The following is a 144,179-nucleotide window of genomic DNA, read 5'->3' as shown; positions in this document are numbered from 1 at the left end:
GCAGAAGTAAGACCTGCAGGGCATACAGTAAAACATCATGCGTCTCGAAAAAGTGAAATGGAAAAAAAATCATATTGGATTGAATGGTTTGTAAAAATGAAATTATTATTATTATAAATATATATATATATATATATATATATATATATATATATATATATATATATATATAGAGAGAGAGAGAGAGAGAGAGAGAGAGAGAGAGAGAGAGAGAGAGAGAGAGAGAGAGAGAGAGAGAGAGAGAGGGTATGCTGTCTGTATCAAGGGTGGATTTTAACGGAATTTAAGAAAATCATATAATACAGCTGTGTATCAAACATTGGATTTTGAGATATAAGGCTTTGATACTGTGGCAACGTTATAAAAAAAAAAAAACAGAGGGATCAAATTTGACCGAGAATCACAGAATCACAGGTATCAAGCCAATATCACAAAGTGTTACGTCTATCGTCCGAAAACCAAAAAGTCACAGGGCCCCATGTAAGCGGTAACCTTAGGTCGAAAGTCAAAGTGAAGGATGCTGTTAGAATTTGCTTGAGGAGTTTACATAAGACTGAAACTAGGAAGGTGCCAGGTGAAATTGTTTATAAAATATTAGCAGTAGTCTATGTGGTGGAGAATTTGCACACACTTATACACGAGGTAGCACAATTCATTTCAGCTGCCAAACACATGTTACCAAATTACCAAACCCTGGAGGCAAAGGCCAGAATGGGTGTGTGTGACTAGCACTGGTTGCTGGAGCGAGATTAAACATACAGTACTAGCCTGTACCAAGCCAATCCAGCACTCACTGCAAGTCCCCAGACACATTATGTAAGCACAACCTTTGTGTTACACATTAGATATCAGTGTTATGTATTCATCTTACTGTATATTTATTATGATTATGCCAGGTGTAGCTAAGCGTGCGGTGAAATTCTAACATGCACCCTCACATTAAGGCTTCCATGAAAAGGTTTCTTATAGAGCGGTCATCAACTGGCTACTGAAGTATAGCGAACTACATAATCATCCATTGAAAACGCGTATCTACAGCTGTCCAAGAAGATGTAAATTATTATTATTGTTATTAAGGCTTGAGTGTGTTGCCAGGATCTTACTTAAAGGGGGAAGGTGGCAGTTTAAATACGACAGGGTCCTAGAAAGATATTTAAAATAATTTAGATCAACTAATTGCTCTACATCCCGATTCTATTTTGAACTCAAACATTGCTGCAGAACATCTGTAATGCTTATTCAGTAGAAGATGAGTCAAAGCTGCATATTACTGTAGTTTCAGTATTTTCATTATGAATGGCAGCAATGGAGACCTTAAAAATACATTCTAATGGCATTTTGTAGTTCACTGCAAGTCAGAAGACAAACATTCCAGTTGCTTTGCCTCACTTGGTCCAGCTCTCATTGTGAAAAACAGCAAAGTTCATCAACCTGTCAAAGTTTAAATCAGATTCCAATACAGATGGGTCAATAAGTGAAGAAAGAATGCATCATGGTGTAGAACATTTTTTGGGGATGGAATTTACATGAATAAGTTGCCAACCAGGAAAAGCGCTTATGCAGAAGTGTTAAACAGGCAGTTCTTGTTGCTGGGCAGTTTAGCTGGACAAACGTGTGTGTGTGTGTGTTAGTGTGTGTGTGTCGGTGGGGGGGGGGGGGGGGGGGGATCAGTGCGTTTCAAAGCTGCACAGCATGACAGAATAGAACTGATAATACAGCACAAAAAAAAAAAAACAGCCAAAGCCTTTCAGAACTGGCCAAATCCGGATCCCTCTTCCTCTCCCTTCAGCCTCTCCTCTCATAAACAGCTCTGTTAGATAACAGCCCTCCTTCCTCAACTCGTCTGGAGCTGAACCGAACCCTGACATCCATTCACAAGAGGCTTTTTAGAGTTTTTATTTACCCCTTTAGATGAACTTGGGAGCTGTACACTGCCAATAAAACGTCCCATTCTATTAGCTATAGAAAGGTGGAAAAGGAAGGTTGTGTGTTATTTTTCATGCAAAAGGTTTTTTCTTCTGCAATCGTACACACTGGTTTATTGCAGTGACAGCAAGCAGCTATGACATGTACTACTGTCCCCAGGCTGCTATTTGATTGGCTAGCTGGGTTCCATGGTTGCCAAGCAGCTTAGAAACCGATACTTTAGAAGAAGAAAAAAAGCACAGTATACACTTTGTTCCTCCTGCTTTTGAAAGCATGGGTATTATATGATTTTATTCTAGCAACATTGCTCTTTGAATGGAGAATACTTGAATGCGATTGCTTTTCTTTTTGGAAAGACACAGATTCCATTCTCCTCAAGCTTCTGGGAAAGCTGGCTTATGTTTCTCTCTTCAGTGATATTGACCACGATTGATCAGTTAGGGAGTGCACCAAATTAAAATGTGTATTTCCCTGTAAGAGGCATGCTTACCAAATCTGTTTAAATCCCCTTAGAAAACATTTCATTAGAATACAAGGTGTGTCCCAAATAAAATATGGCTCCTATTAAAAAGACATTTTACAAGTGTTGAAATAACAATAATACACACTGTGTGTAGCTTCAACACCTGATATGGCTGTGTGATTTGACATGGTAGATACAGAAATAACTACAGTCCGTTGCTAAGCAGTGTTCAGTTTCAGATATAAATTATTCATAATGCTGAGGAAAGGAGAAGTTTCCAAAAATGCAAAAAAAACATTGAATCCCAATGCCAACAGTCAGGACCGTAGTTTCCATTCAGATTGAAAAATGTAGGTATGGGTTCCACCAGCGTGGTAAAGCCACTCTGAATAACTGTGCATAACTTAGCTTTTAACTGAAACAGGGTCAGCTGTGCATTTGAACTAATATTTAATATTTATACAATGTAGTAAAATAATGTGAGAAGATAACGTATCAATAGAAGGAGGACCATTAGGAATCTTTACTCAGAGATTATGCATATTGTGAATGGTAATAATGCAGAGAAGGATATATCCAAGAAAACTGTATCCAATCTATATATAGAATTACACATTTTTTGATAACCCTGAATAGGAACATATCATGTACAGTATTTTTGTGCATAACCAATGCTGTTTCCAGTAGCAGATTAGTTGAAGGTTACAGAAGTGAAACATTATCCTCTTCAGTATATTAGTCTTTTGTTTTTGAATATCTATTTAACTTGGTAATGTAAATGGCATTTGAATTGATTTCATTTAATCACAGTACTGTGGTGTTTGCGATCATTCGGGGTGGTTCTGTTGCTCCAATGTGGAGATGTTGTCATTTATCTAATTTTTATCAATCAGCGTGATGGCGGACATTGAAGGGTAGAGTGCATTCCAAGTGTGAAAATGAGTTACAATTTTGTTTCACCAAAATATGAAAAGTTTAGACCAGTGTGTGACGTCAGACCAATAAATGTGATTTATTAAAGCATTAACATTTATAATAAGCAAATTCAATTGGTTGACTGGCTTACTGATGTATTGATTTGCTGATAAAAAAAGGCACTTTCTATTGTTAATCTTCTTCAATAAACAAAAGTAGGGTAAACAGATTCACCAGAAAATGGACAAATCCTAACTTCAGACAAGCTTACATCAGCTAAACCATTTGTATTGAAGAACACAGGCGAGAGATTGAAAGTTAATGCCTGGGTTCAGCTTTCCTTTGACAATGTAAGGAAACTTCAGCATGAAACACAGGAAGCATTTTCACACAATCTGGAAAAGACCAAGTATAGCAAATGCAGACTCAGAGATAGCGAGTTCATCTGTGTTTTTATAAAGAACATCTGCCTGGCATGCTGTATACCATCCTGAGTTAGTGAAGGGGGAGGGTCAGGCGTCTCACTTTCCCAACTACAGGGATTACAGAAAATCCAGCTGTTAACTAATCTACATTTTATACCATTGTAATCAGCAATTAGGGCTTATATTGTGGAAATGTCCATTTATTGTATTGCATAGAGAAATTAAAATGTATATAGACTAGCAACTGCTCTCAGCTAACATTGAGGGGGGAAAAAAAACAAGGTTTACGTTCCTAATATGTCGCTGTATCACTTTCTTCCTTTCCGTTCTTGCTTACCCTGGAGTGACAAGAAAGCAACCCAATAAATTAAAGCAAAAGGCATGCTGTTAATTTAATCAGAAGACCCTTCCAAAAGAGTAAGCCGATGCACATCTATACTGACTCTGCAGCTCATGGAACAGCGATTACTCATTCAGCAGAGTCTCTAAAAATCACAACTGATATAAAAATGTCTGTCTCTTTGTCACTTCAAATTCCTGTGAAAACAAAACATAGAATGAAGCCACTTCAGTAAATCATGCCTGGTTATATGTAAAAGATACAAGGATGTGAGCTTCCCAGCCTTACATTATGAAACGGAAAGCATGCAGAAACATGTAGCTCTCTATACAAAATGCACTAAGCCAAATGCCACCCCTCCCCCCCACCCACCCATCCTTCACCAAGATGCACAAACATTATGGAACAGCACAGCACGTACAGGATGTGATAGATGTTAAGGGTGAATTTCAACAATAAAGGGGGCTATGCCACAGTTTGTATCCTACCAAGCCAAAGCACAGGATGTTAATGATGGGAAAAATCCATGCATGCATTGCACTCTTTTTGTTAATGCCCCCCTTTCTACCTCAGCCTCCAATGAAGAGATTCTTCCCTCGAATCTCCAATTATATTATAATAGAACGCTGTCAGATTTTCTTCTGGCTGGCTTACCAGCGTTCCTCTTACATAACAGTTGGCTCCAGCATGCCTTCAACAGAGCAGTCTCAATTCTGGTGTAGCAAAAGCACACTTGCTGGAACAACTCTGCTTTGGTTTTTGTGGCTCATGTATAGGGCCCTTATTTGTGGATCATTGTCTCCAGTAAATCACAGTGAAGACATAATATTACTAAAAAAAAAATAGAGGCCATTAATTAAACTTTTCCCCTTTCTTGGATACAGTGTTTTTGGTAGCTCATTCATGATGATGCAGCAAAAGATGTAGCAAAACCACAGAGCTTCATACATAATAAGCATGACCAGCTGTGTCACACAAAACTGTTCCTCAGGAATTAAAAAAAAATCATGTTGGTTCAAAAGAAATTCTTGTAAAGCCACAATGAACAATAAACAAAGCAGCAAAGACATTTTTATGTTAATGAAAAAAAGATCCATTTAAAAGATAATATTTAGCCTCCGGCCCTCCAAGTAAGCCCACACTAATAGTCAACGTATTCCACCTGCTTTCCTTATTTAGACTTTGAAGAGGGACTTTAAATATTTATATATAAAAAAAGATCCCCCAAATAAAATGTGGTGGTATAAAAGCAAAGCAAAGGTGTAGAGGAGTATGGTAAAGTGCGGTAAAAGCCATGAAGTAATATGCATAAGAAACCAAGTCAAGCAGAGAAACGTTTCGGGTAGCCAGAGCCTTAATCGGGCGAGTAAGACACTCGCCTGTCCATTTGACTTTGTTTTACCTTCTTGCCATTTTGAAGTTATAGATGAAAGGTCATGATGCAAATATGGTAAATGCTCAGCTTTGGGAAAAGCATGGCAAACTTGCACTTTAAACATAGTAAGCTATGGCTTTTCTACATCACTGTAATGTGGGGTGTGCCGAGATGCAACATCTAGTTCAGGGTTTCCCCATTTCTAAAACAGCCGACAGCACAGCAGAACAACGCAGTTAAACGAGGCAGTCTTCCCAGCGACAGCGAGTGGGAGAAGTACAGGCGTGGAAAAGTACAGAGCAGTTTCGAAGCAGAAAGGAGAAATTGCATCTTGAATTGCTTTAATCAGAAAACAGAGGACATTGGGGAAACACAGCCGCGTGTGTTTTTCTGATAACAAACAAGCTGAAACTCGGAGCAGCTGATTCAAATTCAGCGCCGTTTTGAGACACGGGCGAGGGGAGGAGCCGACAGCACAGCAGAACAACGCAGTTAAACGAGGCAGTCTTCCCAGCGACAGCGAGTGGAAGCGACAGCGAGTGGGAGAAGTACAGGCGTGGAAAAGTACAGAGCAGTTTCGAAGCAGTTTGAAAGCAGGTTGACGGCTGCAGAAGAAACTAAACTTCAAAAAAAAAAAAACCCTCAACATGGTCTTCAAGCCAGTAATCTGTGACACCTGCTTGATGTGGGAAATCCGAGAAAACCCAGCGGAGCTAAACCAAGTGTGCGTAAAGTGCCGCGCGATCCAGGATTTGCATAAACTAGTAAGCATGCTAGAAATGGAGCTGGAAGAAGTGAGACAGCAACAAGATCTTGAGGAACTGGCACACCCACAATTCATGGAAGTCTGCATCACCCCTAACAGACTGAAAGCCACCAGGGAGATAGAAGGTCAGAACAGCTGGGTTCAGGTAGGCAGAAGCAGGGAAAAAAAGAAACTTCGTCAAACACCACCAGAAATCAAAACAACCAACAGATTTGAGTCACTTCAGAATTGTGATGAGCAGAACCAACAACAAGAGAATGAAAGGAACAACATCCAGGACCCTATTGACAGTGGTGACCAGACAGCAAAAAGAAGGGAGGTCATGATTGTTGGGGACTCCATATTGAGAAACACAGCAAGTTCAGTTCGCAGTTTGGACCCCCTTACTACAACAGTGTGCTGCCTTCCGGGAGCCTCGGTCAAGCACATCACTGAAAACGTGGACAGGCTCCTAGAACGAACAGGAGACGACCCGGTAGTAGTCGTCCACATCGGTACAAACAACATTGGAAGAGACAGACCAAAATCCCTGCAAAACAAATTCAGAGAGCTAGGAAGGAAATTAAAAGAGAAAACCAAAACTGTGGTATTTTCTGGTATACTACCCGCACCTTGCAAAGGACCATATGGACAGCTGGAAATAATAAATCAAAACCAATGGTTGAAGACGTGGTGCACACGGGAAGGCTTCACCTATCTTGATCATTGGACCACTTTCTACAACGAGGACTATCTGTATAGACGGGATGGACTGCATTTAAATAACAAGGGAACCAGTCTACTTGGAGAAAAGATCCTCGAGCAGGTTCGGAAGCATTTAAACTAGAAAGGAAGGGGGGAGAAATCAACAAAAAAAAACAGAAGGGAGACCGCATCAAAACAAGAACAACAACTCAGGTAAGACAACCATTAAATGTATTTATCTAAATGCTAGAAGTATCAGAAACAAAATTCTAGAACTTGAAGCTACTGCACTAACAGGTAACTATGATGTGATAGGTGTTACAGAAACGTGGTTGTCTGAGAGTGATGGGGACGAATATAATATTTGTGGGTATACACTGTATAGGAAAGACAGGCAGGACAGAAGAGGAGGAGGGGTAGCGCTATACATAAGAAACAGTCTTGAAGCCCAGGTGTTAAACCTGGACAAAGAAAATAAAACCGAATCAATATGGGTCAGAATAACAGACAAAAATTCAAAAGGCATAATAATAGGAGCATGCTATAGACCGCCAGATTCAGACGGTGAGCACAATAATCTGTTATACAATGACATTAGAAATGTGTGTAGCAAAGGAGAAGCCATACTAATGGGGGATTTCAACTTCCCCCAAATAAAATGGGAAAACCCGGTGGGTAGCGCGAAGGATGAAATAGAAATGGTGGAAATGACAAATGACTGCTTCCTAACACAATTTGTGAAGGCACCCACTAGAGGGGAGGCATGCCTTGATTTAGTCTTTTCAAATAACGAAGATAGAATAACTAAAACAGAGGTCAGAGAACCACTGGCAAACTCAGACCACAACATGGTCTCATTTGAAGTGTTTTTTAAATCCTCAAAAGTAAAGACTAAAGCTAAGGTTTACAATTTTAAAAAAGCAAACTATGAAGGCATGAAACAGAGACTAACAGAAGTAGATTGGAGTAAAATAGAGAAAACACCCACAGAAGAAGGATGGTTGTTCTTCAAAAACGTAGTACTAGAGGCGCAAAACAATTATATCCCTAAAGTAGACAAATCTAAATGTAAAACTAAATTGCCAAAATGGTTTAATAGATCAATTAAAAAAAATATTCAGCGAAAAAAAGCACTTTACAGAGCATTAAAAAAGGACCAAAAAGAAAGTACGCAGAAAGAGTACACAGAACTGCAAACGCAAGTCAAAAAGGAAGTTAGAAAGGCCAAGAGAGAAATAGAAATGAACATTGCTAAGGGAGCTAAAACCAATTCCAAAATGTTTTTCCAATATTACAACAGCAAGAGAACATTCAAAGAGGAGATTAAATGTTTAAGAGATACAAATGGCAAAATCGTAGAGGAAGAAAAAAAAAAATAGCAAATATGTTAAATGATTACTTTTCACAAGTTTTTACAAAGGAAGATACTGACAACATGCCCCACATGTCATCCAGTTCCTATCCAGTTTTAAATAACTTTAGCATAACTGAGGCAGAAGTGTTAAAGGGACTAGGAGCTCTTAAAATAAACAAATCCCCTGGGCCGGATGAGATCCTCCCAGTAGTACTCAAAGAAATGAAAGAAGTAATTTACAAACCGCTAACCAAGATCATGCAGCAGTCTCTTGACACAGGGGTGGTACCGACAGACTGGAAAATTGCAAACGTAATACCGATCCACAAAAAGGGAAACAAAACTGAACCAGGTAACTACAGACCAGTAAGCCTGACTTCTATTATATGCAAACTTATGGAAACTATAATAAGATCCAAAATGGAAAATTACCTATATGGTAACAGGGTACTGGGAGACAGTCAACATGGTTTTAGGAAAGGGAGATCGTGCCTAACTAACTTGCTTGATTTTTTTGAGGATGCAACATCGATAATGGATAATTGCAAAGCATATGACATGGTTTATTTAGATTTCCAGAAAGCTTTTGACAAAGTCCCGCACAAAAGATTAATTCTCAAACTGAACGCAGTTGGGATTCAAGGAAACACATGTACATGGATTAGGGAGTGGTTAACATGTAGAAAACAGAAAGTACTGATTAGAGGAAAAACCTCAGAATGGAGTGTGGTAACCAGCGGTGTACCACAGGGATCAGTATTAGGTCCTCTGCTATTCCTAATCTACATTAATGATTTAGATTCTGGTATAGTAAGCAAACTTGTTAAATTTGCAGACGACACAAAAGTAGGAGGAGTGGCAAACACTGTTGCAGCAGCAAAGGTCATTCAAAATGATCTAGACAAGATTCAGAACTGGGCAGACACATGGCAAATGACATTTAATAGAGAAAAGTGTAAGGTACTGCACGCAGGAAATAAAAATGTACATTATAAATATCATATGGGAGATATTGAAATTGGAGAAGGAATCTATGAAAAAGACCTAGGAGTTTTTGTTGACTCAGAAATGTCTTCATCTAGGCAATGTGGGGAAGCTATAAAAAAGGCTAACAAGATACTCGGATACATTGTGAAAAGTGTTGAATTTAAATCAAGGGAAGTAATGTTAAAACTGTACAATGCACTTGTAAGACCTCATCTTGAATATTGTGTGCAGTTCTGGTCACCTCGCTATAAAAAAGATATTGCTGCTCTAGAAAGAGTGCAAAGAAGAGCGACCAGAATTATTCCGGGCTTAAAAGGCATGTCATATGCAGACAGGCTAAAAGAATTGAATCTGTTCAGTCTTGAACAAAGAAGACTACGTGGCGACCTAATTCAAGCATTCAAAATTCTAAAAGGTATTGACAGTGTCGACGCAAGGGACTTTTTCAGCCTGAAAAAAGAAACAAGGACCAGGGGTCACAAATGGAGTTTAGAAAAAGGGGCATTCAGAACAGAAAATAGGAGGCACTTTTTTACACAGAGAATTGTGAGGGTCTGGAATCAACTCCCCAGTAATGTTGTTGAAGCTGACACCCTGGGATCCTTCAAGAAGCTGCTTGATGAGATTTTGGGATCAATAAGCTACTAACAACCAAACGAGCAAGATGGGCCGAATGGCCTCCTCTCGTTTGTAAACTTTCTTATGTTCTTATGTTCTTATGTTCTTCAGTTCATTAGCTGAGCTGACTTTGAGACTCAGGCCATCCTGTTAATTAATTCTAACCACAAACAAAAAACATAGTGGTCAGCTGTCTGCTATGACATGTTTGAAAGAACCAAATAGAAATAGACAGATATTGCATCATAAAATGCCTGGTTATGATATGACTTCATTTAAAAAAATATATTATTATGAAATAGTTGTAGGTAAAATTGACTAACTCAGAAATCTACATGTACCAGAGCACAGTTGCAAGGGCCAAATTAAAATAAAGCATAAACAAATATTATGGTGTGCACCAACCTAAACCATTGTAAAGATCAATAGAGAGCATTTGTATTTTAGAGCAAAATAAAAGCAGCTACTGTTCTTTCCTATGTTTTATAGGGTTTTACAATACCATGATTTCTCTATACTATAACATGACATGCAGTGTATCAATAACGGTAAGCAAAGAAAGGTTACAATACAAAGAAAAGGTACGCAGCTTCAATGATGTGCAATTGCAATGAACACGGCCATGTTATTCAACTTCTTTTGAAAAAAAAATGAAAAAAATTTCCAGTTGCTGAAATGCCAAGCCAAGTGTTTGCCTTTGCAACAACACAAGACCATGGCACGCTGTAACTGCATCACCCCACTCTGGCTCCAGAGACCCACACAAGCTAGATGGGACAATGCAAATGCTGTCCACCCTGCCCAGCTAAATAAAGACTGATTATTCCCCTTCCTGGCAGAGGGTCAAACCTCTCCAGTGGACAGACAGGGACTCTGTTTATCAGGACCTTCTTAGGGGGGGTTTTCTTCTCAGTGTCAGCTTTGCTGCTTTTGAAATACTGTGGGAAAGTCATTAAAGTGTAAAGTTGTTCACCTTTTTTAAGTATTTAAAATTGAGAAGGGGGAATGTTTTCTAATACTCAGCAATTTTTATAAATGACATCATTTTTTTGTTAAGCTTACAGATATAAAGCAGCAGCATGTCACATCCCCAATAAACACATACTCACGTGGAACTCATGAGGACTTTCCATTGTGTATTGATTCTCAAAGTAATTATCCCTGTGTGGCAAAGTAGTTAACTGTGTGTGCAGGAATGCAGTAGTGATCAATCAACAGACAGACAACAATAATCCAGGTACAGTGATATTTTATTTTGCAATCCAGTTGGTCTGATGACCCAATAGACAGTAAATAATAACAATGCTAGCAGGCAATACAGCGGCGTGCATTGCTCTGTTGTAATCCATGGGTTGGTCCCGAAATAATAATAGTCCTGTTGAAGTGTAGTCCGGGTTTAGTGCTGACAGCTCCGGATCGTGTTAGCCCTCTAAATAACAACAAACAATATATTTATTAACAACAAACAAACAAAACACTCACAATAACAACACAGGTTTCTCCTTCTGGTTGACGGTAACCATTACGAAGGAACAGATCACATTGCTCCATCCCCTTTTGTACCATCAATCATGACCCCTTGGTTAACGAGTGCAACAGCTCCTCCAATCCAGGGCAGCCACATCGTTTCCCTTCCATATCAGTGATTTCATGTACCGGCGCTCTGCCCCATTTATAGATGACCAACTTCCACCTAACCCTGGGAATGAATTGTCTGGCCATCCAGTCCAGGGCTCACTGTTCCCTTTACACAGGAAAAAATATATACAAAACCACAGCACTATATTACCTGCAAGGACAACTGCAGTTTTGGTTCTGCCAACCAATGTATTAATAATATGTATTTGTGTACCTAATATCAGCACTAGTACCTAATTTTCTTTGCTCAAGATCTTTTACTTACAACAACACAAGGAGGTTAGTAACTTGCTCAAAGTCACACTGTGAGTGAGCCTGGATTTGAACCAAGGACCACATAGTTACAAACCTTTTTCTTTAACCACTGGAACACACACCCAGTATCAAAGTGCTACTCCTTACAATTATATTTAAACATGCCTTGGGTGCAATAACAAGCAAAGGCTTTGTGACAAGACAACTTCTTTATGACAAGAGAATATAAAACTATAAAGCCCCACTTCAAAAGCTCTAACTGCATACAAATCACATTATGTTTCATTGGTACCAGGATTAGTGTCTAGTTACACAAATATAAAAAAAAAAAAAAAAACAACCTGGTTGACCCACCTGCTTCAAAATAACCAAACAGCAATGGTATCCAACAGTATAAATGAAATGTTATGGAGTGCATCTCGTGAGGTATAGAGCCCTCTGCTGTCCAAATCTGTTATTGCAAACTGTTTACTAAAGAGACTACTAGAGAAACATGGCCTGGAATGTTAAATCTGTTTTTTTTTTTTATTTTTTTTTTTTTAATAAAAGCAATATGGAGTATAATAAATTCTGTATCCAGTCAAAAAATATTTTCAGAGTAGCAGCCCCTATTGCTTAATACAGCAGAAAAAGACTGAATCAAAATGGTTTACTATAAGGGCATTTTTTCCCTTTGGATGCTCTTTAGCACCTCATTCAGCATATACATACCACTATATTAAACTGGTATTCTCTTTACAGTTAAAATCACCCCACTGAGCTGGAGTACAGACATGGCATTAGTAATAGGGAAGGTACAGGAGCACTTTGTATGACTGATACAGACAGGTGTCATGGCAACGAATGAACAAAACAATTTGATTTCCCTCCTTATTGACTATGCAAACATTTAAACACACAATTACATTTCCATTTATCTGCAATAACAATTGCTGCTATTTATTTTTTAATCCTGCCTAATGTATATTTTGTTCTTTCTGATAGTGATGTTGAGTTTTTTTTTTCCTTTTACATTGCTGCATATTGCTTATTATTGTATCTGTGTTATGTTAACTGAATATATATGTGTGTGTGTGTGTGTGTGTGTGTGTGTGTTTGTGTGTGTGTTTTTATCCAGACCACCTGAGGCTCCAAGAGAACAAAGTTGTTTATCTCCACTTCCAAAAACAAGGTCAGAGTTACATAACTGCTGTCAGTTCAGATTGATCTCAGATGGATCTTTTTTCTTCAGCTTTCATTGTGGCGCTTTCTGGCTGATTACACCCCCAGCTGAATACTAACAGAAATGGCTTAAGCCAATAGCGTGAGGAAAGTAGATGGGGGGGTGGGTTATAGAATCCAGCAATAGATTGCAGAATTCAGAGCTGCTAGTAAAATGTAAATCCTTACAAAAAATAAGCCATCTGATCAGTAAAAACTTTTTGCTGAAAAAAGGTGACCTTTTTGAAAAAATTCCCACGTGTGTCTGTCCCCATTCTTTAATTGCTGTGATGGCATCCCCCCCAAACTGTTGCAATGCTATCAAACATACTGAGAAATGCCCAAGTCATGACATGTCCCCGCTAGGCAATGTTCTTAATGTATGTCTCATCATATTAAAGAGGAATGCATTTTATATCAGAACCATGTGAACCATCTGGTACAGTATCTTGTTTTCTATGTTGGCATACCATCTTTGAAATCTGAAGGAATCTGCACAGCACAATGCTAGAATCTAACTTAATAAAAAATGTTACTAAATCAATATTTATATTGCTTTCTATCTCACTGCAGTGCTGCAGGCATATGTTAAATGTACATCATTCTTAAGAACCAATTTGAGTAGGTGGCCCATACAGCTCCCCCAGAACATGACATGTACATAGAGCTGTAAATAATATTACCAGAACACGAAAGAGGAAAGAGACAAATATTGGTAATAAAGAAGGAACTCAATCTGTTGCACTTTAAATGGCTTATATAGTTTTAACCATAAACAAACAAAAAAATTCCCCATGAATTTGCTTTGGTGACACAATTATAACATGAAGGAAAACAACAACTGAAAGCACCAGCAAGAAGGATGACAGCCATTTATTTCCAATGCATATTATTTTTCAGCAGGAATGACATGCTGTGCTACTAATATATAAAACAACATTCACTGAAATCTGTCTATAGTGGACTGAAGCAGTGTGAAGGAGCTATTGCATAAATCACCTAGAGGTGAGGTATTGCAATGTGTGCTATCTGTAATGCTGTACCATCGGCTGAACAAAAAAAACAAGCCATACTGTACATCCCATCCATTCATCTATTGGGCATTCCTGTGAATATATTCAGTGGAACTTTAAGTAAGATGCCATACCCCTCTATTAGAATTTACAGTCAACTACCTATTCTGAGAAATAACCTGTCACTTATTAATAGTTTGGATTTCGTTGAATGAAGAGTGGCGTTCTAGTGATACAGACTGCAATTGTTTTCCAGAAACTAGATTAGAACAATCAGCACTCAGTTCACTCTGACTGAAGACATCCTGATGTTAAAAGGTGAACAAAGCTAAACCACTGAGCTAACCTTTAATTGTGTTAAAAGTGAATCCTGTAATTTTGTCCAGTGATGTGGGATGCATTTAACAGGGTACAGGACATTGGAACAATGCCAGTTTCCCTAGAAGCCTATCAATTAACACAAGAAACCATGTCATGCAGGTCCCGAGAAGCAACAGCACTAAGACACTAAGAACATGCTAAGGTCCAGAGTACAGGATTCAGTCACACTGCCCTGCATTGTACTCTGAAATGTCAGGGAGTTACATTTGGCCACTTCAAAGTGTCTCCATAAGATAAAGGTAGTTATTAAAGACGCATACTACAGTAACCTTGAGCAATCTGAGCTATCTGAAACTTTTATCCACTCATACACTTTCTATTTTTTTCCGCAATTTATAATGCCCAGGTGTGTTTTCTCACTGCAGCAATTCCCACAACATCCCAGTGGGCTTCACTCCGATCCCACAACCAGCCCTCTTTACATCCCCAGATCAGTGGGCTTCACTCCCATCCCACAACCAACCCTCTTCACCTGCCTTAGTTCTTCTACCATCAAGCCCAAGGCTGTCTGATTATCAAACGTCTATTTGGTTAGACCCGTCACCACAAACATTTTGAACTTGCCATTAGCCTGATACTTAAACACATCATTATAAAAACACCTTCATCAAATGCATCATTACACCAAAATGCTTGTCTGCTAGACTTTGGTTTCCTTAAAGTTTTACCTCAACCATCTTGTTTGCTATAATAAACACATATGGTCATCATAATTAAAGGGTGGCATATATGTATTACCAGTATCCTATATTGAATTTTATGGCCATACTGTACAGTTTTCTGCTTGGAACTCGTTTGTTGTCTAAACAGCTTTGTAACTAAGGGGCTACGGCAATCCTGGTTCCTAAGGTGAGTTTTATGCATCTGACCATTCTTTATTCTGACTCACTGGCAAACCAGGAGCACTTAAACACCCTACTAGGTAAAATACAAACAGTTTTAAACAGGAAAGCCCGTTTCTTAAACCCTGTTACCCCAATGGTAAATGATCAACCAGCATAGTGTTTTGAAGTCTTTTTTATCATGTTTACGTAAAATGCATTATGATAAAGTCCCGAATATATATATAGATATATATATATATAATATAATATATATATATATATATAAAGTTGCAATATATTGAGATAATGCACTGTATTACTATGAAAATGAGTGTATTTCCAAAGTTATGTCTGTAGATAAACTCATGTGGCAGATGATGTCTGACACCTAAATCCACCAGGAAGTTGCATGTATTGAGATAGGACTGAACTCCATTCCAATGCACATGGAGTATTTAACAGAAAAAGGACTCCCCTCTTTAAGGGTTGTTAGAGGTTTCACCTTCAAAATCACATTTCTAGGAAGCTGAGCCAGCTTATCGGCAGATAACCTTTCTATGTACTGCATCAATGAGCTAGTTTGCTTTGCTCACTGTTATCATTGCCTCGTTGAGGGAGGAGATGTCACAGCTGTTTGTGTTCTAACTGAATATCCATTCAGTTCTGCACTTTCCCAATTTCATAATAATACAAATGCCTTGTTTACACAGCAAAGCTATTTTACTCAGGTGTGTCTCAACAGCCGTGAGAGAATCCGCAGCCCATCCATTCACAGTGGTTCCCTTCTGAGGCAGCCCTGGCTCAGTTTGCGTTGACTTGGTTCTCTTCGGATAGTTTTCTAAGCTGCAATTAAACCTAATATAAATTAAGAGGAGACAAGGAACACAAGAAGAGATATTTTGATTCAATGTACATAAAATAATTTGACCAACACAAAACTACTGGAGCAAGAAACTACTAACAGAACACCTACTGCATCCTTCTCTAAATTAGAAAGGTCATTCTTATTGCATGTTAACAAAACTGGAATTTCCTGCGGTATATTTCTTACTAGATAAATGGTGCTGATCATTATTAACTTTATTTCGCAGTAATCATAGGGTTTGGTTTCCCCCTCCTGGTCAAAGCTTGAAAGTGCTCCAGAATTCAGATTCCCTAGACCAGACCTCATTGTTTGTGTTTTTCTAAACCACTTAATATTGTGCAAAACTAACAACCCTTTCACATCTATGATTGTGGGTGAAACTTGGAAGGAAACATAATCATGACAACAAAATATAGTGGCAGGTTTGGTTGCTAAACACTTTAATAAAGAATACTAAGCTGTATTTGTTCCAGGCTAACCTAACCAGCGAGGAAGGAAACCTCACCTCTTGTAAAACAGCGCCATCTGGCGCCATTTTCTGAAACTACTGTTGCCTTTTATTTCCCAGTGCAATACAGTGGATTGAGGCATTGTCAGATTGCTAATAGCATCTCCACAATCATTATTAAAAATATGCGCAGCTTGCAAATGCAGAGCGGTGTTACGTTACGAGAGGTGCGAAGGTAAGTGCCATGCACGTGAAACTTAGATTTGTTTGTGTGGAATGCACGTTCCTGGTGACTTTTATCGTTTGGATCTGCTGAGGCTAGCTTGTGTGCTGTACGAGGACAGGCACAAGGAAGGCTGTGAAGCGGCAGTGGGTACAGCAGATTTTAAATAAATAAATAAAGCATGTGTCAATGGAGCAAATTGGTGGGTCTCAACAGTTAATGTACGGAAACAACAGGAACTTTGCAATGTTTGCAGTTTATAAACAAAATTCGGCACTGTAGTGGTGTACAATTTATGTGTTCAAATATGTCCCACTGTGTTAATATGTGTTAATATTGGTTATTTACATTTACATTTATTTTTCATTAATCTACCTAAAAGTTGCAGTATTGTTTATGTAAGCACTGTCCATCATATTCAGCTTTTGTCTTTGTTTACCGTTCTGTAATATTTTTAGATTTTATAAAAATCCATTGTTGTATTGAAGTACGTTGTTATGTTCACTTCAGGATTTGTACAGCACAATTGTATTTTCACATGAAAAGGAAACACTTAAAAACATGAATCCGAAACTTCAATACAGTGCATAAAACTGTAATCTAACTAAAGAACAATACCTTTTCAACTGCAGTAACAGCTCCTGTCAGTCTCCAACAGCCTGTTATGACATCAGCACAACGTTTTATATCAGGACACACTTAGTTTAATTTGCTTGGACACATACTCAGAATCAACCCTTGGGGAACACACCGGAAAACATTTTGAATCCCCCTAACAATGCTGAGCCGAGAAGCAGACTCTCATCCAATAATCAGGCTGGTGTATACAATTGTGTACCCAGCTGTTGTACCCATTACAGTTAAACTGCAGAGTGAGTATGTGCCATCAGCTTTGCATCCTCAGGGGAGATCAGTATAAAATTATTTTCCAGTGGGGCATTGTGGTGTGCAGATCTCAAGCAGTGATTAAGGTTAAGGTTTGCTTCATTCTTTCTGTAAACATTTATTCTTCACTTTAGATGTGTTGGTAATTAAACCGCAGGGGTTGCTAAATACTTTGTTGAATGTTGAATAATAATTCCTTATGTAATGACAGAAATGTTTTCTGGGCTTCTTATTTTGTCACTGGTAAATGTGTGCTCTGATGAGCTGACGTAACGCTTCTCCTTTCACGGCGCTGCGCAGTCTAGATCGGGTTAGTATGTACCAGTTTACCAAACAAATTAACAGCATAGTTTAGGGTGTGCTGCAAGTCAAATTCTAGATAAAATAAAATATAAAGTCATTCACTCCATTTTTTAAAAAAGAATAAGTAATAAATCGGCATAGGATTTCTGGCATGCATGTTTAAATTCAGATTTGACAGGATTACATTTTTGTCCAGTAATGTTTAATACCACCTAGTGGCAACACAAGGATTGTGTTCTGAACTGAATTTACAATGACTATACCAACTGTATATTTTTCCATATAGGTATTTAATTATACAATATATTCGTTACGCGTTCAAAACAAAATACTATTCTTTTAAAACTGTAAAACTTTACTCTTATATTTTTATACCTTGAATCCTTGTAAAATAATGGTTGGCGAATACAAAAATTATAGTTAATTACATGACCCTCCACAGGACAGGAAAGCAAAAATATTAGTGCCCACCCGCCTTGCAAAGAAATAATTATACAACAGGGACGAATTCAACGGTTTAGCTACAAGTTTATAATTTACTTATCGTCACTCTCGTGAGCACTTAAATATATATATATATATATTATATCTATATAATATATAGATAATATATATATATATATATATACCTGTGGACCTGCAACCGCAAAACCTTTGTTATGCTGTACAACTGTAGCGATGTAAAGTCTGTATTGCAAAAATCACCAGCATTAAATATGCCTGTACTGCAAGCTCGTTTCTTCTTCCTTGCATGCAAGTAAAAGGCAGTGCAATAGCCAGCTTGCTTTCCAGCGTTATTGTCTCCTGTGTTTCTTTGTTTTCTCTGAACCTGTGGGAATTCCTTACAGTTTGACAACTCGTGCAGGGGTTGGTGTTAAGAGCGCGTGTTTCCCATATTAACAGGCCGGTTAATGCTGGAAATACAAACTGGATGAGCCCATTGAAAACAATGAATGACTCGCCGGTTGTTATACATTTTGGAAAGAAAAACGTAGTAGCAGACTTGACAACCTTGTCACGCTTCGTTATGACAGGTTGGTGGGTTTATTAGGTGACCAGCCTCCGGTTTTGCCAGTGAGGAAAATTGCAGTGGAGTGCTGTTGTGCTTGTTTGTATTTACAGGTGCATTCCACGATTTGAATTTATTGTTGGAGAAAAGTATTCAATATATAAAATTATTTGAGGTGCAATTGTGTTTTTTGTTTTTTTTTGTTTGTTTGTTTTTTTAAGCAATAAGGATACATGTATACATAGTTTACCTAAATTAACCTTTATATACTCGAGAATTTACAGAATGTGTCATTAAAAATGTGTGCCTGAGTATGGAGCACTGTAAATTAAATGCATCTGACTTAATTATGTTTTTTTTTTTTTTTCTTTTAAATTAGTAGGTGAACAAATGAAATGGCTTAATACTGAACCATGAAAATATTAACCTATTAAGTAGCCAGATGAAAGTAAATAAGCGTCATGGGTGATCAACAGCTAGATGAACAATCTGATGAAACACCTTGCAGCAGTCTTTCCTCCTCCAGCACCTCTAGGGAAAGGAAAATGACAGTTCCAAGGCGATTTAAAAACAGGAACAAAGCTGATTTAAAGCTACCTGGTGATAACTTTTCAGCCTGCTCTTTAGGAAAGAGTGAAGATAAAAAGCTTGCAGCAGTGGACCCTCTGCAAAGATGAGGCGGTGCCAAGGTCACTATATCAAAACTTTACTTTCATCAACTCAGAAGGTGTGGCAGGTAACTATGACGTTCCATCTGATGAAGACTCCAGTGGAGTGTTCTCTGCTAATTTTGACAGGGGACGAGTTGAGGACAGTCTAAATGGGGTGTCAAATAAAACAGGGGAGGGAGAGAACCTGGACACCGTGGTTTGTATGCAGTGTGATTCTGATGATTCGTACAATGACAGCTTCACCATTGTGCACATGAAGGCCAAAGAGGAGCAGCCTGCTGATGGGGTGGGGGAAAGCCTGTCTTCTGATTCGATAGGAAGGAGCAGGGATGAGAATGGGGATCAAGACAAGATCAAACTAAATTCCAAGCAACTTAAACAACAGGAGCCTACAAAAAAGGCAGAGACGGTCACAGCTGAAGTAATCGAGAAAAAGAAAGTGGAAGACAACACCGGCAAGGACGCAGAGAACAGGCCCAACAAGTGCATGCGGTGTGGCCGAGCGTTTAAAAAGTCCAGCAACCTGCTGAGCCACATCGAAACTCACAGCGGGCTGAAGCCATACTCATGCGAGCTCTGCGGGAAGGCGTACTCACACCAGGGCACGCTGCAGCAGCACAAGAGGCTGCACACAGGGGAGCGGCCGTACAAGTGCCTGTACTGCGACAAGACGTATATCTGGTCCTCGGACTTCCGCAAGCACATCCGCACTCACACGGGGGAGAAGCTGTATGTGTGCGCGGCCTGTGCGAAGACGTTCGTGCGCTCCTCGGACCTGCGAAAGCACGAGCGCAACATGCACAACAACAACAAGCCCTACCCGTGCCAGGAGTGTGGCAAGACCTTCAACAAGCCGCTGTCTCTGCTCCGGCACCAGCGCACCCACCTGGGGGAGAAGCCCTTCCACTGCCCCGACAGCGGGAAGGAGTTTGCAGTGGCCAGCAGGATGGTGGAGCACCAGAGGACCCACACTGGGGAGCGGCCCTTTATCTGCCCCATTTGCAGCAAGTCCTTCACCAAGTCTTCCAACCTCTTCGAGCACCAGAACCTCCACTCGGGGCAGCGCCCTTTCAAATGCTCGGAGTGCAGGATGTCCTTTGCCCAGTCATCCCGGCTCATCCACCACCAGCGCATCCACACCGGGGAGCGGCCCTTCGTCTGCCCAGAGTGTGGCCAGGCCTTTGCCCGCTCCTCCACCCTCAAGCGCCACCAGCAGGTCCACTCGGACAAGAAGGCCTTTCTCTGCATGCAGTGTGGCAAAGCCTTCCGCCACGCCTCCCAGCTGACTCAGCACACCCGCATCCACACCGGGAAGAGACCGTACCAGTGCCCCCAGTGTGGGAAAGCCTTCACACAGTCAACCCACCTCATCCGCCACCAGAACAAACACAGCCTGGAGAGTGTTGGAGGAGACGGACTCTCTTTATAACTCTTCTTGCAGCCCGCAGCCAGCCTCTGGAATTATTTAGAGTCGGGTCGGGAAATCAGCCGCAATGGTTTTAATGAGCAATAGTAATATTCAGGGAGGTAGGATTCTGTATTGTAAAAGCTTTTCTAAAATAAAAGCTCATGACGTGGATAACTACATAAGACCTCAGTTTACCAGCCATGCCACTGATTATATAATTTCTATTTTATATAATTGTAGCATGTTGTGCACAGACCATAAATGTTCAGCTGTATAAAAGCTTTACATGTATGTGCCCTGGAAAACATGGCAGTTCTAAGAAGTGCACACGGCCTGGTTTGAACAGAAAATGCTGTAATGAGTATAGAAGGCATTATAAGTTCAAAAGGCACTACAAATATCAACTGGTAGTTTTGAAAAGCATTTTAGCATTTGTGATTTTAATCCTGACGAATGATACTGATATCTACCCAGGGTACTGGGGTTATGGGTTTAAACTGAAACCAATCAAATAATAATAATAATAAAAAAATGTAAGACTCTGGTACACTATAAGTGATTTGCTGCTTTTACCTGGTGTGGCTCAAAAATACAAACGATATTCTACAGTGGCTGATGGTAAATCATTTTGCATGTGTCAAATGTGGCTTGCTGAGTTGGAAGGTATACTTTGCATTAATCTCGCTTCTCTCTCTCTCTCTCTCTCTCTCTCTCTCTCTCTCTCTCTCTCTCTCTCTCTCTCTCTCTCTCTCTCTATCTATATATATATATATATATATATATATATATATATATATATATATATATATATATATGATTTGATTGACCACAGTGGAATTCTCTTGCATGTAAACCATTGTACCCTGACAGTAGCACAGGTCATTCACAGCAGTGCACTTGTATCTATTGGAATATCACAGTTACACAGTCACAGTACTCTTATGTCAGATGCTTCCCTTCATTCACTGCTGTTGTGTCGTGTGGGCCAAAAATAGGGCAGAAACTTCCAGAGGGTGTTTCTGTAATTCTAGTTCACAGTAAAGGGACTGATTGATGAAACATGAATGTTAAACAAATGTTGAGTTTCTAAAACTAGATTGTTAAAAAAATAAAATAAAAGCAATTCAACTGCTACTGTAAAACCAAATTTTATATATATATAATAGCTTTTTTTATGTTGTTAGATAAAAACTTAGGCAGAGATAACACTTGCCTTTATTAAGAGCACATTTTTCAGTCCTAATTTAGGTGGCTTTTCTAAATGAGAACACTGTAATCATGGAATATTCTTTTTGCACTTATGTATTTGCCAATGAGAGTTTGGAGAATGTCACTTAACTAGTGAAAACGAGCACTGTGTTAATAAACTGTATACTATGTAAAACACAGTTTTATAATTTTTAATTTTATAACCTCTGAGTTACAAATTCCACCGTGAACTTTAACTAAACCTTATAGAGCATGAAGCAGTGTTTAAGTGTTGTACAGTAGATGATGTACCGTATTCCTTCAAATTAAAAACGCCCTGGAATTTAAGATGGGGGCCAAATTTCCCAACTGGAATTTGAGATTACTCACACCTGTTTTTCTCCCTCTTTGTGAACTGTAGTTTTGCTTGGCATGTCTAAAAATACGGGGGTCTGTTCAGCATTTCTGATCTGTCCAAGCAGGTACTGTTTGTTAGAACTGAGCCTAATAACGAAACGCCGAGATTGTAAAAGCTTCTCTTCAAATTCCTCAAGAAGCAAATGACCCTTCTTTGAAAATGGCTGCCTGTGTACGTCACGGATGACTGGAGATTGGGCAGCGACATCTTTGTTTGTACTCAGGTATTCACAGCTTCTGTTACATATATATATAATCTTAAACTTTACAAATAAAAAGCTGTCCATTTTTATAATTGTATTTTTTTTTATTTATTTGAAAGAAAAGCAAATATATGTATTTCTTAAATGACAATATATAAAATAAAACGAATAACAGCATTGGAATTGCAGATTAGTATTTAAAGAAAGGCTGTTTATTCTGGTATCCGTAACACTTTTATTGACTGTTAAAGAAGCCAACAAAAGTTTAGCAAATATCAATCTTTATATTACACCGTGTAACAAATATTTTTTTTTGTTTTTGTTCCTGGATAGTAAGTGTTATTTCCTAATTGCTTATGCCTCAAAAGTATAGAAAATGGCTATTATTCCCCACAAACTTTGCTTTTGTGACCAGGACAGTGATATTTCAAAATATCACTATTTCCAATGGGAAAAAGGGCAAATGTGTGTCTTTTCGTTCACATAAAGTCAGAAAAAAACAACATATGAATCCAAATTAACATGTATTTATACTAAAGTAATACAAAAATGACTACAAAAGATTTAGAAGTGAGTAGTTTTTCGAGATTTACGATTATACTGTATATTACAGTATAATCGTAAATCTCGAAAAACTACTCACTTCTAAATCTTTTGTAGTCATTTTTGTATTACATTTGCCCATTTTCCCATTGGAAATAGTGATATTTTGAAATATCACTGTCCTGGTCACAAAAGCAAAGTCTGTGGGGAATAATAGCCATTTTCTATACTTTTGAGGCATAAGCAATTAGGAAATAACACTTACTACCCAGGAACAAAAATTGTGTTACATACTGTTATTAATCAAAACTGTGACTAATGCATACGTTCAATGTTTGTGAATAGGCTAGAAGTGCATGGCATTACCCTTGGTACAGGCAGCATATAAAAGATCCATGAGAAGCTGGTGAATACAGTATTGCAGTATACCAGTCTGAGAATGTTAATCATATTGTGTTTTTGTTTATATAATAATAACGTAATCTCAGGGATTAGGCGAGGTAGATAAATGGGATTTGGGATTACAAGTGGTTTTAACTTTCAGGGTGTTTATAATACAGCTCGAGGATCAAGAAACACAAATATGTATTATGCAATATACCTTTTTTTAAACCAGCAGTTAAGTGCAATAACTGTTCTGTTTGTCTTGAATACATTTGTAATAGGAATTGTTTATAAGAGGAGGGGGACATGTTCAGAGTGTTGATTTGGAAATGCCTTTTAAAGCATTCTAAATTTTCATATTTTTACAGTATTAAAAATAGGCTGCATTGAATACCCACATATATAAATGCATAGTGTTTTTTTGCTTTAACTGTTTTAGAAGTTAAATTTTTTTTACCATGTTATCTTATATCTTATGCATCTGCTTGTTCTCAGACAGATGCCTGCAAATCCAAAATTACACAAAAGCTTACTATAATACTGTGATCATGATATAAAACATAATGGTACTCTGAATAGCCAAGTTGTCCCACTGATGCTGGCTGTGCTCTGCCCTGAGAAGTGTCTGAGAACACCAGTATCAAATTTCCTGGTTGTGCTGTGCTTTGCCATCATGGTCCCTAAAACAAAAAAAAAAAAAAAAAAAAAAAAAAAGAAATTTTCAGGTAAACACTTTGTAGTTGTTGCTTCACATTAATCAAAGTCACTGCTATGCTGATTTGAATCATGTACATTTATTGCAGCTCTGGAACAAATGCCCACGCACAGGTTCTGAGATACGTAGCCTTGGCAGTGCTGCAGGGGCGGCGAAGAATTCTGTCGGTGCCTTTTTGTGTCTGGTCATCTTTGGTTAGTGTGGATTGTTCCATTTAAGCTGAGCAGTTGAACAGAGCAGAGTTGGGGTCAGTTTCCTTTTTTCAATTCCAATTCCATTTCTAATCAATTCAAATTCCTATTCCAATCATTTTGCAACAAGGGCTTTATTGAGGAAACAAATACTGTGTACAACTTAATGAGCTTGTCAGGTAACCTGGTAAAGTCTACGGCATAAACCTCGGTAAAGACTATCCCGTAAAACAGAATAGGAATTGTATAAAAGGGAACTGGGATTGGAAATGGAATTGGAATTGAAAAAATGGAATTGACCCCAACTCTGGAGCAGGGTGCTGTGCCGTGCTTTGAGTTTATAATGAGTGACCACTCACCTCTGTGATTGTGGGAGGCCCTATCCCAGGGACTGGCCTAATGTCATCTGAAGCATCTTTCCTCCCTGTGCAATAAATTGAATGTATAATAAGATAATGACACAGGTCCTGAAACAATACATGTCAGCTCAACATGATTTTTTCTTTTTAAACACAGAGCAATGCAACTGTATTGAAATTCAGTAAGTAGAACGTTTATAACATTTAGCTATATGTAGATTTCAGAATGATTAAGATTACATAACCCTGCTTTATAAAACTAAAGACAGCTGAAACAGCAGTTTGGGGAAACACTCCAAAGGTTACTATTGTCATATTCCATCAGAAATTGTACGTTTTATATTTATTTGATTTCCCTGTACCTATGTTTTTAGACTGGAGATACATTAAAGGTTTGGTATCTACTAAACTAAAGTTCCTACAGCTGTTGTATGAAATGTAGTTACCAGCTTTTCTAGAAAATGGGTTCACTCCTGCCGAAGATGTGGGTGTCTGGATCATTGTGGGGGGAGGAGCGGATGTTGAGTTTGGCTGCTGGGGAAACCAAAAATAAACTTTTTATCTAACATGCAATAGAGTTAGGGCTTCTATGACATTAAAAAAGCATGCTTTTAATAAAAGGTTCCAAAAATGTTTAGGGGAAGTATCTGAGGCTTCTTATTGCCTAGTGTAATGACTAGATAAGGAAAACAAGGTACGGTTTACTGATGTAAGCCAAGCTGATAGAAAGAGATGTACCTTGACCACAGGATCGGTTTCATTCAGTTCCTCTTTCTTGCCTGCTTGACTCTGTGCATGGTTTTCAGGCTTTGACCTAAACCAACCAAACCAGCCAAAACGAGAGCCCTGAAGACACAAGTGGTGATAACTTCAGTTGAATCACAATAGAGGCACAAGCTAGAGGGCGCAGAGAGCATCACAGTGTCTCGAGACTAATGGCACTGTACTGTATGTCTACCCCTAGTGGAAAAAACAACATTAAAAGTACAGGATTGCTTGTTATTTTTCCTAATGGAATGACTTCCGTTGCAGGTCATGCCCAGGTGTAAAAGGGGGAGTGTGTATCCTCCTTTATACAGACCTTGTCAGTCTGGATCTTTGCTTGTTCTTCTCCCTCCTGATCTCCAGGTTTGGGCTGGCTGAATTCAGACTGGCTTTTTTCTTCCTTGCTGGTGTAATCCCCTGGAATGGAGTTCTGATAAACCAGAAACATCAATCTCAACAGCAGCAGTGAACCACAGTCTGAGTGTGTGTAGGTTTTCAGGGTTACATGACATGACATCGTACATGACTGCCACACTACTTACCATTCCATAAGTTGACTGTGTCTCCATTGGAAACCCTTCCATTTCACTCCCTGTGACAAAAAAGGTTTTGGGAAGAGAGCACTTTAGTGGGGCACAAAAAGAAAGTATGGATATTAGATGCTGTTGCATGCAAGTTTTAAACTATTTGCTTTTAAGCTTGTTTATAAAATATGGACTATTTATTACTATTTATTTAATGGTGGACTGGCTAAACCATTCACTAATATATGTAAAGAGACTTGTTTTAACTAGTGGCAAACATGTAGAATCCTTACCCTGAGCCAGGTGCTGTGGGGTGTGATCTGTGGTAAACTGGAAGGGGTAAGCCTGACCTCCAGCCTGCGGGGGCGCTGCAGGTACACTTTGCCCCTGCTCTATTACTGTCTGTGGAGGGGCGGTGCTCTGCTGAGGGAGGCTGGGCTGGTATGTCTGTTGTTCGCTGGTGAGAGGGAGGGGATTCGAGGGATAGACCACAGCTGGCCACTCGGAGGCATCCATAGGTAGCGGGAACTCCTCTTTATTTATAGTTTGACCTGCTGTCAAGAAACATAAAAAAAAAAAAAAAAAACATAAAACGTATTGGCTCTTCATGTTCTACAAAAATAGCTTATAATCAGCTCCGGAAACACCGTGCCCCCAGCGGATGTAATAAGTTTGTTATAGGTGTTGTTTCTTGCTTTCTGTAGAGGCAGCATTGCATGGGGACAGGTACCAGGAGATTAGACAGGAGCTCCATCGAGGCCACAGTGGTGATACAGCATAAATTAGATGAGTGAAGATAATTCTGATATTTTCATAACTATACCAAGTTGCTCTTCAAGTATTTATTATATAGTGATCTAAGAATAATAGTTACAACTATTTCTACATGCAGAGTAGATTATTACTGTAGATTTAGATTAGGAATCGCAGCCTGCTGCCCCTGGGGAAGTTCAGTTGTTTGGACCAATATACAGAATTATTCTTACTGTATGGCATTACAAAATAATTTCTCCCTATGAAGAGTATTATTAAAATATAACCACCAGTGTTACCTGCGGCTGGGCCATTCTCTGTGTGCTGGATGCTGGTTACTGGAACTGGTTGTTGATATTTTTCAATGTAGCTATTGTCTCCCATCTAAATAAATAAATAAATAAACGGAGTTCCATTTCTAGATAGGATCCATGTGTTCCAAGACAATTTACCCCCACAAATAAGAAGCTGATGCAACCCAGGAATCCCTGGTACTGTAAAATCCAGCTGTGGCTTGTCCTGTCAGGTGTTGATTGATCAAATTAACCCCGTAGCAGCACCTTGGTGAACTGAAACCAGCGTGTTTTTACCTGTAGTTGCCTGTGTCTGACCCGCAGTTGCTTCAGCCAATCAGGCTCTATGGTTTGCTGCTCTTCTGGGCTTTCATGCACCTGTGGATCTGAAAGTTTCAGTCTCTCTGCTAGCTGTGGAGATAGAATAACAGTTTCAGAGACTGTTCAGTGTAATGGGAAAAAACAACCAAAAACTTCAGTGGAACCTTCATTTCAATTTCCTGTGGTCGAGTGATGCCTCTAAGACATTAGGGGCGTCATTTACTAAAGGTTCTTAAAAGTAGCCATAAGCCATAACACAATCCCCTAACACACGTCTTAAAACTATAAATAAGTTGGTATTTATTAATGTGAATGCCACTTAAGACATGTGCTATAGAAATCATTAGCATATTAAGACGTGCCTTATCACAGAAGATTAAGGCGTGTCTTAATGAAATGACGACATAAGGGCCACTGACCATAAAGGAATGAACAGAGATTGAGATACGCAGTTGTCAGTTCTTGATTTTACTAAATATATGTATTAAATACTCTACAACGGCATTTGAAAGGCAGGATCGCAAAAATAAATAAATAAAACGTTATAAACAATCCTACCTAGACACCATCATGGCTGTACAGTATATGTGAAAAGCATTTCACTTAAACAGTATAGTAGCCTAATATATATATTTTGTATCCATCATTGATTAGATCAGTCTGCAGTGCTTGGGCTACATTAACAAAACTCTGAATACAACGAAGTATGGAGCTGGCATTTAGACCAGATGGCATTTTTCAGCAATCAACGCATTTCTGCACATTGAACATTTCTGCCTACTGTATAATCTATTGTAGCTAGACAAAGAATCATTTTGTACAGGTAAGTGCAAATTGGTTGCGCTGTGAAGGTACAGAATTATTTGTACAGAAGTAAAAGCAGGTATGCAGAAGGTATCGACCCCAGTGCCAGCCGACACATGCAATGGTATAGCTGTGCCCAAATCGTGGAGAAAAAATGCATTGTGTGATTTAGGAGAATACGTCCTTCCTTGATATTATGTGATTATCTAGCATGTGCCTTATCTTTGGATAACACGCGTGTTATCGGATAAGAATGTTTAATAAAATGAGGTCCTAGAAATCTTATTCTTTTAGATGCATGAATGACACTTTGTCTGCCTCATTATTCGTGCAATCACAATAGTCCAGCCCGTTTCAGTTTTCTAGGTGTAGAAGCTGGTAGTGTAAAAGCTTATAAACTGAATGGCTTACTGTACCTTGATCAGCTCTCCCAGAAGCACTTCAGAGCAGGCATCTAGCTTCAGGATGGCATTGCCAATAACCTCACAGTAATGGAATGCTTGAGAGGCAAGTCCATAGTCCAGCAAGCGACATGCGTAAATCAATTTATAAACCTGAAGAATGGTAAGGCAAAGCTCTTCAGTTAGCCTCTGTCTAACACCAGAGGCACGCAGGAATGGTTAAGTGTTGTTTTTATCAGCACTATATTGTAGCTATATTTAGATCCACTGTCTTTAAATTCAATTAAATATATGACTCCATTGTTCTGTAGACTTGTTTAAGTGCTAACTACTACATCTTATTCTTTGCTTAGAAATACTCAGATAGGATAATGCATATTTGTTTAAAATGTACCTGGAAAGAGGGAATACAGAAAGTTGGTTTGCCCAGTTGCTGGCAGTACTCAAACACTTCTGTACGCTGGATAGCTGAAGTTCTGGCAAACTTCCGGAAGGGCAGACTGTGAAAATACAGATGGCTTTAAAAAAAAAAAAAAAATCTCTAAATTTTTGAGAGCTTATCTGCCTAATTTTTCTCATCTGATTTTCTTTGATGAAGACAGTGTGATGCTTACCTGTGGTTGCTGCCTAATAGTACCATCTTCTCTGATTGAACTGTGTACACACCAAAGTGAACCCGTCCCATCAAATAGCAGAAATGGGCAGCATCTGTCAAACCCTTAGCAGCTAGGAAGGCAGTTAAAAGGTGCATTAGTAAAGTTTTGCTGTAGTGCTGTTCCAGTGAAAGTCTGTAGTAGGCTGTTTTAACTGCAGTGCGTTTCACCTGACTGTTAAACAGACTGTACACTTTTTAAAAGCTGTGGATATCATACAGAGAACAGACTGTAAAAAAACGTTCAAAGCCTAATGAAACAATCATTCAGGTTCATCTTTTTGTCTTACCGAGTGTGTCCCCCGTGGTAATGAGAGCTTTTTGGTTTAGCCCCGGATCACCCGTCTGATTTGAGAGGATCACGGAAAGGTGGGGTCTCCAGTCTCCCCACTTCTCATCCCCACAGCACTGGGAAAACAAGCATTGAAAATATATATATTTGTTTTTTATTTTAAGCATGTTTAAGTACATGAGTGCATATGTAAGGGGCAGTGTTGTGTGCCGTTACGGATTCTGTCTTGTCCTCTGTCGGTGAGGTTAAAAGCTCTAAAACCATGAATACAGAGGAGCCCAGCACGTTTGCATTGTGGTTAAGACACTTGCTTGCAGTGTGCGAGGTCGTTGCACATACAGTTTGGATCTGCACTACAATTACTTTTGAGATTGATGCAATTGCAACACTAAACCACTTAGTGGCACTGTCGGCTAGGTTAAAACCATAATCAAAGAACCCACAGTAACTGAGCTAGGTACAAATCCTGGTTTTAGTTTATGTAAACACATGTATTGGACTGTATTGGTTTAATTGTGTTGTTCCATTACACATGCCAGTTAAAACCACTCTGCCTTTTCACCTACTGTAGATACTGCAGGTATCCGCCCAGAGAGCAGCTGAAACAATGTTTGCAGAGGATCGCTCACAGCCAGGCTGCCGGTGAACCTGGAGAACAGTTGAGAAATACAATCAGAAACCTGTGCAGGATAACATTTTCAGCAGCAACATCTCTCTACTTTGACAGTTGAAATATCAATAAACATTCATCACACCAAGAACAAAATACACCAAGAACAACATACCCCTTTTGTACGAATCTCAGTGGTATGTTTCATATCACCAACATAATTTGGCATAAACCCCTTTTTTTTTTTTTTTTTTTTTTTTTTGCTTTCAATATTTTTTTTTTTTTTTTTTTGCTTAAAGACGTGTATTCGTCTATAGCTTTTACCAACACCCATGTCAGCTTAGTCTTTCACGGACTAAAGGTTAAGGAAAATTATTTGATCAAGGTACAGGTGCCCAGTTACCTGTTTAACACAGTGGTGTAGGTCCTGTTGTCCATTTTACTGGCCAAAAACAAAGCATGACCCCAAAGGCCACTTCTCATTGCTGCCTCCAGAGCTTCCTAGAGGGGCAATTCACAAGCAAGTTAAGAAACTTGCAACCGCAGCATACAGATAACCTTTCATCCTCAATTTTCAAACACCACATGGTTAGAATCTGAAGACCGTTTTTTCACTTAACCAAACCCTTAAAGGTGTCTGTCCCATAATGCCGGTTACTGTGATAAGGACTACCTGGCACAAAACACTATAAAGAACACATGGACTCAGATTGAAGAGAAATACTTGGGCTATGCTTTGCTACAGTTTTACCATGGCAACTAGAATGTCATCAAAGGAACTACCAAATCATATTGCAAAAGTAATAGCCATACTAATAGTACACTATTTCATCTCCGTTTTCCATTTTCGTTAGTATACGGGAAAACTATAAGCGGTATGTAATTCAACCTGTTCATGTAACATTATTCCACAGGTTTCATTCGACTTTATGAAGCAAAATGAATTAGGCAGTCAGCGAGTGAAGCAAGATGCTTCTTACTTTCTTCCTCCCAGAGAGCAGCAGCGTGGTGTATTTGTGCAGTGCCTCGGCAGGTGATTCCGCGCTGCGTGTGTTTTCTCCAGTCAGCAGGTCCGGCATGTCCATGCTGTGACCCAGTAGAGTCTCCTCTGTCAGGTCTATCAGGCTCCCTGTGCCTTCCTCGCAGTGCCCTGGGTTCATGCTATCTTTCATCAGGAGCTCGGCTATATCCGAGCCGACGATTCTCTGAAACGGAGAACGCAGATCTTGCTTACAACCCTTTAAAAGACACAAGGGACATGTGTGTCCCACAAATAAAAATTATGCCAGCTTTCGTATTCATGCAATCAGATGCACGTAGCAGGTTTCAGATTTACTGACAGGTTGGATCTGTTCATGCAAATTGTCAGTTTCCTCGTGATACTTGAGTCACTCTTAAAAGAAACTGTTTGAGCAACAAACACTTAATTCCTTGCGTACCTCAAGGGGTTAATTAGTGTGAAAAATACTGTTTTCATTTTAGAGGATTTACATTGATCATCTCACTGGTGTTGCACTTGTGCTCTGAATGCAGACTTTCTTTGATCACAATTAAAAACTAAATAAATGAATTAATTTACTGTGTGCTACAGAACAGTGGTTCTCAGTCTAGAGGGTCACCAAAGGGATTCAGACAGGGTACTGGCAACAGTGCATTGCAACAGGTCTTTTATAGAAAGGAGATTTTTAATCTGAAATTATTTCTGATTTACAATACCCATAATGTGTATTATTACTGTATTATTCACATAATGCCTATTTATACAGTACAAAAATACAGATTTAGACTTTTCTATAACTTATTATTAAATGGCTTTTCTCAACAGTGTGTTCTGGCCCGACCAAAGTTGCTTTTGGGGAGGGGAGAGATTCAAGCTTGAAAAAGTTTGTAAGCCACAGCTGTAGATAGATTCTTCTTAACACCCAGATGATGTACCTACTCCATTCTGTCTGCACAGCAGTACCAGCAGGTTCCAGAGGAGGGCAGCAGAAGGCTTGTCTCTCAGGGTCTCCTCTTTCCAGCAAGCGTCTGCTCTGTGCTGGGAAAATGTTATTGCATCCACCTTGTGGAGATCTTCCCTGCAAAAGACGTAAACCTTCGAGTCATCATCCACTATTAGTGAATCATATATATTAGGATGACTAGTGGTGAGTGATTCATGATACACTGTACTTCCAAAAAAGTTCTGATGCATATAGTGTGGAGGGACCGGGAATGTTTATGCTCTATTGTGTTCTTCATAAACTGTTTCCCATTATTCTGACTCGGCAGAAAAAAACAGGAATAAAATAAGGAACCATAAAAACATTTATATTTTCAACCAGATCTTTGAACAAAAGAACAATTCAAAACTCTTTTGAGCAGTGCTCAATTTTAAAAAAAAATGAATTTTAGAAATGGGATGCATTTTATAATACAAATTATAAATTATGCAAATATGAAAGAATCGTGTCCTTGTAAAGATGATTTTATTTGTTACATATTCTTACTGGCAAGTGTTTGAAAAAACGCATCAACCAATGGATGTATCCTTGACTGTGACTGATTTAACATTACCTTGCTAAAGGACCGGGGAAGGCTCTCATCTCTTCCTGCTCCTGGGTGTCAACAAGAAGCACCTACAAAGATAGACACGTGCTTATAAACTAGAAAGGTGAACTGAATAACTAATTACTTTGCATTGCTTTCCTACATCTTTCTACCCCAGTCTCTTGGTTTAGAGGAAGATACAGCAGTTCCAAACCTACCGTCCATTCCACATGCCACATGCCAGAAAAAAAAAAAAAACACACACAACTATGTACACTAATTAATATTTGTTTAACTTGCATTACAAAATCCGTCTCTTGATTTAAATTGTATACCTATCAACAAACGGTCTTGCAATTCAGCAAAAGGGTTTGTTGAGAGGCTGGCAGTGGAAGACTTAACCATAATGAGAAACCCTATCAACCCACTCTCTCCCCCTCAAATAGCGGTGTTTAAGCTCTTAAGGTTACCTCTAGGCTGTGTATCTCAATGAGCGCCGGCTCTCCTTGTGAAGGCAGGTTGGGGCTCACTCGGACCAGCTGACCTCCAGAGCAGAAACTGACTCGGACATGGGGCAGAGGAAACTTGAGAGGGGCAACAAGTGCAGGCATCACTGCACTCTCTTCCAGGACACAGCAAAGATAACAGAACAGGGTTACTGTGAACGGCTTGAGACCAGTCAACACCATTTTCTACTGCATTGCCTTTGGTTTGGTTACAGTGTCACTAGCTATTTGTAACTTCAACATTTATTTAACTACATTCTTATAGTCCTCTTTCTGCAGTTTAAACACTAATATGGTGAAGTAACAATATACAAATATTGATAAACTCTGTAAAGATTCATTAAAATATGCTTATATGTTTTTAATCTTTTAAATAATTGCTGTTTAACCTTTTTCTCTATATTTTGAATATTCCAGATGGCCTGAAATATTTCTGATTCCAAACGCTGCGTGTCATCATGTATCTTCTTCACCCACCTGTCTGAACAGGACTCCAGTGATTCTGTGGAGGCTGGTGGCTCTGATCAGTGGAATCGATATACTGGCTCAGCTCATAACCACTTGAGGACAGTCCAGATGCTTTAGCATCTGCAAGGCAGCCTGACCCATACAAGGGGAGCTGAAACACAGTGAACAGTACGCACGGATCTATGTAATACATCCTGCATGATTAATAAGGAGCTAGTATCTTCTTTAGAAAAAAAAAAATATTTAAATAGCATCAATTTCAGAGGTCTGGAACCACAGGACAAATCGAGGAAATATAATTCACAAACGTTGACAATGTTGTCCTTCCTTCCATTCTCATGCATATATAATTCAGTCTATGCACCATAGGCATGTTGGAGCAGGTAGATGTCACAGAACCGCAAGGATCACAGCTTGTTATTACATGAATTTCAGTGGCAGAACATTTAGCACATCTAGGTTATAGAACCGTTTGATAGGTTCAGCCGACAGAGGTTTTGGGCTCCCATGTATTCTATGCTATTATCTCGGAGGTAGTTCTACTCAGGGTACCTCTCTGTGATCACCTCCAGTCTCCTCTGCATGGCCTCCACTGTGGTTTTTCTCTGAGTTGTAGTCATACTGGTAACTCCCTGCATGCTCATTATATCTGAAAAGGACATGTGTAGTGGTTTGACTAGGTACTGCACACCTGCTTACTGGCTTCAGACAAACAGCCTGTCCCAGGGAAAAAAGTTATATTGAATAGGCAGTGTTAAAAGATAGAGTGACATATAACAGAAGAGTATCATATGGATATTACCAATACCTGTTGGACTCAAGGGTTATGATAGGAGCAGGAATCACTTACACCAGTACTTCCAACCCCTATAATATTCTGTTACGTTATTATCTGAACGCTTCTGGACACACTGACCTGTCTGAATGAGGTTCCCTATATGTATCACGAATCCTCTCCTGTTTATATCGCCTATCTTGGTAAGGGCCTTGGTTCCAGTAATCTTGATGGGGATTGATGGGATTCCATCGCTCAGCATCTACACAAAATACAGCCCATTTCTGTTTTACATAATAGCTTTTAGAAAAGGTATGGAAAGCACAATAGTTTAAACATATGCATTTTTACACAAAAGCTATTAGAGCTTGTATTAATGTAATAAAGACAGAAGCTTTGCACAGTTGTAAACATAAACTTAAAGATATCAGTAGCATGAGGAAGCAGTCCAGCTTGCCCTACATCAACTACATGTGCAAGTAAAAATGGAGTCATACAAGGGTAGGGATTTTAACTTATATCTGATAAATATTACTACCTCTGTATTCATGCTGTCCTCTTTGATAGCCATAGTCATAGTACCCATAATCCTCTCTGGGGTCACGGGCTGGATAGTTCTGAGAAGGATAATCGTAGCCCTGCCTAAAATAAACAGCAACATTTCATTCAGGTCTGTTAGGTACATTTTAAGGTCACTGAAGGGATGAGTAACTCATTGTGCTTTAAGAGAGATTTCTCAGATAAAACAAGTCACCATAATTACACTCAATTGCATTATTTTAAGAATTACACTTAGGACGTTTCCTTCTCTTTTATTCTCAGGGCTATCCTGATTGTGGCCAGTTTTATGGTTGTGTAGAACTGAGGTATACGGAAGTGAAAAGACTTGGAGGAATTGACAGGAGCCCTCTGAGCGCTGAACTATAACGCTTCTAAAGATACACTGGATATCAAAGCCATAAAACCATTAAAATAAAAAGGCTAAATGAGTACTGGTAAATGCAGGGCATGGTCAGTGTTGTACCCAGACAGCCTGTCAAGCTTCCTGCATGTAAAGAGATGCTAGAGTGGGCGACTCCAGGAACTGGAGGCCTGTCATTCTTATTTGGAACAGCAGTCATTGAATGTGCCTGTCTAGTCGGAAGGGGTGAACACTAAACTTTATGATAGAGGCTGAGCAAATTCCACTACTCTACTTAATTACAAGTAGCACAGAAAGCAGACAGCTTTGAGAAAATACTCAAAATGAAACTTAAAGCTTCTTCTCTACCCCAAACAGAACAGTGCAAGCAGGTGTCACGGTTTTTTGTGTGATAAAGTAAAGTGCACAAAAGACTAAACTATGGAAGAATTACATAATAGACTAGAACTGACATGAAGTTTAACATTATAGAGCAGTGGTTTTCATTCCAGCTAGGCTCTCAATTACTTAACTAAACTCTGAACTGAACAAATAATTTGCTTAATTTTTTACTTAAACATTTGCAGATTTCAAGTTAGCTATAACATTTTATAAGTAACTTGAAATCTGCAATCGAGGAGCTGAGAACAATTAAAAATGTCTAATTAAGCAAATCCTTAGTTCAGTTAAAGGTCTAGTTAAGTAAATGAGAGCTCAGCTGGAATGAAAATCAGAAGACACAGAGGGTCCACAGTACCAAGGAGACTGAGGTTGACTACCTGTGCATTTGCACAGGACACAGTACACGTGACCAACCATACATTCTTAAAGATAAACAACTAAGAGCCCTTAAAGTTTGAGGCAGCAATCCATAACTGTCTTTTAACATCCTCTGATGAAGCAACCTCTAAAGTTCACCCTATCTGCCAGTCCATCCAGTCTTATTTTAGAGCATGCCTAATACAAGTACAAGTTTAGGAAAATTGATATTAGCCAACACAACAAGTTTTACCACGCTGTAAGCCGACTGGATTTAGTTACTTCATTATTTTGCATGTAACGTTAATTTTAAAAAAACATCGCCTGAGAAAAGCAGACAATTGACACTCCGAAACACAATTTAAAAAGATACATGTCATAATACTGCTGTTTTAAATTCAATCTGGATTTGCAAATAATCAAGAAGGTATTACTTCATGTTAACAGTATTGACTTAATCTCTACTGCTCGGAGGGGTTGGGATGAACCTCTCGTTTTTTTTGTTTTTTTTTAACCAAAGAGACGCTAGCCTATCACAGATGTATAAAACTGAAACAGCCCACAAAGAAAGAAACAGGGGTTGTTTCTAATGAAATATCTGAAGTTAAAGAAGCGTTCCTGACCCACCTTGAATAGGATCTTCCCAATGGCTTCTCTGTGTGGTACCCTGATCTGGAAACAGGAGTGCTGATGTAGGTGGGTTGGAACTCTAGTCTTTGTGGGGGGCTGCTGACAGGGTAGCCTTCCCTGGGACCTGACTGTGCCCAGTGTCCAGCTCTGGGGTCTGGGTTTGGTTGGTACATGTCACCCTGGGTTGCAGGCATGGGGGGAGGCCTGTTGTTGTTGTGGTAGCCATCCCTGGTGTTAGGCCTGTAAGGATAATCAGACTGGGAGACGGGTCTTTGTAAGTAGTAAGATGGTGTTTGCGGGTGCCTTGGGTCATGCCACTGATAACCTCTGGAATCCATCTCGTCTCTGCTTCCTTCTAATTTAGTATTTTTCTGGTTGCATTATTTGCCACTGATGGTCCAAATTGAAATGGTGTCCCTGGGTGAAAACAAAAAGTAATCAGATTTTGTTGAAATTAATGGATAAAAAATGTATTCTATAGACAACAGGCAATATTTAGTCAAACCATTAAAATTTCAGATTCAGCATATGAACTAATCACCAGTCGTAGACTTTGGAATCAACTCCACTCTTAATGCAACAGCAACGTTTCTCTTTAAATGAACACTGATGCCTACACTTATTTTTTAATACTTTCCTTTCAATTTATTTCAAAGTGAAGACTAACAGGAAAACTAACTTAAATGACCAGCCTTGGTGTAAGTTTAAACGCTCCCTCTGATACAATGAAAAACCGAATCTCTTACCCTGGCTGGCTCTGCTTCACCTCAGCAGCTACCCTTCATGACATGCTAACAAGCGGCAGTACTGTACACTGTCAAAGTTCACCTGCCACATCAGCTCCCTTGAAACCACGGCCCACACTGATTCACTTCACTCTGTCTTTCACTTCAGCTAGTAAACCAGGGTAAAGTGCAGCTGCAGCTTGTCTGGAAGTGATAAGTGGCCCCACTGCTCTTAACTAGTAACAAGCGTACTTATATAAATATATATATATATATATATATATATATATATATATATATATATATATATATATATATATATATATATATATATATTTATTTATTTATTTATTTATTTATTTTTTTTTTTTTTTACTGTGTGAAACATTTGCAGAATTGTACCTGTTCGGCAGCTACGGAGCATATATTTGTATTATTACAGTTATTTTGACACAAAACTATTGTATTACTTACTGTGTGATTCATATACTGTACAGCATGCTATATTATGCGGTTTTATAACAACAAATGACCGATGCAAAAAAAATCAACAGTGAATATCAACAATAATTTAAAAACGTATTACCGTAACATTTAACAAAATATAAAACGTTAAATATATGGGGAGCATTGCGAACACTTACAGAACCCGCCTTAAAATAGCAGGCTACATTATCGCATTGCATTCGACAGATTGACGCTGGATCTTCTTGGGTACCACTGGTCTCCAAGTTCATTGCTAAGGATTACATAACGTAGTGACCAGGGCAAGATGTAAAGAGCTTAAAAAAACGAATCAATAAAAAAAAAAAAAAATATGGATTGAGAAGTTGCGCAACTGAAAATATATTTTAAAAAGTCAAAAGTTGTCAAAATGCCCAAATGATACCGATGCGATGTGCTGTTATAAAAACTATTCTGATCCGGTAGCTCGCTCTAATTATGCTGTTGTAGAAAGCTCTATATTTACAAACAGCCTATTTTGCATGTGGCTATTGCTGCGTTTTTTATTTGTGTAGTTTACTTACTTCGGTATGTAAATGAGTGGAGAAAACTCCGTGCAGAATCAAAGCGATGAAAATGCAATGCATCTTTCCCTGGGTCCTTCTGCCACGTAGTTCCTCGGAACCATTTATCTGGAGCCTCGAGTACCCAAGCGGAATCATGCAGGCGGGGTAGCTGCTGTAAAAACTCCAAGTACTTTGGAGTCATTCTGGACAACCATATTGAGAAGGAAGAAATGTTAGCATCTGTAGCAAATATGAAGCATGGAGAAAATACACGCATGTAGCGCGTACTGCAGCAGGACAGGCTCATGGGGGACTACAAGAATGGGTTGTGCACACACCTGATTTTTTAAAATAAAAATACATGTTAAAAGGCAAAATGAAATAGTTGGGTTTTTTTTCGACTGTTACTAGACTCCCTGGAGAGAGCTCCAAGCCCCCTGTTGCTAGCGCATACAGTTATACTGGGAATCGTGGGATCAGAATTTGTCCGGATGGCTTTGCAGAAGATGGACGGGTACCACTGCACGAGATGAAAGGAGGTTGGGTGCGGTCCCTGAAACCCGATATTAGGGGTCACGGGGAGGATGCGTGCAAAAGACTGATTAAACTGAAAGAGGGGTGCTGTGATAGCAGGAGAGTGTTTGTTGTTAAGTAAACTAAAACAAAAGATAAGCAATCTAGATACAGAGAATAACACCTACAGTAAAATACAAACAGGCTGACGTCAGATTTTTTTTAGTTTACAGGGTCTTTTTTTTTGTTGTTGTTTTTGTTTTATATATATGCGCGCAACTAAGGGATTGATTTGCTCAACCTAACCCTAGCCAGAAGCTTATAGTACCAGGGAATCCACATGGATTGCATTAACTAATAATTTGAATCTTGGATTAAACAAGGATAGGAGGTTAATGCAAGTCAGTGCTGTGGACACTCTAAAATGATCGAGCTGTGATTTATCCTTGCAGGGTAAAGGTTGATTAAAGAATCCCCTAACCCTAAAAAGAAGAGCTAAGTGATGTATACGAGTACTGTCTATACATGCAGTATGTGTTGACATTGAGGGTATAACGTCATCCTGTGGATTTGCAGTAACCAGAATTCCAAATCTTCATCATTCTCAGGCGAATGTCCTGGGAGCACCCGATTTCATCACCATTAACATCAGCCATAGGTGATTAACACCTTAATGCAAGCCAAATGTGAAGTGCTACTACCAAGGTCATGCATAGCTGCTAACAGGTAAGGTTTTTAGGGCAATGGTTATTTTCACAGTTACAAAAATAACCTGTTGTGCATTATATATATATATATATATATATATATATATATATATATATATATATATATATATATATATATATATATATATAAACACACAAATAAAGATGATTCACAATGTGTGCAAAACCAGAAATGAAATGCAAAGAAGTTCCCTAAGTTATTATCTGCAGATGTGTGAATTTGGAACAGGTCTCATTAATAAGAAAAGGACAAGGAATATAACCTACTGAATGAACAATGGTGAGCTGTGAGACTTGCACTTACCCTACCACTAACTCTCAGTCTGTACTATCAAAGGCGAATCTGTTGGAGTAGCAGTTACAGGGAGAAATAAAACAGTCAGGTGGGGGGGAGCAATCCGCTACACTAACTGCTAACTTGGGAACTAGTGCTGTGTCGTGTTATTTTTCTTGCTCTAATGAAAAACAAGGTGGTAAATTTTTATAGCAATACATTCTTCCACAACCAGCCAGACACCTTCCTGCTGACGACTGGAAGATATTTAATTTCAAAGCTAAGAACCGTTTCCTGCCAAAAGGGGGCTTTGTTGTGTTTTCCACAGCTCCAGATACAGCTTCAGTTAGCAAAGACGGACTGTTTTGAGTTGAGTTAACCGCTAAATTGTGTCACAACTCTTTTGGGGATGTCTGACGTTACTGGATCACGTGATTTCCCGCCTCTGATATCAGCCCTGGCTGTGGTGGTGTTCTTTTGGCTCGAGTCCATTTTCAGCTTGATGTCATATCCTGGGATCTTATCAACGCCCTACAAGATCTGTATTTTTCCTTTGTAGTCTTCATTTGTTCTGCTTGCAGAGCTGTCCAAAGTCTGCACATTTTGTATTGTTAAGTCATCGTGCAAGTTTTAAAACAGCTTCATTAGCTATTGTCTGCTTGGTTCACCTACCTAGTTGTCTCACTACAGTGCCATCTCATCAGTATTGAGCTTTAACTGTGTTCCCTCATTACATTTATCTCATATATCATAGAGTATAGCTATAAATAAATACATATTTAGTCTTGTGAAAAGTGTAGGTTGCTGTTTTTATTTATTTACCAAATTAACGTTAAATATATATGCACTGGACATCATTTTGCTATATTGAATACTTTAATTCTGTGCACAAGTTCAAAGCCCTTATATATTAAAAAAAAAAAAACAGATAACTGGCCTTAGAAAACCGCAATAATAATAATAATAATAATAATAATAATAATAATAATAATAATAATAATAATAATAAATACAAGCACAAAGCGTTGTATATGCAAACACTGGGTGCAATTGTAACAGGTAACTAGTCTCTCGAGGGGTTCTCGCGGCGGCCAAAGAGCTCCAAACTGCACGGCCCTTAGCATCGGGTTCGGCATCTCCAATCAAACTAGGTAAGCAGCTAAGCTACAGTAGGCTGTTGCTACGTGGTACTACAAACGTTTTAAAATAGCGTATAATCAAATATAATAGTTTAAAAGGCTTCCTGGCCTAAAACTGACAGCTTAAACTTTAGAAACGTGCTTTCTTTATCCAGTTTGGAATACCAATAAACATTTTGACAGGTAACACCCCCGCCACAGGTACGCACGATTTAAGGATCTATTTTGAATTTTAAAACCAGCTGATTTGAATATTGCTAGAAGTCTTACGGGTTTATTTCAAAGCGCTTGTTCTCTGTCTCGCATAACTTCACTAATGGACCGCTCGGTGTCGCCCTATATCTGGGTTCCGATTTCGTACTTTTCTTTGCAAATGTTTAAGGTGTATAAAATATGATTTATAAAATATGATATGATAGTGACACATGCAAGTCAAAGCGGTTAGGTTTAAGTCAATCGAGTCTTATATGAAAAGAGGTTCACATTTTTATTTAGCAACATAAGGAATTGGTTAAATGTAAGCAAATGCACCGTGCAATGTAACACAAACCTTGTCACTTTTCAATGATCTCTAAAGAATACAATATTTTAATAATGGGCAAGACTCCTCCCCCTTGCATCCATGTCTCCAATGACCTTGTTCTTGAGTTGTTACTACCAGCCATTCCCCAAATCACTCGAAGGTATGCACCCTCAGCTAATTAGCATGAACCAATGAACTTTCATATGTAAATAGCCGGCAATAATTCTCGGGTGATTGTTCAGCGTTTCCTCCAAATTTATCTGCTGAACGCCGGTTTCTTCACTGGCAGACAGGAGTTGTCACCGAGCAGTAAGGATCAGAGAAAGACGCTTGTGGAAGCTGTAACTTACACTCATTTCCAAAAAGCCTGTCTTCCTAGAACATACTTGGATTACCTTATGTGCAATATGACTTTGGAGGAACTAAGTGGAGATCAGAGTACAGAAAGGTACTTCATTTCTTTTTTTTTTTTTTTGGTCCATTTTTAACTTTCGGTGCTGCTATCGCGATTGTTGTTTGGATAAAAATAAGAAATTATTTGTCACAGTTTCCTTTAGTATTGTTACACAGAATCAATTGTCTCGTGTAATTATTTCTTAAAAGTTGTGTGGAAAGTAATTGAACCGAGTAACCTCATGACACCAGTCGGTAGCGTTTGCAGAAAAGAAGAAAAACCCAAAATATATTACAAAACTGTAAAAGGTAAATCATCAAACGTAGTTTAAGGGAAATGTAGTTTTCAATATATTTGCAGCTGAAATATAATATTATGATTTAACTTTATAATCAACACATTTACCACAGCAATCTGAGGTTTAGGTATATTTCCTGTGAGTTTGTTCGTGGTTAGCTAGCTTGGCTATATTATTAACTCCATCAGATTGTAAGAGGAAGTTTTCTTAATGGTAGTTAATCAATTATTGCATTGGTATGGGTGTAGTTTATCACAGAGACCAGATGTATAACCAACCATTCCTGTGTGTTTCATTCACAGCATGGATACAGTGGGAAAAGCCCTTGAAGAAGTTCTTAGCTCTGCATTACCTCGAGGATGCATAACTGTTGGAGTTTATGAGGCGGCAAAGTCACTGAACGTGTAAGTATAAAATTAAGTTTTTTGTAAGCAAATGTATTACTTTTTGTTTTTTAACTGTATTTAAAGAATGAAATGTAGAATCTAAATGCTCGACTCTTAATTTTTGCAGGGATCCAGACAATGTGGTTTTATGTTTGCTGGCTACAGAGGAGGAGGATGCGCAGGACGTTGCGCTGCAAATCCATTTCACCTTAATTCAAGCATTCTGCTGTGAAAATGACATTAACATCTTAAGGGTGAACAACATGCGGTGTCTGGCAGAGCTTGTAGGCGGAGTGAAGCAAGGAGGGGAGCCCGTGGACCTCCACTGTGTTTTAGTCACTGTAAGTGTCAATTCCTGCTTAGTCACAGGCCACATTTCAAAGTCAGGGTGCTAAATTTAACAGGAATGCTTTGGTGTTACACAGAACCAGTTCACGTTTCTTTTTCTGCTGGTATGGTGGTATTTGGTGGCTCAGCTGGTACAATGCTATGTATTTCCTGCCTTGTTGCAGGCTAGATGTGCTAACAGTTGTTCCAGGAACTATGCTCAAAAGGGGGCACAGGAATCCTGTGAATGTGATCTCTGAATACAGACCAGTTAGCTGAATTCCAAAGCTGTCCTAATCTATGCATTTATGCAAAGTTATTTTGATTTATTTTTGTGTTCAAGTACCCAATTCTTGAATGCAAAGAACTTATAATGTGCAGTTTGTGTGAATGCAGTCTGTATCATTGCTGAGCCTGTGTGCAGTTAACAGTACAGCATGCCTTAGCAGAATCAATGTGCTGGTTCAGCATATTAACCAACTGTTTCTTTGTTTCTTTCCAGAATCCACACGGATCTACATGGAAAGATCCAGCTCTGAGCAAAGTAAACGGATTCTGCAAAGAGAGCCGCTGTTTGGACCAGTGGGTGCCAGTGATTAACCTTCCGGAAAGATGATGCAGAGGGGAAAGACGTTTTCAATGAACTGCATTGGATTTGAATAATTCTCAGGAGAAAATCCCCCAAGCTGATGCAAAACATTTTACAAAGTGACCAGGAGGGGGTGGAGTTCAGTTCAACTACAGGAATGAATGCTCTGCCCAATGGAGAGTGGTGTCCTGGCAGTTTGTGCAACGTCAGGACTAGGGGAAAAAAAAAAAAAATCAGTTAAAACTGATCTGTACAGAGAAACAGATACAGGAAACTGAATCATGTGAGACCTAATCAGCATTTACTGGAAAGAGATTTGACATGTGTGATCTGGTTTAACAGCAGGATTGATGCAGTAGCGGTGACATGTGGTTTAGGAATGATTTAAGGAGTTGGACAGTTCCTAAAAGAGTAGACTATATATATATATATATATATATATATATATATATATATATATATATATATATATATATATATAACATAATATATTAATATTATTTAAAAGACGAAAAAAAAGGCAAATAATAGGAAAACATGGATTTTAATGTTGTTGTTTTTTTCATTGAGAAATGTTAATATTCTGGCCATTCTTTCTGAATGTGCTTTGAAGTTCTTGTTTTAATTTTTTTATATGAATTCAAATGTATTTGTGTTGACATTTTCCATCGTAATACCTGTAAATAACTAGCGTGATTGTAACATTTGTTTTAATAAACTATTTAAACTCGGTGGATATGGTGTGAGTGTATTTTACTTTTCAGTATTTTCCCAGTATCTGAAACACATTGGTGGTTCAAAAGCAGCTACAAAGAGGCCAGTGCAGGCTTCAATGAGCACTGCATGGTGAGTGGGGTGGGGTGGGTTAGGAGGAGGATCATCCATTTGCTACACACAGGTTTTCCAGAATGGCTGAGAGTATCCTGTTTGGTCAAAATCCATGCCCACCACCACTGTCTGAAAAGTGTGGGCTCCATCCTGTTTGATGGTTTTGATTATTTAGTTGGCTTTTGGCCAGATACAGAATGTTTTGGGTTGTTTCCATTTGGTTAGCAAGATATTTCACTTATGACATAACTGGAACAGTTTTCACTTCCTGCTGATGAGTTATTTAAGAAACAGCACATAAAAATACAGGGTCACATTCAGAAACTATGAAACCCGGTACTAGAATTACACAGGGAGGCCAATTTTATATATATATATATATATATATATATATATATATATATATATATATATATATATATATATATATATATATGTGTGTGTGTGTGTGTGTGTGTGTGTGTAATCATAGTATGACTAAGACTGTCAGTAGGCTCTTTGCCTTTAACACACAGGGCGTGACAGATTGGCTGTGATCACTGGAGCCAGAGAATGTGTCTCGTGTCCAGAACTAGAAGCTGAAAAGACAAACGGGCAGGTATGCAGATTACACAACTCTTGCTATGCAATAGTGATGCAGGAACTTCTGATGCAGGCATGTCACTGCTGTACCTTCTGATATCAGATAAAATGACAGTGTACAATAACCAAGCACGTGACCATTGCATATTGTTTACACAAGAAACTCTGAAGTCTGAAAAAAGGGTGATGGTTCCAGAAGATTAGTTTCACTGCATTTTGAAATGTTTCCTGTAAATGATCTTTTTGAGGTGTGGATTTTAATGTGCACGAGTGAAATTATTTGCTGCACACCTTAAAATAGACTTTCAGGATGTGAGGGGACTTCAAAATGTGTTAGTCATTAAAGAATACACCACACAGTACGTCAGTACTCAAGATCACTGCATACAGCAAAGTATTTCCTTATTAGCTTTTGATTTTAGGACAAACGGTGCAAACATACCATTGCAGATAAAGCTTGCCTAATTATGTGTTTTGGAATCATACCCATAATACTGTAACATAGCAACCTACCTGCCTCCATTACTCATGGTTGTGATCCAGCAGCTTTCTGAACAATTAAAATCTGTTTAAAAAAAAAAAGGTGTTTTTCTTGGTTTTTTTGTTAACTTATCTCTGCTAAGTCCCCTGAGGAGCACTTTTTTTTTAGAAACAAGCTGTGTCAATACCATGCAATGCTCCAATATCTCCACAGACCTGTGTGCAAGTCCAGCATGGGTATGGCTGTTTGTGCTTAGCCTTCAGTGGACAGTAGCCGACATGGTAAAAACACCCAATCCGGCACAACAGGAACAAGGCATCTTTGCAGGGAGTCTCAGAACGAGAGGTGATGAATTGGATGTAGAGACTGAGCTCCCACCAGGGCAGACTTGCTTACCTTACATGTGGCAGCTTGTATTACTGCTGCTTGTGCTATCCCAGTTATATGGATACAGAGCTGATGGGCAACAGAATCCACAGAACCACATCTCCTAGAATCTCAACTTTATTTTAGATCTCAGCTTAAAATACAAATTTAAAAATCTATATAAAATAGGAACATTTATTATTAACCAATTCTGTTTTCAGGTATTATTGTACTGTTCAAATGTTGTTGTACTGGCTCCTCCACAGTTGACCAAAGCATTCACAAACTGGGTGCTTTGGGGCATGCTAAAGAAACAGGCAGTGTTGTGCTTCTACAACATGCAAAGCTGTTGGATGTCCCTGCAGTAGTATACTGTTTTTGGCATGCGTTTGTTACTTTCAGGGTGTGGTTCAATTATTCAGATAGACTGTTTGCACACCCTAATAGTCCAGTCCAGTATTTGATGTTGTAGAAATACAAGTTTATTTCTTAGTAATTGTGTCTAGCTTTGTAACAACAGTCTGTCCATGGAAAGTAGGAAGGTCTTTCTCAGGCTTGGTGGAACTGGCAAACTGGTTCATATCTAAAATCTCATGTACTGTATGCTTGGTCTAACCATCAGACCAAGTTGTGTCCTGTTAAAGGATATAAGGGGTTGTGTTGTGTGGGAATAAAAAATCAGCATTGAGCTGAAACCAAAAAGGACAGTTAACATGCACAGACAGCAAGCCATATCTGACTATGCATTGGTAGTGATGCAATTGTTCTGAGTTTCTATAACAACATACAGTAGATCTTTTTATAAAGGTTTTTTTTTTAAATAATTTTGCTTATACATTCATACAGGATCAAATATCTTTCCTTCAAGAAACAAGTTTGCTGTGTTGACTGTATGCTTTCAATGCATTTCACTGTTGCTTTTGTGTGATTCGGAAGCAGTGTGGTCCAGTGGTTAAAGTCCAGGGCTTGTACCCAGAAGATCACTGGTTCACTGTGTGACCCTGAGCAAATCACTTAATCTTCTTGTTCTCTGTCCTGCAGATGAGATGTTAAAACAATGTTCTATTGTAAGTGACTCTTCACAGCCTACCTCTCTAAAGTGCTTTGTGATGGTGGTCCACTCTGAAAGGTGGTACATAATCAAGGGTTACTTCTATTGTTTTTTCCCCCCTGCTCTTGTTCTGTCAGAACTTGTGAAAACATATTTTTACTTGTACATTTGAAAAAAAAAACATACCCATGTGCATTATTCTGAGATTTTGTGTGATTCTCTAAATAGCTGCCCACCTGCTGAGAGGCAATTAGGCGTCATCCCGCTTCTATTTATAAACAATCTCATCAAGTAACCAGTGAGGCTAAAAAGAGGTTTTATACACTAAGCTCCAAATTGGAAATCCTATAACTCTTGTAAAAAAAAAAAAAAAAAAAAAAAAAAAAAAGACTGATTCACTTAGCCAAATAATTTCCTTTTTTAGGTTTTAAGTGCTGGAAGTTTAAGAGCACTCACTGAGTTAGCACTGGTGTAATAAATAGCACTGTGACATGACTGGCAGGCGTGGTACAATGATCAGTCAATAAAGAAACAGCTTGCTCAAACAGAAGGAGAGTAATCATGCTGACAGGATTCTGTAATGCATGCTTCTAGAATATTATATATATATATATATATATCACATTGTGGAAGAGGCCATGCTTCTACACCTGGACTCTGTACTTCTTGTGCAATAAAAAAAAGAAAGAAATCAGAGTTGCACAATTTTTGTGAAGGAAAAACAATCTTCATATAAAAGTATCAGTAAATTTGGTGCAGGTAAAATTTGGATTTGGTGGGGCGAATGCATTAGTGAGGTGTGGATGAAAGGTTGGTTAATCATTCAGGTTTGAAATATCACAGCAACTAAAAAAAAAAATTAAAAAATGTAAGTTTGGCTCTAAAACAGACACTTTTTAAAGTTCCTATTTTTTTTCTATGTTGGCACAGAATCCTGAGGTCAAAGCTGCTTCTAGTTCCTTATTACTGTGAAGATACACAGGATGCCCCATGTGACGTCAATTCCATCTGATACAGACTAACAGATACAAAAAATGACAGATGGCTGAATCACATATATCATACATACTATAGTGTACCTGCATTTGGAAAGATAGCGAGGAACGAACCAGAAGGTTAATGTAACTTTACCTTGTGGTCCAGCTTAGTTGTCACCACCTGTTTTATTACATTGCAGTATTGTTGCTTAAACCCTGGTGTAAAAGGTATTGATCAATATGAGTAAAATCCCCTTTATTTTAAAGGAATCTATAAAGAGCCTGCATTCGTTTTCAGCAATGATGTCAATTCATGAGGATTAGCTTGTGGCAGTTGTATTGTAACGCTCACATTGTCAGAGAAGCATATCATCCTGATCTCTGCACTGACTTCTATTCTTTTAAACACTTGTAATTATCATGATGTTGTGAATCATGGCTTGGAATCCTTGTTTGCCAGTAACCCTGGAATTCAGCCCAGAGAGGCTTGACAGGGGCTCCCTTCTCTCAGGCACCGGTGATGTGTTGGGGGGGGGGGGGGGGGGGGGGGGGGGTGAGAGACAGAGGGTCTTGTATGCATGTGTGGGAATTTATCACACACCCTTCCGCAGGTGGGCTGTCAATCACAGGTGGCCCGGTGGGGATTGTTGGAGGGGGAGGTCATGGCTTTCCAACACTTGAGTATCCAGCAGAACACCAGACAATGAGAGTAGGGAAGGGGCTTTGGGAGAGGTCCACACTCTCACAGGCAACCCCAGACTGTGCGTTTCGGTAAGGTGTCGTATTGATCTTCTCTACAGGCTCAGAGTAATCTGCTGGGACACGCATGACATGGTCTGACAATTTTTAATGCGCTTTTCTCAATGGGTTTTTAAAAATATAGTGGTGTCATTTAAATAAAGATCTGAATTATACTCTGTGCTTTAATAATTCATAAGTTGTTTGTCACCTAAGCAACACAATTATCTTTATAATTTCTTTTTTTTTAAATCAGTGTTAAAACTAGAGACTAAATCATGTGTTGTGGCATATAAATCAGTGAGTTTGCCTTTAAAAATAAGGATTATAGTTGCATGTTGTCATAATCAGTTAATTAATCAATAAAGAGGTTTTACATTGCTGGTGTATATGAGGATCGTTATGGCTTGGGAGAGAGATCCTGACACATCAGTTTTCCCAGGTAACTATACAGTATACCATCCATAACTTCAAAACACTGAATCTAAATAAAAGCTAAAAACCAATGTTTAAGCTGTGCCTTCATTGCTATTCTAATTACCTTGTTCTTGATTTTGCACAAAGAATCCCTGATGCATACATTCTATTAAACCAGGCATTTGACTAAACACAATCTGCAGTCTTGTGGCCAAAGCACTGAAATGTTTTGTTTGGCATAATCACTGACTGACATATGTATTACAGAGCTCTTCATTCACTGTTTTTCTTTTCTAGGAGGTCTGTAAAATACCCATGCTCATATTCTAGTGAAAACAGGACACTCTTGTAAAAAAGGCCTTGGTCTCAGTGGGCTTTTTCCTGTGCATTCTGGTCAGTCAGTTATCTACTGTACATAAATATTGCTAATGTGACGCTAATCTCTTGCCCTGCAAGTCATTATTGTGTTAAACTGCATCCGACACACACAGTGTTGTGTTCTATTTATTTAACATGGGCTATAATTTGTGTAAGATGACAAACAAAAGAATGGCTGACCTAATAAATGACAACCTTCAGCACAACACAGATACTACTGTCTAGGTACTTTACCCTTTATCTCATAACTCACAATGCAGTGGCTCTTTTTATGATGTTCTCCAACAATTGTTTGTAAAAAATTGCAAACATGACATCAAATTGGGTCACTGATTACTCAATGACTCATTTTGATTACAACCTCATTTAGATTTTAAACTTTGAAGTGGGATATTTACTTTCTGTAAATACCCCACTTAACAAAAATAGAAAACAGAACAAATTATGTTTACTTTATCTGACACAGAACCGTCAGTAAACTGGATACAAGTATCCACGGAATGCTTTCCAAGACGTCATATTTATTTATCAGTGTTTGCTTGCTCCTTCGTTGTGCTAGCCCAAAAAAAAAAAAAAAAATCCTAGGAAACAAAATATTTCTGTGTTATGTTGACATCCTCTTTTTAGATTGTAGGCTACTTATCATTGCTGGGTTACTGTAAAAAATAAAATAAATAAAATAATAATAATAGCTGGAAACTCTTTATCCAAAATTTGAATACAGTAATGTAATAAAAAAAAGTATTGTTTTACCGTAGTACAGTTACAAAATTTTGTACAATTTGAAACCACAATCTGTATACTGCTGTATACATGATTCTGTTAAAAAGCAGTAACGTTTCAGTTGTAGTTCGTTTAGTCCTTCCTCTTGGTATCCTTCCTAGTTTTTGTTCCAACAGTACCCTAAATTACAACATGAGTACAGAGGTGGTGTGGTCCAGTGGTTGAAGTCTGGGGCTTGCAACCAGACCATCACTGGTTCAAATCCCACCACTGCCACTGACTCCCTGTGTGACCCTGAGCAAGTCACTTAACCTCCTTGTGCTCCATCCTGTGGATGAGATGTTAAAACAAACACCCAGTTCATAGTCTACCTTTGTGATGGTGTTTCAACATGAAAGGTAATATATAAATTTAGGATACAGATGGAACACAAACCAGAAGGGACCCTGGAATACATAACTAACATTATAGATGCACCAGAGCAAATTGTGCTCTTCATGTAAATCCATCATATCAATGAGTTAAAGCTGCAAACAGGTATGATATATTTATCAATACTACCTTGATAGATTGATTTTCTTAATACTGCATTGAACTGTTTGCTAGTCATATGCTTCAAATGACATGGGCTGCTGTTTGGTTCTGTGAGAAAGCCACTCCGTTTTTCTTTCAACTAGTCCCAAAAACCCTAATGCACATGATGGCTGTGCATCCACCATGCCTCCTCCTGAACAGACTGGTTTACAGCTGAAAACCCTGATGCCATTTCAAAACAAGAAACATGAGCACATGTGCCAGATGCAATCAATCTATATAGTGTTCACTTGGTTAAAAAATACTCAGCGTACAGCAGTGAAACCTGGCCGGTGAAATACAGGTAGTGAGTATCCAGTTGACAAGTGTTGTTTTATTAAAGGCAGTGTTCCTAATAATTAAAAAATGATTACCTGAAATTGACTGTACTGTACATGAAGTAATACATTCATGTAAAAAAAAAAAAACTTTTAAAAACAGTATGACAACACAGAAGGACATTAATTATTAATTGACTAGACAGTGATAAACAGTTCCAGGTCAGGTCTGCATAAAGTAACACAGACTGCAAAGTAAAAGAAAAAAAAAAGTGTGTTTGAAAGCAGTCCATTCCTCTTGAATTGGTTTGTAATTATCCTGTCATTTGTTTTAGGTGAATGAACTGTCCTGTTAATTGGGTAATCAAGTCTTAATGCACTAGAAGGAAGTGCTGCTGATGCTTTTGTTCCAGTGTCATTTTATGGTCCTTATCAGTGATATGGGGTCTCATTAAGAATTCCCATAAGGTCCCTCAGATAAAGACTCACACAACAAACTACTGAAGAGTGACATCAGGACCCTCTGGTATCGTACAATAAAAGGGGCTTTTATTCGTTTGTAAAGATCTGTGGTTGGGAACAAGGTGGAGATCAATGCAGGTGAACTGTTTGCATTCCTTAGGTCATTGGTAATTTCAGGTTGCATTTGCAGTTGCAAATCAATCATGGTTGTAGGAAGAGATTGACTTGTTTCATTTTTGTGTGTAATTAAGAGATACATTGAGGAGGTGTTTGTCTAGTATGAGAACACTAGCATGTTAAAGTGCTTTGGATTTTTCATTCCTGGTCCTGGATTTGAATAGTGTGGTTTTTCTGATCTAGAGAGTGATGTATGTGATGCTTCTGCTCCAAGTCTGACTTTAATTGGACCAGCCATTCAGTGGCGGGATGTGAGTGGGTACAATTGTGACAGGTTTTCTGTATTCGTATCAATATATATTTCAGAACAGCATCTGGATTTTGCATATAACTCATGAGAAAATACCCTTAATTTTCTGCAAAGATAAACTTTCCTTCTTTGTCCAAATTAACAAACCAAGGCAGATTACAAATCAATCAAATATCAGCTGCATCCCAGTATGTAATCAAATCAAATATCAGCTGCATCCCGGTATGTAATCAAATAATTACTCTGGAATCATCATGAATGTGTGTATAACAAATGCCATAATCTAAATGTAGTAAAACCTAGAATTGCTGTTGCTATGCAGAAACTCTGCTAGGGGAAGGAATTGTGGTATGTTATTTCTGTAGAATGTCTATTTCCATTGAATTATTTATTTATTGTAAAAAGGTACAGTCACCATTACAAAAAAAAAATTAGACTAGCCCTACATAATTAGAAAATGGCAATATTTTGCATGCGTTTGAAAATGTGACTTCTCTTTTTAGGGACAGCAAGATCTTTAGTTAGCAAGGGTTTCTGAGAGGGGTGACACAAGCACCAAACCAAGCCCTTTCCCAACCATGACTGTGTCGCTAGTTTATTTTAATAGTATATTCCAAGTTATGATTTTTATTTTCATTTAAAAATACAACAGTAGAACAAAGACACAACTGGAATAAAATGCTGGCAATGTTTATTGAAGTGAATGTGGAGTAATTGCACCCATGACATTTAACAGTGCAGCACTTTGAAAAGTACAGTTTCTGTGTTTACATCTTTGTCAAATTAAAATGATAGATAGGTAGATAGAATGAATACATTTTTTTTTTCTAACTGCTCACTATTAGTATGTTTACATGCACAAGGAATCGATCCTTTTAGAATTCTGTATTCAGATTCAAAATAATGATGTACAGAGATTACATACCAAACTCCACCCAGTTCAGACTGGTCTACTTGCACGACAGAGGAGAGAATTGATTCATCAAACAGGAAACTTAAATCCAGTTAGATTGTGCATATAAAAACAACGTGTATGTTGGCAGAAACAAACAAACAACCCACAAGCATACTTGGTAAAAAAGCAAGATGTTTCACTGGTTATGTACTTTTGAATTTAAAATTGTTAAATACAGCAACATGATTGTGATAAGGTAGGCAGAGTTACACGCTCAAGTAAAGGAATATAAAAAATACAGCAGAATGAAAGCAGACACAATACAAGAAATCAGGCCTCCTAGTACACTGTCAGAGAACACATTTAGAAGACAGAATTAAAAAGTGTCTCTCCAAACTCTAAAAGTGAATGCTGCATTGAGGCAGCTGGTCACACTCCGAGCAGCCATGTAGAGGTTTCCACATTCCTACTTTTGCAGTACATTAATGGGCCGTTCACCTTGTTTAGATATATTTCTAGAATTAAAATAACCTGCTTTTTGTATATTGACAAACCAACCAATAGAAAGGGGACTGGGCTGATAATCTACTTCTATTAATACAGTACTTGCATTAACTGCTTCTCAATCAATCAATTTAGACACTCCGTTTTTAGGACTTGGAAATTAATTACTTGTTACATAACATACTCAGAAGCAGAAAACCTTTCTATGCATTATTGCATGTCATACACAAAGAATATTCAATAAAGGGTTGCAGTCCTTTGGCAGAAATTTTAGCCATTTAGATTTACCAGTGTTGCTTACTGACCTGAACAGCTAGTTTTATACAACATAATACCACTGACAGTAATGTGGGTCGACACTCTACCATTCAATTACACATGCAAAGAGAAACAAATAATAAAGTGAGCAGGCCACTGCTGATTTAAGGAATGCCATCCTTTGCAATTCAAACCATGGCACGACTCTCCCAGAGGGCAGTGCTTTTAATAGGTGAGCCAATGAGAACCATGTATCCACATTTCAAATAGTAGACACATACTAGATCCACAAACTGAACACTATTAAATATGGCAACATACATTGAAGTGTTCTGCTGCCATGTGGTTCAGGGTGCTGATCTAGCGCATGTCTGATTTATGAACAATTGAGGCTCTACAGTACACACATTTGCTGCCCATATTGAGCTGTGACTATATGAACAGCAGCTCAAAGTGGCCAGATCACTTCATATAATTTAATATTTTGATAACATGTATCTAAAACAAATCCTTCTAAAGATTCATTTTTAGTGTTATTAACCCACATTTTCGTCATAGCCAAAACCACATTTATGGCTAGGGAGCAATCACAAGAGTGGACCTGGTAATGAGTTTAAAGTGTTTCAGTTACAAGACACTGCTCTATCCATCTCTCTCTGGCATTCTACTACAGACACACACTTTAACAAGGCCAATACTGGTTAGAGAAGTGCTGCTGGCACAAAGATACCGGTTGTACTGTGGCACATAAGATTCACAACTATCAAAACAGATTTAAAAAAAAAAAATGATATTGTAGATTAATTTTCCATCATCTCAAAATGGAATACTGTTGTTGAATAATTAAAAATTACAATAGAAAAATCCTTCCTTTTGTTTGTTTGAAGGCATTTCCATGATACATGCACGGCAATGCTGCTGCCTCTTGCCATTTACTACAGTATTGCTAGGAGAGGGTCTTCTCGTTATTTACCTCCAAGGTAAGGAGTAGTTTGCGTATGTGAAGAAGTTCTGCCCATTCTCTCTTGCCTACTGATGTAGCACTCTCAGTAATAGTATATTTATGGTAAAATATCTGGGTTTCCAGTTTTCATTTTAAAAACATAAGTTCCTAAGTTATTAACCAATAATATTTCTATATTGGACCATTTTATAAAAATATCATGTTTTTTACTCCAATAAGTCATCAATACCAGACTAATGGAAACCCAAGATTTTTGTGATGACTATGTTCATAAAACATTGGTCTGATCACCCCAGAGTCTTGTGCTAGAGGGATATCGATGGCTTATCCAATGAATCAAACGTTAAACCTCTATGGAATGACACAGTATCTGTTTACAATGTATATGTTTATTCATTGTTGGACAAAGAAGGGCAACAGGCAACTTAATCTACAGTAAATATATTAGAAAGAGAGAGGGTTTTACCGGCATTTAGGCATTAGGAACAACATGCAAGATTAACTTGTGTCGTTATGTGGCAGTACCATAAAATACAAGTGACAAATATAACCTTTTTAATATGGGACTAAAAAAATAACCGAGCAACCTTTAACATCATGAAGTCAACTTGAGCAAAAGGACAAAACTGATTTGCAAAACACAAACAGTTGTCATCCTTAAGTATGCTGCCTGCTCTTTGTATTGGACACCCCAGGAAGCTTCTGCTCCCTTTAACACCCCCCCCCCCCCCACCCCCCCTCCCCAGTCTTAAGACTGCAAAAGCATGCAATTCCAGTGGTGAATGTATAACGTGGATATTGTGAACAATCTTAGAAAAATGTGACAGAATTAGCACTTTAATACAACAGAATGTAAATATATTTTAGGATGCAAGGATAGGTTTCCTGAACTTCGTATTGCTCCTGTCCAAATACATTTTTTAAATGACTAAAAGGAACAGTTGGCAAAAAGGAGACTAGTAAAAAAAAGAAGCACATATACAAAAAGTACTGGTTAAAAACCTGCTTCATTGTACATAAAGGATACTTCTGAGGCAACTTTGGTCTCAAACAGACAGAACACATATATACTGTATACCACAAACCCTTTGTTATAAGCCAATACAGAGCCCAGATAACTGTTGCTATAACATCTTTAGTTACCTGGCACACAAAAAAAAAAAAAAAAGTGTTTTGGTTTGTGCCCCCCCTCCCCCCACACTGACTAAAACAGAGAGGAAAATATATATATATATATATTTGTTATTTATCATGTAAAAGTACCTTAAAACAGAGTACATATCAGGAGGCCTTAAGACTACATAAATGAGATTTAAACTGGTTTCTGTCTATATAAAAAAAGCCACCACATTAAAAAGCATGACGTTCAGTTGTCCACTATAATATAGTACAAGGCTTCTTGTCCTTGAAGGGGTTTTCTGACGCTGGGATACCCATTAGCAGGGGGTCGTACTTGGCATGTTCCCCACAGTAGTGCATAAGGTCTGCAGACGCCTTTGAAACCTGGAGAAACCAGAAAGGCAGGCTTTAACACCATTAAAAACAACCTCAGTGAACCAAAAACAGAAGACAAAAAGTTCAAAAGTTTCTTCAGTTTTGTGCCATTGCCTGTGAAGTGATGTGTTGGAAGTAGATAACCCTCATTGCTGTGCAAGGTCATAGCCTTCAAAACAGCCCCAGGGTAACCACAACAGAAGCTGAAGAGCAACACTCCAGTATTGTGTGTGGCAATTGTGGAGATAGGAGGATGTTTTGTTAAAAGTACTGCAGCTGAATTAAATGGAACACAGTTTACTTATACTTGGTGGACAGTAAAACACCACAAAACAATTACTGAACAAAAGCAGGAGGCACTGACCCTGGTCCCTGGGGCCCTAAACATCTTTGCTTGCCCATTCTAACTTGTTTGCAAGACTAAGGAAAGGTACATGCATTCCTAAAATAAATTCTTGTGCAAAAACTGGGGCAGATAAGAATATGTTGTTGTTCTTTACCAAAAGAGATCTATTAAATCTGGTAGAAAATGAAACTTTACCTTTATTCTCTCGATACTGGCTTCTATTCTTAACTGTTGGACTGTCCTCCTTGCTTGAGATATGTTGTTTGAACTGGACACTTTAGAAGACATTTTAATATAAATTTAGATGCCTGCAACACACACAGAAAAAAACAATAAATGTCTGCAAGTTTTAAACTCAAAAGAAAAATAAAGAAATCTAAATAAAATGTACCTGCTTATTCTTTCAAACAGTGTGGCTCTCACAGGTCCTGGTTTCTGCCTGCAAAACATTCATTAAAGGTGTGAAATCAAAACAGTCAAATAGTTTAAGATATGAATAGTGGATCCTAGTTGCAATGTTTCTAATGCAATATTAAGTATTTTACAGACATTAGCTGCAAGTAACCACAGACACAACTATAAGAGCACATGGCTTATGAAGCCTTTTTGTCAAACCTTGTTTTTTGCAGTACCTTTTTACTGATGCATTGTATACATAATAAATAATGCCACTTTTCCATTGCATGCTCTTTTTTTAATTGAGCAACACAGGCAGTTGTCTTAACAGAGCACAAAGTATTTTACAGTCAACATTAAGGATTACACATAGCCAACATCTACTTCAGTAATCTGTAGTAGTTTCTTGCACAATTCTGTTTCCACTTTTAATATATTTTTTATTGGTCACCTTTAATTAAAATTGCCACCTGTGACAGAGTACTTTACATTTTTACAATTAGTCGGAATTCAAAAGGGATAGCTTTAGAAATAAGCAGATGGCATTTATGTTTGGGGATTGCTTACACAATGCAGGACGTTTTGTACAGTACCGGTGCGTAGCCTTTTTTTCTGAAGCATGGTGTAACATGTGGACTTTATGAAAAATGTCGACAGTTACAGTTTATCTACTGGCACATGACATGCAGCTATAGTGCAATTAAAAGTCTGACAAACTGAAAGGCAGAAGACTTGCAAAAACAGTGAGATCTGCTATATTTAAAAAAAAAAAAAACTGCCCTTGTACTGGTCACAGGTATTATCCAACATTTGCAATGATGAATAGGATCTCTTTTGTCAAACAACCCATTTACCACGCTTTCTGAATGGGAAACTATTTTCAAATCACACTTTCCTTGTAAATGACAAACACACTGGAAAGAACCCTATGAAAGAGGTGTAATGCTATTATCAAGGGTCTACGTGCACTACATACAGTGTGAACTTCGATATCTGTTGCCAACTGCTGTAAGTTTATGTAATTGCTACAGATGTCTATTCAAGTACTGTTTTTGTCCACAGTGTAAAAAAAGGAAAGACCATATATGGTGCATGACTTAACTCTTGTTCCAACATATGCTGCAACTCCCCCTCTGTACTGTTTTCCCAAAAGTGACTTCTATAAGTTTCAGAACTTGACTCTGCTTAAGCAAAGACCGGCAATAAAAACATTCCACCTTGCAGTGCACAAAGGAAGTAGTATTGCAAAATTTTCTGAAGGAAAAAACAAAAAAAAACAACACACAGCAGCACTAACTAAAAACAGCAAGCTCAAGCTGGATATACTGGAACCAACCCTAAATACAAAATCAAGAAGAACTTGTTATAAATCAGTTGTCTGGGATTACTCATCAGTAATGAACAGATATAAAGACACCAAGCATGCAAAGTGTATAATCTTTAATTGTACATGCATAAGGGTACATTAGTTGCTGTAACCTGTTGCTATGCCTCTGTATCCTGAGGAAAGACAGCAGTGATTAGGGTGAACAAAGTGAAAGTGGCCAAGTGCTCAATCTATTCTAGAATCTGCAAAGTGGACCCAGCACCTGGGAAGGGAAAAAATGTTGGCAGTGTCTCTCAGCCTAGTTCAAGACTACACTGCTAATGGAACAGTTCACCTTCCTAGGTGGTTGTAGCGACAGAATTAAAAGGAAGCACAGCAACATTGAACAATAAAGAATTACTCAAAATATTACACCTGGTGAAGATTGTTAAAATGTCATTCTGCAACACTGAGCTGTAACGAATAAATGAACAATTACAGAACTATACTAAAAGCCAGAAACGTCTTACTACAAGAAGGGCTAAAAAGATGGCACACCAAATTATATGGAGGTATGGTAAAAACCAAAAATGACCCATAAAGCAACAATTCAGTGTCTAAAGCCAGGGCAGAACAATCACAGAAAAGCTTGCAGTTCACAGAAAACTCCAGGCAAATCAAAGAATTCTAACATTAGCGTGCCAGCTTGTGTATTCAGCATAAACAGTGCAGTGTAAAACAAACAGAAGGCATTCTAGTTGTGCGTGGGTAACAAAAAAATAAACATTGCGAGTAAAGTCATAACCAACCCAGGATCTGGATCACCATTACATCTTCCCCTTCCTGTTTATTTTGGCAATCCTCCTAAAACAAATCACATGTACTCTAATGATCTGACTGTACTGGTTTATACCGTCAGTAATTTAGTGTTTCCTAAATTATCCTATTTAAAAATCAGGCCTACTATACAGCTGTGCCATGGACCTCTTTTTCTCCCTCTGCTGCCTCCAGATTCCTGGGCCTCTGTCCACTTCTTGAAACATCCTCTCTGTCTCACACCTTCTCTCACACAGACGCTTTAGCAGCAAATGGGAAGCTCACATTGTATCTAGCCAGTCTGTTGAATGAGTCACTATTAGTTCAACTTAAAATGGACCCATTGCCGAAAATTAAGCAAACTGTATTTGCAGCAATATAGTGGGGAAAATGAGTTTGGTGTTTTAATTTTTCAGAGAACATGTATACAAAATTAGAAAGAAAACAGGTTTGTCTTTGGATCTGTACTGTTGAAAGGCACAGCATAGTAATTCATGTACAGTATATAGAGCATCATTATGATTATAAATATCACTAAAAACTAACTTTGTCTAGGTCTCAAACATACTTTTTAGTGCAGGTTTCTATATTTCAATACTTCCACATTGCCTCAAGTTGAAACTGCAAGAAAAATACATTCCTAACAAAATAATTCAGCCAACTAAGCATACAGCAATTTAGCAGAAACTCAGTATGTTAAAAAACAAGTTCATTTATTTCTGTCTGAAAACAGACAATTTCCCTGTGCTAAACCATGGCTAGACATCTAGAGACACCTTTTTCTGTATTAGTTACAGGAAGACCTGGCAGAGCGTGCTGCATCAATCATTGTCCCAGATTTAATAACCAGGAGCTGTGTCGCAAGCTTCATGTCTGGTTATAAACTGCACCTCCTGGAAGGGAAAGGAAGTTCACAAATTCCCAGGAGCTAATGATGTCATTCCCTTTATTAGAGACCTCTCTTCCAAGTCCGTTTTCATATTTTTTTTTTTAAATTCAGACTTCCATTAATGCCTTGATTACATACAGACAGAGACAAATAGATGACACACACCATCTGTAACCAGAGTGGCCTGAGGGTGGAAATGACCATCAATACTGCAGCTGGCTTCCCTCTCCGATGAGCTTTGATTGGCACAACCCTTGGCAGGCTTCTAGCCGCTACCAGCCTTACCCACAAGTTCAGCGAATGACAATGAGGAAAACACTGATCTACTGTAATTCTTACCCGGAGGTAGCTAGCTGTCCCACAGGTGTCAAAACGGCATACAAACTTAACAAGGAGGACTTTAGTCAGCTAAAACAACTTGTTTGCAAAAGCACACACAGTATTTCTTTTCATTTTAAAAACACTGAAAAATGGTCAAGGCCCATGGCCATTGTTGCCCCCTGACTTAAAGCTTTCTCTTAATCTACTGGAACAAAAATTAAAAAAAAATAGTCACAGGAAACTGTCTCAGGAAGGGCAGCTTTGTAGAATAGCCAGAAACAGTACAGTGAGTTAGACCTGTATAGTAAATCAGAGGTATAGGGGCAAAGGGATGCCTCATCTACGCTGATCATATTTCTGTTAACTGTACTCATATTTCACAGCAACTGCAATGAAAAATAATGTTAACCTACAAAAAGCATTGCATAAAGGATACACTTTCAAGAGACCTACAGAAAATCATAGCTCAGAATCTTTAAAAAGAGCCTTCAGGAACGAACATATGGTGCTGCAGCCTTGATCAGTACACTGCTGTTTGGACTTAAAAACAGAAACAGAGTTAGCACAACGATTAAAAGCAGAGGGCTGAGTTTTGGATAAACAAAACCATCCGAGACTATGATTAATACCCACATAAATGCACTGGAATATCACAATGTGACAGTTTATTTTTTTAATCTGTGGTTTTATTCACATTATTTATATATCATGCAGCACTGATATGGCCAGAGGTTAACCCATGTCCATTTAGCTCCATGGTCTTCTAAGGGAACTTTTTCAAAGTCAAACCCTTTTGGTGGGCTACATTTAGTTATTACATCCTGGCTTAAACTACTGAAAGACGTTGTTAACTTCATCACTCCCGGGTCTTTTGATCTACTGCCCCAACCACTGCCATGGTGTTCTTGGAATAACTCTGTGTTCCTGTAGAAAAAAGCCACAGTTGGACCACCTACCAAGCTGGGGCATATTAACTATTGTGCTAACCTTCAGCAAATCTGAAAATATACACACAACTGCCATCAATATGTAGACCACCTTGTGAAAAGCTCTTAAGCCAGGAAATAAACCCAGAGAATAGTCTTCAAACTTGTAATTTGCTATATAGAACAATCTGCTATCAAGCACAATACAGGGTTCAATTGCATCTTAATTAAAATAAAAGTAATATTCCCTCTATATATATATATATATATATATATATATATATATATATATATATATATATATATATATATATATATATATATATATATATATATATATACACACACACACACACACACACACACACACACACACACACACACACACACACACACACACTGCACTCCCAAAGAAATAACTCACAGGTTGAAATATGATTTTACATAAAGTTTGAAAACTGAAATGTGAACAGCACTCGTTTCATTTAAATCCTGGATTTCCAACGGACAATAATGAGCCTAAACAAGTATTGCAAAATTGTACCCTTGGGTTGCTGACTAGGATGAGTGCGATCCTGGTTTGAACATAAAATGTGCTGACAGTAAAACACTGTCATGCAAGCTGTGCATCTAAAAAGCAGGTGAACTGTAAAAATCTATAAAGCAGGTGAACTGTAAATAAGGTAAATTATCAGATCAACCACTAAGCAGTTTCTTATCTAATGCCTAGTCTCCACTGCCTGAATAGACAAATTCACAGCTTTCTTATCCTGCAGTATCGCTTGCATCAGCCCTTACAACCTCGGGAACCTTCAAAACCAGAGGGGTAAAACAATGCTGCCACTGCTCCCGACTACAAAAGACAATTCAGCAGTGAAAAGTCTTCAAGACGCTGCTGTAACATTACAAATGTATCTTGCACCAACACCCAATGCTTCGAAAAGTCGTTGCTCAAGTTTCGATTTATTAGACAACGTGTAAAACTCGACTTTGCTGCACACAATGCCCCCTGAACTAGTTGGCTTTTAAATTTTTTTTATTTTGTTAATTTTTTTTTTTTTTTTTATACACCACCATGGTTACAAGCTGTTAATTCAGAAAAAAACATTTATGAAGTTTTCAAATTTGAATAATAATTGCTTCTGTGCACATGTTTTTTTCTGCTAATTAATGCTTTTTGGAAAATGCGCTGCATTTGCTAATTGACTATTATGCTATCATACAGAGCGATCCTGAATGCCAAATAGCTACCAGGACCAAACTCTATGGAGAGTTGGGTCCAGTCTTTAACAAATGATAAAAAATAAAATTAAAAAAGAAGTGGTACCAGTTTTACAGATAAATGCTTTATAAAAAACCAACCAGATGCCTGTAACATTAAAGTTTGACAAAAGCTTTGCCTGAAAGTACATGGTTGATGTTAATTTATGCTGAAATCCATTAAAAGAACCAATACTCTTCATAAATTATTATAATTATGATGAAACACAGCTACAGGCCACTGTTCCAAGGAGATATTTGAAAAGTCTTACTTCCTTCCTTTCACAGCTAACGAAGGAGCAAACGTAAACCAGTGCAGTAGGTGGAAGCGAATAAAGAGCTCGATTCTCTGTGCAAAGGCCTGTCTCCTCTCCTTGCTGTTAAACAGAGTAGTGGGAGGACGGGATGTAGCAGACAAATACATTCAGTTTTTTGTCTAGACTCGACTTGTGGCAGAGCAAGTTGGTATAAATCGTTTTTGATCTTGCAGGGGCTGGCAGACAACCAGATTATGACTTTTGCCCAAAACACAACAAACCCCAGCACCCGGTTCCCAGGAAAGATTTCTTGGCTCAAATAAAACGTACTTGCTATGGATTTAATTAAAGCCTCCTTAAATATTGGGCAGGGGCAAGTGTGGATTTATAGAAACTTTCAAACGTACTGATGTTCTGTTATAAATGTAAATGCTCAGTCACAGATCAAAGGCTTTGCGATCTCTAGTACTGCAGTCAAATCTAGAATCATGTCAAAATCATGACTCTGTTGGAACTCATGTAGACACCACACATTTTAAAACAGGAGTTCAGGACTAGAAACCCAACAAGACTAGCTGAGGTCAGTCAGTTTGATTGCTAATGTGTACATCAAAAGCAAGCATAAAGCCACATCAAATGCCTTTTACAGGGTCCATCTTGAGCATTTTAAATTTTGCCATAGCCACAGGCAGCATTTCTCTTTAATGACAATGTGGTTTCTTACTTCACATCTGCCCCCTGCCCCCCTCCCCCCCTGAGGCACTACACTCTGTCTGAATCGGGCAGGGACAGCATAAGTAAAGGCCTAGTGAGTTTCCCCACATTCCCCACTAACATGCCTCAAGGCTACCCTAGTGGACCAACCTCCTAGGGAGCGAGAGAAATTCAATTCTCCATGTACATCCAAGCCTGACCCTACCTGCACAGGTGCCCAAGGCCAACAGTCTGGTGTTCCCTCCCCATGATGATTTCTAGTGTTATTTTTCAGACATTGGTAAGTCCTGCTGTGCATTCAGCAGTTTTGCTCTGGGCCTGTTCTGCATGCCTACATACACCCTGGATAAGGGAGTATGCCAAGAAATAAATAACAAATAAATAACAGCCTCAGTCTTTGTTCTGTTTCCAACAGGCACATTTTACTTCAAAACCATGTTTTGTGTGGTTGTATTTGCACGTACAGCAGCAATATGGTCCCTTCTTTCCAAGGTATCTGCCCATTCACACCGACAGCACGCAAATTTCCTTCTCCTACTCTAACTCATCCCCACAGCATCAAGAGGTATTCGCACCTGCAGTTTTAGGATTCCGCTCTCTAAAATAATGTTGTTACCTCCAGATGTGTTGTATCTCTGCTTCCTCCTCCCTAACTATTTTCACTACATGAAATGGTTGTTTTTAACAGCTTCTGTCTTCTCCATGGGTATCCTATTAAATGTTCAGGATCTCCCTGCCTAATTAGTTCAGCGAGATAAAGCACCTCTGGCGATCTGGGTTTGAATACAAAAAAAAAAAGAAAACTTCACTTGGTGGGTTATTTCCCCATGAACAATGCAAGCTTCCATTATTCTTTCAATGCCACTTTGATCTCCTACCATAATGATCTCTACCCCCTCAGCACCATTAGCCCCAACCTAATAAACACAAGTAACACTTTCTAACATTCCTGTCACTTAAGCTTGTTAAACAAGTATTTTTGACCCCTGGCAGATCTTGGGAGTCTTTAATACCCATAACAATTCCAGAGATGGGTGGGTCAGAATGGACTATATATAGCTGGGTGCAAGCCTAATTTAGAACCAACTTGACAGTGACGATATACAACTTAAACTCATTAACTACGGGTCCACTGAAAGTAAAGCCATTTTTCTGACAGCATTCAAATCATGAAGTGTTGTAAAGACATTGTTTTGTTTTTCTTAATTGGCATTGCAATGTTGCAAATGTCAATTAAATTGGCTAAGGGGAAATCTGCGAATAAAGCTTCCAAGAACAAAGCATCAATATTTAGCAAAGTGTTTTTGTTTTTTTCTTTCTGTTCCTGCCAGGCAATCAGGCATTGCATTTATGCAATTCTTACTGGAATATGGATACACTTATTGCACGTTTGGGTAGTTCTCTGTGGCCACATTAAGACAGCAGTTTCTACTTCCTGTTGTGCGAGTGAACTGAACCGTGACCCCGTTTTTTTTTTTCTTTACAGCTGTGTAATGGGACACTTCTGCAGAGCAAGGTCTACAACGGGATCTGCTGTGTGAAAATCACAACAAGAGTCCGGAGTCTCTTACCCTTCTCCATTGGCACATCCGACCCGTAAGGGCTCGGTACGGTAGGGTGGTTCTCCACTGGCTATTTGTCAATCTGAGCGAGATCCAAACCGTGAAACTCTGGCCTCAAGACATCTGAATGCGGCTGCGAGCAGAGCCAGGGACGGGGTTATGGATTTTCTTCATTACGCTGCATCAGTCAGTACACTCCAGAAAGAAAAACAAGAAACATGCTGGGAGTGTGATCAGAGAAAAATACAGCCTGGAGACGCTGAGGAAGTGCAGGCTCTAGTTTCTCTGTTGGCAGACAGACGTGTTCAGGAAGATCTGCAGTCGTAAGTCAGAAATTACAACAATTTATGCTCGACTTTGACGATCTGAAGCAAATAGACAAACCGCGGGTACAGTATACTTAACTCACACACGCATTGTGACAGAAGTGAAAGGGTTCCTCTTGTAATTCGCCCTCCTGACTACTGGCAGTGCTGTGCAGGAAGGACCAAGACCGAGGAGAAAGGCAGAGTCATGGCTGGGGCAGGTAGTGGCCATCTTAACTTGGGGCAGGACTTCATGGTCGAGCCCCATTGTTGCAACCAGCTGCGCTGCGCTCGACGATTGGCTGAGGTGTGGTAATGCACAGCACTGATTGCAGGGGTGGGGCTCGGCACTATTTAGGCTGTGGGGTTCTGCCATTCGGTCTCCCTATCCTGAACTGCGACGGTCGTGCTGCGTGAGCTCTGCGAGTTTGTTTGTTTTTGTTGTGCTTGTATACCCAGACTGAGGATTCCCAGGCCGGCTGCCTCCGAGCCTGGGCTTCCCAATGTGATCCTTGGCATCTCCAGGAACTACTTATCCTGCTTGGGAGAGGGAGCCCAAGCCACCTGCTGTGCTGTGTGGATTACTGAGATACCACGTGGCAGTATTTCTGTTCTGTGTGTATTATTTGTTTTCATTGCAAGCCTCTGCTTACCATAGCTGGTAACAAAGGCAGTTTTCTTTGTTCACTGCAATTGTGTGGAAACCCACTGCTCGGGACTTTGTACTTCTGGGTGTGCTGTAAATAAGTCAACCCCAACTACATGCTCCCTGGCTCCATCACTTCCGGGTTACATCACTTCCTCCCATAACCCACCACACTCCCAAATCTCTCATCCTTGACCTTTATTATATTAATATAAAGAAAAAAAATGTGAAAAATAACACAATTCTAAACTTATTTATAAAAAAATAGTCAAAACAAAATACTGTACTGCTGTACCACATCCAACAGAACTAATTTAACTTTAGTAAGTCGAATTAAAAAAAAAAAAAAAAAAAAAAAAAAAAAAAAACGTGTGCATTATTAATTTTTGAACACCACATGTTTGCACATCTTTTGGCAAACTGAGTTAACAATTAATAACAACTATTTTCGTTGCGATGTCAGTAGCATGGCTTGGCTCTGCAGTGGAAAAGCAACCCTGGCTCCTCTTAAAATGCACTGCGAGGGCTCGGTACGGACCAGAGGCAACAAGGTGATGCCAAAGGCTGAACTCTCCCCAGAGTCTGAAAACATCCTGCAGCTCAAAGCAACTGCAGCCAGATTATACAGCTATCTGTAATCCAGAGAGAGAGAGAGGAGATTACAGCAGGGCTATGCTGTCTAGACACCAGCCTAGACTGAACTAATTTCTAAGCTATCCAACTAACCCACAAAATACTTAATTACAAAATGCCACTTTGTGTTTTCCATCCAACGGCAGTATTAACAGACTGGCACAACCTTGCCACGATGAAAAGTCTCTGCACATTATAAATGTTTCTCCAAGCAAATTACTTCCTTTTTCTTTTACCAGGAGTGGCTGCTAGGTCAATGTCATACTGTCGTATAAAGTCAAGGCTAAAAGATACCGGCGTTTGGGAAGTAAATCACTTGTTATTCATTTATTTATGAGGCTTATAATGTTATCTTGTACTAGCCATCTGTCTAAAACACTAAAAGCAGCTGTAGAAAGCAATCCAGGTATCGTACAGAATAAGCAGGGCTGTAATGGTGTAATTGTGTGCCAATTCCCTGTTAAATTGCACTAATTAATGTTTGCCAACAGGAGGCTAAGCAGAAAGGATTAATGATGTCAATGCATCGCCAAAATCTGTAGAAGAGGCGTCACTTTTAGTTTTTTTTGCATGTGTCTAAGTTATTAGGCCTACAAGACCTTAAAGTTGCATAAAATTAAAACTGTTGCATGAAAACTCTTGCAATTTCAGAGTTGTAGAAGCTACTGGGAACTAATGTCCACAGCTAAAATGAACGCAATTGGTCATATCGATTAGCAGCCATATTGGATTTTACGACACACTTTACGACACACCATTTACCACTTATTGTAGAGTTCTGAAACTTGGTACACGTGGTTAGGGATTGTCCAAGATGCACGGTGCTCAAAATGAGGATTGGTTCAATGGTATTGGAGGCCATGTTGGATAACCTAATTGTCTTCTCCAAAAACCGCTAATCTGATCGAAGCAAAACTTAAGTTGCTACAGTAAAAAACATGGTTGCCATGGGCCAATCAAAACTGAGCATTGCTCTTGTTGCATACAAGTCAAAAGTTTCAGTACACTTGTTGGAAACTAGGTTTTTTTCATAATTGTCAATGTTTTACGTCACATACGTTTCTGTAAATATTTGAAAATGAAAACACATGTTACAATATACAAAACAAAGCATAAGGTGTATCAAAGCAATGTTCAAGAAAATTGAAAAAATTGTCTCTAAATCTTGGATTCCTCAAAATAGCCACCCTTTACCTTAATAACAGCCTCATAAACACGAGGCATTCAGTTAACAAGTTTCAGCAGGAAATCACCCGACATGTCTTCCCAGCTCTTCTGCAGCAATTCCCAGAGATGCAGGGCATTTGTGGGTAGCTTTGCTTTGACTTCTGTCCAGTTTGTCCCATACAAGTTCTATGGGATTGAGGTCTGGAAACTGGGCAGGCCAGGTCATTAGATTGAGTTGTCCTTCACTTTCCTTCTTCGCCCGATATTTCTTGCACAACTTTAAGGTGTGTTTCAGGTCATTATCTTGCTGATGAATGAAGGACTGCCCAACTAGCCATAATCGTGATGGAATGGCATGCCTCTGAAGTATGCTATGATAGCCATGCTGGTTGAGCTTGACATGGACTTGGTAAAGATCACCAACTCAACAGCAAAGCAACCCCAGACCATGACACTGCCTCCTCCATGCTTGACAGTGGGAACCACACATGCAGAACTCACCCTCTGCATCTTACAAATACTCAGCGGTTGGACCCAAATATTTCAAATTTTGACTCATGGGTCCATAAGACTGACTTCCACTTCTCAAACGTCCAGTTTCTGTGTTTTTTGGCCCAGGCAAGTCTCTTCCTCTTATTCTGCATTCTTAACAATGGTTTCTTAACAGTAATTCTTCCAGTTAGGCCAGCTTCACGCAATCTCCTCTAAACAGTTGACGTTGAAACATCTGTACTTCTAGTAGCAGTTAATCGCCGGTTTCGCAGACTTTGATGGTCTTGGTCACAGCAGTTACAGACACTTGCAAAGTTCTTGCGATTTGTCTTAAAGATTGACCTTAATTTCTTAAAGAAATTACAGACTTTCTTTGCTTAACTGAGCATATTTTGCCATTTCCTGCTCCCTTGCATTCAGGAATGACAAACTTGTGCCTATGCTACCTATATTTATAGTAATCATGGACCCTCACCTGTTAACAATAATTGGTGACAAAAGGTTAATTAGGTAACACGCTAGTTAACTCAGAGAACATCTAACAAAGACACTTTCATACTTAGGCCAGTGTTCTAACACCATGTTATACACATTTCAGACTTAACTGACTTGGGCTTCAGACTGAAATCCCCATGCCTTGGGTGACCATTTCATTGAAATTGACAAGATTTACATTTTCATTTAAATTAAATTTTTGATTGCAATTCACTTATGATTATCAGCTTATATAAGTACATGTATCATAATGAAATATTAAGTGTTTATAGACAAGTTTATTCAGTTAAAAGCATAGATAATGAAAAACCTGGTTTCAAGCAGGTGTACTCAAACTTTTGACTGGTACTGTATATTGTGCATTAAATGAACACCGTTGAACAAAAACTCTTGACAAATTCAGAGTAGTGTCTACAACTGAGTGAATGGCAACCAATCAAAATGCTTCAGTTTCACAATAACTCCTTGGAAGCCGTACAGTTGCTTGCAACTTCTAGATATTATTATTGTTTTTGGCATAGAGACCAAGCTCTGGCCCTGTACAACTTCACTAAATGTGTTGGTCCTTCCATGGCAGTAGCTTCAGTTCTTACACCACTCAAAGGCTTTTCTCTTTTATTTTTTGCCCTCCGTGTTTCTAGGAGTGCTCTGCTCCGATACAACATAACCTTCATTACATATATCACACAGTTTAATATCCTGCTAAGAATCACAGCATTTATACAACATCCTAGGGTTTGCATTGCACAGACATGATGTACTCATTTTATTTTCCAAGCCTGCACTAGTTAGTATATAGTAACAGGGAAGGGATATTTGCATCAATAAAAACTTGTATTTGCACAAGTCCTACAGTTCTGCATTTTCCCAGAATGAAAAAGGTTTGACAACTGGCCAAGTGGACAGGATGAGGGAATCTATGCAATTATGACAGAATGGAATGAAGGAATAGTCTCTTTAGTTTGTATATATTGCATACACGTATCCAATTCTTAGCCAACCGTACATTACAAAACAATTAGCTACATTTCGGTTCAAGTTAACTTTTTCGTCATCATTCAATTGCATTACAAACTGTTGCAAACATTACAAAAAGGGGGTGGAACTGCATTTTTCTAATTGGATAACCAGGTCTGATTTTACAGATTTCGTGCAGACTCTGTTCTGTTTAGCACGCACACACACACACCCATCCACCCACACTGGGGTTCTTACAATGTTGAACAGGTTAGCTGGCTGATCACCTCTGCAAGAGCAAACTCACAACTCACCACAATGGGAGGTTGTGTGCACTGTACGATCATGGGCGGATTTCAGGGTTACCTAAACTAAGAAATTGTCTTTGTGCCTGACCTGCTGCCGTTTTAATAAAATGTGCATGTGTCAATTAATTGGGTATTTAATGTATTGAGGTTTCTGTTAATGATGAGCAACACAAACTGAAGCGTTCACCAAGCATAGCCATCAAGGCACTTTTTTTTTTTTTTTCCCCCCACAGATGTGTTATTGCTTATATGCAGCAGGTTATGTACATTTTTGCTATTTGTGGAGATGAGATACTAATGATTACGGAAGTTCACTCCAATTAAACCATTCCCATTTGTTTAGCCTCTTATCAAGTTATGACATTTTCTCCACCTAAAGTTTTATTTTTACTCGCATATAGAAGACCATGTGCACAAGAATCCTTTTTACTCTATTTAAAATATAATAAGTCATTTCTATAGGTTTCACTGCATGCACATTAAAAGCGCAAAAAAAAAAAAAAAAAAAAAAAAAAAAAAAAAAGAAAAAAAACAAATCCACTGCCAAATCGCTAACTCAGCTAAACAAAGCTCAGGTAGTGCAGTGCTGGCTGGTATCAAAGTCTTGACTTGAATTCTTCGATGAAGTTGTCTTTAAAGTAATTATCATCTAAGTCACCTTCTCTTAGGTGCATACAGGTAAATAGCACAGCAGGTAGGTCTTTTGAGTAGAGCTCCAACTGGGATAATTAAAAGGGCCATTTCATCTCTACCGACGAGACCAGGAGACAGTTTCAAAGGCTCCTGCTGATGGAGCCGGTCCTGCACCTCTGACCTCCAACCTTACTTTACAGGAATTTAAAAGCACAGCATAGGGCTGCTAGATATTTAGCTACCTAAATATAGCAGAGGATTATATCTATCTATACACATAAAACTGAATTGTGTTATGGCAGTTTTCTATGCCAGAGTCAATGGTCAAACATGATGACTTTAGTCCTTTCCACCTTCAGAGTTTGCACCGTGAGCACTAATATTCAAAAAATTATTTCAACACAATACTGTACGAAAGAGCTACTGTAAACTTACTGTAGGTCACACAACTACAGAATATAAAAATACAGATAGATTGACACCCTCAAGAAACTCCAAGTGCCAACAGGAACATCAATACTAAGTTTCATTAATGATCTTAAAAGTGTTTGATGCAATGAATGGGAACTACTGTATTAACATAAATACAGTAGTCCATGTATAAAAAAGTTTAGCACAATAGAATGCCTCACATTAAACCTGTAATAAATGCTGTGGTATGCTAGTAGGATGACTAATCAGATGAAGTCACTCATTTATGGAGAGCCCAGATTTTTCCATATAAGGCAATGGCATTGTTAAAGCCAGCTCCTATCTCCACACTGGAAAGAGCAAGACAGGATCACCTGATAGTCAGGCATCGACTGCTGCTGTACTCTGGTCAGATAAATCACCGCTCACTGGGAGGGGATTACTGCAACTGCTGCAGTAATGACAGTGATCTCATTATCAGGAAATTCTTGCCATGTCACACAATGCCTTGCAGTGAAAAGAATAGTGTGACAGGATGAATTTCTACATGAATATGCAGCAGTTTAGAAGAGCAAAGCAGGAACCCTCTGAGCCCTCACTTACTGTTCCCCGATACACCCTCTGACCTCATCATACCTTGTGCAAAACCCCATCCAACTTATCCTATTGCACACACTCATTTGCAATCTTATTTTTCTACACATCCCTTTGCACCCAATCCACAAAATATAACAACTTGTCCTGTAATTACAACTTGTCCTGTCATTTTCAAACACTAGAAAGAGATTAATGCTACCAGCCTGAAACCTTTATAGGGTCAGGGGAAACGCTGTAGGTTTAAAGCAATGATGTGGGCTGTGTGAACATGACTTTGTGCACTCTATTCTTTGAGGGGGGGGGGGGGGGGGGGGGGGGACACGACACAACAAATTTTACTATTGGAGGGTCTTTCCTTGTCAAACCCACGGGTGCTGGCTTCAATTGCATGCCCCCCCCCCCCCCCCAGCAGATATCCAAATGCTTCAGCCTATTACTGTGCTTGCAGTCACTGAAGTATGCCAAGGAAACGTTTGCTGTAAAGCACCTATACGCATGACATCTGCTCATACATTAAAATGACATTTGCATGTTTGATCCCATTTAAACCAATAACACAGGATAAAGATTTTCCTTTGAAATGAAGTGTCTAAATTTACACTGTTGTATTTCAGTGCCACTACTGTATATTGTACTGTATCTTATGACTTATTGATCCCATTTATACAGTCCAGGGAAATGCTGGCCTGACTGTACATTTATTGATGACTTAAACTGGGATAACCTGATCCAGAGTCAACAAGAAACATAATAAGATAACGTCACATTTACGTAAGCAGTGTTGATTGAACATGTTAAAGCTCATATCCTGCTTTGGCCCTGAAAAACCCACAGACACCAAAAAAAAAAAAAGGGGGGGGGAGACAAACAATGCTACTATTTTATAAAGTTTACTAAATGCATATTAAGCAACCCACAAAACAATATTTATGGTTTACAATTGATCATATTGTTCATGCTTGTTTGGTCTTTAAAAAAAGGAAAGATTATATACGACCAGCAGAAATTCATGCACAACCTGCAGAATATCACAGCACTGGAAGTCAAAATGTACAGCTGCTTCCTGCCATTATAGATGCATTTCTTCTATCTTTTTATATTCAGTTCAACCGAGTATCCAATATCAGATAGGTTTTTGCAGTCAGTTGGGCTGGTCTTACTTTCCTGTTAAGTTATTAGGAAGTTCCTTAGAAGCGACATTCTGGCGATCTTGCAGTTGCAGAAGGCCTTGCGCTACTGTATGCTTAGAGAGAAAAGTGTAGACTTTTCCATCCACAGAAAGATCTGAAACTAATTCTTGCAATATAAAAGAAAGAAATTAAATATGTAGCAAGGCTCTTTATTCCAACTCCCTTACACACACAAACTAATTTTCATTTTTTTCTATGAGGGTTGCCCAAGATGCATTTTAAAAGCTGTGATTACAGGTTACCTAGCGATCCAAAAAACAAAGCTAAAAATTAAACAAAAGCCTACTTTTAGTTAGCTTTCTTAAAACCAAACAAAACTGACAAAAAATGTGTACATATTTGTATGTGTGCACATTGATATGCACTGTACATTTCTGTGTACTCAGCATTTCAAATAACACATTTTCAAACACGCTTTACCATAGAATTAAGATTTTGTCAATTCACTTCAAGTTTTAGATGCACTCACACATTCTGAAGTAGACCCTGCATGTAAAATTAACAGGCGCTTGCTTTAGGAAACCTAATAAAAAAAGCAGTGAGCGTGATTATTCTTTGGTACCAGATGGGACACTGTTTCTACAGAAGAACCCAATATCATGTTTCTCCACAGCACCAGCAATAATATAAAAGGTCCAATTACTTCATTAGAAATGAGAACATGTTCCCATGACTTTGCTTACTGTAGCATGACACCGCAATTTCAAGGTGAAGAAAACTCCATGTACATATGCTTTGGCGTCACACACTATTGGTTTAGCACTACCAATGCAGTACATCTCTTGTAATTCCGTGCCAATTTTGAAATGCAGTGTTAGACTGACTCATAAGATATTATAACAAGGTGCTTTCTTGCCAACTTATGTAACAAACGCTCTGGGGGGGGGGGGGTTGTACAACAATGGGTTTTTATGCAACACCTTAACAAATGACCTTCACAGTACCTCAAGGGGAAAAATAGTATTTTTTTCCACTTTAACCCAGTTGTATCAATAGTCTGCTGCTATAGGGACAAAACAACCACCAGAAAAAAAAAAAAAAAGCACTTCTCATTTGCATTAAGTAAATTGTCAAAAAAAATTAATTAAAAAAAATGATGGAATACCAATACTAGAGACACAAGTCTTGTTTATCCACAGAGCACGGACTACAGTGACAGTGGCGCCCTGACTAGCTTTTATTTTCTCCACAAGCATGCCTTCAGCCTGCACTCAGGAAACGATACTTTTAGTCTTTAAGCTGAATTCAGTGTCCCCCCCCCCCCCCATCCCATGTAAAATGTACATCACATACACCAGAGGGTAACCATTAGCATGCTCCTGCAACACACTGCAAGAAGCATTGATCCTACTGCATGTGGTACTACTGAATGATACACCTGCGAGAGGCAGAAAATGATATAAAGTCAATCTACCAAGAAGAATATACTGGATAGTGATATTTCATAACCATACCAGGTTCTTCAATGGCTATACTGTACTAGAACACAGTATCTCAGTCCAAGATTTCATTTTGGGTTGTGCAAATCATTTCCACCTTTTAGAAATGAAAACAGAAATAGTGCTACAAGGTATTGCTGGTACCTTTAATACAAACAAAACAAACAATCTGTAATGAGATCCTTTGCACGGCAGTGTTCACCACCTGCTAGGTAACCGTAATCCATCGTTACTGAACTATTGTGCTGGTCCAGCGATATTCAAGTACCTCCCACACATACAAACACTGGTAGTATATTATTATAACAGGATTAACGGGCAATGAGCTCAGTCTGTCAGGGAGTGGGTCTCCGAGGATTATTCCCATCCCCAGTGCAGTATTATACTTGCCCTGGTTTTAATCTGTCTGCTCTCAGTGATGCAGGTGTATGCCAATCTCAGAATTATGCAATTAATTTCTAGCCTCTAGGATGCAGCTCTACAAACTGTATTCATATTGGGAAAAAAAAATTAAAAAAATAAGCAGCTCAATATTTCATGGTGTGTGCAGTCCCTCGATCAGGTGTTTCTCACATGAGATACATACTAGTAAATAGACTGCAAAACTAAAAAAAAAAAAAAAAGAGGATGTGATCCCACATTTCATGAAATATGGAAGTGAGAATATCTTTTAAACAACAAAAGTAAAAATATGAATGAATGAAACTGAATATTAATGTGCAAAGGTTCTTAATACAAAATCTGTATTAGTTTTTATAAGGTAGTGTGAGCACAGTGGCTTTTTCTACATATACACATTATATATATATATATATATATATATATATATATATATATATATATATATATATATATATATACACACATTACACACACACACACACACACACACAATATATCTTCAATTTCACCTTGTTCAAGGATTCTGAGGATAAGAGATCCTTTTTCAATACAAGTAAAAAATATTTAATGATGCATCAGTAGTGCTTAAAATGCTTTTATATACCGGTGTACAAAAAGAGTGGCCTGCCCTTTCAAGATGCATCACGTTATTAGGAAAAAACTAACAGGCTGCTTTCTGATGAACAGATATCTCAGGTGAGAAATAAATAAATAAAAATAAATGCAGATCAAATATTTCTTTTTGTGACAACGGCAGTTCAGCCAGGATCCTGAAAGCCATCCTTATGCAAATGTCTGATAAGCAGCAAACACACAGGATGCCAAACCCTGACAGCCGTTGAGAATACCCCCCCCTGTACACAAACAAAACATAAGCACCCAGAAGTGCTGGATGGGGAAGCTCAAACATTATAATCCCTAAAACAGGAAGGCAGGCGTTACACCTTCATGTGCCTGCCAGAGATTGCCATGCAGAGGTGGGTAGATGGAAGCTATCCAAGAGAGAAATGAGGTGGGAGTAGAATGCTGAAAAATGGGAGTGGCTGTCCCATTCTAATGCCAGATGTCAAAATAATGTCCTCTGTAGGGGAACAAACAATAACTGCTGAGGTATTACACACACAATTCAAGCGTGAGACTGTACAATGAGCAATTATCTGTGCCAAATTAAATCATTATTAACGATTAACAGTCCATGTAAATTAAGACGCTACATTAACTAAATATCACTCAATTCCAAGTTCATGCATTTTTACCCAATACTATCAGTGTGCATAATAAGTTTGAACTTGCTTAACCATCCCAAAAACATTTCAAAAAAGAGTGTAGTATGGCAAGTATTTAATACGGGAAAAATATATATATATATATATATATATATATATATTTCAAAACCATACAAGTATAACACCTGTTAATCTAAAGTACAATTCTGAACAGGTCAATGCAGCTTTAGAAATGTGTTTTTACCAAGTGTATTTCTCTGTACACAAAGCTTCAAACCTATACAAAAAGTAAACCTTTTTTTGTTTTACAAAACAGTAAGGGGATTTAAATATTCTTTAACTGACAGGAAAACTGCATGGATATTGCAATATAGAGGGAATACCGCGGAATGAATGGCATCCTCTCAGAAGTTTAACATTAAAACTTGGCGTGCAACAACAGAGAGATTCCTATCTTTCTTACAGGAGTTTGTACTTTAGCACCTCTTACTGCGAAACAAAACTTCGATGTAGGTAAGTGTTAGAAAACAAAACCAAAAACCAAGAAATGCCAAACGTTTCTGTGCATTTTCATAAGCTGTCATGCTTCAAAAAGGCAAGCATGCATAGACTAAAATGAGCTAAACAGCAGCCCACATGAAAATGAAGAATTTAAAACATGTTCAGCCCACGTTAAGCTTTTTTTTTTTTTTTTTTTTTTTTTTTAAACAAATTTGGCAATTAAGACTAAACTTAAGACACCATTCTGCACATTAAACCACTGCCTAGGCTCCACCCCTCAAATACTTTCATGCAAGTGTCAGATCATCCAGTTGAAGTCTTCCAATATTAGTTTTTTGGTTTTTGTTTTTTTAAAAATTTGGAAATGTTCAGAGTAACCGTTATTTAAAGGAAAGGCCTGTCTGTCCTTTAAGGCAGGTTTTTTCAAAAACTTGGAATTAAGACATAGCTTTTTAAATGATACAGGATGTACTGTACCCCCCATAAATCTGTACGATTAAAATAGAGACATCACAAAACAAAAACATGAATTTGTGGCAATATGATCTGTATCCAATGTACTAAACTACTTCAGAACAAAATATAGGCCACACAGGATAACTTCAGCAAGTACCCAAATTGAGGTTAATAACAAAAAAACACCTGCTGTATAAAACTGTTAGTTCAGAGTCTTAGATGTTGGCCAGAATAGGTACCACACCCCAAAAGTCAAGTCATGCATTGATCAGAGGCAACTACAACATGTTGCACAGTGTTCCACCAACCAATTACTAATTTAAAAACTAAATGCTCATTAACTTCACTTGTGCATGTGTTACACTTTCTGGTCTGTATTTTACCAGGCAAAATACAGTACAAGGACATGAATATAAAATGGATTACATAACAGCATGTGCAGTAGCGAGAGCACGCTGTTCCCAGGGCAATACACAGCACAACAATACAGTCCGCCGGAAGCCCACAGCTGCAAGGATATGAGGGGCAGGCTTCTTATTACCGACTGAAGACATTATCTGCCAGAGTTCCTGCTTTATTAATCTTCCTCAATACATCTAACTCCTTGTCAGTGATCAAACAGAACAGGAAAGAAATGCAATTTGGTTCAGACTGGCCATTTCCTTAACAGTTAGTTTAACTGCGATGACATCCAAAGTGGCTTTCATGTTTGTTTTTTTTGTTTTTTTTTACTACAAAAAGGAGTTCTGTTTCAAACCATACTTTAAAAAGACACAGAAGATAAATCACAGCGCACTGTACACTCTCCAAATTACAAGCTCAACAAGCTAGCTTCTTTAAAAGCTAAGAAAATCTAAGTGTAGAATATGGTAAAATGGAAATTGTAACCTATCCACCCACAATAATGCATGATCAAGATGTGTTGAAACCATAGGATTCACATTCCCTTCATTTCAAAATTAAGATTTCATAACATGACGATCGCGTATTATATAAGTAACGTGAACAGGGGATCAGGTTTACAAATACTGCGTGCAGGATTCTAATGACTGCTAGCTAAAATACAGTGCACTGCGGATTTCAAGCCTCAATTTGCATTTCAAGACATGTGACCGTGCATGCGTGTTCAGTGTATGCTTTTATAGATTTTAGTAAGTAACCACCTGCAAAAAAAAGGGGATTTATTTCCTCATCTTGCAGAAGGAGGAGACAAAAGGGTCAGTGCTGGGTCAAATCAGGAATAATTTGCATTTATTTTAATCTTACAGTTTAAACACAATTCTCAGAACTGAACCGCATGTAAAAAAAACAGCATGTGTACACAAGCAGTTCCTTTTATTTTACAATGGTCTTTATACTGCATAAAACCCCTCCCGATAATCAAGATAAGCTCTTTTGACAGTTGCCAGCAGCAGAACCGAGAACTCTTCCTTTAACTGGCATGTCCACTATGGTACATGACCCTCTTATTAATGAAGACTGCAGCGACAGGAAGTCCAGAATAAAGCTGGGCTTGATGGAATGCAGTTCACAACAGAGAGCTGCTTGTATTCAAACAGACTAGAGCATGCTCTTCATAATACAAAAAAGCTTGCAAAAGTTGGGGAATCATGGCTTTTGTCTATATGCTAAAAAATAATAAATCTAACAGTAAACTACTTAAAGAACTATATCAATCTGTAAGAAAAACAAGTTTAAAATTTCACTTAATGGCAACATGTGTGACTGTTACTTCCTTTGTCTTGGGAGAGCAGGAATTGAAACACACACTGGAAACAGATTCAGAGCTCTACAGACAGAAAGCTTTGGCTAAAATATGTATTTATTTATTGCATTTATGTAGTGCTTTTTGTACAAATGCATCGCAAAGCACTGTACATAGCAGAAAAAAACACAATACATTTGTATAGCATGTCACACATACAACTGCCACAATCTGACCGTTGAAATAAGAGTATGCACATAATACAAAAGCAGCAATTTTGAAGTTACATTTAAACCCACCAAGATAAGAGCGCCATTTTATAAAAGTGCATTTTTAGTCTTGACTTGAACACTGTAAAATGGTCCCAGCTTCCCTGACAAACGAAGGCAGAGCATTCCATAATTTAGGAGCTCTACAAGAAAAAACCCTGCCCCCTATGTTGCTCAACCTCCTTTTGTTGGCCCTAGGAATAACCACCAGCCCCGCATCCAGGGTCAGAAACTCCTGCAAATAACTAGGTGCTAATCCATTCAGGGCCTTGTAAGTGCACAGCCAAATCTTAAAGCCAGTGTAAAGAGGTTAAAACAGGAGTAATATGTTCACTTTTCCTGGTTTTAGTCAGAATTCTAGTGGCAGTATTCTGAACAAGCTGCAAACGGGATACCACATGTTTTGGGACACCAGAAAAAAAAAAGTGCATTACAATAATCAATTCTAGATGAAACAAAAGGCATGCAAAAGATATTTTAGTAATTTCCCATTTACAAGTGGGAAATGATTGATCAGCATCAAAGATGACCCCCAAATGCTTAATTTCTAGTTAAGTTTTGATGAGAGGCTGCAAGGGTTGAGCTCATGTGATACCACAATTCATTTTAGTTGGTTCTGTGATCCCACTAGCATAACCTCTGTTTTATCGGAATTCAACATTAGAAAATTCCGTGACATCCAATGCTTGATGCATCCAAGGCAAGTAGCAAATAACACCCAGGCAGAAGAAATTCCTGGCTTTAGGGACAAATATAGCTGGGCATCATCAGCATAGCAATGGAAGTTCACTCTGTGTCTGCGGATAATGTCACCTAGAGGTAGCATATATAATGAAAACAGCAAGGGACCTAGAATGGAGCCCAACATTACCTCCCAAACAGACAAACTGAAACCTATCAGAAAGATAAGATTTGAACCAAGATTTGAAAAATGCTGTGTCATTTTACTTGGCACAGATAGCACTATAAATAATAAATACAGGTCTTAGTCATCCCTTTGTAGTCTGGTATTGACTTACAGAAGTCAGATTGGACACAGAAACCAGATATACATGCTTGGTTCTTATGTAAAAGTACAGATCGACCAACATCCACAACGCTACCAAGGGCCTGGCAGCAACACTTCTAATGTGACCTATTGCAGGCTGAGCAGAAACTCCATTCATCAATGCAAGAGGTAGAGACTCCAAGATGGACACACCAACCTGTAACCCACAACAGGTCATTTGAGTTCAACAGGAATGTTCCCAGCTAATGAGTACAATATTAAAAATGCAATCAATTTCATTTCTCATGCATACTGTACAGTATGTGCACAGCCTTAAAAACTCATTTAACAATATCGGATGGGTTTGTTCTTCAAACAAAGATAATCCTCCAAGCAAACTAGGACACCTTCTGCTCTAGTCATAAAATTGTTCACCAAGTACAAGGCATTATTAAGGACCATTAACAGTAACAGGACATCTTGCACTATCACCATTACACATTAATGCTTTATCTCTACCAGCTTTCCCCAACTTTATAACAGTTATACACAAACCCTTCTTAACTCCAATACAGCTTCACTCAAAAACGTGTTCTGGACACCTGCCAGCCAGGTGAGAGAAGTACTGTGTGACACCTGTGGCGAAGTCTTACTCACATGCTCCCACAGCAATTACAGTGGCTCTCAGACAATAGATACTCAAATGCATGTAATTTACCGCCAACATCATGAAACCAGCCATCTGCTTGGTCGTCAGGGTCTTTGTTCTGAAAGTAGTACCATAAAAACGACAGTTCTTCGCTGCTAGACAGCTCCCACTTGTGCACAGAAAGATTTAATTATAAAACACAACAGGTTAAACTGGAATAAAATGACATTTACTTTTTTTTTTGGTTTGTTTTAAAAGACATCCACGTATTGCTGTATACAGTATTGCAGTTCTATTTTGTTTGTGTGCCCTTAATCTAAAGTGACTTTAAAAACACAAAGACTACCCTTGGATAATAGTTTCAAAGTCTTCTATTGAATATAGAATAATAAATAATAAAAAATAAAAAAACACTTTCCATTTCCATTTGTGCACAAGCAAAACTCTACCTCTACCAAAAAAAAGATGGAAATCTTTGATATTTTTCTAATTTTTATTTGGTCGGCGACCAGTGAACGTTACATCAGAAATGGGTCATTTTTGTGGTACCAACATGAAAGCTAAAAATCAGTGTAGTATACATAATTCAGTTTAACTTTTTGAAAAAAAAATAAATAAAAAGTTAACATTTCCGCCTCACTTCTTGTTACTACTACTGGCACAGATTAAAAGACCAACTAGTGCTGACCTGATGGAGTGGTGTTTTTTTTTTTTTTTTTTTTAGAGAATAACCCTCTAAACTAAAGCTAACTCAGTAATTCAATAACCCAAAGACCTAGAGCGTGATGGCATTTGCATATATTACATATCCCTTGCACCTGAATGACATTTCACCTTAATTACACCGATGTTTCATCCTGTGATCTTTTACAATTGGAAAAGCAAAAACGCCATCTAGTGGCTTGCAGAAACTTGCATGAAAAAAAAAAAAAAAAAAAAAAAAAACACACAACCAAACCTTTTAATTGAATGACACTTTCTCTAAATAATGCATTACATCCGTTGAACAGGATTGTGGGTGTCAATCAAGTTTTCAACATTTGTTGAGCATGCATTATTTAAGGCAGTTTGAATAGGGTATCTGGCCAGCCGGAATGTGGAATAAGTTGTATTGGTTTGCATCGAATCCTGAGGCCTGAACAGTACTTTCCCCAAATCATATAAAAACAGGTCAGACACACAGGCCAGCACAACAAACAGGCAGTGCTATTTCTGAACAAGGGAACACACTGTTACTGCCATCATGATGCATGATAAACCATGCATTTGTGCAACATTTAAAATGACCAAGAAACTTTCCAAAAGCAGCACTAGAATGTACGGTGTGTGGTTTACTGCACACGCCAAACACAATGGTAATTATCATGCAGCCAGAGATACAGATGAGCAGTTCTGGAAAGCTGCTGCTCCGACATGGTAATTAAAGAAGCTACCCGATTGAAAAACACAAATGCAGTCCTTTCAGCATTTAACAATGCAAGCCTTCATTTTATTACCCTGCTGATCATGTGCTGAATTAGCAGAAGCCAGTGTGGATTAACTGCATTCAAACTGTCAGCTAAACTAGCACACGCAGAGTATGCTAATGAATCACAGGAAAAAAAAAAAAAAAGTTTAAAAAAGTTCCAGCAATTTAACAAGCGTCAGCTTCACTCGTACAGAAATGGGTCCTAACGTCCACAGTAAAATAGATCTAATCATATAATAGTGAAAGTTGCAGTTTACCCAAAATTTATATCAATTTTATGTAGTGCTTTTCATAGTGGACCACTTTACAGAGGTAGGATGTGAACTGTGCATTATATGCAGTGTCACTTACAATAGGATTTAACATCTCATCTGCAGGATGGAGCACAAGGAGGTTAAGTGACTTGCTCAGGGTCACACAGCGAGTCAGTCAGTGGCAGAGATGGGATTTGAACCGGTGAGCTTCTGGTTACAAGCCCTGGACTTTAACCACTCGACCACATTGCCTCGATTTGCAAGATAAGCAATACGAATTGAATACCAGTACTTAAATCATTGAATACTTCATTGTACAGTAAATCCCTCCTGAGAACTTCAACCCCTTATTTTCAGGGGTACTCCCAGGTTAACGAATAGGTGCATCATGCAATCCAGTGCTATAAAATGCTCTTAAAAGCACAGCTGGTTATCCCTGCAGAGACAGGTTGAAGAATTCAACCCCTACATGACTTCATAGAAAAACTGCTTTAGCAGAACTAATTTAATAGTAAAAACTTAGGCATACATATACAGAAGCTCATTCAACTGGTGTGCTGTATTCCACGGACTTAACATCTTTCCAGTGCTTCTAAAGCAATCTACAGTTTTAGGAGTGATCTTTCCAACACCTGTGTTTTATTTTAGTGCCTGCAAACAATTAGTATCCATGGTTCCACCAGCTACAATTACATTAAAAGACCCAATTTTCTGTTGCTTTAGGTGTGTCGTACCCCCCCCCCCCCCAAGCCGTTCCCCTTTATCAATCTGTATCAATTAACACAGTTGCAGCAGGGAACCCGAGTATTAGTGCCATGCACTTACTTTTAACTACCTCACAGAAAATATCTAAAGCAACTTGTGGTTCCCTTGTGCATGCTGTCTTGCAGGAATGCCAGTGAGAGATGATGCTTTTCAACACCCATCTCTGCTGTGCTGTTGAGCCCAAGGGAGTGAATTAAAATCAGGCTAAAATCAGACAGGATGGGAACAGCAGGAAATGACCCACTGAAGCCAACATCAGAAACCTCTTCATTAAAAGGTAAAGGAGTAGGGTTGGGAGGAAACAGTAGTTCACAGCACCGTGGAGTTTGCATTGATCATACATTTGTAATAGAACCAGAAAAGCCATTCTTGACGAGAGTTAAGCAGCGGGGCTGACCCTTGTGCGATGCCACTTCACCTCAATCTGGCGTTGAACAAGTTCCTCTCCTCTGTAGACTCACTCCCTCACTATAACAATGCATGTTTAGCTATTTAAAGGATTGCTAAACAGGTTCTCCACAAGAGGGCGATGCAAGCAAACATTAACCTCAAAAGTCTTGTTTTAAAAACTGTTAATGTATTGTAAAGTACTTGGCAGTACATTACCTTAAAAAAAAAAAAAAAGAAAGAAGAGATGTACAGCTACACTTTATCCAATACATCTAAAACATCAGATCTAACACACAAAGCATATCCAAACATACAATTTCAAAGATGGTAGACAGTAAAGTTAACACACTCCCAATACAACTTTAAAACTACAAAATTACAGCCATTAGCATCAAGACAAAGTACATCTGTTAATAGATCTCTGTAACAGGTGCTTCCACTTGTGCAAGTTTCTTTCTTTACACATTTAATAAAAGTGTGACATGCCTACGTACTTTAATAACAGACAGGCACCCTAAAACCTTAGTATTCTGATCAATTGGACAAAAGAATACTCTGCATCATCTTTTCCTATGAGTCCTGTTTTTCAATTCCATTCTAAAATCAATTCCACATTCCAATTCCTTCGAAGAAATTGGAACTGTTATTTTAGAGCCAGAACAATTGATTGTTTAACTGTTTTCATTTGAAGCCAATTGAACTGACCAACAGTGACTTCAGTTTACGGTAATTTCTTGCCACTGTGAGAAACTCATTAACAGAACACAGCCATTTTGATCACTGGCATGCTGGAATTGATTCCAAGAGATTTGGGAATTAATTTAAAAAATTTGAAATAATAAAAACAGGAATTGACCATCCCTGAAACATAGTAATATTTCAAAAGTTAGATTTGTGTAGCTAGGAGCCAAGTGGAAACTGGAAATAACAACATTAACAGAAAGCCTTCCAAAAGGGTTTATAATACAATTAGATGGTAAACTGATGAATGCATCACTCTCATTACGAACGCATGCCTCTATGATTTATTAGGACCTGGAGCTTCACTGAGGCAACATGCCCATTTACATCTTTTCTTGTTCGGATGTTTGTTTTAAAGCTTGTCAGGCTTCTTAACGTCTTGCTGGATTAATTGAAAACAGTGAAAAGAACAGCAATGCAGAACGGCTGGATCTGTTTTAACAATGCAGATATTTTGCATGGTTATGTTAATCATTTAAAATAAATTAATAAATCCCTAACCTTTCTTTTTGTTTGGACACCTGGAAAAGTCAATACCCCTTTTTAAAAAACAACAAACAAACAAAAAAAAAAAAATATCATATTTGCCTCAATGCATTACAATGACCTGGAAAGGAGAAACACAAGCTGTAAGACAGGCACACAAGCAAACGGCAAAATACAACATATACAGATGACTTCACAAAAAAGAATATATACCGTATGCCTTCCATTAACAAAAGGTTTTAAGCCTACAATGGAAAAAAAAATTAATAGTATCTTTATTCCTAATAAAACCAAGGAATATAAAAATCAAGCAGGAAACAGTCTGCACCTATTACAGGATTTTAAACACAAGAACTTTCCTTTAATCCACAGCTTTCATCGCCACTGAATAACCTGGATTTGGCAACCCTGCAATTAGCCACCTGACAGATAGTTTCCGTTTCAGCATCCATTCTTGCAATCCAACATCTGCACTGATCTTTCTTGCAGCTTGCATCGCCTTTACCATGTTCATACAACTAGAAGTTGTTAGTATAGATGTGACGGGACAAAAGACGGCTTTCACTGGCTGATGTTCTGCAATTGTAAATGGGATTTCTCAGGGGAAATATCCATTGAGCTTTGGCTGTTCCCCAAAGGTAAGATAGTGTTAAATACACTATATTAAATTCTACCTTCATTTAAAACAAATCTCACTTTCTAATCCATTACAACCTTGTGATCTTTTTGTCCCACACTGACATTAGTTCACTTGCACGCAGAGTGTCCGTTTATCAGCCGACAATCCAATGCAATCAAAATGGAGACTGACCGTGCTTCTCACCCAAGAAATGAGGTTTCCTGAACTGAATTACAAACAGCAAGGGAGAAAGCACCTGGGTACATCCTCTTAGTCATGGAATGAGTTTCCCAGACATACAACGCAAGGACAATCTAGGACAAGAGAACTGGACAGCTCAGAGCTCAGCACTACCTGCAGAAAGCATTAACCAGCACTGTCCACAAGGGGGCTTCTACAGCATCTGTATTTCCACGGTCACCCAGCAGGGGGCCCCAAAGGCAATACTGTCTATGGATAGACAGACCCAGGGGAAATACATGCAAGATGTTTTAAAAAAGGAATACATTATTAGCAATCAGTTCTTTGAATAACACATATTTACACAACAAATAAATACATAACAAGTATTAATAGGGAAAAGAGACTAATACGTAAAAGAGCCAAAGCAAACCTCTAAGGGCACTTAAAGCACTCTTCCTGGTAGCTTGTAGTTTCCTCCAACCCCATTGAATTGTACTCTATGGCACAGTTTCATTTACCTTTATTTCCGGAGTGTTCAATGCCGTGAAGCCATGGTGCACATAATTTAAAAAGCAGGAAAAACTACCAGCAAATGTCACTCAGGTTCATCACACTGCAAATTCCTTCATCCTGTCCAAGTTTGTTACAAGGACTGGAGCTTCTGGTTGGAAACTGGTTTGCTCAACTACACCCACAAAGCTGGGCTAAAACAGCTGCCCAACTTCCCCTCTATACTGTACCTCTCTTTTTATAGTGAAGCAGGTAAGAGTTGGCAGCAACTACTAGGTACAGACTGCAAAATTACTACATTTTTCAATAGTTTAGCTTTCATTAATTTCATTTGACCAGAAAAGCAGAAACACTAAAATGGAACACAGCCCAGCAAAACAGCCTAACACAATTCTGGGATTAATAGGGAGATTACTGCACTTGCACAGATACGAAAGACCATTTTTCAGCTAAACTGATTTTCCATAGGTTTATGAGTCAGCTTGATATGGCCTTGCAAAGCGAGCAGGCTCGCCAGTTAACAATATGGTTGCCAAGGTTTATGGTGTGATAAACAAGCAGGGCAGCACTGAAACACAGGCTGACTTTCGCTCAGTTGCAAAGCTGGAAAATGTAGTTAAAATCCACGTAGTCAATAGACACAAAACAAGTAGTGCCTGCGCATGGTAATTTAATAAACATTAACATACAGTACCATTGAAGTCCCAGGTAACTGTGTTTCAACAAAAAGGCATTTAATGCATAGTAGCACATAGGTGTTTCAATCCCCTATGTCTATTTAAGAAACAGCTTTTAAAAAGGCTTAAAGGCGAATTCCTTCTAAAGATACTGCACCCCTTAATTACTGAGTGTTCTATTTCATCATACAATCAAACTTCCAGATAAACCTGTACTACCTGTTAATAACCTTTAAAACAACGCAAGTGTTGGATTTTATTTACTGAATCCACCAAATACCAAGATTCAATATCAAGTGTCTGGCATCTCATCAGTGTAAGCACATTCACTATTACACAGTATTCTATTACAGTATCTGTGTTGTGTCATGATATTACTAAACATCCAGTTTGAATCCTGATAATCAAAGTAATTACCCTGCTTGAACCGGTTATACCTGATAGACTGTTTCTTTTCAACCTCATTCTCAGTTATTGCTTGTAAGAAAAGTAGCAGAGTCAAGTTTCATTTTGAAGAGGCAGCAAGCCGAGGTACCAGGTGGCCCTATCATAATCAAAAAAGCCTTCTTAAACGCAGACCTCAGATTCGATGCAAGGATCATGATGCAACTCTTGCTCATAGCCTTGGGTGTGTTTTACTTGCAATGACCAGCATCTCGCTCACTCGTTCTCAGAAATGTGGTTTAGCTGAACACGTTGAAGCGGTGACTGTCTTGTGCGTTAAAACTATGACAGATACAATCTGCATTTTTTTTTTTGCGGAAGAAAATAAACTTTTGAAAAACGACATGTTTTGGATTTTTGTTGCGTTACACAATGAGTGCATGACCAAGTAATAAAAAAATAAATAAAAATCTACCGGATTTGTAAGAATTGTTCAGGAATCACTAAGGACTACAAAGCTATTTTCTTCTTGCCTTTAATGCTCCAACACAATCTGAATGGGTGTTCCCACCAAGACAACAACATAAAGCTGCTGCATTAAGTTTTGGCTATTAAATGTTAATTAAAACCTACAATAAACGACCTACAAGTATCTCAAATGAAACCATAGCTTTGATTGATATTTATTAGAATACCCTATAAAACATTAATTAATTAATCCAAAATTTAATTAATCCACTGCATTAAAAGACCAGTGAACTATGTTTCCCCAACAACTTTAATTTGACATTTGTGAGAAGAGGTTGAGAAGCTGGTTGCATTTTTTAACTACAGGTTCCTTTTCATTTACAAACACAAGCTTACTTTCTAATATTACATGTAGAATTCATTACAACCTTAAACAAGGACAGAAAATGTTGTGCAATATTGCAAGGCAACAAGCAGAAAACACCAACACAGTAAAGGGAAAACTGAACTCTGGCTAAAATCAGCTTTAACAAATCAGTTTAGCTGCTCAAACTGTTGTCTAACTCCACATTTTTTTATTTCCTGTATTTACTCTAAAATACGAAGCAATGAACTAGGAGTAAAGGCAGAGTGTGAGCAAGGCCTTTATTTAAAAAAAAAAATAATAATAAAACACACAACAACATTTGACAATATTAAGACAAATGTCAGGCTTGTCTCAGGTTGTCAATGTGGAACCAATGGCCCACAATGCTTTGATAGGTATGGACACGACTGGACAGGGTGACTAAGGAAGCTGTCATCTAAAGGCAGGTTTTAAATCCTGGTCCTCCGATTCCAACTGCAAGTCACTGTCAGTAATGGAGAATGAGCATTGTGCAAGCAGTGCGGCTGTTAAGATTTACTCCTTTTAAAAAAAAAAAAAAAGGAGGACAAGGGAGTAAAAGAAAACTGCTTGTGTTTTTTTGCCCTTGCTAAATAAGTAAGTTCGGGAACCAATACCAAAGAGGTTGTGTAGATACAGATTTAACCTTTCTGTTCCATCAACAGCTTCCAACAACTTCAATATCCCTCAACATCCCTTTATTGGAGAGTCGCTGGTCATCGCTGAATCAATAATTAAATTCAGCACTAGAGAAGTACACAGAGATACCAGGCCAGGTTGTTTAATTTGAAGATCACTTTAAAACCAAGCTGGCATTACAGAGTTTAAGATGAAGTTTAGCAGGTACTGCATCAAACTATTTGAAGGTGTGGTGCAGACTGCAGTATGGAACACACCATGGTCTGAAGAGTGAGATGATGGAGCAGCTTTAACCAGTGCACACTCAGGAGCGTTTTCATAATCTCTAAAGCATTTGTATTTCTGGAAACTCAAGGCAGACATACATGATCAGTGCATAAGATTTTTTTTCTGGTTTACAATCTACTGCAAACTAATTTGCCTACCATTACTGGTAACAGTGCCTTTTGTTTACATTTTTAACATGCAGAGTACATTATTTTAATGCAAGTCAAAGGATAACCCGACAGTTAATTTGCAATCATTTTAAAAGGTTAGTACGTTACTGTCCTATCTCAAATCTTTTTTTAAAAAGAAAATGGGGTTAAGAGCAAAACAAATGCACAGAACATGTGATAAGCAATGTGTTCTTATCAATTACTGAATGTTCAGCGCTATCAGTTTCCCCATCAGTTCGGTTGTCTTGGCTCCAGCACATGCACTGGCTTCAAGATCCTTATCTCTATGTAAAGCAAAGTGAAACACCAGCTCTTCAAACATATCAGAATAAGCCTGAACAACACTCTGTAGCAGGCTGCAGTAAACAAGGTTACTCTTCTAGAAATTCACAGAACTGGAATTGAAAACACCCCACTGCAGAAATATGAACGGCTATAGAAAACATTATATAAAAAAAAAATAAAAAAAAAAAAAAAAAAAAAAGTACTGTACAGTATATTAATTATCCTGCCAATCTTCTCACATGTTAGACTTGGTAACTCAAACTTTACAGCATCACAATGCTCAGTTTCTTGATTTGACCAGAAAGAATATGAAATACTGCTACATTTACTTACCATAAAAATTAAGATAAAATACAAAAAGATCTCAATTTTAAAATGGACAAAAGCGATTAACTCAAAATCTACTTAAGAGTTCTGAATAAGGCTTATTCGATTAGGCCTTTATACAATGGAGTGCAGTACATTACAGATCTGTTTAATGGAAATTTTTATGTAAAGCAAACTATTAAAATAAAACACAGTAATTAAAGTATTACACAATAGGGATCTGTTTCAGGACATGCAATTACCAGAAATGCTGACATTCGCTGGCTGAGGAGTTATTCAGTCGTGGATTAAACTGAAAAAAAAAAAAAAATGTTAACCTACAGAAAAACGCTTTTGACATACAGCACCTTTTACGATCCAGCAATAAACCGAATCAAGCAAACAAGGAGGATTTAACCCTGAAACTAGCTGAATACTCCATGTGCTTCCCACAGAGTTTTTACTACAGTGATGTAGACCATATAAAAATCAATAAGAGACTATAAGCAGCCAAATATGCTCACATGTTCATAATTATTCAAGTTTCTTTAAATAAAAATGCACACAAATTGCGAAAAAAAAAAAAGATACATCTTCGTGGGGAGGAATGTTTCATATATTTAAAACAGCAGAGAATTTATATACCAGCCTTATGTTATTCAAATATGAGCCTAGAGGTTTTTTTTTTTTTTTTTTTTTTTACATTAAGAGAAAGACAAAATATACTAAAATGCACTTGCTGGAGTTTTGATTTTCATAACCTTTATTCATTAAAGTATTTAAGTATTTTCTGTACCAGAAGTGACCAGAGTATAACACATTGCCTGAGGAAAACTGAGCACTTTCTGTAAACCAATGTACAGTACTAATCATACATCAAAGTGAAAATAAATGCAGTTTCTTTAAAAAAAAAAAAAAAAGCCTGTTTCAGAGCTATGGAAGGGAATTATTACCCTCACTGTACTGCTCACAGTAAACCCTGCTATGTAACTGTCTTACATGTTGCCCTTCAGTAAGGGTTAGTTGAATGGTAACTCACCAGGACTTCCTGGAGGCCTTTGGAAAGAATCAGTAAACTCCACTAAGAGATTACGCTTACATCTGTGTTAGCTGTAGAATGCCAGAGCACTAAAGCACTGTGTAAACAAAAGTGAAGTTCAAGGAAAAGGCAAGACTGAGGCTTTGTAGGGTCTAATACATTCCATAGTATGCTACAGTTATCGAGCTTCTGGAAAGACGGGGAGAGATTGGACCTATAACTAGGATGATGGCTCCAATATATATATAATATATATAATGTCATTAGAGAGGCCTGGCTCACATCTGCCTGGACTTGAATATTAGTCACCAAGAAAATGGATCCTTGCAAATGCGCTGCTAAATAAACACTTTAAATGTGTATTTCCCAGACATGTTGCTTGTGGAAAGCTGCGACGGTAGAGTTGTCTCTATTGTAAATTTTATGCAACACAGCAACTGCTCCAGTCAGAGACTGCTTTCAATCTCAAATGACCACACTGACGTTCTTTCCCTGGTTGCCTAACCTAATCAGCATCTAGACGTCAAATCTAATTCAAAGCTACTATCAGCTGAATCAACAAGCACCAGAATCACAGCTCACTGAAGGCAATGCTATTTATAGCACCTCTCCACTCAAATTTCCAGACGAGTTTTGAATGCACTTCACGTGCAGAAGGAATGAATCAGCCTACCACAGCATAGCTACCACAGATTCAGACAGCACACCACTACAGTTCTCTGTGTGATACTTTCCACAAGACAGCAACGGACGTCATCAAAAAAATCTGACATCATCTGTCCTGTCATCCAAAAATAAATCCGATGGGCGGCTCTGAAGAAAAGGGTAGCAAAGAAATTGTCAACATGACCTACGTTCTGATCGATAGAGTTATAAAGAATATCCATACCAAGCTTCATTAAAACAGAATGACCGGTTCTCAATATAGATCTAAAATGCAAGAGTACCATGATGCAGAGGCTTTGCAAATCATTACAAAGCTATGTTTGATATGCAGCCACACTCACCTGGCAATCTGATCATTTTTTTTGGTCCCCAACTATTATTTAGAGTAATGCAAGAAGTTGAAATGTGGAGTTGAAAGGCTGCCATTTAAGCAGGACAGTCATGCCTATTCCTCTGTGTGTCTCCCCAAGGACTGCAACAAATCACTAATAAATATTTAACCACTGACCCATTTCCTCCATTCACATTCAGTACCCAGGGGAAGCAAGACTAAGGATGACCAAAAAGTAAACATAACATTTGCAAAGTCTTAAAAAAAGCTTAGAAAATAAGACTTCCTGCACACTGCGAGAAGGGTTTCCTAAAGGCTAGTTTGCTTAAGATTTAGTAGTAAGGGCATTAAACCACAGCGCGCACATTTGTAAACAAATATTATCCAAGCCAATTGGAATCAATAATGTTTACAGAGGGAAGCCAGCAAACAGGTCTTCAAAATAGACAACTACTTAGACATAGGCACTACAGTCAGGCAACTGCACGCAGTTTCTCATATTTTATTTATATATTTTATTAAATCTGCAGCAGAAAATACAGTTAATCATCCATCCCTTACATAGACAAGTAATAGGCAAATGGAATATTGTAGGTTACACCCTACAGTAATCTAAATGCAAGACGTACTTGCATTGCAAGTTTATTATGCCATTACTAGCAGACAAATCTTTCAGGTCACACTTTTTACAGGTGTAAAGGATTACTTGATCCGGACTCGTTCTTATTCCGCTTATGTTTCCGTGAGAGAAGCTACATCTAAAATTCTCAGAAGCAGTGCAACAGACAACATGGCATATCATTTTGAAATATGGTTCAAAGAGCTTTCAAATTAGAAGACTGCTCATTTTATTGAAAAAATATCCAGGTCAGTATTTCTGGAATGCTTTAAAAAAAAAAAATAAATGCCAAAACTTCACAAATAATTAGTAATGTTTATAACATTTGGTAAGTCATGGTGACGTAACACACAAAAAATAAATAAATACATACAAGGCAATCCACTCAAGGTATCCAAATACACACACCTCTCCCCCACCACGCATATAACAACCACTTTCCAGACCCAAGAAGCAAGCCACCATGTAACCTGCATCCACAGCATGTAGAAGGGAATCTCAGGACAAATCCCCCATACAACAACTAATTAACGCATGCTCTTCAATAACCTTGTTAACAGCAACGTGAAAGAATTCTGTCTTTGATATTTTAGACAAATGATGTGGGTTTTCTGGCTTACTGGAACAGTCGAAATAGGTCTAGTTCTGACACAGTACTGTAGCCATACTGTATGCAAAAACATACTGTACATACAGCAAGCACAGAGCTTGCACTGGTATTCAAACAGCAGCATGAGCATTGACCATTTACAGGTTTTATTCCAGTAATATCAGCTGGGGAATGGAAGTAAAACCATCACCTAGAATGCAATGTATGTGGTCCCTAGGATCTACTTGACCTGCATAAGCGTTCCCTATTATAACCTAATATAATCAACAGTAAACAAGAACACCATCACGGCGGAGGTGGGGCGGCAGGAGAAGTACAGTGGGCTTGAAATTTAATTAATGCAACTAGCTCAGAAACCTAATTATGTATTCCATCAAGCAGGCAGCTCTCTGCTTGACTGCAATATCTCAGTATCCTGAAAGCAGCAAGCCCAATGAACACACTGCCATTCAGATTAAAAATCAAAACAGTCATCATCATCATCATCATCATGTGGAACAAGATAACCCAGCAAGCGTTGTCTAAAAACCTTGGGTAGCTTAGCATTTCCAAATCTCAGCAATGAGATGCACACCATTGTGTGATGGGGGAAAACAATACTATTGCAAGAAATAGTTGACTAGCCAGAAACTGGCCGCGGCTGTGTATTGTTGTTCTATAAACACAGAGGAATAAACCAAAGCCACAAACTAGGAGCTACTTTACCATGTACAGCAGTGCTGGTGTGTTGGCTAAAACTCACTTGCAGTGTAACAAACCAAGGCAATCCAGATGGCTTATTCAAAAAGACTTCTTCACAGTTCATGGATTATATTGCGAGTCACACATATAGTAAGCTATGGATTTATAGGATATAAATCAAAACCACACACAGTCTTAAAACAGATTGGCAAAAGAGCACAGTCAAATTAAGTTGCATTATATATTTAATAAGGAACACGGCTTACAGGGAGACAGCTCACGGTACACCAACACACAAAACAAACAAAAGAAGAAAAGGCAATACAAACTTGAGCACGCAGAAAATTGAGAATACAGAGCCCCATTCACGCTTTTAACCCGGTTTTGATTACAAGAGTGGTAACCCAGCTTTTAAAAATGCAATTTCTTCTCTAGCAACATTATTACTCATCCCATTTATCTTGTGCGGTTGAAAAGTAAAAGAACATTACATTCTTTCAAAACAGAAAGGATGCTTGGAATAAATGTCACTAAAATAGTAACATATCATCGAGTTAAATGACTCCAGCGTGCATATTAATACATTCTGACAATGTATTTATTTTATAGTAGCTAGATGATTTTGCTGCTAATGCCAATCAATTCATGACACCCTGGGATCCTTCAAGAAGCTGCTTGATGAGATTTTGGGATCAATAAGCTACTAACAACCAAACGAGCAAGATGTTTGATGAACTTTATGTTCTTATGTTGCATGGGTCCAACAGGGTAGCCAAGGCAACACAGCACTGTTATCACAAAGCTGTTGTTTCAAACCAGGCATCCATGCGAGTGCAGCGTTGTAAAATTACAACCATAAAATGGTTCCTATTACTTGTACTTTACTGATGACTGGATCACAGAATACAGCTGCAAAGAGAGTGTGAAGACAATGTGTCTTCTAATCCGAAAACCAAAAACTAACCCCAACATCCGCCTTGGCCATCAGGTCTGTGAAATTGCACTCACCATCTGCAACATATTTGGAGAACGCAGGGATAAGCAAGTGGAAGTCATCACAAGAACCTGCACTTTACAAAGTGCTTCAGGTCCATCTCACATTCTTAATCACACAGTACTAATCCAAAGCCGTAGCGTGGATTACAAACATGCTCACATTGCATGAGCGTGGACAAGCCCTAGACAGGCCAGAACTTGTGTTCCAAGCTACAACACTCAGGAGCTCTGTCGAGTAAAACAGAGACTCCAATAATTCTTTCCCGTATGTCTTTGGTTAATGACGATACATCCTGATAATGATGATTTCAGCTAGTGAGGGTAACGTTTAGAAAATCATGTGTCATATTTACCCCCGGGTGACCCTAATTGAATGTTTGCACCAATCATTTCTATTCCAGACACAGCATTGTAACTTCTGAACTGTGCAGCTTTGTGATTGTAAACAAAGTAAAACAGTGAAGGCCTTTCACTTGGGACATGCAACGCAAACTGGTGCTGCCTGCCTATTGAGCATCACGCTGCTACACTGCCTGTTCATTTTCCAGCTGAGCTACACTAGGGTACGATGCTGTGTGTTTGGCATGGCTCCTTGTACAATTCAGCATGGGAATTTAAAGTAAGAGAAAAAGGCATGTTGACAAGGAAGGTCTTTAAATACAAAATTACATTTATAAAAAGAAGTCGTAAACAAGGATGTCTTGCCTTGAGCAAGCTTATGAGCACCAATTAGGACAGAGGAGCATAACGATATCAGGATTGCTGTTAGGCTTTCTAACCCAGTGGGATATTTTGTAGAACGCCTTTAATACAAATATACAAAAATTTTGATTTTATTTCACAGCTTAGTTAACTACAAAAGTAATTTCAGAAATAATACAGCAGATCATGAAATGCATTTCTACAAAAAAAAAGTAAAATGTCCCTCTACAGATTTAACTAAGAATATATTTAAATAATTTAGCTCCTTTCACTTAAACTGTCTAAATCAGTGTTTGTACAAACAGGTTTGAGAGATCTAGCTTTGAAAAGCGTTAGTATTCAACGCAGGGCAGTAAACATTCTCTTTTTTTAAACCGGATCTCATTTTGGAATCCATGAGATGCTGTGTTGCTAAGCAGATGTGGAGCTTGGTCTACGGAAAACAATTCTCTGAATTATTATTTTTTTAACCCCCTGTGACAGAGAGCGAATGAATCCGAATCAAAAATCTCCCTCTCGACCAGTGAGGGCACTGTACAACAGGAGCTGCGGGCTTCCTACTGAATGGTTGGGCAGTTCATCCTGGGGACAGTCGGGAGCCGGCCATTCAGGAAGAGGGCGGCGTTACGGTACCTGGAGTCATCGCCCTAGTACGGTGAGCGAAGTTTCAGTCATGAATTGGAGGAGACGTGGTTGAACTACCTATCGGAGGGGGCGGGGCTTAGGGTACTTTAGGGGGACGTGACGCCGTAATCGGCTCCTTTGTTGTGGTTAATGGGAGGAGACAAGGACGGAATCTTGAATGAAGTGTGGGGTCATTGAGGAGTATTGTGTTTGTTTTGCCAGACGGCTGATACGAAGCTGGAGCTGCAGCAAGAAGCCCGGACCTGAAGGCGCACGAGCACCAGCACTCAGAGCACCGCACCTGCACCACAGCACCCAGTTTGGAGACGTGTTTTTGTGTTTATTATTTCAGGACTGCAACCCCTTTGTTTTGTAGCTGGTAATACCCATTGCTGGGTAGAACCAGCTTTATTATTTTGGGTCCAGTTTTCACTGGCAATACCCATTGCTGGGTAGAGCCAGCTTTATTATTTGAAACCCGGTTTAAAAAGGGCATTAAAAGAAACCTGACTGGTAGACTTCGTGTTTGTCCTTTGTTGGAGCACCTCAACTCACCTATACACCGGAGCACTACAAACCACTTTGCCACACCCCCCATACATTTTACTTGTTATGCAAGCACAACAGTCCATGAAGTTCATAGAGTAGAGGTGTGTCTGCTCTTCATTTCAGTTAGAGCATTTAGCTTTGACAATGCCGAGTATTCTCCAGATTACAGTATTACTTATGCACACAACGTTAATAATTATAAGGCATGCCGTCTGGACTTGTCTTTCTAACATTGAGCGTTCATTTCATCAGAATTGCTCTTAATTCAACAGGGAATAAATTTGGATTTTGGGCAAAACTGCTAAGAGTGGCATTATAAGACTGAGGGTTAATACAACTGTAATAAATACAGTTTTTGTGCAGTTTCTACAGTTTTACACTCAGTCTTTACAATGCCTACTCCCTAACTGTATTATTCTGTAAATCGCAAACTAATTAAATGATCATCATCAAATTCTGTGTTAAACACCCATGCAGGGAGGAATACTGTGTTTAAGCACCAAACACTGTACCAAGAACACAGGGTAGTGAAAACAGAACTGCTCTCTTTGTACATTAAATAGAACGTAAGGATTTTTTTTTATTTTTTTTTTTTATTTTACATTTGTATCCTGAATAAAATACACTTTCTTATTCTTGAACCCTTTCCAGGCAGTCTCTAATGAGAGGGTTTTGAATTTACTGTGGTGTTTCAGAACACTAATGCAATTTATAAAGAGGTTTATAAATCACATACAAACCAATCTCTGCTATGGAGGTTACATCACATCTTATCCTGTTTACAGTACCCACTTCGCACATAGATAATACGGCGCACTTGTAAGGTCAATAGTGATTTTTGTTTTTGTGAGTTATAACAAGTTAATGCCTCGTGTGTAGGGAGCCTCTTATTATTATAGACATTATTTAGTACAGTTTGACCTAGGGACAGCCCCAAACAGTTGAAAAGTCAACGAGGACTAGAAAAGTGACAGGTGGTGACGTGCAGCGTGGCTGGGTTAACAACATGAGATACCCCACACATTTAAATAAACCAGATTTAAGGTTTTGTGAACCCATTTTGCTTTAAATTCCTCCTTGGCTTTAGAGTCTTGTTTTGTACAAGTAGACTGTGTGTGTATGCTGTCTTTTCAACGTTTCTTAGATACTAGGTCAAATGTTTGACCAATGACCTCAGGGCAAGTAGGCTCATTACATTAGTTATATGTACGAGGTAAACATGCTCTGGTTTGTTTATTTTTACATTCAACTTTGTATAGGATTTGAAGATATATAAACTAATTACAACTGGTTTTTGGTTTTTATTTTCAATAAAAATATTTTAAAAAATAGCTTTTTGGTCCAAGAAACTTCAACGACCATGTCTGTATTAAATTAATTCACAGCATGGTGAAGTCCTGCACTCGGATTGGCTAGGAACAGCTGTGGGTAGCCCAAGATGGAGAACAGTAAAGCAAACAATCAAACTGGATTTTTAGGGTGGGGTACAGCGCCTCTAAAAAGCTGGAGGCAATGGTGTTTACAGTTTTTCAGTGATATATCATCAGCCACAAACACTGAAACTATTTAAGCCAGGGTTGCCCAATAGGTGACAGTTACAATATAGTAAGGTGAAGTACATCATTAAGGATATATTTTTTTTTCTGTTTCTGCAAAACTGTACAACCACTTCATTCGCAATAAAACGTGTACCATGATTGAGGAGCACTGGTATGAAGGACTGACATTAAGCTGTTCCAACATTTTAAATGGTTTTACATGCTACAGGGTGCACACGGTTACAAGAACAGAGGACTGGAATCACCCATATATCTGATATGCAACTTCGCTAGACAGTAGTCTTTGTTGAAAGCAAATTGCTTTCTTGAATTGCATTGTTTGGTTTCCTGGTTTATCTGAGGAATACTGTAGTTTAAATTCCTGGTTGCCAAGAAGTTCTATATTTCTGTTGGTTTTGCTTCAAGTCGACAAATTAGAAATCGTGATTAGTTTGTTCCTTGGGAAGTATCAAAAACGTCTTCCTAAATAAAATGAAAATTAAAACAAAAAGGGTTTAAGTAATACGACTTTTGCCGATTCATTTAATGTAATTGGTAACTGAAAAGCATACTGTAACTTCACCATAGCCTTCAGCTTATTGAATTACTTTGACTCAATTTTTAAAACGATTAGTTTAGCTTAAGAAAGTGGAGCATTACAATTTGTAATGACTTTCATCTCACGAGGAGGAAAAAAAAAAAAAAAACAGCTCTTGTTTACCAGTATACAAAAGCAATATTGTCATTACGTTAAACTGCCGTCAGCAGCGTATATCAACAGTTTATAACTTGCGCTATCGTTTCTACTGTAGATTTACAGGCTCTGACGTAACGAAAGTAAACAAAGTATTAATATATAACACAGAAAAACACGACAATCAAGTGACATTTAGGTCCACATCACTTTTGTTACAGTCTATAAACAGTTTCAATTACAAAAGCAGAACATACTTTGAGAAGTCTAATTTACGTAGCCTAACCAATGCCAAAATTAGATAGATAGATAGATAGATAGATAGATAGATAGATAGATAGAGATAGTGAAACTACCCTCTACTTTAATCCCACAACCACACTGGTAAGAGTGTTCATTCAGATTAGTTTCTAGATAATAATAGTTTAGACACAGGAGAAAATAAAGCCACTTATCTTAAACTCCTATTCTGTAGACGTTATATACACTTACCTGGTCAAAACAAAAAAGGTTCCACCCTCCGCATGAACTGTATAGTAACTGTCGAAGTCTAGAGAATCGTCAGCTGCAGCAAGTTGTTGGAAAGCAATTTTTACGTTGAACCGCTTGTGTTTCCTTCGAACACTAACTTGCTCACTCTCTCACTTTTTTCTCTCTCTCTCTCTCTCTCTCTCTCTCTCTCTCTCTCTCTCTCTCATCAGAAGAGCCGACCTTTCACTCCGCTCCGCCTAAGAAAGGGATGGTGGGAAGGATGGAGGACTCCAGATTTAGCATCAGGTTTTATTTCTCTTTCTGTGCGCCCTCTGTCTGTAGACACACTTCCCCTTGCACATTCATCCAAGATGTACTGGCTACCAGGTGTATGTTTACTGCAGCGAAGATCCCAGTAACGTGACTTTACACTTTTGTAGTAAAAGGGTTTTCTTTCTTGACCCTTAACCAGCATTCCAGTCTTTTGATCCAGTTTGCACAAGTTTGAAAACCAGCACAGTTCCAGTGCAGGTGAGTCATTGCTGGAATTTTATATTATTGTATATATTCCAGCAAACTCAATTACTCTGCAGTGGAACCTGCCAGGTGCAAAGCCAGAGCTCCGCCCTCATTGGTCTCCCGTGCAGCGCCCATTTCCACCTGCAGGCAGGCCCCTTAAGACAGTCAGGGGGATATTATGAGTTAATAATTAGATAAGCTAATTATCAGCTGTAATAAGTGAGTCAGCGCACACATGGGTTGCCATATAAAAACAACGTGAGGGAGGTATTTTCTGTTCATTGCAGTGCCAGTGAAAGCATCAAGGCAAGGCAAATTTCCTTGAGGTTTAATCAAACACTTATTTATAAAGATAAGCCACACTTAGTCGGCAGTGATTGATTACATATTTCTATAATCGAGTTTGCTTCTATAACCTTAGCCCTGTTCATAATACTTAGGGGTTGAGATAATTACATTAGTTAATATGTAATACAGTTACTGTAATAAATACATTAAAACCACATGTACTTTAAGCAGTGTGACGCAAGACACTTTTTTTTTTTTTTTTTTTTTTTTTTTTGGATAACTTTTCAAATTGGACTTGACATTCAAGCCACATCCAGCTGGTCTTCCCGGCTCTATACAGGCCAGGTTATGGCCGTCTGAATCCCGAGCTGATGTGTAGGAAGGCTTGTGTATTTCGGAACAGAACACCCACCACTAAGACTTCCTTTTTGGTTAGTATCATTTCACTATCTCTCCCACCTGCCCCGTTAATAATGACGATGCTCTTTACCTCATGATTTGCATTGCATCATGAACAACACCGTGTAACAATTTTTTTTTTTTTGGTTCCAGGGTAGTAAGTGTTATTTCCTAATTGCTTATGCCGCAAAAGTATAGAAAATGGCTATTGTTCCCCACAAACTTTGCTTTTGTGACCAGGACAGTGATATTTTGAAATTTACCTATTTTCCAGAACATTCCAGATAGATTCAGTGCTGAGTAAACATGGAGTAACTTCTAGAACGTTCCAGTAATATAAATAGTAGTATAAATACAGGGGCCTTAAGCCCACCAGTTCAGTTTAGTTCCAGCTGCCTAAGTGGATACATATCTGCATTTTTCTGAGATGGCATCAAGAGGCTGCAAGCATCGGGCAGACGCATTTTGCATGTCTGCGGCCAATTTAACAAGACAAGAGCGAAAAAGTACTCCGTGGAAGCATCTGTTAAGATGTGTGAGGCCTACAAGGCATATTTCGGCATGCCTGTGGGGGATCAAGACAAACCCTGGGCACCTCATTTCACTTGCGAGCACTGCAAAAAAAAAAATACTCTGGAAGGTAAGATGTTATCATGCTCATTTACACTGGTAAACCTTTTTTTTTAATACGGGTATAAGGACATTACAACATTATCCAGTGTCCTTTTCTAATGAGTCTAATTCAGCCAGTCAGCTGTGTGGCACTATGCTTTTGAAGACTGGCTTAATGGTTAGTAATTAGGTGGATATAATGAATGTGCGGAATGGAAAAACTTAAAGGCACTAATAAAGAGAAGTAGCGATGGGAAAGGTTTATAATAGCGTTAATATCTCCTGCATCCGTTGGGGTGCCTAGCTGTCAGTCCGTTGTGTAGCAGGTGATGATTTTAACGCCGAATTCAGAAATACAGTACACATTGAAACCCAGTTGTAGATTTTTACACGTTTGACCTATCAATGATTTCTTAAACATTTAGTATGGCATTTTCCAGAACCTTACAGGTTTTCAATCATCTGTAATAATGTCTAGTTTACTGCTACGCCTTCGTAACACAGTAGTCAAAGTTAGTGCTGTTATTGGAATGGCATTGTGGGGCACCTCTTGAGCCATGAATATACTGCATTGTAACAGGTTCGGTGGTAGAAAGAGCGCCGTGGATCGAGGTGCAGAACGGCATTGTTTTTAACAACGCGTGTCTGCAAACTAATGTAGAAAATGAGTAACCTTATGATCTGTTTGCACGTCTTTGTAATTATTCAACTGAATTATTCACTCAAACATTTTTTTTTACATTACATTTTATTGGCAGTTCATATATTGAAGTTCAGAAGTCTGGCCCAGTAATATTGCAATATTAAGGTATAAACACACTATAAAGAGAGAGATATTTCAGAAAGAGAAATCTTGCCATTATAAATCTGAACGGTCATGTTATATATTTGTTATAGGCACAAGTGTTGCCATTGTATTAAGTGTAATGAAAATTGAATTGCAAAGATGTGAAGCAAGCCTGCTGTTCTGTTCAGTAAAGAGTTAAAACATATATTGTGACTTCATTTGAAAGCATGTGTTGTATTGAATTCACAAGTATGTGATTTATATAACATGTGCTAGGGTTATGACATTTCCTGCCTGAGTAACTGTATTCTTTATGAAGTCACTCAGAGGTTTTTCTGTTCTCTTCACAGTGGTAATCTGTTTCTAAGAGTGTTGAATATACCTAGATGTGCAGGGGGGGTTATAAAATCAGCGTGTGGTGCTGCTTTTGGAAGAAAAATACATTTCTAGCACTGATGTAGGGGGGAACACAGCGAAATTCAACGTTTTAGAATGGCCTAGTCAAAGTCCAGACTTAAACGCCATCAAAATGTTGTGGCAATACCTGAAGTGAGCTGTCCATGCAAGGAAGCCCTCAAATGTCACCGAGTTGAAGCAGTTCTGCAAGGAGGAATGGGCCAAAATTCCTCAAACCGATGTGAGGGACTGACCAACAGTTACAGGAAACACTTAGTTGAAGTCATTGCTGCTCAAGGGGGTGCCACCAGTTACTGAATCTAGAGGTTCACATACTTTTTCACACATGGATATTGAATGTTGAATCATTTGTGGATAAATACATTTTGAAAAAGTATCATGTTTTTGTGTGATTTGTTTAATCAGTTTGTCTTTATTATTAGGACTTGGATTTAGATCTAATATCATTTTAGGTTTGAAATATCTGAAATATTTGAAAATCCTAAGGGGTTCACAAACTTTCTTTGGCACTATATATATATATATATATATATATATATATATATATATATATATATATATATATATATACAGTACTGTACAAAAATTTTAGGCAGGTGTGAAAAAATGCTGTAAAGTAAGAATGCTTTCAAAAATAGACATGTTAATAGATTATATTTATCAATTAACTAAATGCAAAGTGAGTGAATAGAAGAACAATCTAAATCAAATCCATATTTGGGGTGACCACCCTTTGCCTTCAAAACAGCATCAATTCTTCTAGGTACACTTGCACACAGTTTTTGAAGGAACTCGGCAGGTAGGTTGGCCCAGACATCTTGGAGAACTAACCACAGTTCTGTTGTGGAATTAGGCAGCCTCAGTTGCTTCTGTCTCTTCATGTAATCCCAGACAGACTTGATGATGTTTTGATAGTAGAAATGGAGGCAGTTGTCTCCAAGTAAATCTAACATGGCCTCTAATTACAGCAATCTTTTTTTTTTTAAGTACTGGATTTTAATTAAAAACAAAAAAACACAACTGTATGTGCTGTAATCATTTGGTTCCCAATGTCACCCCTTGTGAAGTTTGTTCTGTACTGTACCAAGCTGTGTTATTGTTGGATAACAGGATTGGAATCCCAATGAAAAAGTAAATGTCAGATCGATTCCAATAGTCATTTAATAACTGAGTTACCTGTATTGTAGGAGATAGGATTGTTAATATACTGTATTTCCCAGCTGATTGCAAGAAACCCCTAGACAAGCAGTACATCTGTTGTATTGCAGTGCACTGTGTATTTAGCAATTAGATGTTATTAAAATGCAATGTTAAATCAACGTAATGTTACACTAATAAAAGGTGTCTGACTTTAGATCACAGTGACGATTTCCATGTATTACAATCAGAGTTCAGCTGCCTAATGAATTAGCATTCACAACAGGAATAGCAGTCGCACAACAAGAACAGATCCACAGTATTTGCATTAATACATAGGCACATAGTTACAAACCCCTGCCCAGCAATACATTAGCTTAAAGCCCACTTTTATCGGTTCAGATTGTACTCGCATTTATTTACAATTACTTACATGCTAATGCCTTTTAAAAATAAAATTCTATTTAAAAATCAATTGGCATTCATTGTATCGTGTTCTTTGAGACAACTTTGGCAACTGGTAGTGTGCCTCAAAAAAATCCATTCTGGCACTAAGTGATTATTCCTTTAATAGGTAATGAATGGCTGATTGAATATCAGAGACAGGCTGGGGAGAGGAGCTGCAGCTGCATAATAACCACATAACGGCAGTAAGATACATTCCTGCAAAGCTTGTGCAATTACTGTGGTAATTGGAAGCCAAAATGAAGAGTTACAGCAGCAGCGGCAGCAGCACTGTGTGCAGGACAAGCCTGTGATACAAATCCCACCCCAATCAACTTCCGTCAAAAGTAGATGAAACAGTTCTTTTCAAAGATAAAAATGCTCACCGCAACAAGAGTTTTCAAGGACATCGGGTACTGTAATTGTGACACTGAATGCAAATGTTTGCTTTGATTTTCAAGAAATTGTTCAGGAATATAGTACAGTTTAGTTGGAAGGCAGCTGAAATAATTCAAATGTATTTATAATGAATTCCAGTGATATATCATTGGATTAACAGATATACAATTGATATTCGTACAGTAAAACAGATTCAAGTTCAGAGACATGTAAGGATCAGCTCAAGGATCCATTTAAGGTGTGATTATATCAATCTTCCTTTTAAGAATAGGATGACCAAGGGAGTGACCTACAGCAAAGGAAATGGTCCTGTACTAGGAAGGGCGGTCCTTTTAAAAATATATATCTAGGTCAAAAAGATCTTCAGTACAATTAGCATCATTTTGCTAATGCCAATAAGAAGTAAGAACATGTATTTAATGAATCTAAATTCCTTGGCGCTGTTCAGTAGCCTTAGAAGGCTGGGTTGGAAGTGAGCGCTTTGATGCTGCTGGGACATGTACCTCTGGAAAAGGGTTTCTAGGAAAATAGTAATTCCTGAAATACGCAATGCGAATGTGGAACAGTTTTCAATTTGAAATCACCGTTGATGATGTGTTCATTGATTTGGAATATATGTACACACAATTGCTCTGTCCATTGCACAGATTTATATTTTCCTAAAACATTCCTCCAGCTAAAAGTTAATTGAACTGGATCCCGGTTCTGTTTAATAAGGGTTCTCCATCTCTTAATCATGTTATAAGGCACATTCTTGGACCCTTACAAAAATATACCACGGTATTTAGCACCACTTTCACCATTCTTTTCCCTTGGTTCTGCTATGCATTTACCTTAGTTTACCCTGGTTTTCCATGTTCGTTAATATGCTTTACTATCTTTGCTATTCTTCACAATGCTTATGCATGTTTTACCATGCTTTCACAATGCTGTATTACACTTTGCTATGCTTTTACTATGGGGAGCTTTTATAAGGCAAGCAGTTTACAAGAGGGCTTTCAATCTACACCCACTGCTGGATGTGAATGATGTTGTTATTGATGCCATTTTGAGGCGGATCAGTATCTGTTGTGCTTCAGAGATGTTGATCGCAGACTGTTGTCTAAGAATTGTGCAGCTGCAGTGGCAGCCTTGCACTTTTGTGCATACATGACACTGGGTATTGAAATTGACACTAACAAAAGGAATGTCACTGCCCACGCATTTTCTCTTTCTTTTTCTGACCCTGTCGTGACCACAGACTGTCTGCTTTCATCCATAATGAGATTTGCTAGGTGTGTAGAGACAGCACAGTGACTCGTGTGAGACAATTTCTTCAGGCTTATATAAATTAATTTTCACTTTGTTCTGTACAAACCTGCAGAGTAGCACAGTTGTGTTTCTTTGTTTCTGTTTTGTGTCGCCAGCTGGAAAGGTGTGTCAGCCGCATGCTGTTTCATTCGAGGAAAAGGCACAAAGCCGCAGAACATTGCGCAGATAGGGACAATTATAGCATGATTTCAGTCTCAAAGCCATCTGTGTCATTAATTAAAAAAAAAAAAACAATTCATCAGCCCTCTGAATGTAACATATGGCAGCATCCAGCAAAGCAATAGCTGCCAATATCTACAGAAAGGTAGGGATTGCAATGTAATGTGGAGAATTAGTAGTCTAATCATTACCAACCAATGTTAGCAATTTGCAATCTCTTTTGATTTACAACACTTCTCTGAAATGTTTGTAAAATGTATCTTTTAGTAAAACAAGAAAATTGGACAAAATGAGTTTGTATTGACTTTAATCAAAGCATTTTGTGATGTTTTCAATCATTCTAAGTAGTTCTTAATGCAATTACTCAAATGCATTTTCTGACTGTGTTGAGATGCTTTGAGTATGAGTTTGGGTGATGCCCTTCAGCTCAGTTTCCTGTCATAGACATAAGTAATGTAGGACAGAATACTATAGCGTCTTTATAGTGGTAAGCGCCAGCACCACCTAGTGCACAGCGGTATATTGCCAGCGAAATGAAAGGAAATTTGATCTAAGGTGTCTGATCACGCCAGTTCATTGGCTTAAATTTGTATTTATACAATTTGGCTCATCTAGTCTATGCTATAAGCTAGAACTGAAGAGCAGCACCTGAACTTAAACGCCAGAAAGATCAAAGAATAAAAAGTGTTTGAATAAGTGCAATAAGATCCACTCAGAATAAGATGGTTTTCTTCAGGCTATCAATAAGGGGGCCAGCTCTGGTGATTATGAAGGGGGATAAAGCAGCGCAGCATGTCTTTCTTGTTGTCTCCAGAGACACCTCCAGAGTGGTTTAGAGTGAAGTCCATTATCAGGAGACAAATGTTCCATCTAGATGTGCGATTGTCAAAGAAAGTCTGAAGTGTAACCATACAGCTGTGAAACAGCGATGGCTTCGGATGGTGCATGTTGCCAGACATTGCTGGAAAGGTATGGCAGTCAGAACCACAATGAGGAGGTGGGGTACAGACTGAGGATTGAATGCCAGTCTCTGGGTTCTGAAACCAGCACGCTCTGTGCTTAACCAAAAGAGCCAGGCTTATAGATGACTTTGTATTTTCGTAACTCATTCAGTTACCAGAGACAGCTTAATAAATACTCCCACTTTAACAAAGCTCACCCTGCACTGATCCACAACCCATCTTCAACCAATGGTCCCAGACACAAAGCCTGAATCCCAATCCTACTGATTTTTAGTCCATATGGAATTAATTGTATTAGTCTGACATATATAATTTCTCCCGTCATGTTGTCAGAGCTGGCAGCCAACCCAAACCATAATTTTCCCTGGTTACCTTTGTTAACAGTATTAAGAGTATTTATTTATCTGTCTAAATACATTTCACATGTACGAAAATGGCATAAAACATAAAGGGTCCAGCCGTGTAAAGATGTAATAATGTGAACTATCCCTTCAACATTTGTATTTACTCTGTCTGCATTATATGATTATGTTGAAGTTGAATCTTTCTGTGAAGGCACTGTACTACAGGTGATAGAAGTGAAGTTTTTCCTCAAGGGTATATCATTTGCCTCCTGTTTACTGCAGCAGTTGCTGCTGGATTCATGTCAGGTACCATCAGACAGATTGTTTTTGCATTCCACTATGATATTAGATATGGATACAGCAGGCAATAGTCCTGGGTAGAAACGATAAATAAAGAAATGCAGCTGGATGTCAAGTTGATAAGGGTCTCTAAACCTCTAACAATGTATAAAAGAGCTATAAAAGCATCAGGTTAAGAATATATATCTTCCATTTTATGTTTCTTTTCGTATCCCCAGTTCAGAAATGACACACTTTGTTTTGTAAATTACAAATATCTTTCTTAAGACTGTGATTCCAAATCCATTTTCTGGTTTAAAAAAAAGAAAATCAGTTGGGCATTCAACAAACAATTTTGTTATCTCTGTGGGTATGTTTATTGCCTAGGTAGAGCTTTCTGAATGGAGGGTGATAACTGGTATCGCTGAGATGTAGTGGAACTTCAATGCTTTCTCAGTCAAGGTAACCCGAGCCAAGCTGCGTTTTATACATTTGTAATGTAAATTACCAGGGAAGCAAAATGCAACGTAATTACAGAATCTTTCATGTGGAACATTGAGAAATCGCTGGAAGAGTATTTCTGCAAGTCGTGGTTAAAGAATTCTAATCTTCAGCCTTAACTGAATACATTTATTATGGGATCATGGAAGGAGTTTGATATGATTGGACATGAGGGAACAGATAAAAAAATTATATTTTAATGAAATGCAAAGAAAAAATATATAAATTCCGTAATATAGTAATGCTTCTGAATCCTATCCTGCAGTGTGCTGATCTCATTGGCATTTGATATGAGATATAGGAGCCTATATCGAAAGAATTGTTTAAAGAATAGATTACTTAATTCTTTCAATCGTCAGTGGAATTAATGAGGTACTTGGTGTTCATGCATCGCATCCTTATGTTTTCAAGGCAGTGTCTAAATTGTGTTCTTTGAAACAACGCTTGGGCAGCCAATTGTCTAATTTTAAACATAGAAGGCATTTACTTTGAATGCAGATGGTCAGTTTTGTTATATATATATATATATATATATATATATATATATATATATATATATATATATATATATATATATTTTATTCATAGAAAATATTCTTTAAAAACAATTTTTTTTCAGTTTTACTGGTTTTTAAGGTACCACAGTATAGATTTTTAGAGTTTAATCTGATGCTTCCTGATACCTCTTTGCGACAAGTCAGCCTCACTCCCATGCTCTACCAGAGTGAAGCTAGTCCCTAAGTAGTGAGGGAGGAGGGCAGCAAGACCAGACCATGGAACTGAGATGGACCTCTAGTTTATCAAAGCAGCTGCCTTACCCCCCTTCATGTATATCTATAAGGTGGAGCTTAAAAACACATGTGCATATGTCACCAAGTAATATACTGTGGAACACAAGATAATGGTATTTTATCATTTTGAAAAGAATATCAATGGAAATACATGTGATGTGGTTGTTGTTATAGTAATTGTGTGTCATTTTAACTGCTGGTTCCTGCATGTGTGTCCCAGACTACTGTATTGATGAGTTTATCCACAGAACAATTTGACCCAAAGAGTGGCCTTTTATGAGCGTTTCTTTATTACAGCATTGACATTTCCTGGCTGGGATGAATCTGGTTGCAGTAACACAGTCGCTATAACTGGTTAACCATATCTTCAATTGTATAATTATCTGTCTTGTTACTAAGAAGAGTCTTTATTTATAAACTAATTAAACTGTCAACTAAAGTATGATATTTCATGAGTAAGTTAAAATGCATGGAAAGTTTTGCTGAATTCCTGAGCTATTGGTAAAAAATAAACATTTTACCCACAGCAGCAAGAATAACTGTAATAATTACATAGAGAACGCAAACAGACTGGCTTTAATATTGTTTTATGAGCCAATCAAACTGTAAAGCAAAAATGCCTCTCATGTCCACCAATAGCCTCTTCCCAACAGTTTTGCAAAGTGGTGTAATAAGTCAGTGCATTTTCTATTAGGAGCTGGAAGATTACATTTAAACTCCAGCACCTTCACATCACAAATCTGGAATTAATCAAATGCTGGCAATGCAAGAATTTCCAGTTATAAAAATAAATTGTTTTTTTAACAGGTGGAGGACCGCAATCAATAAGTATGTTTTTTGCCAGGTTTGCTTAGCAGAGCACAGCTCAGGAACTAAACAGTAAGCACCTAGTATTTTTTAATGCCACTCAATAGAAGCTATCCTTTGTAGAAATACACTAGGGCTTACTTGATAGAATTTTATTTAAAACAAGATTAAATCAATTAACTTGAATCTCACTTCACCATAGTCTTGAATATTACTTATGAAGATTAATTTCATTTCACTTTTTTATTTTTAGGAGACACTTCACCGTTAAAGAAAAAATAAAAAGTGAAACGCAGGCCTTTCAGGGTTTATTTGATGCTGAATTTGTCTATTGCGAAATCGCATCTTCGGGTTTTCATTATTCTGGCATCTGTATGCATTTGCATTTAGAAGAGTGTGTTGCAATATGAGAGACAGCAGGTCTGCACAGAATACCATTATCTTTCCTTCTTTATCATTGTCAGTAGTTCAGCAGTTAAAATAATAGCATGTTTTTCCCTTCTTCTAATACAATTAAAACCATTTTTATGATTAGCAGGTTCATCGTGTTATTTTAACAGAAAAAATACGATAATATTCCCCATATAGTGTTCAATAAAAAAATAGGCCTGACATATAAAAAATAGAGACCACCATTTACAATGATTCAGCTAAATACAATATGTTTGGATGAATTAAATAGTTTCCCATGGTAAATTTGTATAAGGGTTAGCAGAGGTATAATGCATCAAAATAGCACACAGTCAAAGTCAGTAACAACCCATTATTTGTATGTTAACTCACATGGTGAATCATCAGTTAAAAGTGCTAGTGCAATGCATGTATCACCTGGAGACTGGGGAGTCAGTCGCATGCACAGAACAAATACGAAACATTGATCTCTGATCAACAGGGGTCTGTATTTGCTGCTAGAGTCCCCTTAACAAGCTTGTAACTTCAAAACAAATGCTGAAAAGATAAACGGTAATATTAAAGTTAAAATTGAATTAAAATTGATGCACCTTAAGAGTTCATGTTTTTACCATTTTTTTACTTACAGTATGCATGCATATACTTTATTTATAACTGGAATTATTTAACATCCACGTTCATTTATCTATTAAGGATGCTATATAATATATACTGTACCACCCAAGGAGAACATTTTGTATTTGCTGCAAAGAATCTTAACCTTGAATTGCAAATTATGCCTGGTTGGTTGCATTTTGATATATTTAAATGGCTAATACTGTTGCTGACACCCACCCCCTTTCTAGTGAAAGTACTGGCCCGGTTTCATTTTGAATCTGATTGTTTTAGTGTCCATTTACCAGATGTACATTTTGTTTAATGTATGTTATTTTTAAACAAAATTTTAAGCACAAACTTATTGGGGTAAACATTTTAAAGGAGCTGAAATGTTGAAATGTTCTCGAACCCGTAGTTTTGTTTGTCTAAGCAGAACGTAATGATTAATTGACCTTGCTCGCACCCCATCAGCTGCTGTCAGTACACGCCTCGTTCCCTTAATTTAAAACAGTATTGCTGTGACACTCTGAAAAAAAATGCATAACGTATTTCCTACCATTATTGATCTTCTTCCTACATATTCAAAAAAGACAGAGGAGGAAAATATAAAAAAAAAGATTATGCTGTGGAATCCCATGTCTCTGCCTTGTGTCAGCACTGAAAGTACTAATTATGACAATCGCAGGCTTCCCCACGCTGACAGAGCCAACCTACCGTGAGAGAACCTCAGTGGATTGGATTGGCAACCCCCTGGGGAATGTATTTTGTTAGCAGTTGCGTGGGTGGACTTTTCCTAGCCCCACGCACACCAAAGAGAATCATCATATTCCTCTACAATTACAGCTCCATGGACAAAAAAAAAATAGAAAAGAATCACAGAAAAATTTTGCTGGAGTAAAACAAAGAGACCAACAATAAAAAAAGCCTTTTCTATTCTATAAATTATAACAAAATGGTTAGGAAAAATATAATATCAACGCACGCAAGCAAGCTCAGTTGCTGTTTCTAATTAGTTTTATGTTTGGCAATATATTTTGGCTTTTGCTTTTTTTTTGGAGACGACACCATGTTAAAGAGCAATTCATATCTTTGCACAATCTTTGCAGGTCTGTAAGCTGTCAGTGGAGCAATGCCAAACTTCTGCCTCCTACGTTCCACCCACATAAGTGTGAGTGTAGATTCTGAGTTGGTTGGCAGAAGTTTGGTCTGTCTGGTATTGAAAAATATAGCTTTCCAAATTTTGTTTTCCTGAACCAACACCACTAAGGCGTAAATATTGGAACTACTTCAAGACATACGAGGACATGACCACAGACACAGTGTAAGATTCTTATCTTTGGGAGTTAATAAATTCTACAGAGGTTTAGGAAAAAAGTACAGTGAAAGAAATGACCTTTAGACTTGACCTTTAGACTACTGTATGGCCTGATATTTCTATTTCTTACTTGTGTGAACAGATTTCAAGTAGTAAATCTATATACTGCGAGCGTCATTATTTATTGACTTTAGCTATTTGAAGTAACCAAGAGAATATAGTTTTTTTTTTAGCACTCCATACATTAAAAACGCAATACAACGAATGATACTAAGAGCATTAAGTTATCACATTAGGGATACACAATTGAAGGTGAGCCAGTTTCATTGGCTTGATTCTTGATCACAGAAATAGAAGACAGATTATATGGCCAATATGACAAACAATTTAAAAATGTTTGTCTGCTTTTGTTCTTTCAACTTTTATAACCTCCAGTCTATAAAAACAACAGGAAGAATAGCGAGCACTATAGCTATGTGAATGCATGGAAGATACACAGTGCACTGTTGGAGTATACGCCACTCTGAATAAATAAAACACAGTTTGTTTTGACAGAGGATTGAGCCCTGGATTTACCATGCATATTAACAAAACAACAACAGATCTGGCACTAATGTCTTGTTTTTGCAAAGCTCACTCCAAAAGTCCCTCTCCAGCAAGACCCTGCCTTGCAGAGTGATGGTGATGACCCAAGGGATATTGCATTGTTCATTCTCTCCAACTACTTCACTGTCAGGCAACAAAAAAAAACGCCCACGCTAAAAAGCAGTTGCCATTGTGGTCTTTCCTGGAATCATTAATTGTCTGAATCCCTTGTGGTTTTTTGCTTGATTTGCTATTAGTCATCATTACCCAACATAATGCCCAGTTCCTAGAGTTTACAGTTTCTGTGTGTCGGTTTCAAAAGCCTATGTTCCAAGTTTACAGTTAATTGGAAAATATAAATGCTAGAAATGATTGTACATAATGACGTTGTGTGTGTCTTTGTTAAGCAGCACGAATCGTAAAGGTACAATAGCCGGCTATTGCGTCCATATTTCAAAATAAATATACTAGACCTGGACAATTATTTAAACTTCATACCATAGCAAGCATCCAAATATTGACTATCAAAGTACATTAGTAGGTGTGAAGACATTTCAGACCTCATGAAAGATGAGGCAGGGAGGGACCCTGACATTTTGAATGAACCTGGACAAGCCCCCTGCCATTCAATCCTGTCTCTCAAACAAACAGGGACTGTGTCACACTGTCAGATTTTGTGTCCACTAACAGACCATACGTATGTTAGTTGTAACGTAAGCAGAACAGATTTTACAGACAGCTGGTGGGCTTAGTCCCGTCGTGATTCTCCGTGCAGGAAAAGAAATGGATGCTTTAAGTGCTGTGGGAATTGCTATACAACATAAAAATGAAAACACAGTGCAAATGGTTAAGGGGCTGAAGAGATTTTACTCAACATTTTAAGACATTCTTTCAAAAAAGGGTTTGCGCAATCCCATGCGAATATGCATTAAATGCTTGCTTTAGTCCGACATTTCTAAAAGATGCATAAACATGTGCATATGCAAAATCTGATTACATTGTATTCATATAACAAAAGCATGTCTTTGGTTAAATGAAGAAAAAACCCCAGTCTCTGCACCAAGTGCACATGTTTATAGCAGATATGGTAATGACAGTTTAACGATAGTTACCAGGACGAACTAATGAAGACCTACACACATTTAAAGAACTTTTGTTCTTCTCTTGTTTGTCTGCCACAGTCCAGCAGGATGTACTGTGCGTGCTTTACTGTCATTTGTAAACTAGGCAAGTCTTTTACCCATGCATGGTTCAATGATACCATGCAGTGAAGCATACCCAGCAGTGGGCATTTACGTTACATGGGATTACATGAGAGAGCATTTCCCTTTCGGACGCTCTCTTTTCTTTAGTTGCTTCGATTTCTTTCCATCCAACGGCAGACTCACCGTCCTCCTCTTTTCCAGGTTCAGCAGCTCTTGAAAAAGCTCCTGCACGTTGTAGTTCTTTTTGGCCGAAGTCTCCATGAAGGAGCACTTCCACTTGCTGGCCAGGCTCTCCCCCACACTGGCCTCCACCTCTCTCTGAGTCTCGTCGCACTTGTTTCCAACCAGCATGATGGGAATGTTCTGTGTCCCCCCCTTGATCTGGCAGATCTGCTCGTAGATGGGCTGCAGTTCTTCCATTGACTGCTTGCTGCTGACCGAGTAGACCAAGATGAAGGCATGGCCCTTGGACATGGACAGCCTCTGCATGGCAGGGAACTGATGGCTCCCGGTCGTGTCTGTTATCTGGAGGGTGCAGATGTTTTTATCGCAGCTGATCACCTGTCTGTAAGTGTCTTCTACAGTCGGGATGTAGGTCTCTCGGAAAGTGCCTCTGACAAACCGCAGGACTAAGGAGCTCTTCCCAACTCCGGCTGCTCCGAACACCACCACTCTATAATCATTACTTTGTTCTGGCATCTTCTCAAGTTTTCCCTGTTGCAGATTAATACTAGTCAGCAGTTGAAGAGCTGTGGGGTTGACTGGTCCTTGTACTTACATGCCAAGTAGACTGTGTGTATCTGTGACAAAACAATAAATAAAAGTTATGATATGCCTGATTAACTGTTTAAAGTAGCAGATGAACAATAAAAAAATGCTTACAATCAGCAGTAATAACACAGTTCTGGGTGGTGATGATAAATGGATGGTTCTTCTGAATGCATATTCTTATAATGGAAATTCACTTCAGAATCATACAAGCAATAAAATAGTAGTTTACATTTTCAGTCAGCATTTGAAAACATACTTCTTAGGCTTCAGCAGGTAACATATAGTGCATGCATCAGTAAACCCTAGTAAACGTTTCTGTAGAAGTGTTAGATACTACATTATGAAAGCAAGTGTTTTTTTTTGTAACCATCTAAAGAGTTTATTTGCAAGAAGTATTTACAACATGTAATTAGATCTATTGTTTAACATCTTGTGTGTGTGTGTGTGTGTGTGTATATATATATATATATATATATATAATATATATATATATATATATAATATATAGATCTTAATTATATACGAGTTAATTGAATCCTAAATACATAGGCTTCATTTAATTTTTGTAACGTTTTGTCAGCATTTTAAAAAGCATAGATTTTAGTTTTAGTATGTATAAAAATCCATTTCAGTGTCCTAAAATAAAAAGAACACTCATGTAGCCGCGTCCGTTCATTCTGTGCGCATGTGGAATTCACCCAAACTCTCAAAAAGGGGGAACACATGCAACAAGGTGTGGTGTTATTTAGCACTATTGCCGCACATACTAAACATTAGCTTTCCACAGAGCTACACACGTAGGCGTCTATGTGACTGCATCTTTCTAGCAGAGTAAGATAGGCTACAATTTAAATAATGTCATTTTTACAAGAACTGAAAGACAAGTAAAATATCAAAATACTGTTGGTAAACCCGTTATAAGTGAAGCATTAAACGCTACGGTCCGGTTTTTTTGTTTTTTTTTTAGTACAAATGTAGCAGGTTTTTTGATTAGTAAACCGATTTTGCACTGTTTGTCAACATCTCCGATTATAAATCCAAGCAAAATGTAATACAAAATATTATTCAGACCTACTGCATGTGTAAGCAGATCATGTTAAAATACCAAAAATTTTTTTAAAAAAAATACCAAAAAGCACGTCATAATGCAGACACTCCCTGGCAAGTCGTTTGTTTTAATAACTGAAATAACAGCATGTCTACATAGTCATGTACAGTATTATGTTCGCTTATTGTAGAAATAAGGAAAATATTATTTCATTCTTAAAAGATGACATACAGAAAGACACACATGAGGCTGCTGCGTGATGACAATTCTACCTACCTGATGTTCACAGCTGGAGGTTCACAGCGGGAGGTTCCCTGCTAAATTGTAAATAGAAATTTCAGTGTTGTACAGCCACTATATAGAAAGCTCAACAGGGTAAATACCATTGAAATAATGGGGGAGACGAAATGGGAAACAAAACGGGTGATGGAACTGGATTCACTCCCTTAATTTTGCAAATAGAATTACATGTTTCGTGTTGGTCTGGTAGGACTGATGTGTATTTCTAATCTAATGAGCCGTTATAGAGCCTTTGGGGCAAAGGGTGTGTTTTAGCAATGTAAACATGAGCACCCTCTTCTTCATTCATTATTTGAGTATATGGTCTAGCCCATTCATTGATTTGTCAAAATGTCATGCTATGTGAATAGCAAAGTCAAATCCCAGCATATCTGCTCATATACTCATTCACAGGTTAGCGTATTTGCGTCTCATTTTGAAGCAAGTGCAAAGAGAACATTTCTGGCTGGGGATATAAATCTACCAAGAAAAGGTTCGCTGCAAACTTGCAGGTCGACACAGTGCAATTTTTTTGTGAGTAGTTTATTAATATAGATTATTGTATTCTTCCATGAAAATGCGCTTGTTTCAAAATACGAGCCGTTTTTGGACACCGTTGTACAATACTATATGCGTATGGCTATCCATGTACAGAGTCTCTAAAGTTTATATTTCGAACCCTTCAGCCCATACCCTCTTTCGATCGCATGTTCCTATAAGACGGCACATGACTGAAGGATGTTGGAATTGAACCGACAGTGCCGACTGTCATTAGCACTGTCCTCCGTCCTAATAACAGGATGATCTCATACCGTCACTGTGGTACGCTCATTTTAGTTCGTTGCAATTGACAACAAATTATTTTGCTTCTATTACTGTACAGTTTACCATAGCAATCAAAAAAAAAAAAAAGACTATTGCAGAAAATACTAGCACCCACCTCATTGTTATTAAAAATATATATTTTCTTCTTATCAAGGTCAAGTCTTTTAGCAGGCTTCTTCATCTAATGGGATACAAACGGAAGATTTCATGCGCTTTTAGTCATATTTCTGCACTGACCCCATAATTACTGCCACAGTACAAACATTTTTTTATCAGAGTCTCTTTTATAAGCCATTAAAAAAAAAACCTTGCAACGTTACAGAGCCTTGCCATTAAAACGTTATCATTAACCCAAAAGAAAGCTGGTATGCCTTTGTGTTTTAAGAGACTAAATGTTTTCTTTTCTCAAGGAGCTTCTGTGATTAATTGGCGAAATCTCTCACGTCTGCTTTTAAGTTGTCCACACAGAGTTCATGTTTCTGTTTTGTTTGTTTTTTCTCAAGGCAACTCAATGGTAGCTACCTGTAATTGAAATTCCAGACTCCCTGGAACTTTTTTTTTTTTTTTTTTTTAACTGTTTCCCTTCTGAACAAAGCCTCCATTTCCCTGCATGAACACAGTAGTAGTGCTGTTGCTAGGATACTGAAGTTGGAGGCGACTGCCTTACCACTTCCTCCCACACCCAGAAAGCAAAAAAACCTGTAACATGTTCAGTACCATTGTAAGTGTTCTTACAATCATATTAATTTTATACAACAGATGGAGGACATGTCCGCATTGCCTTCATGAATACAGGTTGCTTATAATTATTAATTTAAAAAAGGTCTGAATTCTACAAAAAGACATGAGCTAAAAAGTTTATGGAGCTATCTTTTGAAAGGGCAAAAGTGCTCTTTGTATTTAAAAAAAACAAAACAGAAACAAAATAACATTTTGCTTGACATAAAGCACCAACTTTTTCCTGATGCCTAAACTGCATATTTGTGTAAGTTGGTAGTTCCATTTGGATGGAAGGTGCAATGTGAAATACATTATTTTGCAATCTCCTTGTTGTCAAGACCTTGTGTTGTTTTAAGCCTGTACTTGAAAAGGTTATTTGCCGCCTCCACCTGGTTGCTGATAATAACAGGCAGACACCATCTCAAAACAGAACCTGAAAGCAGGCAGCTTTATGTCTGCAGCTCATTGTGTGAGTGGATGTGAACACAGCCCATATATGCTGGTTGTACGCTTATTTCCTCTGGCATCCACATTCTCTTGTGAGAAGCTAGTGCTTGGAAAGTAGCAGGTAGCATAGAAACGATGGAACACGACAGGAAAGTGAATTTAAAAAAAAAAAAGAAAGTGTTTGCTACTGTCTCTGCTGTGTTTTACACTGGGCCATACCTGTGCCAATCCCCTTGTGTGCATCATTCATCTGCACTCTTAAAATACACAAAATGCTTAACACTTTGTCACTTATAACCAAGTATTTAACAGTAGCCTATTGTAACACTTTAGATGTCATTTTCACATTCCATACAGCTAGCATACTTTGGAGCCCCTAGTTTAGCATGCACTTGAGAGAAAGCAACGCATTTTATTAAATCCATTTAATACTAGCAAAAACTCAGTTGTGACTTCCTTGAATACATTGCACTTGCCAAGAGTATGATCAAAACTAATAAATAAACATACATGCACTACAGATAGTGTCAGAGAATAGGCTTTTATTGTAGGTTTCTTAAACTTTTTACTGCAGCAAACCAAAAGCATTTGTCCAATCCCCTTGATAAACTATAAAATCACCACTGCCATACTCCCATCATTAAGCTTCTGCAACATTTCAAATGACCCTTTCAGATTTTTTCTTTGAACTGCAATTTATCAACAATATGTAATGTGGATCTTCCTTCTGACAGCTTAAAATGAGTTGTGATGTTGAAGAATCATATTTCTTAGACCAGCTGCATTTTATACACTGGATTTGGCTTCTCACCAGAAACTGTGTTAAACAATTGAATTACCTACAGTGCTGTAGTCTCCCTAAATGTGCATAACAGTTTGATACAATAGCAAGGACTTGTAACATCCTTCTATAGTACATGAAAATGTCTTTAATGGAGCGTGGACATTTGGAGAGGGAGAGCATTACTTATTTCAATAACTGTTGCAAGTATAGATTTCATCTATGCAGGTTTATGGCTGGTTTACACACACCGATTAGCACTAATCCTGGACTACCTAGTGTTACCTTAGGTAAGGCAGCTCCAGACTTGTGTTAATCAGTACGTGAAACTAGCAGTTAATGTGTATGGCCCCAGTTCAAGAGGCAAATATGGCACACAAGTGACCCCACAGCTGATCCACGCTTATCAAAATAGTCAACATGTATTCAGACTGATAAATAATATATCAAACAGACTGCCCGCCAACAGAATCATACTGAGAATTCCATTTGTTCTTGAGCACGTTCTCTATCTGCAGTGTTTTTACTTCCAGAGATAGAAATAGACAAATTAACCTTGGCAGTTTTTTTTTTTTAAACCTATTTTAATTGATGATTATTAAAACACAGCTGATTCAAACTCATTTAAATTTCTCAGCTCTACAGGAATAGTACTGTATTTTCACTGCAACCTGGACTATTTGAAACACCAAAGAATATGGCTGTGTATCTGAAACACCTGATTATCAGAACAAAATGAGGATTTTGGATCACTAGATTAGCACTTGTCCGGAATAGCTTGCTGGAGTTAACTTTAGGTAATCCAAGATTTTGCTTCCCAGTCAAAACCAATCAATTGATTCAAAGGACAGTTTTAATATAATATTCAATTTTTAATCTAAATATTAAGACTCGATTTGTGATTTTTTTTATGTTTTATTCTGTATTATTTTGTACTCAAGCAAAATGGTTTTGGAGACAAGAGATACATTTCAATCTAACAATTTTAAATATTTTTTTTTCAGTGTGCAATTAACCTCCGTGTCCACTAGAGGTCACCACAGTATTACAGCTTACATTTCAAGTACACAGGCACATATCAGACACGTCATTATCTGGTGAGGTGTGTAAATGGGTGAACACAGGAATACAAACCGGTATATAAAAAGCAAAAGGATTATAGTATTTTATTTAAATTAACATAAAAAAGCACATCTACATTTCAATGTGTAATAAATGTAAAGAGATAACACTGCTCGTGCCAACAAAACTGCCCATCTCCCACTTACCAAAAATAAAAATGAAAAAGTAGCCTGGAATACATTTAAATAAGATCGTCTGCCCTACTCTTACAAATCAGAACAGTATAAAAATATCTACATCATACTGAACTCTAGTGGACTATAGCAAACAGGACGACAAGTACAGAAGCATTAGTGTTTCATAGAACTGACTCTAAAAGAGGAGGTGTGGACACAGCAGAACACCATATAGTGTGTTTTGTAGACAGTGTTGGCAATTAAATACAGAGAAGAACCTCCCCCCAACATATGGGAGGTGGGGGGCTTTCCAAGTGGTTATTTTAAGATATACTGCGTCATAGAATATAACTGAATGACTATGTAACAGGTTAATGTTTGGAAATCTGAAAGCCATTAACAGTGAATGTATTTAAAGATACTACATCCCATTCAACTCATTTCCCTTTTCTTCTGAAGACTAGTCCAGCTTTCACTCACTGCCTGGTAACTGTACCACAAAAAAAGCATGGAAGCAAAGAGTATAAACAAGAAGTGCAAACATGAAGTCTCGACAGGTAAACAGTAGAGTTTCCCATAGATAATTAGTTATATTCAATGAAACTTGGTAATGAACATTTGTTGGTATAACTTGAATTAGAATCCACTTCTCAGCGTTCCATGTACACAGGTGATCTACCTTCCGATTCACCGAGCAAATGAAGCCTGTTATTGGGTTTATTCTTGGGACTCCTTTCCCATCATCCTGTAGATTTCTGTGGGCCCGTCCACGTGTGTCATGGTGGTAGTCAGCTGGATTTCCTCTCCGCTGTTCACTCCTAGATCACCTGCTGTAAAAAGAAGACAAAGTTTTAAAACAGGGACAGAAAGCCAATAAAAGACATAGTTGCAGCACGTGGTGAAAGCCCGTTTTGGGCCATCAGAAAAGCTTACCAACCGTTTGCAGCCACTTTGAATGCTGGTTTGAAAATAAAAAACAGATCAAAAAGACATCAAGGTTACACGGGGGAACCCTGTAAATCAGGTGTGTCCAAACCTGGTCCTGGAGGGCCGTTCTACTCCAGGTAAAATTATATAATTATCGTCTTCAGGGTCTGGATGGAGGTTTAACTGGTTCAATGAAATCATTTAGAACAGGCTTGGAACAAGAGAACAGGATAGGAAGGGCTAACCTAAGCAATTCTCCTCCCTTTTAAAAGTACAGGGGTGGGGGCACTTTGCATGAAATGCTACCCACCACACACACAGGCTTACATTTAAAATCAAAATCCTTCCACAGATGTGACTCATTTTGTTGAAGTTGGATTCTGCATCTGTTTATAATTCTCCATTTTATAAACACAGGCGAGCCGCAGCAAGGAGGGGCCCCTGCTGACCGAGACGACGAAGCCAGACATACATCCCATGCAAGACGGGATGTTAGGCCTTCATTAGCCACCCCCTTTCCCAGCTGCAGAGACTGCTCAACCACTGAGCACTGCTCCACAGAAAATACAAAAAAGGCTTTAGTAGAAAAGTCACAACAGCAAACTTAAGTTGAAGTATGGTATTAAATCTTCGGTTGTTGCCAAACACGAACCATTAAACACAAAAAAAAAAAAAAAAAAAAAAAAAAAAAAAAAAAACACACACACACACACAACTGTGATATAGGCATATATATACCGCCAGTAATGACACTAACCCTTTTCCAGCAAGCCACCTGGCACGTCAATTATTTACATGAGCACACATACCACCATCACCACACACTATTTACAGGGTCCACTCCAACTTCCAACTAAGAGCTCAAAGGCTTTTGACTCTTTGCAGGAGGTAAGAATATATCTTTTTAGGGTGAGTTTACCACCCACCTGGTGGTAAAAGCTGGTAAAGCAGTTCTCTGTGACGAGAACGGTACACCCACTGGGCTACCCTGGAACCATGACTTCTTCCCAGACCAACCAGGTAAGTAATAGGTTCAAGTTTGTTTCTTGTTTAATGTTCCCAGCGATTGCATGGTAACGATTGTGGTTTCCTTTCTCTTTCCTGTGAAATAAAACAGTCCAATCCTAACAGTGTAGTTTTGCCTTTGCTTCTGCACTTCACACTCAACAACCATGGCAGTATTACCAATAAAAAATAGCATAAAACGTGATGTTGAGAGTGGTAGTCACACGGTTTGCCTTGGTAAACTGACAGGTCCTGTGTTTCTTCTTGTGCTCTGCAACTCCAGTGGTCCTCAGTTTGGACTCGTTTGTCACAGCTTCCTGCTTGACACTTTCAGATAGGCTTTAAAAGACAGAGTCCGGTCTTATTTCTTTTCCTTCAGCTAGCTATTGTTACTCGCTAACCAACACATTTCAAATTTAAATTACTCTGTATTTTCATAGTTTCTTTGCACCAATACACAACTGTAAGCTAACCAAAACAAATACAGCCCAAGTATTCCGGTAAGTTTTGTTTGCAACACCTGCATCCACCCGAGCACTTCTTGGTTTGCCTCTCCCCTCCGAGCCCTGCCAGCTTCCTTGTATTCTTAATATGGGTGTGACTTCCTGTCCCCTAACCCAAACTCTGCCTGGCTGCCTCAGAAGCTTGTAATCCACCAGATCCTCATTTTTCCAACATCAGACATTAGTGGTGGAAATTCAAACCTAGACAAAGGTTAGGTTGGTGGTTTCCATACCCAGCCTCCTGTAATTTACATAGCGCCCCGCTATGACTTTGCCCAGTGTCCCCCCACCGCCCCAGCTCTAACCTATGGTGTAGAGTGACAGCGCAGCCCATGCTGTGAACTCGACAACCTATCTGCATTAGAGTTTATTTCTGGAACGATGTTCTATTTTGTATTTATAGGGCTGTAGAGCCAAGAACCACCTAGTGACTCTTGAGTTTTTCCTTTCATCCACTTGAATGTGCATGATCTGACAGTACAAGTAAATTCCCGCCCTAATAGTACCCCTACAGCGCATCGTACTGCTAGACATTTTCTCTACTATGGCATATTTAGTTTCCTTTGGCAACAATTTCCTGCTTAAATACAGCACTGGGTGTTCTTCCTCACGTACTACCTGGGATTATACCGATCCAATGCCCACCTCCGAGGCATCAGTCTGTAAAGTGAAGGGCCTGTCAAAGTCGACAACTTTGAACATGGGCTCACTACAAAGTATTTGTGTTCGGGTTAGAAACGCCTTCTCTGCCCCTTCTGTCCACTTACCCATGTTGGGTTCTCATTTTAGGGCTGCTGCTATGAAATTGGGGACAAACCTCCAATAATAACCCAAGCCTAAAAATGCCCTGACTTACTTATTAATTGGACGAGGCCAATTCTTAATGGCCTCAACATTGTCACTTTGAGGCTTAACCACCCCATAGCCCACTATGTATCCCAGATATTTAGCTTCCTTTAGCCCCACAAAGCATTTCTCTGGGTTAGCAGGAAGGGTTGCCTCTCAAACTCTGAAGTACTGCTTTCACTTTCTCCAAGTGGTCTACCCACTCTTGTGTGTATGACAACATCGTCAACATACGCTAATGCATATTCTGCATGGGGCCTTAAGACTATTCGTCAGCTGCTGGAACGTGGCTGGTGCCCCATGTAACCCAAACAGCATCACGTTATATTGAAATAGTCCTTATGGAGTGTTGGAAAACATGGATTGAGAATTGATTAGCAGTTTGCTACGCATGTGGACTGGCAGAGCTATACTGGTGTTTTTTTCTGAAAAGAGACTAATATTGCAGATAGCAGACTGTTTGGTTCAAATTGCATGTGCTGCTTACAATTGATAGAGACCTTGTGTCTAAGTTTCTTGCCCAGCATTGACTGCAAGCTAAAAAGATAACAATGCTGTGGACCAGAAGGGGCCAGGCTGTAAGACTTTGGAATGCAAAGCATAAAGCGGCTAAAAGGCTCCCAGGGACTGGCGTTGGACCCAGAGGTTCTCAGAGAGATTGAAAGAGATAATGCCACTGGGATCAAAGGGGCAGATTTATGGACCTTTTTTCTCCAGGAGTGTGAAGAATGCACCGAGTTCAGAGGTTGTCACACTAGACTACACACACACACACACACACACACTAAATTAACAGAATAATGTGTTGTACCTTGACCATTGGTTAAGTGTCAGAGAAAGAGGAGGTGGGCCATCTCTACAGAAGGGTATTTAATGTCATGCAAACATTGTAATTATGAGTATTCTGTTTGTCCTGTACCTGGGACCAGCCTCCCTGGCAACTGATTGAAGAAAAGGACTCTGTGCATTTTCTTGAATCTACTTAATCACCATCATTTTTTTTTTTTTAAGTTACTTCATGGAGTAATGAATAGTCTGCTCTCTTTTGCTGTTTCTGATAAAGGAATCTGCAAGTACCCATTTGTTAGTTTTAAAGTTGCAAGATAATTGGCTGACCCTACCCTCTCGATCAACTCGTCTACCCGTGGTATCAAGTAAACATCAAATTGAGAGATGCCATTTACATTTTCTGACAGAGTTACAGAACTGCCACATACCATTTAGTTTTGGTACCATAACAATGGGACTAGCCCGGTCACTGGAGGACTCCTGGATTATTCCCAAAATCGAGCACGGTTTGGATCTCCTTTTGGACATCGGTCCTTTTTGCTTCTGGTACCCTATACGACCACAGTCTGACCTTCATGCTGGGCTCTGGAACGAGATCATGCTCCGTTTTGGTGGTGTTCCCAGGTAGCTTAGAGAACAAATCTCTATACTGCGTCACCAATCCTTCCACTTTTACCTGGTTCACGTTCAATTGGTATCGCAAAAAGTACTCTGGGACTTTTGCTGCCCATGTTATCACTGGCTGCCACCACTAGCTCTCAGTCTTTCCACACTTTTAGATTAACATGGTAAATTTGCTCACCTTTTCTTCTACTGGTCCATCAGACTTTATAGTAACGGGACCCATTGCCTCAATAATCTCATACGAACCCTGCCAGTGGGCAAAGTGTTTACTTTCTGGGATAAGCACTAAGACCAACACTCTGTCTCCCGGATCAATGGATCTGGTGGTTTTATTATAAATGCAAGGATTGTTATCTTTGGGCTTTCTCCAAGCAATTTCTTATGATGAGCGTGACCTTGTTTACATGTTCCTGCAACTCAATCACATGCTCTACTATGTTCTAAAAGGATTGGGACTGTTCTTCCCACATTTCTCTGGCATTATCGAGAATGCCCCTAGGATGTCTACCGGGGACAGCCCATCTACCCTGGAACTATGATTTCTTCCATGACACCTGCATCCACCCCAGCACTTCCTGGTTCGCCTTTCCCCTCCGAACCCTGTCAGCTTCCTTTTAATCTTAATATGGGTGGGACTTCCTGTCCTATAACCCAATCTGCCTGGTTGCCTCGGAAGTTAGTAATCCACCAGTCCTAACAGCGGCCATTAGTGATGGAAATTCAGTGTTACAAAACCAAAAACTCAAGACAAAAAGTATAAAATTAAGGACCAAGTTTTCCATACCAAACCTCCTGTAATTTATATAGCATCCCGCTACGACTTTGTCAAAATACATAAATGTCAAATTGGATCTTAGTCCAGACATGCATCAGCTTACCATTTGACTGGTCATCCCCATAGCGCTTATGTGAAGGTGCATAGAGGAACATGATTGCAAAAACATAGAGGTTCCACATGCCGTAGATCCCGGTGAAGAAAGCACTGTTCACTTGGACAGTGTAGCCCCCCCAGTGCCAATGACCCTCGTTCACCTACAAAACAAGAGGAAGGAAAAAAAAACAAAAAACACCAGGGAGAATTAAGACAGAGCTGTACATTTAGCCAACATACTGCAAGTAGCAATGTTTTAGTAAAGAGATTAATTAAATACACCAACATGGATTATGTCGGTACAAATTTTAAAGTAGCTTCAGATTACTTCAGAAGTCTATAACTCAACATGCAGATTCTGTTAAATATTAATTAGTGCCAGATACAGTTTGCTGTTGTGCTCAGCTAAGTATGGACCCTATTCCCAAAGAGTTATTATTAGATGTTGTTTACATCTTTTTACAGATTAAATACAGTGCTCCCTCTTATAATGCTACACTCTGGAGCCAAAGTTACATAGGTCCCATTTGTGTTCAGCCTAACAACAAGAACAGTGCATTATGGGAGCCATGAACGTACTGCCGTATAACCTGTTCTGCAGTATAAAGGGCTGCCTTATAAAGAGGGAGCACTATAAAGTTTTATATTTCATGAAACAGAGTAGTTTCATATCAACCCTATCAAGACAAAAGCAGCAGAATCTTACTTACCTGGCTAATGATAAAGAATATGATAGTCAAGGCAGCGCATGCCAAAGTGATCAGCATCAGGAACTTGAACCTGAAAATCAGCCCCTGGAAAACCCAAATCGAGGTGGAACTGGTCACAAAATGTCTTGCATACTTTGGTTCAAATAAAATTAGTAGGAATTGCATAGCTTTAAGTCAAACCTGAACGTTCCTCACACTTCTGAACAAGCACCCCTCTGAAATGGACTAATGCTCACCTCGTAGTGAAGGCGTCTAGCCTTGGACATGGCAGGCAGAGCGGTCCTCTTTCCATTGATATTCCTGAACACCTGGAACACCATAAAACACAGGAACAGGAAGTACAGACAGGCACAGATTCCCGCCACAATGATGAAAGCCATCTGCAGGTTCTGTTAGGGAATGTACCAATGTGCTTTCAGAAGGGGTAAATGTATATGTGTTAATATATTTACTAATGACAATCATTATTAACGTATTAATCCAAAATTAATTGCAATTCTTTGGACGTTGCTTTGGGAAGCAAGAGTAGTACTGGTGATAAATGTCATGTTTTATTGAGGAAAAAAAAAGTCAGACAGCAAAAGGTGGCTGGAGAAGCATTAAGAGCTAAAAGGGGAAAAGCTACTTCTGCTCCAGCAGAGCAAGAAAGGGATTCCCAGTAGAGACTCTAGACAGAGGAGGCCCGTACTCCAAAGAAGTGGAACTAATCACATTGGCTTCACTCAGCATACTAACAGCAATTAATGGTAGCCAAGAACATTGGACAAGAGGCCACCCGCTTTCAAAAGAAATCCTTCCGAATGCTTTAAGAGCCAGCTCATATATGTCAACTTACACTCCAGCTAATGAAAAAACCATGACAGCTTAAGGTGCAAGCGGTTTAGAGTTGTTAGAAATAGCAATTTTGAAAATGCTCTTTGGGGATTCATAGTGCGAATTAAACTTGCATTCAATTCCACAGTCAGTTCCAGAAGAGACTTGCCTGCCTATTGTCAAGATCTGTTTTTACCAGACAATACAAATTCACCAGCAAAGCAACCAGCAAAATGCGCTGCGTAATCAGCACAGACAGAGTGGTCCAGGGCAAGCAACAAAACTCCCTGTGGGTGACCCTAGCAGGAGCCCATTTACTAAGACAGCCGCACGCCTCAATGGCCAAAAAAGGCACTGGAAACTGTATAAACATCTTCTTGCACTTTGAAGTTGTTCCTGATTAGAAAGACATGAAATGGGCTGGTTTGTGAAGGGCTATTCCAGAATAAAAGGGAAAATCGGAGTGCATGAGTAAGGATACAGCCAATTCAGTGCCCACGTCCGAAGCCCAGATACTGTAGAATGGGTTCTTCAGCTGGACTCCCCTGAGGAAACATTCAAATGCTTTTATGAATATCTCCTGCCATAGTTAAAATACCAGCATTTTGAATATGGCATGTTGGACAATAATCTACTCAGAATATGTTAATTAATCTGGGCAGTTAATAAATAAAATGTTTTAATATTCATGAAACTAGTCTAGTGTACAGTATGACAGTATGCAGCAGTGTCCTCCTCATCAGTCTCTGAACCAATAAACTGATGATCCAGTAGTTCATGAAAAAGAAAAAAAAGACAACCATCTGATTTGGTGTAATCCAGACATGGCCAAGCTCACCTTTCACACATGTCAAAAATAAAGAGGCAGAAGGATCCGAAGACGATAGGCCCAACTTGCTTCCAGTAAACACCGAAATGGTTCCTTTCAGATTGATCCTAGAGAAGCAGTGAGAAATCTCAGCAACAAGCAAAGCAATTATATACAGGAATTTGCAAACCAGACTGTAGCACAGGAAAACATACAACACAAGCATGTTAGTCACATATCCCCCACCACAAGATTTAGAACTACTGCACTGTATCAGAAGCGGCAACTACATCCACTGTATGTACATGCAAAGAGGGAAGTATGGCATACAGACCGATGTGTTTCCCCATACAGAACCGCACACTCAAACAAGGCTTTAATATGTCAAGCAGACTTGCACTTCACATACCATCAAATGCTCCCCACAGAAGATGATCCAGAAGGACAGCAGCATAGCGTAGAAAATCCCCTGGCGGATATCCCCAAACAACAGCATCCATGTCCAATTAAACCCAACAGAAAACCACTCTACTGGGATGTTAATGAAAGTCATAGAAATCCCAAGTGCAAAGATGACCCTGAAATCAAAAGCCAAAATTAAAGATAAAAGGAGGCAAATGGTAAAACAAATAAATCTTAAAAAGAAATGCAGCTGGACGCTGCCTGTGTCTCGGTGGTCCTGCGAGCGAGCAAGCTTGGGATGAGAAAGTCCTGGACAGGAATTGGGGATTGTAGCAGACTCACTTCTCAAGCAGGACCGGCGGCCGTGTCATCAACGTAATTCGCCTCCAGTACCAGATCATGATGAGGAGGATGCTGGGAGTGAGGAAGGTCTTCATGGCGAACCATACCTTAGTGAACCCTCCATTCTGGTGGATACCCTGCGGGATGTGGTTAAAAACAAAAACAACCACACACTTCACCACTACTGCTTTGCTTACACTTTAAGAGAAAGGTATGGGATTAAAAGTGCTACAGGACAGAAATCACACATTATGGGAAAGCAACAGCACAGGTTGACAACTTTAACTGAAAGGTTACTCCACTACCAGTTATAAGGATTTAGACATGCAGTTCAGATGCCATTTGTTAATTGGTTACAGATATAGTTTTAAATGCATAACGGCACTGGAAGGGCACTCAACAGTGGGTGTCAGTTTGGATTGATAACTTAGTATGCAAAATGTTCTGAATACAGATTGCAGATCGCTATTGTGAATGCAAATTCCACATTCCCATGTACAGCCCTAGACTTGTAGTCAATACAGTACTGCAATAATGCAGATCATTAAAAAAAGCAGTTTTCTTCAATCACTCTAAACTGAAGTGTTTTTATTCTAATATATACAAAGTTAAGGTTTCACAGTCTTTCAATCCAAGCCAGGCCTGAAGCAGTGCTTTCCAGTTACCAAGCAGTACTTAAAAAGCATCTCCAACTGCAGACTCACCACGAGACGGATATCCTTAATTTCTCCAATGCCAACATTAATTTTTTTCCTCTCGTTCACTGGTAGACGGATGTTGATGAGGTAATATTTGTGTGCAACACTTCCCAATTCCACGAAAGGCAAGAGGTCGCATTCATAATGCCGGCCCTCGTATTCATGGGTCTAAAAGAAAGAAAGTGCTTGTAATCAGCTATTATTCATTAAGCCGTCAGGCCCATAGACCCACAGAGTTTACAACCAATTTGACTACAGGGTAGAACAATCCAGATATTAATTGTACATCGATGATCACCAGGGCTCAATTCCACAGCATGTATAACAGAATCTCATAACAACTGGCTGTACATTTCATCAACACTACATTTGGGGGGAGTGGTTTAAACATCATTAACTTTGCAAACCTGAAGGACACATCGGGACTGGTAGGCGGGTTAGACCAGTTTCTTGTCAAGACACACAAAACAGAGACCAGCCTTACACACCTTGGGAGTTGAAAAGTTGCAGCTCAGTTTCCGTTGCTCTATAGAATGTGCCATTTCCGTCCATTTGCTGAAGGTGTCGTCCCTGTAAGCCAGCGACACGTCAATTGTCACCACGGCTCCTTCTTCTGTAGGGAGGAAGACATTATCATGCCATGGTGCAATTATCCTTGCAACAGGAATGCAGTTTGCCTTCAGAAGGCTCCTGGTTTCCGTAAATATAACTAAGGACTTCTTGCTATTATAAAAACTTGTATTTAATATGGTTTGTAATAGTGTTAGTTGGTTAAACAGATGCATGCGATTAGTTGTCTAAAAAACGCACAAAACCAGCGTGACAATATTCAAAATAAATCTTTTTACAATTCTGATTACTGAGTCACAAAATACACCATTTCCCCACAATAAATACATCCTGGCATCTCAGAAGTGGATAAACTAAATTCCCTATATTCTGCCTCATTCTTCCTTTGCACAGATCTATAGGTTTATGCAGCAAGATCCTTGACAGGAAGGGAGGGGGGGCTTTTAGTGCTATAAATAAGCTTTGAGCTGCTGTATTCATACAGGGTTCAATTAGGCGAGATGGAAGTTTGTGGTTCAGTACATTTTCACAGCTGCGTCAAACCAAAAATACACCAAATCCAGCTGCAAGGGACAACCATACAACTATAACAATACATAACTGGAAAGATTATTTAACTGGTCAGGGAAGTTAATGTTAGCCAAGTGACACATTTACAGTACTAGATGTTGTATTAGCATTGTACAGCATTATAGTGCAAAAAAATACAAAAAAGAAAATCTGTTCTAGGTGTGTAATCTGTGTGTGTGTGCACACAATCTGTTGGATTTTCGGGAATCTGACTAGTCAATTTTAAACCAAGTATGTCTGAGCACCAAAAATAATTTATACCCCCCCCCCCCCCCCCACCCCCCCCCGGTAATAAAAAGTTTCAAAGCTCAGTTTAGCTTTTTATTAAAAAAAATAAAATAAAAAGCACTCAGGCTGCAGACAAGCAGTTGGAAAACATTAAGTAAGATTGTGACGAGTGAAGTGCAGACATGCAGAGTTTTGTATGAACTAGAACAAACGTCTACTTGTCTACATTGCTTAAAAAGAAAAGGGGTAAATACAGAGATTAGCTGGATTCTATCTGATACTTTAAATGCCTCAATCCCTCACCTAGCCCAGTCACATACAACTGAGCTCCCTAACGAAACACTGCAGGACACCTACGTATCCAACAGGTTTGATCCCAACATTCAATGCGGCATCTTCCATGTCGCCACAGTCACTTTCATAATGGGCTGTGTAGCTGTGTCGTTTTCTTCTGGGCAAATTTATTTCCGCTCACTTCTTGATGCACTCAATCTTATTCACCTGGGGCACTCAGCACTTGCACTATGGTTTGCTTGGGTCTTGCTGCAGAGTTTCAAACAGGGATTACAGATACTAACCCTGCCTTCTAAAGACCTCCTTTGCTGATCCTTGTTGCTGCCTTCCCACCCTGTTGTACACTCTGTGTGAGAATCCACCTCGGCCTCCCCAAATGAGGGGCACTGAAATTACTGGCTGTGCCTTTGAGCTCTTTTGTGTTCCATTAATGCAGAAGAATGACGGCATTGCATCAGGATGATTTAGATCAGATTGCAAGGCAGAGCAGTTACACTTCACATTTCAAAAGAGACTCTTGTGCTGTTACGAAACAAGCCACAATCTTGCGGTCAGAAAGGGGGATTATTGGCAGGTTCTCTTTTTCGCTATCTTTCGTCCAGCCCAGGGCCGCTGCCAAGCATCTGAATGTCAGCTTACTGCACACAAACATTCCCTCACAGCGCCGTGTTCATTGCCCCGGCGACCAAGCCATTTCAACAGCTGTGTTATTGCTGGAGCTCTGCCAAAGTCGTTTGGGCAGGGTATTCATTTCGCCCTGCTTGTGTGAAGACACTTTCTTGCATTGAGCAGGGATTTAAGTTCTATTTGCAGTTATCTTGCCTCTTATCAATTAATTCAAATACCCAAGGGAATCTTGCATGTCGCAATCAATGGCATTGTCACTTTCTGAAACATTAAGCCTCTACATGGAGATTAAACCTCTTACATTTGTCCTCTTTCTGTCTGTTACTTAAAGAAAAGCGCATGCTCCTATGGCATGTTTACAAAAGTCTTCTAACTGGCCAGACAATTGTGTTTTATGAATTTGCAGTGAATGTGCCAACTTCCCAGATATATTGATCACAGTTTGGTTTCTGAATCCATTTATGAAATCTGTCAAAAGATTTCAATTTTTTTTTTTAAAACTATACAGGATTGTTTTATTACAATACAGATGTCTTGTAAGAACAGTTGCTGCTTTGGCATACTGGATGGGTCTGGGGAGATGATTCCAAACAGAACACACAGCAAGTGTACAGTTTACCTGGACATAGCAGGGGGTCACTTTTGGTCAAAGACAATTTTGCCGGCTGCTCTCGAATTTCCTTGTACAGCTGCTAGAGCTAGCTGGGCAGGTAGAAATACTCGAAGACGTGATTTACGGACGCAGTTGCTTCTATCACTGCCTGGGCCAAGCCAGCTCCTGCTGTCCGCTTCAGAAAGAAAGCCACCCCGCTGTGAATTATATATATGGTACACTGCAGGTTACTCATGCAATCAGAGCATAGCGTTGGGGTAACAAAGAGAACAGGAACGGCAAACAAACTGAAAACGATACACTGGGCTCAAGTGATCTGATCTGGAAATGAATGCACAAGGTGGAATAATCTAATTAAAGTGAATCTTTATACAGACTCCTGCCTATACAAATGAAATCAGAGTTTAAAAGATCTACAGCAAATATCTGGAACCTTAATACAACTGTTAAGCAACAACAACTAGGGGAAAAGGGCAAAATGAGATAAGGCAACACCTGTCCATTCAGAATACCCAAAAATCAGTTTCCTTAGCATGGAAATGCAGAGTCGGTGACATGGGAAGGGTTAGGGTTATAACCTCATCTCGCTGACAGGGATACGAATCTCCAGAAGCAGTGAATCCCAAAACAATGCCTGTTACACCACCCTGCTACTTATTCAAGATCACAGTTTCCCTTTATGCAGGCAGAATGTACCTTTTCAAACCATGAGCCAAGATGTTTCTTTAAATCAGAGCATCTCGCCATTCAGGCTTTTAACAACTCTGCACCAAAGATGTGAAACAGAACTGTGCATCACACATGGATTCCAGTAGTGAATTCACACAATCCATTTAGAAATACTTGCTAAATTATGCATTTTAGTTTGTTTAGAACTACACTCAAGTATGTATATCATTTAAACAATCTGATCCCTGTTAAAATTGTTCCTCTCCTATAACTGTATGAACTAACAGCAAACCTACAGACACATGCTGGGATAAGAGAAATACAAAAAGACATATTTTCTTGCAGCTTCAGAAGTAGCAAAAGCAATTCCATTAGGAGCAGTCGCTCCATGGTCTCTGTTCCTATCACTTTCCCAGACACCCTGGTTCTGCAGTGTCCCTTCATTAAAAGGCTGTGTTGTCCACTAACACCTCCATTGAGGACAAATCCTGGCTACTGTCCAAGTGCCAGTCCTCACAAAGTTGTCTTGGTGCAACAATCCAGGAATCTCATCAGAACTAGAAAGAGGGGAAGGTGAATTACACAAAGTGTGCTACCTGCACTTCCTGTGAATCTCTATTGGGAAAACTCCTGACTCCACAGTGAAGAATTTTACATACAGCTCACATCACATGTCAATTAGAGAGGACACAAATGCACTCTCATGGCACAACACTTTCCAGGCTATTCAGAGTTTGGCTTCCACTACTTTGTTCATCTCAAGGGCACTTATATTGGACATTCATTCAATTAAAAATGCAACACAAACCAGCACTGCAGGACAATGTCTTTTAGAAAACACACTACATTATGCAGTGTTTAGAAATACTATAGTAAAAAATAAACTCAATGGCATATACCAAGTCATTAAAAAAGGTGAACAAGTAATAACAGGATTACTGACACATTTGTATTAAGGAACTGTACAAGGAATCATTTAACTTGGATTGTTTTTGTAACAGATGCCATTCCCTCCCCCTCCATATGTTCTGAAATCAATCCATTGAAAGAACAGGGCATACAGGGTTTCCCTAGCACTTCACTTACCTATCTGGTTGCCCATCTTGAAGGCAATGTCAAACTGCAGGATGAACAGCATGAACTGGAACCAGGGGCTCATCTCGTTGTTGGGCAGAGGGATGTGGACGGCAAACACAATTTCATTGGCTTCAATCTGTTTGATCATGGCCTCATCAAAATCTCGGATTTTTTCACACTGGCTGGGACCCCAGGGCATAAACCACTTTGAACTCTGGTGGTGTTTTCGGATATCAACACACTTCGTTGCCAGGTAATGAACAGCAGAGGTTGGACTTGGAGCTGAAGAAACCAGAAAAAAAAAAAAAGTCTGTCGTTACTTTTCAATACTGTGGTGTTTATACTTCAGGGAAATGAGATTCCTATTGCATAGCAGTTTCACCCATTCCAGATTTTACCTCGCACTTGATTAGCCACAGCGCATTGGAAAGCTCAAGTATATCTTACTAAATTAGTATAAATGATCAAACTGCTTCACAATAGGAGGCTTATTGTAGATCAGTGTTTAGGTATGTTTGCCACTGTCATTTAAAATGATTAAACTATAAACCTTCCTGGGATGTTTCATATATTTACATTCATAAATCCACTTATTTAAAACAGTGGCAGTAGTGAGATCAGTAACAGTTTAGATCAAATGAATGCATCCCAATACATGTGTTTGATCCAGTGAGAGCAAATCACTCAAACATTTTACAGATCTGGTTCTGGCCTCCATCACTGAGCAGGAATGATTCAAGAGGCACACCGCAGGGCTGTCTTCTCTCACTATGTAAAAGGTCATCAGACAACGCAATGCAAATTTCCAAACAAGGCCAGTGACACACAAAAACACAACACGGATTTATCATTTCCTATAGGTAGTGAATACTACCACAAATGTAGTAATGGCCTTGTGGTGTCCCGCCCCCCCCCCAAATTGACTCATACAGCAATCACTGTTTATTTCAAGTCTAAATTTGCTTCAGTCATGCTAAAGAACTGCTGCCTGCTTTACAACAAGGAGATTACACTGTGGTTTTACACAGTACTTCTGATCTGTTCTGTAATTAACATTCCAACAAACTTAACCCAAGCAGTTTGAGGAAAACAGACAAAACGAATGCAGTAACCTAGTCATCTGATCTCAGGTAGTCTAAACATTCTCTGATCTTAAGGGGTGGACAGTTACTAGAAGAAAACTTTTTAAAAATAAAACCACCCTGAATTGATGTGCATTAGATTTTGCTGAATATTTAGGCTCTGTTCACAACAGACAATTTGAATGACTTTGTCAAAGCCTGATATTGATATTCATGAAACTTTCAGGAAGTTGTTGGCTTCTGTAACATTTTCAAACAGTTTCACAAATATACAAAAACCTTTATATTTAACATGGTTGTAACCCTTTGCATTTTGCTTCTGTATACTACTGTAGATCGCATTCTTTCTTCCAATCATATTAAATCACCTTATCCACTACAGTGAGAAAAATGCTTATAAATATGCAGTCAAACATTCAGTGACAAAGCCTGCTACAATGTGGCTATCCAACAAAGGGATCACTTTTGGCACCGAAAACCAGTGTTTTGGAGTAACAGGTAAAGATGTTGGATCTCTAACTAACACGACGTTCTGAGACTGATGAATAAAGTGAAAAGGCACTTTTCCGTTTAAATGACATCCCAATCCCCTCCCCCCCAATCCACCCCCCCCCCCCCCCCCCCCCCCCCCCCCTCAAAAAAAAAAAAAAAAAAAATCACAATACATCAAACAGCTTCCTTCACAACATCCCATAATCATCTTGAGCATTGCCACAGGAAGCAACGCTACTCTTCCTGGGGGTGATGAAGTTAATGAAAAACACCTTGCAGCTACAAAAAGACACACATGCCAAGGGAAAGACCAACTCCCAGTGGAAACTATCAGAACTGTTGAAGAACTTGATCAACAAAAACACACACACACTCGAGTCTTTCTTTTTTGCCTGGTAGCAATGCAGAGATAATATGATTTCCCAGGGTCAAGAGAAAGGTGTGAGCTGGAGCAGGATTGAGAAGGTGGGAGTTAAACTGCGGAGGAGGAATTGAGAAAGGAAAGGCACCGCTCTATAATCTCATAGATCTGCGTGGAAATCCACCTTCCCAAACAATACAATATCTTGAGTTTACTCTACACTCGAAAGGGCCAAATGCACACATTACAGTCGTACTTTGCTTTGAAGTTATTACTTAGTGTCCAATAAAAAAATATATATATACAAAGAGATATTTTTTAAATGGGACGTTACTCAGCTCGGGTTTTGTTCAGACATGCCTGTCTATGCGGTATAAAGTACAGGTATCACGCGATCATGCCCTTTTTGCTAAGATCTCGGCAACACTTTCACTACAGTCATTGTTCATCAAATCTGATTTTATTCGGATTTCACTTTGAATAGAATTGCGCTATAAACCACAGTGTAGAACGACGATGCACAGGAATTGCCGTGATTTACAAGTACACTAGTTTGTGAGTTTTCTTTTTTTTTCCCCCAGACTCAAATGAAAGCGCTACGTAACAAAAAATATTAACTTTAGCTACAGATAGAATTAAAAGAGGCGTGTCATACGAGTTATGTAGCTATTTGTCAATTCATATTACCAAATAGCGTTTCGAAGAGAGATAGATACCCACGTTTAAAAACAATACTAAAAATTATTATTTATTATGTATTATTATTACTGCATAATAATAATAATAATAATAATAATAATAATAATAATAATACATAAAAACTACATTCTTATGGGAAACATCCCATACAACTTATTTTCAAAAGCTTACTCGTTTGCGGTTGCATTATTGCACAACCCTGAATCGCGACAGACCGTGAGATATGCATCCGTGCAAAACAAGAAAGAACACACATAACCTTAAAAAAGGATGCAATAATAACCCGCAATTATCACTGTTGTTCTGTGTGCGATTTATTATGAGCAAGACAAACTGATCATCTAAATGTCTTTTTTAAAAAAAAAAAAGCAACACTAACAAGATCACTGCAATACTACGTAAGATTAAAACAAATCTTTGTAAAAAATAAATAAATAAAATAAAACAACCGATGTAATCATGTATTACTTTTTCACACGATCAGTCGCCATCCTAATTAGTTGTTCCCTTTTCTTAGATACTGAAACTAGGCCAAAACTTTCTTTCTTTACTTTGGGAACTAACCTCCAGAAAGAACCCCATGCGGCTCTTCCTTTCAATGTACAATAGCGACACTAATTAGATCATAGAAGGGAGTCACTGATACTGTAACAAATACAGTATCTAACAAAGATCTGGAAGAAGAAAACACAAGAGGTACGTTTAACTTAATAAAACAAACTTACCAATCAAACCTCCAACAAGAAATGAGAACACTTGAAAGGTGACTAAAATGACTCCAACAATGACTAACTTCTTCGTGCTCATGTTTTCAATAATTGCCCCAGCCATTTTTTGTATATATATTTGTTGTTGCTGCTTTGTTAACACTATATCAATTAAATGAATGCAGATTAATCAGATGAAAACCCCCACAGGCAGCTAACCCTGCACCCACAGCCCGTGATAATGACTGGCTCGCTACTGCCTTCAAGCTTTTTAAAGGAGAACTGGAGAAAAGGAAACATCACATGACCCTCCCATTGGATCCTGTGTTGCTGAATGCGTGTCTACTGAATAAGCTTACAAACTACGGCTCTTGTTTTCAAAAAATGGTGTTCACGGCTTCCTTCCCGTGCGACAGTCACTGGGTTTAAATTCGATATTGTGACACTTTCAGTACGGAGCTTTCAATACGATATTATTTGTAATGCCTTCATTTTCTTTTATTATTTTACTTTGTCCGGTATAGTGTGTTACATATTGCACATGTTTTAAAAACACACATGCCTTTACAGACCAAAGTCATCTAAGTGTGTCGCTGGACAATTGATTTATTGTTCCCCACTCTTTCAAGATTTCATTGCCACTCGGAAGTAGCTTCAAAATAATTGTTTCTGGCGAATCCATTCAGACAGAGTAATGAAGATGGATCACACTTATAGAAATGTGTACACGCAGGAACAGTGATGCATAACCTAGAAATCAGAGCCAGAACAATTTTGCCGTGCAAAAGTCTCTTAAGGTCTCTTGGGCTGTTGGATATATTTTTGTAAAAACACATAAAAAAAACAAACAAACAAACAAACAAAAAACCCTTTGTTTATAGCACTCTGTTAGGGGATGTATTTATTTATTTGTTTAGTTTGCTCACAAATAATAGCATTACAGGAAAGGTTACATAAAGGATATTACAGTTAACTTTTCCATGGGAAAGCTTTCACTGTGTAGGGAAGGGAGAGAGGAAGAGGGTGCTGTCTGTGTTTGTGTCTGATGGCATCATGAGATACCACAAAACATACAGGACCCCTAATGGTATATGTAAAGCAGAAGCACAGGTATAGTTAGATATACTAGGCCCCAAGCCTTTTTGCATTGCTGGTCCATTTGCTGTAGATCGCATGGTTTAACCAAGTGGTGGCTTACACTGGCCCTGGAGAGTCACAGTCCTGCAGGTTTTCTGGGTATCTTTAAACTATCAATGGCTAAAGAACTGGGAACAATGTTAGTGTTGACCAGTTAAGGAAATCATTGGTTCAGTGAAGTAATTCAGAACTGAGGCGGAAAGAAAGCCAGAGAACCCTGCGGCTCTCCAGGTCCAGGGCTGGCCACCCCTAAGCTACACCTTTGAACTACACCTCAAGGAGTGGTTGGGTACTGGGAAATAGCTGCAGCATTTTAACAACAGGGTTGCATTTAAAGTATCTGTATCCCAAATTATATGAAAAAACAACAAGTAGGACACAAACACGTTAATGAAAATTAAGGGCATTGACCACAGCTGGCTTTTTAAGGCAGGAGTAGGCAATTCCTGTCCTGGAGGCTGGTCTCCCTCATGGTTTTGTTCCAACTGTACCCTAAATGACTTAATTGGATCAATTAGGTGCTTATTAGAAGATGAATTGGTCAGTTGGAACAAACACCAGGAGGGACACCAGCTCTCCAGGACCGGAATTGCCCACCCTTGCTTTAAGGGCTGCATGCAAACAATTCTGTTGTCTGTTCAGCTCCAGAGAATCCTGAGTTTTCACTCCGTGCCAGGTCTTTCCATAGACCGAACCGTTGCTTCTTTCTGATCCTGCCATGTCTGAATAGAAACCCTTTTTATGTAGCGCCGCTGCCACCTCTGACAGGCCTGTGAAGTACTGTAGTTGCAGCTAAAATTAAACTGCGCTATCAATTTTTCAGATTGTGCTAGAGGCAAGTAGGCTGCACTTTGACTGAGTAGTTTATATGTTGGCACCTGCCTGTGTGCTGCTGCATCAGAGAGAGATCCTGTTTTAATCTGATTGCCGATATCTGACAGAACCGAGGCAAAATGAGCTGCTCTGGGAAAACTGCCACATAAATATTTATCAGGAAAGTTTGGCTGTGCTACACATGGATTTGGTCTTCTTTGGGGCTTTGTGTGTTATTTACAAGGGTGAGGTTCTGCAGCATACACACCCAATGCAAGGTCAATGCATTTAAACAATCACAGTGAGCTGAAGATGAAAAGGGATACAGAGATAATTCTGGACTGCAGGCAACAGGTTGGGGTTCCAAAGAGGGTTAATTCTCCCTGTACAACCAACTATAACTGAAAATGTGAGAAAATGCCTTTGTAATACTAGGAAATTACCCCATGCAGATCCATTTGCTGGGCACAGCATTACAATGAATGGCAACACAATAGATTTTAAACATACTGTCATACAGCAATCACATGCACACCTGTACAGCAATAGATTCATACAATATATGAAAATATGAAAAAGTCACCACTGTGGTGCCATTCTACCAATGTAATTTATATCACTGTAGCGAGCCTTGTGCTAACATTGTATCTAAGTACAGAACTATTGCACTGCAGTCCTTTGGAGATTTCGTAATACCTATTTAAAGAAAGGGCTGCAACTAGCAGGAATCATCTGTTGGTCATATTGGCACTGGTGCCTTGAAATCCACAATAACTAATATAAATCAACATTAATCTATAAACTTCAGGCTTTGCAGATTGATGACATTTTTTTGCTATTGTTCTGCACATTTACTATAATGCAATGTCCAAAAAAAATGGTTGGTGTTAATACCTATGCCACTGCATGTAAATGTGAAAGTGGACAAACAACCGTGCAAGTCTATTAACAAAGATAAGTACATGCTCTGCTAATTGCTGATCAGTGAACAGTGAAGACGTTTCGATTCAGTCCCCAGTGTCAGCTATCAAAAGCTCAGCCGGCAGTGGGGAGCAGTTTTAGTCGCAGTGGAGTTAAGAAAATGAGGCCAGCGCAACCTCTGGAATGTAGCAGCGCAAGTAACGATGATTGATACTGACAGGGCTGCTTTCATGTTGCAGTATCCCTCGTCACCAGCTGCGAGACAGAAAGAAAGAACTCTCTGGAATTCACAACATTCCCCCAGATTAATCTATCGCTTTCCCGCTGTGTGTGTGAATGAACCGGACTGGATATTTGTGGCCCGAACGTGGGAGATTGGCTGATTGCAGCGAGCCCCTGAGGGCATCTGAAATACAGAGCAAATAACCAGCCTGCAGGGTTGTTGTAGTGCCCTGAGCAGGGGCATGCAGAGATTTCAGCCTTTGTGCAACAACATGTATATTGGCCCTTCTTTCTCCACATGCACCTGTACAACCATGTTTACAACTAAAGCAGCTAGGACCTCTAATCAAATCAAGTTCCTAAAGAAAACACTGCATGCTTCCAAATGTCTGATGCTGTGAGGTGAATACTTTAATTGAGTGTGAAACAGAGGTAGACACACAGGCCATAGAAGAAAGAGAAAATGTAGCCCCTACACCCTCTTGCTTTTGTTCATTGCTTCTTGATTACTTCCCATACCTCAATGGCACAGACTCGGGAAATATAGAAATATTGGGCCCTGTTTATAAAGCTGTTCTTTTTAATGCCTGTTTAGTTATTCACAAAAGACAGCAGGTGTTTTGAATAAATGAACTGTAATTTAATGCAGTACTCTGCTAGTACTGTATTTCAAGTTCCACTGCAGAACTGATAGATTTTTTTGATGCTTATTTTGCCAGGTTATCAGTGATAAAGTCATCTTATTTTCACCATATTGCCACTCAGAAGTGTCCCACAGAAGTGATATAAACGAGTGTATTTTCATACTGTATTTTCCTTTTGATAACAGTTCCAAAGGCATAAATGGTGATGCACCATTGTCATAAAATTACAGATAAAATGCATTAACTTACATAAAATGTGAAACATTCTATTATAATAAAGTGGTTATTTTTTGCAGTTATTATTTTAACCAAAGCATGGAACAAATTATAAAGCACCCTTTCATTTAAAAACTGGAAAGATTAGATTAGATTAGATTAGATTAGACTGAGTAGATACATTAGTACGTAGTTTAATATGTAGACAAAGCACTTGTCAGAGCAGCCCTCTCCAGCTGGATCGCCAGTTAACACACATCACTATGCTTTACTGAGACTGCAGGAAGGGTGAGGGACACAGAGTTAAATATTTCCATTGAGAGGGGCACTGTCAATGGATACTGATATTAAATGCCTGGTCACAGAGGACTGTTACATATAAAACCCATAACTAGCCTGTAATATATCAGTTCATCCACATAAACATAACTTTACTAATAATGTGTAGTGTTATGAGTTCGTGTCAAGGTATTTTAAAGTTGTTTAGATAACTTTTACTAAGGCTTCATAAGCTATTGTTCAAGAAGGCTCGGCTGCAGGCTTCTTTTTAGATTTTCTACAACGTGAAGAAGCATACATTGCCAAAACAAGCAAGAACTCGAACCAAAGAAAGAAAGTGAAGTTTAGAGAGAGATACTCCCAAAAACTTAATGCCTTGTGCATTTCATTGTGCCCTAGATCACCTATTACTGTATATTTCCAAAAGTGTAAACCAAACCGATACGGTGCCTTGCAAAAGTATTCAGACCCTCTCACAGTTTTCACATTTTGTTGCTTTAAAGTCGTGACACTTTGAAGTAGGAATTAATATGTGTTATATACACAACCTACTCCACACATTCAAAGCAAAAATAAAAAGAAAGAAGTAAATAGACAATTAATATGAAATAAACATGGAAAAGTTATGATTGCATAAGTATTCAAACCCTTTGTTGTGGCAAACCTAATTTAATTTCAGGTGCACAAAATGACCTTAACAAGTCACCCAATTGATGGTTGTAGCATCATGCTATGGGGATGCTTCTCCTCTGCAGGGACTGGAAAGCTTGTTAGGTTTGAAGGAAAAATGGATGGAGCAAAGTACAGGCAAATACTGGAGGAAAACCTGTTTCAGTCTTCTAAAGACTTACAACTGGGGCGAAAATCCCACCTTTCAGCAGGACAGTGATTCAAAGCACAATGCCAAAGCTACACTGGAGTGGCTTAAGAATAAGAAAGTGAATGTCCTTGAGTGGCCCAGTCAAAGTCCTGACTTGAATCCTATTGAAAACTGCTGTCCATAAGCGATCTCCAAGCAACTTGAGAGAGCTTGAGCAAATCTGTCAAGAAGAATGGGCACAAATTGCACCAAGCCGGTGTGCAAAGTTGGTAGAGACTTACCCAAAAAGACTTCCACCAAATATTGAGTTGACGGGTCTGAATACTTATGCAATCAACATATTTCAGTTTTTTCTCTTTAGTTTTTGTTGACATTTACTGTAACTTATCTTACCCTTAGAAATCTTCAGTTTGAATAAAATATTAAGTTTAAAACAATGTGTATGCATCATTTTGTAATTTCACAAAATAGGACACCCTCGGAATGGTCTGAATACTTTTGCAAGGCACTGTACTTCAAAGTAGGCATCACTTCAGACAAGACTTTTACTAAATCACAGCAAACATGATGCTGGCTGCAAACTGCACACAAAACAATGCTGGGTTTATGTGAAAAAAATTTCAAAATAAAATTGCAATTTTTTTGTCCCTGTTCTGTTGGCAATGAATGGACATACATGTAGAGCATTTGTAAAGAAGTGCCAGCGGGACATGCAATTTAAATCACTAACCTATAGTAAAAATGCAACACATTTTAAACGAACCCACATTCTGAATAACAGCAAGTTGTCAGTAAATGCACTTCGAAGCCAATTGCGTGCTAGCAAATGTAAGTTTCTCTGCTGGTATTCAAAAGTCTTATGAATGGTTATGAGTAGAATTCCAATAGAATGATTTAGACGTCACAAAGCTTTTGCTTCTGCTTGTATGTTGATGTAGTATTCTATATTGTATTGCATCATTTCTTTTAGTCTAAGATCACTGTGCTTGTCTCATTGTTCTTAACTTGTTATCCAACGACAGCAGATGAATAAATGAAAAACAACCGAGGTGGGACCACTTGCTTATTAAATGCTGTATCTGTGGTTAGAAAAGGTATTATTCTTACAAGAGCAGTGGTACTTTAAAATGCTTTCCACTTTCTAGGGATGACAAATGAGTAGAAGTGGGACATTTATTGCCTGTTTTACCCAACTCAGACTACTTACTTGTTAAATATCTTAGTAGTTCTGAATTCTTTGAATGCATAAATAATACAAAATGTATACAGAGGTATACCCAAGACTGTGGCCGATTAGCTGGTCTGTGTTGAGTCCAGTTAATTTTTTTAGACTGCACAAGCAGTCTGTAGTTTTGAGTGGAGTTGTTTTTCCTTGACCTTGTGTTGAAAGAGATAAAATGCAATGTTGGAAATAGCAGTGTAAATCACATAAGAGGTTGCCAGTAAGCACTTATTTGCAGCAACTATGCCTCCAGCTAAGCCTGTGTTAGGTTAGGTAAAATACAGATAACACAAATGTGCAACAGATTCAAAAGTAATAGATCCCACTTGTACTAAAAGTATTTTTTTTAAAAACAATGTATGAGGTTTTATGGTGTTGAATGCTGACCACAGTTAAAATAGCATATATATTTATTACTTGTATTTGTCTCAATCATTATCAGTTTTTGTTCTGGTGTGTGAGGTGCACATTATGTATAAAAGCCTCCCTTCATTGAGCTCTTGGTACAAGTGAGAAGGACAAAGGTGTGCTATGAAGAGCTTTCTCTACTGGTAAATGGAATTCACATATTGATTATACCAGCACCGCCTCTGTGGGGCTGTCAGAGGTATCACTTAGATAATCTGATCAGATATCCCTGCTAGGAATCGGGGGGTGCCTGCTTCGAATTTGGCCATCACAAATGATTACATTAATACTGTGTCTGACACTGTAGGCTTTATTAAACTGTGTTAATTAATCTTACTTATTTACCAAAAAATGTTTGGAAGGTTAGGTGTTAAGCATGGCAAAGTCACCGTCAGACAAACCCGTTAATAAAAAAAATAAATAATAATGTATCTGTATGGATGGTTGATATGCCTTTCTCAAGGTAGAGAGTGTGTGAATTGATAGGATGATGGCATGTTAACTGTTTTTGTTAACCTCTGTTCACAAGCTCTTTATATCCTGGGCATCATGATTTCTTTTCATCTTTTATATATTACACATGCACTGTTTGTTGCTGTTGTTGTTTTGTAAGAGGCTTGGCTTTTAATTGATCCCAGTGGGGTGAGATGATTCTATCAGGGCTTTTTGTGAAGTCTACAGAGCAGAAATAACAGACAGAATTTCACTGCACTGACAAGGATACAATTAACATGGGTTAAAATGTTCCCCTT

At 38.5% G+C, this 144,179-nt stretch overlaps 6 protein-coding genes across 16 annotated transcripts; 2 read left to right on the top strand and 4 right to left on the bottom strand.

Moving 5' to 3' along the window:
- Positions 1-16,753: 16,753 nt before the first annotated feature.
- znf648 (zinc finger protein 648) lies at positions 16,754-20,997 on the top strand. The gene is made up of 2 exons (XM_041270867.1): positions 16,754-16,846; positions 19,525-20,997. Exons 1-2 carry the CDS (start codon positions 16,754-16,756, stop codon positions 20,995-20,997), a joined length of 1,566 nt encoding a protein of 521 aa, XP_041126801.1.
- Positions 20,998-23,561: 2,564 nt separating this feature from the next.
- Positions 23,562-38,819, bottom strand: sec16b (SEC16 homolog B, endoplasmic reticulum export factor). Of its 5 annotated transcripts, none has more exons than XM_041271306.1 (25): positions 38,713-38,819; positions 36,957-37,376; positions 35,208-35,311; positions 34,811-34,931; positions 34,447-34,543; positions 33,904-34,045; positions 33,391-33,542; positions 32,948-33,009; positions 32,331-32,469; positions 31,372-31,596; positions 30,795-30,892; positions 30,348-30,429; positions 29,780-29,897; positions 29,452-29,563; positions 29,232-29,355; positions 28,853-28,990; positions 27,609-27,722; positions 27,318-27,402; positions 26,559-26,819; positions 26,284-26,333; positions 26,058-26,171; positions 25,715-25,822; positions 25,423-25,510; positions 24,977-25,041; positions 23,562-24,391 (listed from the first exon to the last, which is right to left on the bottom strand). In XM_041271306.1, the coding sequence occupies exons 2-25, from the start codon at positions 37,295-37,297 to the stop codon at positions 24,383-24,385; spliced, it is 2,949 nt and encodes a 982-aa protein (XP_041127240.1). In that variant the 5' UTR covers positions 37,298-37,376; positions 38,713-38,819; the 3' UTR covers positions 23,562-24,382. The 5 variants fall into 5 exon arrangements, with proteins under 5 accessions (XP_041127240.1, XP_041127242.1, XP_041127241.1 ...); XM_041271308.1 differs by lacking the exon at positions 38,713-38,819 and adding an exon at positions 37,706-37,823 and having other exon boundaries at positions 25,423-25,507; XM_041271307.1 differs by lacking the exon at positions 38,713-38,819 and adding an exon at positions 37,706-37,822 and having other exon boundaries at positions 26,559-26,816.
- Positions 38,820-42,128: 3,309 nt separating this feature from the next.
- Positions 42,129-43,953, top strand: LOC121326375 (growth arrest and DNA damage-inducible protein GADD45 alpha-like). The gene is made up of 4 exons (XM_041269631.1): positions 42,129-42,319; positions 42,866-42,967; positions 43,077-43,290; positions 43,779-43,953. Exons 1-4 carry the CDS (start codon positions 42,270-42,272, stop codon positions 43,890-43,892), a joined length of 480 nt encoding a protein of 159 aa, XP_041125565.1. The 5' UTR covers positions 42,129-42,269; the 3' UTR covers positions 43,893-43,953.
- An 8,872-nt stretch (positions 43,954-52,825) lies between these two features.
- On the bottom strand, positions 52,826-99,260 carry gng12b (guanine nucleotide binding protein (G protein), gamma 12b). Of its 6 annotated transcripts, XM_041270518.1 has the most exons (5): positions 99,062-99,260; positions 89,784-89,833; positions 56,999-57,046; positions 56,803-56,915; positions 52,826-56,270 (listed from the first exon to the last, which is right to left on the bottom strand). In XM_041270518.1, exons 4-5 carry the CDS (start codon positions 56,893-56,895, stop codon positions 56,145-56,147), a joined length of 219 nt encoding a protein of 72 aa, XP_041126452.1. In that variant the 5' UTR covers positions 56,896-56,915; positions 56,999-57,046; positions 89,784-89,833; positions 99,062-99,260; the 3' UTR covers positions 52,826-56,144. The 6 variants fall into 6 exon arrangements, with proteins under 6 accessions (XP_041126452.1, XP_041126451.1, XP_041126453.1 ...); XM_041270517.1 differs by lacking the exon at positions 89,784-89,833; XM_041270519.1 differs by lacking the exons at positions 89,784-89,833; positions 99,062-99,260 and adding an exon at positions 64,109-64,261.
- Positions 99,261-112,860: 13,600 nt separating this feature from the next.
- On the bottom strand, positions 112,861-115,522 carry LOC121326889 (GTP-binding protein Di-Ras2-like). Its single transcript, XM_041270514.1, has 2 exons — positions 115,405-115,522; positions 112,861-114,109 (listed from the first exon to the last, which is right to left on the bottom strand). The coding sequence occupies exon 2, from the start codon at positions 114,006-114,008 to the stop codon at positions 113,412-113,414; it is 597 nt and encodes a 198-aa protein (XP_041126448.1). The 5' UTR covers positions 114,009-114,109; positions 115,405-115,522; the 3' UTR covers positions 112,861-113,411.
- A 3,799-nt stretch (positions 115,523-119,321) lies between these two features.
- LOC121326886 (protein wntless homolog) lies at positions 119,322-137,006 on the bottom strand. 2 transcript variants are annotated; one of them, XM_041270507.1, is made up of 13 exons: positions 136,764-137,006; positions 133,414-133,686; positions 129,245-129,369; positions 128,763-128,924; positions 128,059-128,195; positions 127,724-127,892; positions 127,345-127,442; positions 126,988-127,051; positions 125,930-126,073; positions 125,694-125,777; positions 124,991-125,144; positions 123,917-124,073; positions 120,160-120,248 (listed from the first exon to the last, which is right to left on the bottom strand). In XM_041270507.1, the coding sequence occupies exons 1-12, from the start codon at positions 136,867-136,869 to the stop codon at positions 123,955-123,957; spliced, it is 1,635 nt and encodes a 544-aa protein (XP_041126441.1). In that variant the 5' UTR covers positions 136,870-137,006; the 3' UTR covers positions 120,160-120,248; positions 123,917-123,954. The 2 variants fall into 2 exon arrangements, with proteins under 2 accessions (XP_041126442.1, XP_041126441.1); XM_041270508.1 differs by lacking the exon at positions 123,917-124,073 and having other exon boundaries at positions 119,322-120,248; positions 136,764-137,005.
- Between the last annotated feature and the right edge of the window lie 7,173 nt (positions 137,007-144,179).

This window comes from Polyodon spathula, chromosome 14, assembly GCF_017654505.1.
Source record: "Polyodon spathula isolate WHYD16114869_AA chromosome 14, ASM1765450v1, whole genome shotgun sequence".
In the NCBI taxonomy this organism is placed as follows: domain Eukaryota; kingdom Metazoa; phylum Chordata; class Actinopteri; order Acipenseriformes; family Polyodontidae; genus Polyodon; species Polyodon spathula.
This window is presented reverse-complemented; position numbering and strand designations above follow the sequence as displayed.

What these genes read in the sequence shown, in the direction of transcription:
- gng12b (XM_041270518.1), bottom strand. Translation starts at nt 56,895, where the DNA reads ATGTCTTCTAAAGTGTCCAGTTCAAACAACATATCTCAAGCAAGGAGG. An exon ending in CCAGTATCGAGAGAATAAAG is followed by an intron (nt 56,271 to 56,802) that starts GTAAAGTTTCAT and finishes TGGTTTCTCCAG; the next exon opens with GTTTCAAAGGCGTCTGCAGA.
- sec16b (XM_041271306.1), bottom strand. Translation starts at nt 37,297, where the DNA reads ATGGATTCCAGAGGTTATCAGTGGCATGACCCAAGGCACCCGCAAACA. An exon ending in TTGGGAAGATCCTATTCAAG is followed by an intron (nt 35,312 to 36,956) that starts GTGGGTCAGGAA and finishes TGTTTATTTTAG; the next exon opens with GCAGGGCTACGATTATCCTT. An exon ending in GGATACCTGCAGTATCTACA is followed by an intron (nt 29,898 to 30,347) that starts GTAGGTGAAAAG and finishes TTGTTTTCCCAG; the next exon opens with TGCTGTGGGGATGAGAAGTG.
- LOC121326889 (XM_041270514.1), bottom strand. Translation starts at nt 114,008, where the DNA reads ATGCCAGAACAAAGTAATGATTATAGAGTGGTGGTGTTCGGAGCAGCC.
- LOC121326375 (XM_041269631.1), top strand. Translation starts at nt 42,270, where the DNA reads ATGTGCAATATGACTTTGGAGGAACTAAGTGGAGATCAGAGTACAGAA. An exon ending in GGAGATCAGAGTACAGAAAG is followed by an intron (nt 42,320 to 42,865) that starts GTACTTCATTTC and finishes TTTCATTCACAG; the next exon opens with CATGGATACAGTGGGAAAAG. An exon ending in GCGGCAAAGTCACTGAACGT is followed by an intron (nt 42,968 to 43,076) that starts GTAAGTATAAAA and finishes TAATTTTTGCAG; the next exon opens with GGATCCAGACAATGTGGTTT.
- znf648 (XM_041270867.1), top strand. Translation starts at nt 16,754, where the DNA reads ATGCACGTTCCTGGTGACTTTTATCGTTTGGATCTGCTGAGGCTAGCT. An exon ending in AGGAAGGCTGTGAAGCGGCA is followed by an intron (nt 16,847 to 19,524) that starts GTGGGTACAGCA and finishes CCTGCTCTTTAG; the next exon opens with GAAAGAGTGAAGATAAAAAG.
- LOC121326886 (XM_041270507.1), bottom strand. Translation starts at nt 136,869, where the DNA reads ATGGCTGGGGCAATTATTGAAAACATGAGCACGAAGAAGTTAGTCATT. An exon ending in CTAGACGCCTTCACTACGAG is followed by an intron (nt 125,778 to 125,929) that starts GTGAGCATTAGT and finishes TGGGTTTTCCAG; the next exon opens with GGGCTGATTTTCAGGTTCAA. An exon ending in TGGGGATGACCAGTCAAATG is followed by an intron (nt 124,074 to 124,990) that starts GTAAGCTGATGC and finishes ATCTCGTTCCAG; the next exon opens with AGCCCAGCATGAAGGTCAGA.